The sequence below is a fragment of the Hypanus sabinus genome, chromosome 3, assembly GCF_030144855.1.
Source record: "Hypanus sabinus isolate sHypSab1 chromosome 3, sHypSab1.hap1, whole genome shotgun sequence".
Lineage (NCBI taxonomy): Eukaryota > Metazoa > Chordata > Chondrichthyes > Myliobatiformes > Dasyatidae > Hypanus > Hypanus sabinus.
Genome location: NC_082708.1, coordinates 165,567,743 through 165,711,921, shown reverse-complemented (window position 1 = coordinate 165,711,921; position 144,179 = coordinate 165,567,743).

Genomic DNA, 144,179 nt, shown 5'->3' with positions numbered 1-144,179 from the left:
GCAGGATCTCTCTCCCGTTCCATCGAGGAAATATGCCAGAAGTGGTGCATTCGCAGAGTCCTCTGCATTGTCAAGGACCCCTGCTATCTGTCCCATAATCTCTTTGACATCCTAACATCAGGCAGAAGGTCCCACAGTTTAAGAACAAGGACTGTTAATCTGGATAACAACTTTATCCTCCAGGCTGTGGGACTACTGAACATACAGTATACATTATTTATGACAGTGGCAGTAACTGTTTTCTTTTGTATATTTAACTAAATGTCATTTATACACTTTATGTCATCTTGTACAGCTACAGAATGTTTTATTATGGGTTAATATGTTTGCTAATATTATTTTATGTGCTATATGGGATATACGTAAAGTGTTTTGCATCTTGGTCCCAGAGGAGTGTTGTTTTGTTTAGCTATATAAATATTGTATGAACAGTTGAATGACAATAAACTTGAACTTGAACTTTATGTACCTCCTGCCAGTGTTGGGTATACCAGCTGTAACTAGGGTAGGATCTTGGCCCTTGAACATCACATTAACCACAAACTCAGAAACAGCCTCCGCTGATGTAATGCGACCATTCTCATTTCTCATTTAAAAACCGAATAACCGTGTGTGCTGTAAACTAATGTCCTCTGTGCTGTTGTTGAGACACCTCTCAATGCTCATTGTTACTGTCAGGAAGGAGGTACAGAAGCCTGAAGACACACACTCAGCGATTTAAGAACAGCTTCTACCCCTCTACCATCCGATTCCTAAATGGTCATTGTTACTGTCAGGAAGGAAGTACAGAAGCCTGAAGACACACACTCAACCATTCAAGAACAGCTTCTTCCCCTCTACCATCCGATTCCTAAATGGACATTGAATCCTTGAGCACCACCTCATTTTCATTATTTCTGTTTTTGCACTATTTTTAATCTTACTATTTACATATATATACTTACTGTAATTGATGTACTTTTTTTCTATATTATCACGTATTGCATTGTACTACTGCTGCTAAGTTAACAAGTTTCACAACATACAGTGGTGATTCTGATTCTGAGAAAAGTCAGGAGGGTTTCTTTATTTCTTCTCTTGTGCACATTTGATTTCTTTTACGAGAATTATCCATCTGCATCGGCTTGAAAATCCTGCTCCCCACTTTAATTGGAGGATAACTGTGATCTATAGATTCAAGAACAGTTCCTGCTGATTGGAGGGTGGCTAATGTTGTCCCACTTTTCAAGAAAGGAGGGAGAGAGAAAACAGGGAATTATAGACCAGTTAGCCTGATGTCAGTAGTAGGAAAGATGCTGGAGTCAATTATAAAAGAGGAAATTACGACACATTTGGATAGCAGTAGAAGGATCAGTCCGAGTCAGCATGGATTTATGAAGGGAAAATCATGCTTGACTAATCTTCAGGAGTTTTTTGAGGATGTAACAATGAAAATGGACAAGGGAGAGCCAGTGAATGTAGTGTACCAGGACTCCCAGAAAGCTTTTGATAAAGTCCCACATAGGAGATTAGTGGGCAAAATTAGGGCACATGGTATTGGGGGTAGAGTACTGACATGGATTGAAAATTGGCTGGCTGACAGGAAACAAAGAGTAGTGATTAACGGGTCCCTTTTGGAATGGCAGGCTGTGACCAGTGGGGTACCACAAGGTTTGGTGCTTGGACCGCAGCTGTTTACAATATACATTAATGATTTAGATGAAGGGATTAAAAGTAACATTAGCAAATTTTCTGATGACACAAAGCTGGGTGGCAGTGTAAAATGTCAGGAGGATGTTATGAGAATGCAGGGTGACTTGGAGAGGTTGGGTGAGTGGGCAAATGTATGGCAGATGCAGTTTAATGTGGATAAATGTGAGGTTATCCACTTTGGTGGCAAGAACAGGAAGGCAGATTACTATCTAAATGGAGTCAAGTTAGGAAAAGGGGAAGTACAATGAAATCTAGGTGTTCTTGTACATCAGTCAATGAAAGCAAGCATGCAGGTACAGCAGGCAGTGAAGAAAGCTAATGGCATGCTGGCCTTTATAACAAGAGGAATTGAGTATAGGAGTAAAGAGGTCCTTCTGCTGCTGTACAGGGCCCTGGTGAGACCCCACCTGGAGTATTGTGTGCAGTTTTGGTCTCCAAGTTTGAGGAAGGACATTCTTGTTATTGAGGGAGTGCAGCGTAGGTTCACAAGGTTAATTCCTGGAATGGCAGGACTGTCATATGTTGAAAGATTGGAGCGACTGGGCTTGTATACACTGGAACTTAGAAGGATGAGAGGGGATCTGATTGAAACATATAAGATTATTAAGGGATTGGACACGCTGGAGGCAGGAAGCATGTTCCTGCTGATGGGGGAGTCCAGAACTAGAGGCCACAGTTTAAGGGGTAGGCCATTTAGAACAGAGATGCAGAAAAACTTTTTCACCCAGAGAGTGGTGGATATGTGGAATGCTCTGCCCCAGAAGGCAGTGGAGGCCAAGTCTCTGGATGCATTCAAGAGAGAGTTAGATAGAGCTCATAGATAGCGGGGTCAAGGGATATGGGGAGAGGGCAGGAACGGGGTACTGATTGTGCATGATCAGCCATGATCACAGTGAATGGCGGTGCTGGCAAGAAGGGCCGAATGACCTACTCCTGCACCTACTGTCTATTGTCTATTATCTCAGCTGCCTGTTGCCATCCTTGAAGTATCTGACACCTGTCTCCAATCTGTACAATTAATCTTGCTGCAGCAGAGTCTGTCAGAGGTGTCCATGAATGGTGGGCGGGGTGGGGGGGGTATGCAGATCCTGAAAGCAGACCATTAGAAGAGAAGGTGTTGGAGTAGGTGGAATGGAATTCTATTTCAGCAGGACAGCATGGTAAGACAAAGGCATGGCATAGGCTGCATTTGGGTCATTCTTGCCCTCTGTAATGATCATGATACTAGCAGCCCAGTAGAAGCCCCCTTCACCTGAACTTTGGATTGGGTGAGCGACGACATAGGTGGTCATGGATCACGGCCCCCATCACCCAGGACATGCCTTTTTCTCATTGTTACCATCAGGAAGGAGGTACAGAAGTCTGAAGGAACACACCCACTGATTCAGAAACAGCTTCTTCTCCTCTGCTATCTGATTTATAAATGGACATTAAACCCATGAACACTAGCTCACTTTTTTAAAATCTATATTATTTCTGTTCTTGCACTATTTTAATCTATTCATTATACATATATATTCTTACTGCAATTGATTTACTTAATGGGGAAAACACTTGATGGGGAGAACAGTAAATATTCGGGAGTTCTGTTCTGTATAACTAGTTGATGAAGGTGGAGAAAACTGCGGGTTTAAGGGTATCAGACCAGATCTGATAGAAGGGTTGGGTGGGATTGGTGGGGATGAGGGGTGTAATGGATTCAGACTTTGAAGGTTGGTACATGTGTTGGGGGGGAAGATACAGTGAAAAGCTTGTACAGATCAAATTACTGCACAGTGCAATGAGGCAGTATGAGTAAAACAATAGTACCACAAGATAGATGTAAGAGGTACAGAGCAGTTGCCACAGCCCACTTGAGTTACGTAAACAAGGCTGCAAGTCCGTTTCCTGACTGCTCTCAAAATTCTCTGTTGGTTGATGGGCAAACTTCTTTGTTACATGATGTAGGTGCAGAGTTAAGCCAGAGCCATAGTGGGTGAGGTCCCTATGCACTGTGGTGCTGGGCCCAAGTGCTGATCTATCGTTAATACCACACTGGTGGCTAGCTTTCACCAATGCTCCAGTAGTGGGTGAAGTTATCCAGAGGGGCATTACTGTAGGGTAGCATTTAGTACAACACTTTTACAGCACCAGCAATCCAGGTTCAATTTTCACCGTTATCTGTCAGGAGCTCTTACATTCTCTCTTTAACCATGTGCATTTCCTTCAGTGCTCTGGTTTCCTCCCACATTCCAATGATGTAGAGATTAGTGGGTTAATTAGTCACATGAGTGTAAGTAGATGGCACGGGTTTGTTGGGCCAGAAGGACCTGTTACCGTGCTGTATCTCTAACCAAAAGAAATAAAAGTAAAAACTCAAAACCAGCAGAGTGAGGGAGCCCCGAGCAAGAAGTGAGCTGCTGAAGAAACAGGCAGCACCTGTGGGTGGAAATGCACTGTCAACATTTCATCTGGATTGGAAGAGTAGATGGGCAGGTTGTTTAAAGAGGTGAAGGATAGGAGTGGGACAAGAACTGGCATTTGAGAAGTGTATCCGAGAGAGGAGGGATTGATTTGCAGGTGAAGTTCGGTGGGGGAGAGAAGGGAGGGTATAGTGAAACAGTCTGGGAGGTGATAGGTGGAGGCAACAAAGGCTGCAGATAATGGAACCTGCTTAGATAGGAAAGTGAAGGGAGAAGCCAAATAAGGAAGTTATGATGGCAGATGGGAAGAATGGGAGAAGAAATAAGGAACCAGTGGGCAATGGGCAGAAGGAACAGAGGAGGGTACGGGGTGAGGACACTAGAAGATAGAACAGTGAGGGAGGGGTTGAAAAGAAGGGTGTGTGTAAGAAGATCTACACAGCTCAGAGGGAGAAAATAACAGAGGGGAATGGGTTACTGGAGAATTCAGTGAGTGCCGACAGTTTGATTTATTCAGGTTAGATCCACCAACTAATCCTAATCATTGTTAGCTTTACTTCCCTTGTTGTCTATTATGTCTGATTGTTTGTGAATATGACACACTGGCAATGATTATAGAGTCAACTGAGAGGCAGCATGTAGTTGATGAGCATTTGACCATCTGTTTGGGAAATACTCTTTCGGAAGGTTCACTAAATCCTTTAAGGAAGGATGCAGGGAAAGAGTATGGTCCCTGTGATGCAGATTATGAAAACAGTGACTTGTTCATGAAAAATATGGCTATTCCCCAAGCCTTCAAATACAGATATCGCTAATCCCCTCCTCTTTAGGGAAAATCCCTAATCCTAATAACCTTCACAACTCTCTCGTGCTCGTAGTGGTACTTCCTGTTTCCAGGACCTGACCAGCAAAATCAGAATCAGGTTTAGTATCACTGGCATATGCTATGAAATTTGTTATCTTAGCAGCAGCAATACATGATAGTATAGAAAAAAATAAGGAAATCAATTACAGTAAATATATATTAAGTATATATGTATATTATATAGTGAAACTAAAAGTAGTGCAAAAACAGAAATAATAAAAGAAGTGAGGTTCAACGTCCACCCAGGAATCAGATGGCGGAGGGGAGGAAGTCTCGGATACCTGGAAGGCTGGTAGCCAAGAGCGAGCTGACTAATTTTACAACTTTTTGTAGCTTCTTTTGAACCTGTGCCCCCCACACTAGTCTGTCAGAATGCTCTCTACAGTACATACGTTGAAGTTTTTGAGTGTCTTAGATGAAAAACTAAATCTCTTTAAACTCCTAATGAAATATAACCACTGTCTTGCTTTCTTTACAGCTACATCAATATATCGGGACCAGGTTAGATCCTCAGAGCTCTTGACACCCAGGAACTAATGTCTGTCATTTTTTACCCTGGTGTCCACGGATCCCTCAGTTAATGGTAAGGGTCCATGGCATAAAAAAGGTTGGAAACCCCTGTTTTGACCCAGCTAAATGACACTCTTATCAGTTTGGTTATCTAAATGATGCTCTGCTTTTTATAAGATGTTAATCACATTAACCTCTGCAGCTATGTATTTGCAGGACTGAGATATGAGATAATACAGATATGCCCCCTGTGGATATAACTGAATAATATCAATTGAATGTTGGACTGATATTCTGGGGATCTATTAATTTATGAAACAAAAAAAATCACAGAGCATAAACCTCTTGCATTTTTCATTAGTGCTGACTCAATTGCTTGAGCTGAGAAGGTAGATTATAGATAAATATTTATAGGAATAATTTTGATGGGCTGAGAGCTTCCCAACGCTCTGCGTTCTTACTTTGTAGAACAATGTACAACAGGGCAATGTAGTTACCAATAAGTGAAGAATAACTTATCTGGCAACCTTTGCTGCCATCTAGTGTCTATCTTCTTTGTGACAGCAGAGACTGCATACGTGTGGGTCTGGAACAAAAACAAACTGCTTGAAGAACTCTGCAGATAAAGAGGTGTATGTGGATTCAAAGGGACAGCTAACGACTTGGGTCAAGACATTGTATCAGGACTTTACCATAGTGATGGTGTGCTGCACTTCTTAGGCTTTACATACTTCAACTCACTGCCAATAAAACATGCAGATATAATGCAATCATGTCAAGCTAGCTTTTTAATGAGCAACATGATACCTCTTTTTTTTAAATTTATTCATTCACGGGATGTGGCCGCCACCAGCTAAGTCAGCATTTAATACCCATCCCTAGTTGCCCTTGAGAAGGTGGTGATCAGCTGCTTTCTTGAATCACTGTAGTCCCTGGGGTGTAGGTACACCCACAGTGCTGTTAGGGAGGGAATTCCATGACCTTGACCCAGTGACAATGAAGGAATGGTGATATGTTTCCAAGTCAGGATGGTGAGTGACTTGGAAGGGGACTTTCAAGTGGTGTTGTTCCTAGGTATCTGCTGTTCTCATCTTTCTAGATGGTAGTGGTCATGGGTCTGGAAGATGCTGCCTTTGGTGTGTTGTTGCAGTGCACCTTGTAGATGTTACACACTGCTGTAACGGTTCATCGATGGTGGAGGGATTGGATGCTCGTGGAAGGGGTAACAATCAAGTGAGCTGCCTTGTACTGGATGGTGTCGAGCTTCTTGAGCATTGATGAGGCTGCACTCATCCGGGTGAGTGGTAAGTATTCTATTACACTCCCGACCTGAGTCTTGTAGATGGTGGACAGGCGTTGGGGAGTCAGGAGATGAGTTACACACAGCAGGATTCCTAACCTTTGACCTGCTCTAGTAGCCACGGTGTTTATATGGCTAGACCAGTTCAGTTTCCTGTCAACAGTAGCCCCCAGGATGTTGATAGTAGGGGATTCAGTGATGGTGATGTCACTGAATGTCAAGGTATGATGGTTAGAACTTCTCTTGCTGGAGATGTTCATTGGCTGGCAATTGCGTAGCTCAAATGTTACTCGCCATTTCATTAAATGGATAGGTCTATAAACTGTTAACTTGGCTTCTATTTTGAAACACTTACCTCAAATCCACTGCCCTCAAAAACCTGCCTCCATCCTAAAGTTATGGTGTCATTGTTGTGCTCCACCATTTTCAAGACCCCTTTGTACTCCAGATCCTCATAAATAACGGTGAAGGGCCGACTGCATTGAAGTGGCCATGTACAACTGTAGGAGTGTCCCTGGAGTCCAGGATCTCCCAGGCACGGATGCTCTGAATTGACATCTTCCAACCTGCCTTGCCACAACTTTGCCATATACTTCATGATGAGATGCAAGCCATTGACCTAAATAATGGGACTACAATGGAGGTACTCCTAGGTAAAGACTAAAGACCAAAGGTTTAGGTCAGAATGCAGGTAAATTGGATTTGTATAAATAAGTACAAAGGTAGGAATGGAGATAGAGGACTGAAGGGCCTATTTCTGTGCTTATGACACAATGACCCAAACAAGCTGAAACATTGCCCTGACACTTTTTCACTGCAATGTTGCACCTCAGCTCCAACAAGCTTCTTGTGGGAGAGGAGTTACTCATCAGAACTAATGAGAAAATCTTTAACCCATTGCAAACACACAACAGAACCAAGGTTAACCATACTCAGTAGATGAGTGATAGCATGCTGCTGATGCTTCCATTTTCTCATGCTCAGAGACCAAGTTTCATGCCATAGTCAGTTGGTTCATGAGTGTCTTAAGGTCTTAATATCTGTAAGGCAAAGGTCCTGTACCAATCTGCACCAACAGCATAGTTCTACCTTCTGATAGTAGAAGTCCAAGGGGAGAAAACTTGGACCATTGCTCATTTCTCGGAAGCAACCTCTAAAGGATGGAAGACAAAAACAATGAAATTCATCGCTACTTTCAATGTGCCAACACTATCTTTAGTTGACTGAGGAAAAGAGTGTTTCACAATGAAGAGTTCAGACCTGTCACAAAGCTCATGCTCTGTCAGGCAGTAGGCAACCACTGAGCTCCTGTGTGCTTCTGAGCAAAGGACCACCAATAACAGACACTTCAAGGCACTGGAAAAACACCATCTATATTATCTTTCCAAAGTCCTCTAAACTTGCAGGAAGAATAAAGTCAGTTAGAGATGAGTGTGTCCCCACAAAATCATTCAGAGGCTTCCCTAACCAGAAGCCCCGGATCCATAATCTGCTGAGAGGCAGGTCAGTGGTTTGCAGGTCTGAGTACAAAGTAAAATGCAAGAGGTCCAGGTTCTATCTCAGGAGAGTCTTCTCACATGCAAAGTGGCAATTCCAGAACAAACATGAATCACAGAAGAACGCTCGACAGTTGTGGTAGGGCTCGAAGGCTAGTAGCTCCTTTGAAGTAAAACGAAGCGACATATGTGATAACATAGTCTTTGCTCCTAGATGAGCACAATGCCTATTATAATCACTCTGATGACAAAACATGGAGGCACCCTCACTGGCACCTATGGCTCCTGAGGCCCCTGTAATTTCAGTCTCTGAGGCTGATATGAGAATATCCTTCAGGAGGGTGAATTCACAGAAAGCATCCGGCCAGTGTCACAGGCTGAGTACTGAAGACTTGTCTAATCAACACTCTGGAGTGTTCACTACTAATCTTTAATCTCTTGTTTTAGCAGTCTAAGGTACGAGGGGTGATTGATAAGTGTGTGGCCTAAGGTAGGAGATGAGTTATACAGCTCTCATTACATGCACGTGCAGTTCAACTCTGAGTGATTATGCAGAAGGTTTGAAGTTAATAACTCATCGGGGTGATTGATAAGTGTGTGCCCTAAGGTAGAAGGAGATGAGTTATTAACCAAACTTTCTGCATAATCACTCAAAGAGTTGAACTGCATGTGCATGTAACGAGAGCTGTATAATTCATCTCCTTCTACCTTAGGCCATGAACTTATCAATCACCCTGCTGTGGACACTTTCTGGAGGTCCAAGGTCCATATTCTCCACGACCGCTGGACTAGGTGTGTAAATGTAGGAGGGGACTATGTTGAAAAATAAATGTGCTAGATTTTCTAAAATTGACTCCCTCTACCTTAGGCCACGAACTTATCAATCACCCCTTGTACCTATCTGCTCCAAGCAGTCTTCAGTTACACCAGTGCCCAAAAAGAAAGTGATAACCTGCCCCACTGACTTTACTCCAGTAGCATTTGTATGTACAGTGATGCAGTGCTTTGAGAGGTTGTTGGTGAAACATATCGACTTCTGCCTAAGGAGCCACTTAGATCCATTGCAATTTGCCTACCATCACAACAGATCAACAGCACGAGCTATTTCATTGGCTCTTCACTCAACCCTAGAACATCTGGTCAATAAAGATCAGGATGCTCTTCATTGCCTACAGCTCTGCATTCAACTGTCATTCCCTCAAAACTAATGAACTTGTGCAAAGGGATCCTGATTTCCTCACTTGCAGGCCCCAGTCTGTTCAGATCAGCAACATCTCCTGCACAATCACCACCACCAACTATGCGCCATAGGCTGTGTGCTTTGCTGCTACTCTATTGACTATATTCTTATGACTGTGAGGCTAATACAACTCCAATGAGATATTTAGGTTTGCTTATGACACTGCTGTTGTTGACCAAATCAAAAGTGGTGACAAATCAGCATTGAAGAGATTGAAAATATGGCTGAGTGGTTTCACAACAACAATCTCTCACTCAATGTCAGCAAAACCAAGGAGCTGCTTATTTTCTATAAAGGTCCATGAGCCATTCCCCATTGGGATGTTCAGAAGTGGCAAGCATCAGCAACTTCAAATACCTTGGCATTATCATTTCAGCGAATCTATCCTGTGCCCACCAGGTAAGTGCCATTGCAAAGAAGGCACGGCAGTGCCTTGACTTTCTTAGAAGTCTGTGAAGATTCATCTCAACATCTAAAATCAAATCCAGTTCAAGTTTAATTATTTGGCCAAATTTTGGATTTGATGTGATAAGTCTTTGACAAACTTCTGGAGATGTGCAGTGGAGAGTATACTGACAGGTTGCATTACAACCTGGTATAGCCCTTGAATGAAAAAACCTACAAAAAGTAGTGGATACAGACCACCTCCATCACAGGTAAAGCCCTCCCCACCATCGAGCACATCCACAAGTAGCGCTGTTGCTGGAAAGCAGCATCCCTCATCAAGGACTCCCACCATCCAGGTCATGCTCTCTTCTCACTTCTCCCATCAGGAGCCTCAGGTCTCACACCACTAGGTTCAGGAACTGTTATTATCCTTCAACCATCAAGATCTTAAACCAGAGGGATTAACTTCACCCCAACACTGGACAGATTTCGCAGCTTGTGGACTCACTTTCAAGGATTCTACAACTCATGGTCTCAATTTATGTATGTATTTAATTATTGTATTTCCACCATTTGCTGTCTTTTGCATGTTGATTGTTCATCTGTCTTTGTTAGGTACAGTGATCCTTGATTCTATTGTGTTTCTTTGTATTTACTCTGAATGCCCACAAGAAAATATGGTGAACTCCGCCATGGATGTTCCCAAGCCTGGCTGTAAAAGGAGGAAGGTTGGGCATGGGGCTAGCAATCTCATCCCGTATAAACGGAGCTACAGAATCACAAACAGAAGCTCCAAAGACCTCATCCCTGGGAGATGAAGGATACATCAAGAAGATGTGGTACACCTGGGAGAACTTGAAAGACTGGCCCAAGACAGAGTACTCTGGTGAACTGCTGCCTACGACCTATGCCCCTGTAGGGATGATGGGCTTAAGAAGTAGAAATGTTATATGGTGACATACATATGTACTTTGATAATAAACTTACTTTTAACTTTGAATAAATAGCCCAGGATCAGTGTCCTCTCTCAGGCGAACATCTCCAGTGCCGAATCCCTCATTATTATTATTTAGTTCCGATAGACAGAGCACATTATTTGCATGCCTGATACCAGATCTCCAAAAGAGACACTCTATTCCGAGTTAGGTCACAAGAAGAGAGTTATCAGCTGGACAGGGAAAGAGTTCTGTGTAAATGACAGAAGTGTATCACAACATTGATTATTGACCCACCAATCCCATGCAGACATCAACTGCCCTAACTGTAGAAGTGTCTGAAGTTCCCATATTGCCTTTCATCAGTAACCTCACGACATACAAAACTGGAGTGGAAGCAAGCCCTTTTTAATCATGTGTTACAATGTGTGAAGGAAGTGAACCCAAGTGCAGGACATGGGCACGGAGATTTAGCTTGGATGCTTATACGGGCGTAAATGCCAAAACAGCAAACAGGAAGGTCCTTGACATGGAGCCTTGATACAGAGCCTTGTCTCAGAGAGATGGAGTCTCATAGGTAAATCTTGAAACTGGAGCTAAACTTAGAGCAAACGGTTCTAAGCGGTTGGGAAACATAGTTATCTCACAGGAAAAAGACCAATGATCTGGCAACTAATGGTTGTGACACCGGAGTTCTTATACTGCAGTTCTTGATGGAACCCAGGTGTGCTGTCATAAAAGTGAATTAGAAGCAATTGGAAAATTAACAGTTGGAACTGTGGCACGATCAATGGAAATTAGTGAATAAACGATCAGGACCATGACATCATGAGGGAATGTCAAAAACAGATCTTTAATTATTTTTGAACAATAGGCACAATCTAACAACCATTAAATTGAATTTACAATGAAGAAAACATTGGTCATTGTTCTTCAAACAGTTAGAGACAGGGGTTATGTTACAACTGAACAAGATGTTGGTTAGACCGCACTTGGAATATTATGTGCAGTTCCGTTTGGGAAATACTGAATGTCATTAAGCTGGAAAAGGTACAGAAAAGATTCATGAGGAAGTTACTGGGGCTGGAAGTCTTAAATTATAAGCAGAGACTGGATAGTCTGGCACCGTTTTCCTGGAGCATGAGAGGTGACCTAACTCAAATTTATGAGGCCATGAGGCGTGTGGATAAGGTGAATGGTCATGGTCTTTTTCCCAGGGTAAGGGAGTCTACACCAATAGAGTGTAGGTTTCAGGTGAGAGGGGAAAAATTTAAAGGGCATCTGAGGAGCAAGCTTTTCATTCTGAAAGGCACATGCTTAGGAAGGATTTCGAGGCATATGGGCCAAATGTAGGCAAATGGGACTAGCTCAGTTAGGCAACTTGGTCAGCGTTGGAGAACTGGACTGAAGGACAGTTCTGTTCTGTGTAACTCTATGAATATATGAGGTTATAATAATTGTTGACTAATTGATTGCTTACTTTAAGAAGTCCTGAAAAAATTGGGACGATGATTCAGTTATATTTGTAAAAGATTCTGGCTTATTTTTCTGGTCTTGTAGAAAGAGAGAATGTAAACTAGACTTGTTTCTCATAGCATTTGCTAATGAAATCAAATGCCAAAAATTATGTGTAAACAGAGGCAAACATTTGGGCAGCACAAGCATAATTAGTAGAACTGCTGCCTCAAAGTGTTAACATCTCAGGTTCAACCCTGACTATTGGTACTGCCTTTGTAGAGGTTGTATGTTCTCCCTGCAACCATGTGGGTTTCCTCCTACAAGGAATAGGGAAGACAAAGTAATATTTGTGTACGTTTAGCATAAGTAGCTGCTTGGTGGCTGGCATGGATTCATTAGGGCAAAATGACTGTTTCATGCTGTATATCTCAATGGCTCAGTAATGCTATGACTCAAAGGCACATGCATTGGTAACTTAATTGACCATTATAATTCTCTCCGAGTGTGTAGTTGCATGATACAAACTGTGGAGAGTTGATAGGAAGGTGAGGAGAAAGAAAGATTAACATTAATGGCAACGTGATGGTTAGCATGACTCATTGGGCTAAAGGTCCTCTTGCAGTGTTCTATGACTCTGCAACTGTAACTTTATTCTGCATTCTGTAATTGTTTCTTCTTGGACTGATGTGTTAACTGATGAGATAAACTGGATGCCATGCAAAGCAGGTTTTCACTGTATCTACATACATGTGACAATAATGAACCAATTTAGCAGTTTAACTCCATGACATCTGAACCAGGAAAAGTTCAGATGGAAAATGTTGGTGTGTGACCATTTTAAATGTTTCTGTAATTATGCTTTTCTCTCAGTGCTGATTTGCTCTGTGCTTTGAGGAACAGAAAGCTGCGCACACTTGAAGGTTAAATAGGTGCAATATATATTCAACACGCACATTGTTAGCTAAATATAGAAAAATAGTTGATTTTTTAAAACTCTGTGGTTCATTGTAAGGATATGGGCATTACCATTTGCCATGTGACAACATCCATCCTCAGTGTCAAGATCTCTGAGAGTCTAACCTGGTCCCAACATATCGATGTAGTCATAAAGAGGGCAAGACAGCAGCTATACTTCATTAGGAGTTTGAAGAGATTTGGCATGTCAACAAATACACTCAACAACTCCTATAGTTGTACTGTGGAGAACATTCTGACAGGCTGCATCACCGTCTAGTATGGAGGGGCTACTGCACAGGACCGAAAGAAGCTGCAGAGGGTTGTAAATCTAGTCAACTCCATCTTGGGCACTAGCTTACAAAGTACCCAGGACACCTTTAGGAAGCGGTGTCTCAGAAAGGCAGCGTCCATTATTAAGGACCTCCAGCACCCAGGGCATGCCCTTTTCTCACTGCTAGCATCAGGTAGGAGATACAGAAGCCTGAAGTCACACACTCAGCTTCTTCCCCTCTGTCAAGCGATTCCTAAATGGACATTGAACCCATGAACACTACCTCACTTTTTTTTAATATACAGTATTTCTGTTCTTTGCACATTTTTAAAAACCTATTCAATACACGTAATTGATTTGCTTGATAATTTATTATTAGGTTTTATTTGATTTATTATTATCATTTCTCTTTCTCTGCTAAATTATGGATTGCATTGAATTGCCCCTGCTAAGTTCACAAATTTCATGTCACGTGCTGGAGATAATAAACCAGATTCTGAGTCTGAGGGTCCCCACCATCCAGGCCATGCTCTCTTCTTGCTGTTTCCATCAGGAAGAAGGTACAGGAGCCTCAGGACTCACATCACTCATTCAGTCACAGTTATTACCCTTCAACCGTCAGGCTTTCGAACCAAAGGGGATAACTTCACTCAGCTTCATTTCTCCCATCGCTGAAATGTTCTCACAACCAATGGACTAATTTTCAAGGACTCTTCATCTCATGTCTGCAATATTCATTGCTTGCTTATTTATTTATTTTTTCTTTCTTTCTTTATTTTCGTATTTACACCATTTGTTGTCTTTTGCACACTGGTTGAACACGCAAGTTGTTGTCTTTCATTGATTCTATTATGGTTATTTTTCTATTATGAATTTATTGAGTATGCCCGCTAGAAAAAGAACTTCAGGGTTGTATATGTTGATATATATCTTTAATAATAAATTTACTTTGAGCATTGAACTATTGGGACTGTGGTGCCATCTCAATGGCTGTAAGTATATTGTAGAATTGGCCACAAGTTTCTCTCCGCATCTGGTAGAACTGGTTCTCACCTTCAATCAATTCTCATTAGGCTCCTCCCACTTTCTCCAAACTCAAGGTGTAGCCATGGGTGCCCAAATGGGCCTCTGTTATGCCTGCTTTTTTACTTGGCTACATAGAACAGTCCACATTCCAAGCCTTCCCTTGGCAATGCTCCCCAACTCTTCCTGTACTACGTTGATGACTGTATTGGTGCTGCTTCAATGGTGTCCTCCTTCTCCAAAGAACAGGGTTTCTTTTCCTCCACAATTGATGCTGTCATCACCCACATCTCCTTCAGTTCCCTGACATCCACGTTCATTCCATCTTCCTGACACCTTGGCATCACCGACCAACCCGTGAACCTTTGCATCCAACACAACATTCTTCACAATAGGATCTATTTGCATATTTACCTCCATCTCACTTTTCACTTACCAGGGATCCCTCCCTCCATGATTCCTTGTCCAGTTGTCCATCCGCACTAATCTCCCTCCTGGCATATATCTCTTCAAGCAACAGAAATGCTACACCTGCCCAATCACCTCTGCCCTCACCTCGATTCAGGTCTCCAAACAGTCCTTTCAGGTGAGGCAATACTTCACCTGTAAAGCTCTTGGGTTGACTATAGTATCTGGTGCTCCCATTGTGGCCTCCTCTACATTGGTCAGACTTGATGGAAGTTGGGGGACCGCTTTATCGAGCACCTCCAGTCCATCCACCAAAAACAGGATTTCCTGGTAGCCAACATTTTAATTGCTGTTCCCATTCCCGCTCCAACATGTTTGTCCATGGTCTCCTCTTTTGCCATGATGAGGCCATTCTCAGGGTGGAAAAGCAACATTTCATATTAGTTAGCCTCCAACCTGATGGCATAAATATTGATTCTCCTCCCTCTTCCCTCTTCTTCTTTTCCCCAATCTGGCTCCTTACCTCTTCTCCTCACCTACCCTTGTGCTCCTCCTTCTTGCCTTTCTCCCATGGTCACTCTCCTCTCCTATAAGATTCCTTCTTCTCCAGCCCTTTGTCTTTCCCACTCATCAGGCTTCACCATCCACTCCTCCACCTTTTTATTTGGATTCTCTTTCCTTCTCAGTCCTGAAGAAGGGTCTCAGCCCAAAACATCAACTGTTCATTAATTTTCATAGATACTGCCTGACCTGCTGAGCTCCTGCAACATTTTGTGTGTGTTGCTTTCCATTTCCAACCTCTGTGTAATCTCTTGTGTTCACAAATGTCTTTCCTATGCATTGTTTTGTTATTTTAAACATATGGGAGAAAAGGAATTATTATTTTTGGACCAATTTGGGAGTTTATTCAAACACTAAAGAGGACTAACAGAAAAGAATTGTCAGAAAATAGCACAATTTCTTTTAATATACTTCCACTCTGCTGCAGCCATTTTGAGAGAGGCTGCTATCTAGTTTGTGCTGGTGGTTGGTAAGATTTTGCAGTTCCAGCAGACAAAGCAAGAATAACCTAGCATCTTTAGTTTAAAAAGTTGTTACTTTTACAAGCAATTTTTGAAAGTTGTTTTTGATTGGTTCAGGGTGTGGTAACTCAGTCAATAAAATGAAACCATTTTGAGAGATGCTGTTTTTTATCTCATTGCGGGCATTGGTGAGCAGTGCCAGAAAAGCTTTCAGATATGGCAGGTGAGTTTGGACCTATGGCGTGCTCCTGTGCAATAGGGGAACTCAAGGAGGTTGCTAGAGTCCTCATTGACTAAGTGCACAGGAAGAGCCTACCTGTGGTTCCTGTGAGACTGCACAACTGTACTGGAGCTGTGCACGGATCCAACGCAGCCGTATTGCTGAGAATATTGTGGGTAACATGTTGGTTACAATCCATTTTAGGAGCTCAAGAAAAGCTAGTTGAATGGGTGACCAACAGGTAGAGCAGTCGCAGGGGAGGTGGTGCAGGAATCCCCCATGGTCATCTCCATCCACAACAGTTATACTGCTTTGGATGGGTTTGGGGAGATGGCGTATCAGGAGAAGGCAGCAGTAACCAAGATTATGGTGTCAAGAGTAAGTCTAATAGAGAAGGATAGGCAGTAAGGTGGAGAGGTAGGGTTGTTCTTTTAATTAAGAATATGATCTGGGTGATAGTAAGAGGCCAGTAAGATAGTAAGAACTGAGAGCAGAATGTTGAATCCATCTGGGTTGAGATTAGGAAGAGTAAAGGTTTGGAAGATCACTAATGTGAGTTGTCTATAGGCTACCGATTAATTACATTATTCTGGCACAGGCAGTAAACAAAGAAAAATGGCAGACATATCAGGTGTTGCACTTTGGGTTGACAAACCACGATAGGACTTACATGGTGAGTGGTAGGGCACTGATGAATACAATAGAACAGAGGGATCCCGGAGTACAAATCCATAATTCCTTGAAGGAGGCATCACAGGTAGATAGGATCATTCCATCATGGTTGATTTATTGTCCTCTCAACCCTGTGCTCCTGTCTTCTCCCTGTAACCTTTGACAGTCTTACTAATCAAGAACCTATCACCCACAACTTTAACTATATCCAATGGGTTGGCCTCCACAACTGTCTGTGGCAATGAAACAATCAAAGTTTCATGTTTAGTTGCCTGCCACGGACACTAATGTGGTGATGAAGTAAATAAGTGGTGTACTCAGTAACTGGGATCGGTCATAACCAATGAAATTTGATCACATAGAATGGTCATTGAGCATAGCCTGATCATAAGCTTTGTTCTATCTTATACATTCCTGCGTTTTCTGGTTTTATTTCAAATGTTCAGTATCTGCAGCATTTTGATCTTATTCCCACAAATACAATATTGCAACTTTATTATATTGCAACTTTATGTAGTAAAACATTAAAAGTCTACTGATGCACAGTGGTAGTGCAGCTGTTACATAGTGCCGCTATTACAGCTTGGGGTGTTCTGGAGCTTGGAGTTCAATAATGACACCGCCTCTAAGAAATTTGTATGTTCTCCTTGTGAACCGCATGAGTTTCCTCTGGCTGTGCCAGTTTCCTCCCACAGTCCAGAGACGGTTAGTAGAATAATTGCTCATTGTATATTGTGCTTTGTGATGCACCATCAATAACTCACTCTGAGACGTGAAGGCGAGATATTGGCTTTTATTGACTGGAAGAAGGAACAAGCAGTGAGTGACCACCATACTACATCCTGGAGACTGAGAGGCTGGGCTCAGGCCTTGATCGCTTTATACCGGGGTCTGTGGGAGGAGCCACAGGAGCAGTCTGCAGGGGGCGTGTCCAGACAGGTATATGTAGTTCACCACGCTATGATTAGGCTAGTGTTAAATAGATGGGTTGTTGGGCGGTGTGGCTCATTGGGCCAAAAGGGCCCGTTCTGCTCTGCAGTTCTAAATAAAAATAAAAGCTTGTCAACAAGTAGGCCTTAAAGGGGGAAAGAGACAGACGTTCTAATTTAGCTTCAATTTGTAGCTGGCACTGTTGCATATAAACAGTAACATGAACATGAATCACAGGCAGTCTCTTATCTATAAATATAATTATCATTGTTATTTCAAATCTGCACACTTTGTACTATGCACGTAGTTTTGGAGGGATCAGTTTCATCTTACCAAAATGTAAATTTAAAAGCAATAAACTGCAAACATTCAATGCCACCCACAATATGGATGTTGCACAATTTGCTCTCAGTATTATTTTGTATTTCTATTCTAGTGACCTTTAATTGGCCTCACAAATAGACTTTCTGCCTGTCCATGACAGAACTCCATACTCTGTCACTGGTTACAGCTGGTTTTTAGTGTATTTAATAGTCACTATAGATTGCTATGGCCAGTTTGACGGTAACTTTACTTGTATATGTGTTTTTAAAATTCTTGCCTATATTGGCACTTACTGAGGTTGGAGAAAGGTACATAAAGAGGAAAGTGATGTGCAATTATGTAGAGAGTCATAGATCACTGCAGCACAGAAGCAGATCCCTTGTCCCATCTAGTCCATGCCAAACTGCCTAGTCCCATTGACCTACACCTGGACCACAGTTCTCCATATCCCTCCCATCCATGTACTTATTCCAAATTCCTCTTAAATCTTGAACTCAAAACCACACCCATCATTTTCACTGGCAACTCATTCCCTCATTCCACACACTGTCTTGCTATATACCTGCTTCTATCCCACAACTAACTGTTGTGCTCATTGTTTTCTGGGGTCTTTTTACATTCAGGCGCTACTCTCGACCAGTTCCCATTGACAGATTTACCAGCATCCTGTGATAGTATGACGCAGTACTGAGCTCTGCCATCAAGTAGAATAAATAGGCAGAACAGTGGCCATGTTTATATATATTCCTGTGCCTTTTAATACAAATATATAAATCACAAGCATACACTCATCTATATGCATGAACTTTCAAGTTGTCATTTATGACCAAAAATTTGCCACACCAGACTTCCCCTGGGGGGGTAAAAGTTACTTTATTTTACTTAGAAATGCAGCACAAAACATCCCCTTCTAGCTCAGCGAGCCATGCTGCCCAGCAATCCACCTGTTTAACCATAGCCTAATCACAGGCCTAACAATCAATTAACCTATTAACCAGTATTTCTTTGCACTGTGGGAGAAATCTGGAGCACCCGGAGGAAGCTCACGCAGTCCCAGGGAGAACTCCTCACGGACGGCACCAGAACTGAACTCCAAACTCCAATGCCCGCAGCTGTAATAGCATTGCGCTAACCACTACGCTACCGTGTTGGGCCGTAAGGCTTTGGTCTGTCAGGCCAAACCTATTAGACTCAGTTCTCATCAAGAACTTCTTAGACATTAGTGGTTTAATTGAAAAGTTATGGATGTATCTTTAATTAAATGTGGACGTAGAGGAGACTGCACTCCTACTGCAGCTTCTACACATTGGTGAAAACAGACTTAGACTGGGGGACCACTTTGTCGAGCTCAGAAAACAATATCTCCAGATGGCTAGCTATTTCAATTTGACTTCCCATATGTCTGTCCATGGCCTCCTCTACTGCCATGATCAGCCCGAATTCATGTTGAAGGAGCCACACTTCATATTCTGACCCGTGTGAAATCCAGAACCAATTAGACCCTTCAGCAATGGAATCAGAAGTGCTTTTGTTGACAATTGCCAGTGAGAATTTTGCATCTAGTCCATCAAAAAACAGTAAATAGACAACTATAATATATCCTCAGTAGTGATATTGATAAGTTTTTGAGGTAACGATGTCATGAGACGTAGCAAAGGCAACTGAGTGAATTGTACATACAGATCATCAAGATCTCTTGAACTGATAAAAGTCTGACTGAATCCTACTTTAATTCTATTTATATATATAAAATCCTTTTTTGGAAAAAAACCTTCTGGGTTTGAACTGAGCATTGGACTTGATGGAAGTATAACAGCTATACCATAGGGCATACATTCGCAGCATATGCACTTTAAGCAACACAGATGCAGGGAGCTCTATCCATCGAATTTATACCAGTTCCCCGTGAAACTGTGACATGAGTCCTATTTTTCCTCTTTTTACTTCCTTGTCTTCTTGCAATGTATTTTCTCTCTCACATGCTCATCAACACCCCTACACTTACAAGTAATCTGCTGTGGCAAAATGAATTTACCAATCCATACGTACATCTTGGAATGTAGCAGTAAAGCAGTGCATCTGGAGGAAACACACATGGTCACTGGGAGACAATATTAACTCCTGATGGGCAGCAGCAAAGCCAGGTCCTTGAAGCTGCGATACAGCATGACTAACTCCTGTTGATTTACTGTCACTGACCTCATCACAATATGTTTCTCTACAAGCCCTGTCATATTTAAAAGCATAATTTATTCCCCAAAAGCTCTCAAGCCTGTGATCCAATACCAATACTTGTCCAATATTTTTCAGCTTGAATCTTATTTACATAGTCTTCACACATTATCTACTTTGAAATGTCTTCTTACATGAAAAGTGCTGTATAAATTGCTCACATACACAGAGCTTCTCTCTGGGACAAAGGGCGACATAGGTTGTTGTGAGGGATGTCCTGGTATATTTTGAAGAGGAACTCTCTCTGTGTTCTGATGCAGGGTTTCGACCCAAACATTGACAATTCCTGTGTTTTTAGGAAAGTGTGTCTGGGTTAGTGTGAGTGGAAGATTAGAGCCTTGCTCTTCTCAAAAATGTGGGAGAATTTTCAGAAAGCCTAAACAATGGCTGCACCTCTGACTGAAGGGAATGAAATTCTACTAACCGGCCACTGAAGGGCAATATTGGATATAAAAAGTGAATTAATTGAAATGAGCGGTTTCCCAAAGATATCGTGCTGCCCAGATTAATTTCCACTCCCAGTTAATGCTCACATCTTCTCAATATCCATTCAGCAACCTGATCCTTACTTTTCAGGCTGCATTTCCACAGTGCTAACCTTATTTTCCCTCATCTTCTGACGGTATTTAATAAGGGTCACGCACACAAAATGCTGGAGGAACACAACAGGGCAGGCAGCATCTAAGGAGAGGAATTAATGCTCGACATTTCAGACCAAGACCCTTCATCAGGAGCTGGACTCCTGATAAAGAATCATTGGATCTTGTTTATGTCCTTCCAATGAGCAGATTCTTTGTCCCTAAACAATATTTGTGGTGTTATTCCTGTTTTAAGGATAAGAAGTCGTGAAGTCAAAGTCCCTCTGGTCTCCTGCTTTCTGGGACCCAAGTACTTGGCTACTCTCTGCACTTTTTTGACAGTGTGCTTTGTGTTTGAAGCAAAATGGGCCGAATGGCCTAATTCTGCTACTTTGTCTTATAGGAGGATAATAAATCAGCCATGGTGAAATGGCAGAGCAGACTCGAAGGCTTAACTCTGCTTCTATGTCTTATGGACTTATGGTCAAATAAGACGTTAATGGGAAGCTTATTGTGAGGGATGTCCTGGCATATTTTGAAGAGGAACTCTCTCTGTGCTCTGATGCAGGGTTTCGACCCAAACATTGACAATTCCTTTCTCATCACAGATGGGTTTTTGACCTGCAATATTCCTCCAGCAGATTGTTGTTTGCTCTAAATTCCAACACCTGCAGTCTCTTATGTCTCCCTATGTCACAGAGAGAAGCTCTGTGTATGTGAGCAATTTATACAGCACTTTTCATGTAAGAAGACATTTCAAAGTAGATAATCTAACATCACTGTGATTTTGGCACTGGAATAGTCAACTTTTTAGCTGTTAGGACAGTATTGCTATTACAATCCCAGCCAACTTTTATTTATCCTTTTTCCCATATTATACAGCTGTAGAATGAATTTTCCATGAACCAGGTGAACTTAAAGGAAATGGGAATGATAGCATTTGAAGGCAGCAAGGGAAGTGGTGCCTCCATGTGTTTAGAATGAGCATGGGAAATAGGACCCCATTGCGGTTAAAGAAAACACATGAAAGCAGGGAACCTGTGTGGTTAAAGGGAACATGGGGAAGTAGGCCCTAGTGTGGTTAAAGGGAACATGGGGAAACAGGGAATCTGTGTCGCTAAAGGATCGTGAAGAAACCAGGCCCCAGTGTGTGTTAAAGGGAACGTGGGGAAACAGGGAATCTGTGTCGCTAAAGGATCGTGAAGAAACCAGGCCCCAGTGTGTGTTAAAGGGAACGTGGGGAAACAGGGAATCTGTGTCGCTAAAGGATCGTGAAGAAACCAGGCCCTAGTGTGGTTAAAGGGAACATGGGGAAACAGGGAATCTGTGTCGCTAAAGGATCGTGAAGAAACCAGGCCCCAGTGTGTGTTAAAGGGAACGTGGGGAAACAGGGAATCTGTGTCGCTAAAGGATCGTGAAGAAACCAGGCCCCAGTGTGTGTTAAAGGGAACGTGGGTGTGGTGAACTATGTGCCTGTCGGGACACGCCCCTGCTGACTGCTCCTGTGGCTCCTCCCACAGGCCCCTGTATAAAGGAGATCTGCGGCCTGACGCTCGGCCTCAGTCTCCAAGACATTGTATTGATAGACACTCACTCCTGGTTCCTTCTTCCTGTCAATAAAAGCCGATATCTCGCCTTACGTCTCAGTGTGAGTTATTGATGGTGCATCAGTGGGGAAACAGGGAATCTGTGTCGCTAAAGGATCGTGAAGAAACCAGGCCCTAGTGTGGTTAAAGGGAACATGGGGAAACAGGGAATCTGTGTCGCTAAAGGATCGTGAAGAAACCAGGCCCCAGTGTGTGTTAAAGGGAACGTGGGGAAACAGGGAATCTGTGTCACTAAAGGATCGTGAAGAAACCAGGCCCCAGTGTGTGTTAAAGGGAATGTGGGGAAACAGGGAATCTGTGTCACTAAAGGATCGTGAAGAAACCAGGCCCCAGTGTGTGTTAAAGGGAACGTGGGGAAACAGGGAATCTGTGTCACTAAAGGATCGTGAAGAAATCAGGCCCCAGTGTGTGTTAAAGGGAACGTGGGGAAACAGGGAATCTGTGTCACTAAAGGATCGTGAAGAAACCAGGCCCCAGTGTGTGTTAAAGGGAACGTGGGGAAACAGGGAATCTGTGTCGCTAAAGGATCGTGAAGAAACCAGGCCCCAGTGTGTGTTAAAGGGAACGTGGGGAAACAGGGAATCTGTGTCGCTAAAGGATCGTGAAGAAACCAGGCCCCAGTGTGTGTTAAAGGGAACGTGGGGAAACAGGGAATCTGTGTCACTAAAGGATCGTGAAGAAACCAGGCCCCAGTGTGTGTTAAAGGGAACGTGGGGAAACAGGGAATCTGTGTCGCTAAAGGATCGTGAAGAAACCAGGCCCCAGTGTGTGTTAACGGGAACGTGGGGAACAGGGAATCTGTGTCGCTAAAGGATCGTGAAGAAACCAGGCCCCAGTGTGTGTTAAAGGGAACGTGGGGAACAGGCCCCAGTATGTGTGTTATTTTGTAACTTCAAAACATTAAAGTAATTAAAGGGAAATAAAGAGAGCTGACAGATAGGAGTCTTAGTTGGTTTCTACTTTTAAGTGAGGTATGCATGTGTCACATGGTAGCAATTCACTTATATATATACATATTCTAGTATATAACAATCTGACACATACAAACAAGCTGGATGAACTCAGCAGGTCGGGCAGCATCCATTGAAACAAGCAGTCAACATTTTGTGCCAAGACCCTTCGTCAGGACTGAAGAAGGAGGGGGCAGGGGCCCCATAAAGAAGGTGGGGGGAGGGTGGAAAACCAATCAGAGGAAAGATCAAGGGGTGGGGGAGGGGAAGCAGGGAGGGGATAGGCAGGAGAGGTGAAGAAGGAATCTAAGGGGAAAGCACTATGGGTAGTAGTAGAAGGCAGAATCATGAACGAGGTGATAGGCAGCTGGAAGAGGAGACAGAGTGAAAGTGGGATGGGGGAAGGGAGAGGGAGGGAAATACCGGAAGTTGGAGAATTCGATATTCATGCCAAGAGGCTGGAGGCTACCCAGACAGTATATGAGGTGTTGCTCCTCCAACCTGAGTTTGGCCTCATCATGGCAGTAGAGGAGGCCATGTATGGACATATCTGAGGTTCTGGGTCCTCCTCCATGGGGATTGTAGGAGTTGACTCTGAGACTGTAGGAAGTGGCTCTGACAGCTCTGGACACCTTTCTCCTCCTTTTCTTGGCTTTTCAGTCTGGATGTATTTCCATTCTTGCTTCTCACCTGGTCCTGGCTTCTTTCTTTCTCTTTGTCTCTTCTCTCCTTTTCAACTTGTTGTCTTTCTTTTTCTTCTAATTTCTTGTATCTCAAAAATTTCTAATTTTTTGAGAAATTAGCTCTCATTTATCCTCTTCCATTTCCATAGCACTTATGTTGCCCTCCTCTTCCTTTCCCTTCTTTTCTAGGATGTGCATCTTGATCTTGGGAAGGTGCACCTAGTTCACTGGAGTACCCTCCCATTAATCCTCCTATTGCTCCCTTTACGATCTGATCGCTCCTCCAGGTTTCCTCATCCACAACATCATCCAGTGAATTCTCTGCTTTCATATCTCCATTGACTCCTTTCTTTTTTGCCTTCCTTTCATGCAGCTGGACTGTGGTCAATACATCTACTTTTAGGAGCAGCTTTTCTTGCCTCACACTCGAAGTTCATGTAATAACATAAATGCAGAATAGATTCTGGTTCTTTATACTCACAAAAGTCGAATGCTTGCAACTTTTTTGAAGCCTTGAGCTCCCTTCCAAGCCACATTTCACAAGTAACTGCCTGATTAACATAGCAGAAGCTTTCTTAGATATGCTGCCTACAGAAGCTGTTGTAGTCAATCCTGTGCTTTCGTCACATTCACGTTTCTTCTGAGCTGCATGGTTCTTCCTTGATCCAGTATGCTTTCCACTGGAGGCACAGAGATTGTCACCTATTTGCCCTCATTGAGCAACAGTCCATGGAGACAGTTGTGGCATCATCCAGTACCTTTCTTAATTCACTTTCAGTTGGCTTTACTGCAAGGATGTGACCCTCAAATGATGGATGGATCTCCAATCAAGTTGTAGTTGTCTCAGCCAATCACAGCCCCTCAATTCTGGTCCTCCTGTTTTTACCATATACAAGCCCAATGTAGCTTGTTGGTTGTACTGTTATGAATGTCATTACCACAGGAGTTATCTGTTCTCCAGTGTAAGTTCTTAGTTGGATATTTGCTGGCTTCAGTTTAGAATCTTTGAAATGCCATTCAAACTCATTTTGTGGAATGATTGAAGCAGCTAAGCCAATGTCCAATTCCATTTTAATTAATTTGCCGTTCACTACTGGTGTAAGTGATATCGCTTGTCTATTGTTAGTTTTCACATTATAAATCTCAAGGGTGCTCAGTCCTGAGTCACTCTCATCATTATCAGAGTTTTCATCAACAGCTTGCAGATTAATACACCTTATGAAACTGCAGCTTGAATTTTTATCTTTTCTCTTTCCTGTGCAGTTCATTTATTTTTGTCTGCCTGGCATGCTATTTGCATGTGTCCTACTTTGTAGCATTTTCTGCAAGTTTTGCCTTTAAATCTGCATTGGTCTGGAGTATGTGAGCCCCTGACACAACAGTAACACAATTTGTTCAGCCAGGCAGGTTTGTCTTTAGACATCGCAGAACAGAATACTGTTCACACTCACTGTCAGTGCACACTGCAACACAATTATGCCTTTGATTGCACTTTCCATTGATCCAGTTATTTCAACTGCTCTTTTAAATGTAAATTGTGCTTCAATTAGGAGCTGTTTTTGAATGCTTTCTCGTAAGATTCCACAGATTAAACAATCTCTCAGTGCCCATTATGGAACCGACAATCTCTTCAATTCAGCCACGTATGCTGAAATGGACTCTCCTTCTTTTTGATTCCACTTATGAAACCTGAAGCATTCTGCAATCAACAATGGTTTCAGTTCTAAATATTCTTGCATTATATTATCTTGCAATATCAGCAAAGCTCACTTCGGCTGGTTTGGTCAGGAAGGTTAAACTACGAAGTAAACCCTATGCTTATAAATCCAATGTACTCAGCAAGATTGGCACTCACTTCTCATCGGCTTTTCCATTTGCTTTAAAGTTTTGCTCAATCCGTTCAGTATACAATACCTAGTTATCTTCTGAGCAATCAATCTTTCCAATGTAACCAGCCATTTCTGCTCTTTTTATGTTTATTATCACCCAGTACTCACTGTTTATGAACCCATAGATTCTTCCATTTTCTGTCTTTTTTACAACTCGATCATGTCTTCCCTTCCAAAGAAACCAGATGTTGTGCTGCTTTTATTTTAACTTGACCATCTCGCTGTGCTTCACCAGTCATCATGGGTTTGTTTCAAAAATACCTTGTTGCTGCTGTTCTGTTCTGCAACTTCAGAACATTAAGCTAGTTATAAGGGAAAACATGAGAGCTGAGAGATGTGTGTCTTAGTGAGTTTTTCCTTTTAAGCGAAGTGCACACATATCACATGGTAGCATCATGATGTATGAAATTTGCTTATTTTTACAAATAGTCCATAATGAATTATTTAAGTGGACAAGCATGTTTAATCAAGCAATAGATTTACAATATTAATCAAATACTACTGAAATATTAAATTTACAGCAGTGTGGTTAAGGGGAAGATGGGAAACAGGGTCCCAGTGTGGTTAAAGGGACCTGGGGAAATTTGCCTTCCATTGGGTCCCACTGTGGTTAAGAGGACCATGGAAATCGAGGCCCGTGTATTTTTAAAGGGAGCCTGTAAGGCCAAGCCTTGTGAGCCAGAAAACCATCATGATTTCTGACCATTTTACACTGGATTATCAGAGCTTTAAGATATCGTTGCCTGTTGGCCAAAATGGGTAGATTTTACTGTCTGCCTCAAAGATTGAAAGTGTTTCTGGAAAACAAATTTGAAGCATTGGCAACTTTAACTGGCATTGGCAATGCAACTTTTGAGGAAGCAATTTAACATCCAGAATGGCCATAAGACTTGTTACTAGAAGAAGAGAGAAATCTCAGAAATTTCCAGGACTAGAGATGATTACCAAGGTAAGATGAGCTAGACAATGGTGGGATCTGAAAAGTAGGGCAAATATTTTTCAATTGAGGCATTCTACATTTAAATCAGCAAACATGGGCAGCTGAAGTAAATGGATCATTAAGTCCGTATCGGTGTATAACACTTGGGAGGAATGTCTGAAGTGGAGAGTAGGTAAAGGGGGCTTGAAAGCACAATGAAATATGATGTGCAGAAGCAAAAGGATTTTAGAGAGTGAGATTCTAATTTTTATTTTGTATAATTCAAAGCAGGTTTATTAAGCTTGCTTTTCAAAAACTAGGTCTTTGTTCAGTGCTTCTAATGCTGAGTAGTTTTTTAGGAAAATAACAGAATATATTAGCTTGGCTTGTCTAGTCACACTTTTGGCCCCAGCCAGGAGGTTGTAAGGTCAAGGCCTCTTTAGAACCCAAGCACTCAGAGTTCACTGGAGTCCTGAGGGAGGACTCTATGTCATTTGGACAGAGTTTCCATCTGCTTTTCAGGTAAATTTTAACAGCTCTAAGGGGAAAGGTTAAGTTGTGGAACGATGAGATCAAATTGGCTCAAAAATATATATCAGAAACCATCTGCTAATATTTATCCCCTCAGAAGCTCGTGTACTTAATGGTACCAATGTGGCAATGCTGGATGCACAATAATATTGATAAGATGGTTAAATGTGATAATCATAGGTATCATTTCAATAAATAGCTTTAAAATGCAAACAAACTGACCATCCATCTCATTTCTTTGTAGGACCTTGCTGCAGTTAAACTGGAAGGTATGACAAGAGCAACTTTCCTTAAAGTTACAAGCAGGAGGATTCTTGTCTCTTGCCATATGACTGCTTATTTGAATAATACTTTATATATCAAGCACCTGAGACTCATTATTGTTTGTAAATTCTTTCGTATTTTCAAATGTACAGTATTTCCAATGCCTCCTTATAAAAGGGATGTGGAAAAATGAAATAAACAGACTCATATGCCTATCTTTGAAAGTTTGGGTAAAATAAACGATCCTTGTTTCTTTTCAAAGTTTGATATGTAACATACAGCAAAACAGATAAAGTAGGGCTAAAATGATTGAAAGCTGGTGGTGTAAAGGATGGAAAAACAAAACTACATCAGATCCTGAGCATCATAAGTTGTAAGAGGATGTATAGCCAGAGGAATCTTGGGAACAAGTGCTGAAGGGTTGAAGAATGTCGGAAAGTGATATTCATCTTTAAAATGGGTTCAGAGTTAGTACAGTTAAGTTTAGGCAAATTTGAGTAGTGGGGATGAGCCATTCCCAGGTAACAGTTAGGTTCTGTTTTTATAGATATGCAAAATCGATTTTGTCTTTCAATCAGAAAATGCTCAAAAATCACTCTGTGATGAACATGACTCTTACCTCACTACTCTAATGAGACTGCATGGTCACTGGGAGAACCTTACAGGCAGTGGCAGGAATTGAACCTCCTATCCATGGCACTGTAAGGTGTGATTCTAGCAGGTATGCTACTGTGCCATGCTGATTGTTGTAAAAGCAGTTGACCATCTCTCACAATTCTTATTACAACTATAAATTCATTTTTATAAGCCTAGCAAATGCTTATTTGCCTAGTAATTGCACTGTCCCTGAAAGTAATGGAGTTATGAAATAAATAAGAGCTATTACACATGTACAAAATGCATTTGATATCCCACATGATCTTCAATAAACTCTCCACAGTGCAAATTATTTCCATTTTCAGTAAAACCTGTACAACTGTTTAAAGACTGCCAAGTATTATCTTATTGACTTTGTTTCTACAAGTTGAATCTATTTCTAGTTTTGTTTGGAAAGCATCTAAACATAGTAATAAATGATGTTCAGTAACATCTGTCATGTTGTGGAGGAATAAATATAGATTTCCGGATGGATGGTGAGGAATGGATAATGACACTATGGTTTACTCCTGGGACTAAAAAGATATCAGCATCTCAAATGAATTCCAAAAAATAAAATATAACCTCATTGCCCTCTCCTTACCATTTGTAACCTTAGAGTGCATTAGTCAATCTCCCTTGTAGTTGCCACAGAGACTGGGATCATTGTAGGAATTCAATCTCCATTTTATATACTATTCATATTTTAATGCAGACTTTGAATTCATAGTATTCTTATAGTTAAATATCAAGGGAATGATATTGGCCTGATTGTTAAACAGAATATCTGTGCAATCTAGATTGAGGAATTGGGAATGCATTCTACTAAGACACCACAAGCAGGAGTCTTTAATCACAGCAATGGTGATGCTACATAGGGAATTAATTTATAATGGCAAAGTTGACACAATCATGTCACAACGTTGGATGACTTAGGGAGACATTGGACCAATTAAATCTATGCTTATATGCTTTATATCCACGCTAATTAGCATGGACACAGAACAGATCTAGGCATCCATTAGTGTATCAGCAGCATCAGAAATTTGCATTATGTTTGTCTGTAATCTCACAGCCCAGCATAAGTCCCTCATTCTACTGTTACTATTGAGCCCAGGGATCAACCTCAGAACAATAAACAGTGCAGAAGACCGTTCTGGGAGTACCACTGGGCTACTTAAAAATAAGATGCCAGCCTGGTGAACTGCAACACAAGAGATACACACATACAGCATAGTTTTAAAAAAAGCCTGATAAAAGACAGAGTTAAGTAATTCTACAACCAGCAGCACTGATCAGATGGACGTTATGCAGTTACACAATACCTACTCATGGAAGGTTGGCAGCAATTAAACAGCTAAGAAGAGCAGACCTTTCAAACAACATCTCCATCCTCAGTGATGGTGAGTGCTAAGCTGAAACACCATTCATGGCTTATCAATTTCAGCCTTCCTCCTGTGATTCTCTTTGTCACAGAAGCCAGACTTCATTCCATTCTGAATTACTTCCCATGATATCCAGAAACAGCTGAGGGCACTGGATACAGTGAAGGTTGTGGGACCAGGCAATATCACACCTGCAGTGTTAAGGGCTACCTGAGCTCCAGAATGAGCTGTGGCTCCTGCCAAGCTGCTCTACTACAGTTGCATCATTTGAACCTAAAGTATATGGGGGCTGATCAGTTCTTTGAGCTGAATTCCAGAGGTGAGGTGATAGTAACTGCCCTTGACAGCAAGGTTGCATTTGACTAAGTGTGGTATCATGGTACCCTGGTAACAACAAAGTCAATGGGCAGCAAAGGAGAAACACTTCAATGCCTCAAGCCTCACTTAAGGAAAAATAGTTGACCTTGCTAGGATCTGGAGCAACACACAAAATGCTGGAGGAATTCAGCAGATCATGCAGTACCAGTAGAAGGAAATGGACTCATTTGCCTCGATAGGTGCTGCTTGGCCTACTAAGTTCCTCCAGCATTTTGTTTATCAGTGCAAGGTATCTTCCTTTGTTTCAATGGAAAGGGATTGAAATGTCACCACCCACACTGACAGTCTCCAATGCTCCTGAACCCACAGTCACCATTGCAGATGTAAGATTATTCTTCCAGAGAGCAGTTGGTCCAGATGGTGTCCCTCAATGATTCCAGGAGATCAGCAGTATCTAAGATACTTAAACCACCTTGTCTAGCACCAATGTTCATTCCAAGGTCAAAATGACTTCAATCATGTTTTTCTCCAGTTTGATGTTTGGTCAGTTGAACAACAACTGAACTTCTTGACCATGTCTGCATGCTTTTCTGCATTGAGTTGTTGCCATATGATTGTCTGATTAGATATTTGCATTAATGAGCAGGTGTACAGGTGTATTTAATAAAATGGCTACTGATTGTATGTGCAGAATTCATATTTGAACGGCAGCTGTTGTATAGCTCATCCCTCTTAATTTCTTTTGTCATAGTTTTTGAATTACTCTTTGGAGTTTCTTTTCTTAGGAAGAGATAGTTTCAGGAATGTACTATGTTCGATTTATCAAGCATCCTCACCATAATTTCAAACGCAATAAGGGTACTAATGCACTAAAAATAAGTGTTCCCTTATTTGGTGGATGTTTCTGTGAATGTAATCTTTTTCAGTTTTTGTGACCAGTTTGTCAGATTAGAACTGCAATCGTATATCCTCTGGGTATTTTTCCCCATCTGTTCTCTAACCCCTTTACTAATTTCTTTTAATCCATATCTTTGAACGACACATTTAAAGAGGTATGTACTTCCTCTTTACATTGTTCTGCCAATTGTACACGCCTACTCAGCCTCCTCTCTTCCAAAGAAAAACAATCCTACAACTACATTTTCCTAGTTCCTTGTAAATATTCTGTGCACCTTTCCTAGTAATGTAATGATCAGGTCTCTCTGTGGATACCCAGCCGGAGTACAAATGCTCTTGGTCATTAGTTGGATTTTGGCAATAGTCTTCAAATTTACCATGCCCGTATAATGATAATAAAGCAAAAAGCACTGGAAACACTCTGTGGAGCAAGCAGTATCTGTAGATGAATTTACAGTTAAGGCTTAAGGGCAAAGACCTTTCATTTGAACTAAATATTAGAACATAAGGTAGTTGCAGTTCAGTGAACGAGAGATGGTTAGAACAAAGGGTGAGACCAGGGTTGCCTGAGTTGTGCAAACTGTCCGAGATGTTCCTTTGGTCCTATCTGTCCCTTCCTCCATCACCATCTCTACAACCTAAAACTAACTTCTTTCCTCACTTTCCAAGAGTCTTCACACCTTAATATTAATTCTGTTTCTCTCACCAGTGGCGTTATGTGATGGTTTTCAGCGTTTATTGTTTTCTTTTCAGATTTCAAGCATCTGTAGTTTTTGATATTTGATTACTGTCTTGGGTGCAAAGATCAAAGATTTATCCTTTTGGAACATTATGAATGGTTGGGAAGGATTATTTTATTCCCAGGGAAGGCACCCTTGACCAGTGGGCTATTTTATCTTCTAGAATGAAATGATCGCATTTCTATTCTTGGACATTTAGATTAGAATGGACTCATGATTACATTTCAGAAGCACATTGACTGGCTTTATTTCAGCATTTTCTGCAGCTGTTTCTAGAAGGTCACTATCTACTAGTTGTAATGTGAATTCTGCCTTTTTGCTGCCAAATTGAGCCTGGAGAAAGCATCTGTATTTACCTCTCACTCTGAAGACCTCTCATTGGGGCAACGGAAACACCCAACACAGCATTTCAGAGGCTGCCCAGGTTTGAATCTCTGAATGGTCCATGACAGTTTATGATGTGTAACTAAAGCTAAAATCTTTCTAATAGAAATCGATGAAATTTCTTTCCTCCTAAAATGATTGTTGTTGCTCCGTTCTCCATTCACTCATAGCTTTAAAAGTGTGAGATGCAAATACCTTCTTGCTTCTTTGAGATATTATCCAAGATGTTAAATTAGTCAGCTCCAACTTGGGTATTTAGCCTCAGAAGTATCCAAGACACCTTCAAGGAGCTGAGTCTCAGAAAGGCGGCGTTCATTATTAAGGAGCCTCATCACCCAGGACATGCCCTCTTCTCATTGTTACTGTCAGGAAGAAGGTACAGAAGCCTGAAGGCACACACTCCATGATCCAGCAGCTGCTTCTTCCTCTCTGCCATTGGATTCCTAAGTGGACATTGAACCCTTGAACACTACCTCACTTTTTTAAATACTATTTATGCTTTTGCACTATTTTTAATGTCATTATTTAATATACATATGTATCCTTAATGTAATTTACTTATTTTTTTCTGTATTATCATGTATTTTATTGCACTGCAGCCACTAAGTTAACAAATTTTGTGATATATGCCTGTGATATTCAATCTGATTCTGTACAAAGTCAATGGCTGCTTCTTAGTTTGACACATTAGGTATGAGTTTTATTGTACTTGTACCATTAAAGCCTCACCGCTTATGCTCTATTTGCATTGAGAATTTGTGATATCTTCAACAGGAAATTCTAGAAGATGAAAACATTGGATCTGTACTCACTGTTGATCCTGATTCAACCTTTACTTTTCATTCTCTCAAAGCAGCTGGTGTGATAGATTGCCCTTATCCAGCTAAAATCTAGAGTTATATTGAACTAGTTATTTAGTTACACATTGAATAGCGTCAGATAGTATGGTAACAGGACCCTTGGTCCAGTTCATCCACGCCAGCTGTGTTGCCCAGTGAGCTGGTTCCACCTGGCCGTGTTTGGCCCATATCTTTCTAAGCCTTTCCTATCTATGTTCTTATCTAGATGGATTTGAAATGTTGCTAATGTGCCATCTCAACCACTATTTCTGGCATCTTATTCATATACACACCACCCTTTGCATGAGGAAACTGCCCCTGATGTCCTTTTAAAATTTTTGCTTGATCTTATATCTATGTCCTCTTGCTTTTAGAACAGCCTCAGAGGAAAACTATGTGCTTTCACCCTGCCTTTGCTTCCTATGATCTTATATATACCTAGTTTCCTGAAACTCTGTCATTTTCCTTGATTTTGTCTCTGATTAATGGTAAGCCTCTGGAATCCACATCTAACAAACAACATCTGGTTAGACAATACATAATTAAATTTTTAAATTCTGCTGATGTAAGCAGTTGAGAAACTCTTCTGAGATGTTTAGAAGTTAGTGACAACAGGATCTTATCAATTGCTGAATGGAAATTGGCATGGTTCCTCTGAATGTAGAATTCTCTTTCTCGAAGTGGAATCTACAGCCAATTTTTCACATTTGCAGGAGAAAAATTCTAGTAATTCTCTAGTAAAAATTATGGATGTCAGATTGATTAAATATACACAGTAGCATAGTGGCTGGCATAATGCTTTACAGTTCCAGTGACCCGGGTTCAATTCCTGCAGCTGAATACGAGGAGTTTCTATGTTCTGCCCAGGACTGCGTGCCTTTACTTCGGGTGCTCTGGATTCCCCCAACGGTCCAAAAATGTGCCAGTTGTAGCCATTGTCCTGTGATTAGGTTTGGATTAAATCGGAGGATTGCTAGGCACCATGGCTCGAAGGGCCAGAAGAATCTATACCGCCTGTACCTCAATAAAAAAATTGAGATTGATGGACAATTGAATAAATATCTCAGTGCATATGAGTTTTGGGATATCAGTCAGTCAGATAGGAAGGGATACAGTAGGTGGTCCAAGTAAATATCTCTTAGTAAAACTTCACAATGATTTATTAAAAGTAGCTATGATTTTTAGCTGTTATTTCATTGCTCTTATTTCATATAAATAAACAAGGGATAAATTTATATAAATACTCAAAATGAATATTTAGCAGCAATGATGTTTGAATGTTGATGAAAACAGTTTTCATACTATTCAGCATTCTTGCACAGTTTTGCACATTGCAAACCAGTAAGTTATTGTAACTGTACTGCCATTCCATGGGGTCATCAAGCACAATTTAATCATTTTCACCATGTTATAAAAAAAGGAACAAATAAATTAAGAATTTAGTTTACATCCTATGATGCATCTGATAGATGTTGTGGAAGTCACAGCTGTGTCTTGTATGGGAAAGATAAATAAGGACAAGATATTCTGATCATTCAGTAAAATAGCTTGTGGGGAAGTTGGCAGTATGCAATCAGTGGTCTGTTTTATAAAGTTATAAGAAACTAATTTGTCATACTGGACAATGCAGTTTAACAAGAGCCAAACAATTTACCTTTGATTGTTATACAAACATGAACATGGTGTTTTTCCAAGACCTATTTTCTGGTCATGGAATAGCAACAGAAGGATTGTAACACTGCAAAAAAATGTAAGGTCACCATTTTAGCCCCACCTTATTCATTTGCAGTCATCCAGTAAGCAGGGATGAGGATATCCCAGTGAAATTGCTCCTGGGACTGGCATAGATAACTATCTGTGGGTTCTGGAAGGGGTAGTGGAGGGGTGCCGGGGGGTTCTGCCTGGCAATGTTCTGGAGATAAGTTCATGCCTGGATAACCTTAGAGAGGGAATACACAGTGTCCATGGGTATTATGGAGGAATTCTGAGACTGTTGAACACATAACGGGATAAATACCATCCCTGACAGAGATGGGAACATTTTAATTTAATGTGTTCATATTAGTAATTGTGTTAGTCACTATCATTGTCTATGGGATTGCTGTAATACTTTGTAGCATTGTACAAAGTAATTTGTAATAAGTACATGACATATGCACTTCTAATTTTACAATGTATATTCAGGAGAAATAAAATAACAAAGGTGACCTGGAACCATTTAACTCTTTACATATAATTTCTAGGCACTGAGGAAGGATAGAAAGAAAATGTGATCATATTCCCTTGGCTGGTATTGTGTTTGTTCTTTTTCCAATAGCATTTTCATTGTCACATAGGCTAAAAGAAAACATATTAAATATTCAAGAAGAATCATAATACTCTAGACCACTTCAGCATGATCCCAGGGTACGACCAAAACTACTAGCAGGGCTGAACCACCAGAATTGAGGTATACAGTGAGTTATTGGAGGGAAGCAATAATCCTTAAAATCTACAACATTGGTTCCATATTACAAGAAATCTCAAGGCTTTAGGACAAACTGTTACAGGGACGTGGCGGTGGAACGAACCCAAGTGCTGAACACGGGCATGGAGGCCAAGTCAGGAGGCGTTATAGTCGTAGCAAGTGTGAAATGGGTGCCAAGGGTCTTTGCCTGGAGTCTTGGTTTTAGTAGAGAATTCAGGAACGATGCTAGACTTAGGACTGATAGTCCTAAGAACCATGGAACAAGGGTACTCATACACAAGTTGACCAATGAACTAGCACCTCCTTGTTGCAATCACAGGAGTTTTATACTGCATTTGCTGATGGAAATCAGGTGTTTGTAGTTAGTGGAACCCAGGGATGATTGGGAACTAAACGAGGTGATTGAGGCCCAATTCCTGCTGAAGATAGCCAGGTTCCAGAAGGAACCATGACACAAACATGGTCAACCAGTGCCTCTTCCCCAGAGCACCACTGCCCAGTACAAGAGGACATGGCTTTAAGGTAAGGGGAGGGAATTTCAAGGGGGATATTAGAGGAAGGTTTTTCACTCAGAGAGTGGTTGGTGTGTGGAATGCACTACCTGAGTCAGTGGTGGAGGCAGATACACTAGTGAAGTTTAAGAGACTACTAGACAGGTATATGGAGGAATTTAAGGTGGGGGGTTGTATGGGAGGCAGGGTTTGAGGATTGACACAACATTGTGGGCAGAAGGGCCTGTAATGTGCTGTACTGTTCTATGAGTATGGAAACTACTCTGCACTGATTCCTCAAACTGTTGACTCGCTTTCAAGGATAATACAACTTGTATTATCAGTATTATTTGCTTATTTGCACAAATTGCTTTATTTTGTATATTGGTTGTTTGTCAGTCTTTGTATATAGCATTACATGAATGACATAGTATTTCTTCATTTTCATGTAAATGCCTGCAAAAAAAAAGAATCTGAAGGTAGGACAGTGGACTCTGGTTAATTAGGACACATCATGACTAGTACATTTTTGCCCAATTAAGCAACTGCCCCAATTAGCTGAAGTTTCATGGTAATAGTTCAAAAGGTATAAAAACACCTCTTAACTGAGTAACAAATTATGTATTTAAATGAAATATAGGACAAATTATAACACTTAATATTACTACAGTATTATAAAACTGTATAATTTTCTAATAGTTATCAATGGAGAAATGTAATATATGCTGCTGTGTTCTTTGATTAGTTGTAAATGAACAAACTCAACACAGACAACTAGTGCAGAAAATAGACTGCCTTCATACAATGCTATCGATGACTACATCCTCCAAATTTTCGTTTTCATTGTAATGTTCAAGATGATTGTTGATATCTTCAAATTCTTTGTAATGTCTAACTTGTTGAAGTAGTTAAGTCATTTGATTTTCATTCCCTGCCATTTCTGGCATCTCCTAGCCTAATTGCTTGAAACCTCAGTAAGCAAAACAGTTCTAAATTGTCTTAGGGCTTATTTCTCACCATCTGTCAGTGACAAAGATCACTGCTTTTAGAACACAAACACATGCTATTTAAAAACTGTTTGCTCTAAGCACAGTATAGTGTCTTAATGGCCATACAATTGCACAATTCTGACACTAGATAAAAACTGTTCAGCTAAAGTTTCCTGCCCCAATTAAGTGGCATAGTCTCCCAAATAAATGAAGTTGTAAATGTAGTTGTGAATATTTTTTTGATAACTATGGCTTGGAGATATTATAATTATTGTCACCTGCTGCTTCCAAAAATAAGCAGAGTGTCGTTTCTGTCTACATAATGGAATCAAGGCATGAGCTATACAAAGTGTATGTTTCTCACACTCTGTTCTCCATTGAGATATGTTATGTATTGAAAAACAGGCTCTGCCCATCACTTCTGGCTGGTAAACATTTCACTCTGGTCATGGGACGTTATCGTCAGTGATCATTTTAGGCCAAAGTAGATGTTTGTATGACTAGTATTGTGATTGTGGGAATGTCCTCTTCTCTTCCATTGTTGTAATAGAATCCCAGGAACAATTGGAAGCATGCAAATCAATGATATGGGAATGAATGGTGTATTAAACGAAAAGGAGTCTTTCCAGATTTTAATCTGGACATTAGCTGTCCCAATATTTCCCATGGAATAGACGTTGGTTAGGGTCTCTTTTCCCCTGGTCTTAATTTCTCTGCTTGCTTTCCAAAGAAATTGTTTCATTCTTCTGAATAAGGGCCATGTTCCTGTAGCATATTTATATAGTAGCTAAAAAAGTGGTGAGGACTACTCTTTGAAATTGACTGAATTGTAGCTGTCATTAAAAGCTCTCTAAAGAGAAGCTAAAATTCAAAGTACAAAAAAAATTGAGGAACTTTGATTATGTATCAAATGGGAAGTGGATACTGTTTTCCAAACTTGGACTTTCTGAATTTGATACTTGTAATGGAAAAATTCAGTTAAGGAAATTACTTGAAATTTGAATTGCAGAATTTATATGTAAATAATGCAAACTACAAGGACCCATGACGTTGGTTGACAAAGGTAGATGGGAAAGAGATGACAGAAGCGAGGAAACATCCAAACTCTGCAGGAAATGGAAACCAGCTATACTACCGATTGAAATTAAAGATAATATTAGATCAAAAGAATAGCGTCATGCTATCAAGAGAAAGGTAGGGGGCCTTGAGAACAGACAAACTGCAGAATTCATCAGAGGATAACCTAGGCAATGTTGAGGAAAGGAGAAAGAGAATAGAAGAGATACACAGTGAGAAACATAAAAAAAGGTGGTAGGCACCTTTACCCCTTCTTTCATGTCCTTAAAAAAAGAGATAAAGTTAAGGTGGGCCCCTTGCAAGGAGAAGAAATTATGTTGGTAAATGGGAAAATGAAAGGGAAATTAAACAAATATTTGTGTCTGTCTTAATAGAAGTACACACAAAAATTCTCACAGAAACAGCTGATGTGTATTGATAATGGTTTATCAATATAAACCATTACCATCTGAGGAAGACCATCAGAGCCTGACCATCTGAGGAAGGGAATTTATTTTTAATGAAGAAGTAAAAGGGCAGCTCTTAGAAGCCCTTTGACATAAGAAGTGGCGTCAAGCAAGGCTGGGTTCTCGCGGATTGCTGTTCAGGATTTTCTTGTTACATGTACCAAGATATTGTGAAAAACTTGTCATATGTGCATTTCATATGGATTAAGTCATTACACAGTCTATTGAGGGAGAACAAGGCAAAACTATCATAATGCAGAATAATGTATAACAACTCAAAGGAAAAGTGCAGGTAAACAATGAAGTGCAACATCATAATGATATAGATTGTGAGGTTAAAAGTCCATTTTATCATCCCAGGGAACCATTGCATAATCTTATTACAATGGGGTAGAAGCTATTCTCGAGTACACACCTAAAGTGGATAAAGAGCTGACAGAAAAAATATTATATCAGAAATTTGGCTGAATGGCAATCTATCCCAAAAGACCTGCATCTCAGGAGGAGATGCAGTTGAGATAATGGTTGTAGTAGTGGTCACTTTCCAAAATTGCAATGACTTTAGAAGAGCTTGCGCACATTGAAAGGTACCAAATATAATCTCATGATGTAATGGAGAAAGGAGAGTAATAACAAGAAGCTATAGCCCAATTAGCCTGACCATCTGAGGAAGGGAATTTATTTTTAATGAAGAAATAAAAGGGCAGCTCTTAGAAGCCCTTTGACATAAGAAGTGGCGTCAAGCAAGGCTGGGTTCTCGCGGATTGCTGTTCAGGATTTTCTTTGCCCTTCTCCTGAGATGCACATTCGGCACTGCAGCATCTACCTCCACTTTAGAGCAGGTGGCAGGCTTTTTGACCTCTCTCACCTAAAAGCCTGAGAACCAAAACCAAAGTGGGCTTGGTCTGAGACATGTTTCTGCTGATGATGCAGCAGTCGCAACCCACACTCCGCAGCACCCCCAAAGCCTACAAAGAAATTGGAATGAGAAAAGACAAACATCTCGGGCCAAGACATAAAGGCACCACCAGTCATACGACCATTGTCTTCCATAAACTGGATGTTATCATCAGTGACAAGCTCTCCTTGGATGCAGAAATTGACAAGTGCTTCGGGAAGGCTACAAGTCTTACCTGCCTCACCATATGAGTCTGGGAAAACTCCAAACAGTCAGTCCAAACAAAGATGGTAGTGTACAAAGTTTGTCCCACCAGCACAATACTATATAGTATTGAGACCGGGACAACATATGCTAAGCAGGAGAGAAGGCTTCCATTTAAGGTGTCCTCATGCTGGGAGAGACAGAGTACCCAGTGTTGAGGTCCTCTCTCATGTTGGCCTCCCTTGTGTGTACACCTTGCTCAGGCTGTGCTGGCTGGGCCATGTCTGCTGCATGCAGGAAGGCCACATTCCAAAAGACATCCTCTACAGTGAGCTGGCTTCAGTCAAGAGAACCACTGGCTGCCTACAACTACGCCATAAGGATGTCTGCAAATGGGACTTGAAGGTGCTGGGCATCAACACTGAGTCCTGGGAGCAAATTGCAGCCAACTGCACTGGATGGAGAAACACCTTGAAACCACACCTTAACTCGGGTGAAGAGAAATTTGTGAAAACAGCAGAGGACAAACAGGCCCATAGAAAAGAACGCTGCAGCTCCAGCGAGAAGAGACCATTTACAGATGTGCCCTTTGCTACGCAGTAGTCTCGTCTGCCACAAATAACATAGCTAGGATGCAATATCCATGGTTGACTTCAGCCAATGGAGGGCTATGCAAAATAACTGGGCAATTAGAACATCCTAATAGGATCAGGTAAAGACAATATTATATTATGGACGGGGAATTAGGAGTGGTACATTTCAGACATACTGTAGAGATGAAGAAATTTCACTCCACCTAATTATAGTGAATCCTTACAATTCCATCACCCAATATAGCAATGGTGGTTCAACCACTCAGTATACTAATGATTGATAGATTTTTTTAAAAATTGAAGGAATTAGAGGACACATACTTAGAGTGTAAAGTGTTGTGGAATAAAAGAAATAATCATTATGTAATGACAGAGCAGGTACTGCTTACAAGGGAAGGTGACCCTGGAAGTGACCTTATCTGGACTAGTCGCCATCGTATTTCCATATGAGGTATCCTGATCACTATTCCACCCAAACAAATTGAGCCAGCATTGCTCTGAACTCTCCTCTCCTCTGCACAAACCTACCTGTTTAAAAAGATATTTTCAGTACAAAGTGACAATCTTTCATCATTATTGGTTCAATATTTTGGTACTCATGACATGAATAATATGGCAATTATTCATTGTGTTTATAACAAAATTGCTGTCAGTTCTCATTGTCTTTTCCCAACATGAGAACGGAGCGCGTGGCCTAAAGGTGGAGTGAGAACCTAGGATTGGCTCCAGTTCTTGCCGATCTTGCCAATGAAAGCATTGAGCAAGATTGAAATCAACGAGGGTGAGAGTGGAATCTCAATGCCATCTGCCTTCATTCTCCCTCTCCCTCTCTACTGCCAGAGGAAGGTGCAGGAGTCTCAGGTATTGGACAAGGTTTGACCAGTGTGGTTTGTGGATAGGACTTGTTTTTAGTGGACTCTGCAGTCATGTTATATGTGCTTCTGGTTTCTAGTTGCCCCTTTTTTAATTGCTATTTTGCGAGGTTTTGATTGGGGTGGACTGGCTCCGCAGCCTGAAGTCAATGAACATCACAGCGCTAAATTGAACTGAATTGAACTAAACTGAGCATTCCTAGACTGTTTCAAGCACCCTGTGGTTTGACGCTTAATATTCTGTGTGTGCTTGTTTTTCGACATTTGCGCGATTTGTTCATTTTTTTGCACGTTGGCTGTTTGCTGTTTTCTTTGTACGGGTTTCATGGTGTTTCTTCGGTTTGTGGCTGCCTGCAGGAAGACAAGTCTCAAGGTTGTATTCTGCGTTCATACTTTGATAATAAAGTTATTTTGAACTTTTAGAGGATTTAGGGATGGACAATCTGATGAAACCCACATCCCAACAATTTGACTTGGTATCTGAATAGCTCATTTTCACCACTGAGTTAGTGCTTTGGGAGTTTGGTCCCAATTCACACATTGTTATATCAAAAGCAATACACACAAAATGCAGGTAGAACGCAGCAGGCCAGGCAGCATCTAATGGCCTGCTGTGTTCCACCAGCATTTTGTGTGGCTTGAATTTCCAGCATCTGCAGATTTCCTCGTGTTTGCATTGTTATATGAAAAGTTAGGCGCTCTTTCCTGTCTAACACTAAAGGCGTGCAGCAGACAGGTGATTAAATAGCTCCCTTTTTGCTCTTTCAGATAGATAACTTGACAATATTTTAGAGAAATGCAGAAAATTTACCTTAGTGTCATGGCCAATATTTACCTCTTAGCAACATCATTAAAACTAAAACAACATCACTGATCATTATCACTTTATAGGTTGTAATTTGGTAAATTAGTTCACCATTGTCTCGCATATCAAATTACAGGGAGAAACATTGTTTGGTATACAGTTACTTCCTCACTTCAATGCATTGAGGTATTATAAGAGGGAAGTTTACTGTATGCAGATTGAATATTGCACTTGATATTCACAGTGAACTAATTTAAAGATTACATAACAGGCTGTAAAATGCTTCAGCATATCCTGGAGATATAACTGTGTTGAAGTTAATGTAACTCACACTTTCTTTCAGAAGCAGAGGCATTAAGACTGAGAGAAGGCTGAACAATCTATTCTCTAATGTGGCTTGGACAGTATCGTATCAAGCCTTAGTTATTAGACCAAAGAGAGAAAGATGGAGTGAGATTGTTTTGAACAAACCTTGATAGAGTGCAGTTTGCAACAACTGCATTCAAGACTCTTCAAATTGAATTCAATAGCCTCCCCAGCAAATGAGTTACTAAAATTGTTCTTCACTTTCCACCTCTGAAGTGGGCTGCATTATGCGGACTGAGATAAATCCTTCACAGCCACTTCACCGGCCCTTTACTTGAATGAATATGCAATTTTGCATAATAAGACTGCTTCAGTGATCCCAATTGTACAGCACAAGGAACTGATGCATAATTTACCTGTGGGCTGCAAAAAAACATGGTATTTTTGAAGTGGCCGTAGAACAATTTAAAATTTTGGGGAAGTCACCGTGCCTGCTGCAGCAATATTATTTTATTTTTGTGCAGAGATCAAAGTTTTTATGATTTCCTAACCTGACCAAAGCTTTCAGAGTGACCTCAGAACCTGACGAAGATGTCTGCCCTTTGACAAGAGCGATGTTTAGACTTGCCTTCAGGCTGAGTGCATGACAACTGACTGAGTTCTGCATCAAAGCTACTACAAGATAAAGAATGAGACACTGACTTTGCAGGCAATGGGATTGCTAATTATCCTGACCTCAAAACTCTTGAAATTCTTCCTGCTTGGCTGGAATTAAACTGGTTGATGTGAGTAATTTTGAAATGGGCAACATGATGCATCAGGATGAGACAAACCTTAACCCTTTGGAAGACTGGCTAGCTTTTCCTTCTACACTCTCTATATAGTTTGTTCTGAATGTCAAAACGCAATCTGATTTCATGCTTTTTTATTAGCTCTGTGAATGGATTAGAGAACGAAAGAGCGAAAAAAAAAACTCGGCATGCTTTCCAAAATATTTGCTTTCCTCCATTTTTTAAATGCCTGAGAAAAATGAAAATACACTCATTGTGCCACTTTATTAGGTACTCTGTACATGTGCTTGTTAATGCAAGTATCTGTTCAGCCAATCATGTGCCAGCAACTCAATGCATAAAAGCATGCAGACATGGAGATTCAGTTGTTGATCAAACCTAATGTCAGAATGGGGAAGAAATGTGACCTAAGTGACTTTCGCCATGGAATGATTGCCGGTGCCAGACAGGGTGGTTTGAGTATCTCAGAAACTGCTGATCTCCTGGGATTTTCACATACAATAGTCTCTAAAATTGACAGAGAATGGTGTGAAAAACAAAAAAATAACACCCACTGAACAGCATTTCATTGGATGAAAATACCTCATTAATGAAAAAGGTCAGAGAAGAATGGCTAGACTGATTCAAACTGACAGGAAGATGACAGTGACTCAAATAAACATGTTTTACAATAATGGTGTGCAGAAGAGCATATCTGAATGCACAACACATTGACCCTTGATGTGGATCAGCCACAGCAGCAGAAGACCATTAACAGACAGTATATTCGGAGGACACTTTATTAGGTATAGGAGATTCCTAATAAAGTCACCACTGAGTGTGTTTGCCCACTCTTAGTGGCTCATTTCTTAATGCTGAATTTAGATTTTTTTCTAATTTAGTAATGATGGCTTCATATTTATCTCCCATACTTTTGAAATTTCCCAGAGTAATAATATTTACTAAGCCTACCCTATCTAAATTTTTCATAATTTTAAAGAATTCCATTTTCAACCTTTTCTACCAAACTCCAACCTACTCATTCTTACACAATAATTTATTCTAGCCTAAGTTTTCTCCTTGTAAATCTTTTTGCACTCTTTCAGATTAATGTGCTTTTTTTTCCCCATCATGTGGAGATCAGGAGTGGACACAGTAGTTGAAGGGGATCTAATTAAGGTAATTATATTTAATAATGTAGCCCATATTACACAAGGAGGGCACTTGGTCCATCTGCTCTGTGCTGATGTTTATGCTTCACACAAGTGCCCACACAAAGTTTCAAAGTTCAAATTTATTATCAAAGTACATACATGTCACCATATACAAACTTGAGGTTTGTTTTCATTCTGTCACTGGCATACTCAGTAAATGCAAGAAGCACAATAGAATCAATGAAAAGTCACCACCCAACAGAATGGAAAAACAACTGTGCAAAAGACAACAAAATGTACAAATACAAAGAAAAATAAGAATTAATAATAACAATAAATAAATCAGCAATAACTATCGAGAACATGAGACCTTGAAAATGGGTCCTTAATGTATGGGAACAGTTCAGTGATGGGTTGAGTGACGTTTTCCCAACTGACTCAAGAGCCTAATGATTGAGGGGGATTAACTGTTCCTGGTCTTGATGGCGTGGGTTCTAAGGCTCCTGTGCCTTCTTCCAAATGGCAGCAGCAAGAGAGCGTAGCCTGGGTGCTGGGGGTCCTTGATGATGGATGTTGCTTTCCTGTGACAGTGCTCCATGGTGGGGAGAGCTTTACCCATGGTGGACTGGTCTGTTGTATCCACTACTTTTGCAGGCTCATCTGTTCAAGGTCTTTGGTGTTTCCATACCAGGCTATGCTGCAACCATACTCTCCACCACTCATCTATAGAAGTTTGTGAAAGTTTTAGGTGTCATACCAAATATACGCAGACTCCTAAGGAAGTAGAGATGCTGCAGTGCATTCTTTGTAATTGCACTTACATACTGGGCCCAGGAAAGGTCTTCTGAAATGGTAACATCACAGAATTTAAAGTTGCTGACCCCCTCCACTTCAGATCCCCCAATGAGCACTGGTTCATGGACCTCTGGTTTCCTCCTCCTGGTCTATAATCAGTTTGTTGGTCTTGCAAACATTGAGTGAGATATTGTTGTGGTAGCAACTCTCAGCCAGATTTTCAATCTCCCTCCTGACCTTGTGTCAACCAAGTCCCTTGGGTCAACTGGAGTATCTTTTAGAATAAATGGCTTCTGATCCCCTTTGATGTTATTTCCTTGAACTTCAACCAGCATTAGGTCTTACCAAGGCTACAGGTCTACACGAAGATTGTCCCAGGCTGTGTCAATGGATGTGGGGCACAACTGAGAGCATCCTGACTGGCTGTATCACTGCCTGGTATGGGAACTGTATCTCCCTTAATTGCAGGACTCTGCAGAGAGTGGTGTGGACAGCCCAGTGCATCTGTAGTTGTGAAATTCCCATGATTCAAGACACTTACAAGGACAGGTGTGAAAAAAGGGCCCGTAGGATCATTGGGGACCCAAGCCATCCCAACCACGATCTATTCCAGCTGCTACCATCTGGGAAGCAGTACCACAGCATAAAAGCCAGGACCAATAGGCTCTGGGACAGCTTCTTCCACCAGGCCATCAGACTGATGAACTCACACTGATTTGTGTGTACTCTATATTACATTGACTGTTCTACTTATTATAAATTACTATGATCGCGCATGGTACATTTAGATGGAGATGTAACATAAAGCTTTTCATTCCTCATGTTTGTGAAGGATGTATGAAATAAAGTCAATTTAATTCAATTCAAATCTGGTGCTCTGGGGATGGGCTCCATTGGTACAGACTTCCTATCAGACATGGGTCAAGAGAAGGGAGAAGAAAGTCAATGATATTTTGATTTATATCAGGGCAACCAATCATGTCTTTCTTGTGTGTTTGCTCCCACTGACAGCCACCAACATCCAGCTTTCCACTAGAAGAGAAAAGGAATGATGTGAGAATGAGACAGGGACCAACCAAGATTCAGATTGTATTTAGCTAGACAATGTAGGTAAATGGTCAATAATATAGTGCTTGGAATCTTTCTTTCTTTCTTTTTCAATCTTTTTATTGAATTTCATATATATATATATATAAAAAAAACATAACATAATAATGAATAGGTTATAAATACAATAGACTTGATATTGCATTAATAATAGGATAATAATCTATTAAACATCAACAAAAAAGGTACATTAATCAATCAAGTCTATATAATTATATATGAAAAAAAACAAAAATAATCGTCAAAAGAATGTGCTTAGAATCCATTACGGTGGACGACCCTCACTGCAAACAAGACTTGCCCACTGTGTGTTTTTGAGATTTGGATATTTGTGGAGAACACACAGGTGACAATTATGGGTACCATTATGTGGAAGACTTGCAAAAGCCTCACACACAAGCTGTTGCTGACTAGAGGATATGAAGAGATTGGAACTCGTGGACAATCTGATGACATTTTCAGCCAAATTTCAATGGATAGGCATTCTTGTGGCTTCTGAATCAACGTCTTCCATTGGTTATAGGCCCTCAGTTACTAATATCAGGTACGAATGGCCAGTGGAATTAGCCTGAAATGGAAAATTCCCAGAGAATGGCTGGGTAGATATTTTCCCAGTTTACAGTGGCTTCCAGAGCAAGGGCACCTTGAATGGCTTCCCTGTCCTATTCCAACTCTCCAGAAGAATTTCCAGCCAGATGCTGGACAACTACTACCCTGTTACACAATACTACACTTGACCACTCACAGACCTGAGCAACTCGACACAAAGCCAACAAATTAGCCAGCACCTCTTGGACAGTAAACAGAAAATAGAAAGGCTGATTTCTTTTAAATGGAGGGAAATTGAAAGTGAAAACAGTTACATTCTTCAATCCCCCTATGTCTCAAATTTCTTTTTCAAGGTAGCTGGGGTTCTGTCGAAGTCTATAATGTACAGTGGCACTCAAACTACGGTTCAGCACAGCAGTGATTTCCCGTTCTTGGAGCTCACTGATCAGCCGCGTTTTCGATATCTCTAGAGCAGCCTGAAGTTGGGCGCCTTTGAGGTGCAGCCTTGTGTGACCCTGTGGTCACAAATTTATGTCAGTGATGTTCACTGAAGTGTTGTGGGAAGCCAGAGCAGCTGTGGGAGCCCTCTGTACTCAAGTGATTGCTTTCCCTCAATGATGAGTCAAAGCTTGCTGCAGATTCTCAAGTTGGAAAACTGGAAATAAAAAGCAATGCTGCAGATTGTGACCATAATATCAAAACAGTGACTGTCTGTCTCCCCTCTCGCTGTGGAAGGTTGGATATCTGTCTTTCATTTGTTAGTGAGAGAGGGGACCTGACGAATGGTGAACTGTTGGAATGTACAGCTAGTTTTTGATGTACTGTAGACCATGGTCTCTCTTTGAGAGATTTGCTGTTGCTCGTTTGGTGGGAGGTGGGAATGATGATGTCTTTCTGCTACAATACGTGGGAGGAGGTATTGATGCTGCTTGCTACTGCTGGTATATGGATGGGGGCAGGGGACTTTGATGTTCTTACATATTTTCTGTCCTTCATCCTTAGGTTTTTTTTTCTGTTTCAAGGATATCTGGAGAGTAAGAATTTTGGGTTGAATTTTGTATACATTCTCTGATATTAAAGGGAATCACTGATTGAACCATTGGGATTTAGGTGTTTTTTTATTACACATTGCTGCAAGATAAAATACAGATGTGACTGGCAGTTTGAGAAGCATAGAATATTTTATAATTCTTAGTAATCAAAATACCAGACGCATGAAATACATTATGGCAGGAGAATTTTGACTGTGGAGATGAATTACTACAATTATATAGAATCCTGAAGAGACCACGTCTGGAATGTTATGTACTGGTCCAGTTTCCCTAATGAATAAGGAATGTATTTATGACTGAGGGAGTGCATTGAGGTTCACCAGATTGATCTGTTGAATGGCAGGTTTGTTGTTTAAAAAGGGATCAAGCTTGGCCTGTGCTCTCTGAAAGCTGATGTTACAGAAGTATACATAATTCTTATAGACTTTAATAAGATAGATGCTGAATTTATTTCCTCTGACTGGAGTGTGAAGACTTGGAGGTCATGGTCTCAAAGTAAAAGGTTGTCTATTCAGGACGGAGATGAAAAGTAATTTCTTCAATTGGATGGGAGTGAACTTTTGCAATTCACAACCTTGAAAGCCCCAGAAGCTCAGACAGCAGGTATATTCAGGAAAGAGATTGACAAATTTTTAGATTGTAAAAAGAACAAGTAAAATGGACAACAGAATATTGCCCAGAATATTATTAATGAATGGTGCAGTAGGCATGAGGGGATGAGTGGCCTTTTTCTACTTATCTATTTATGTTAATGAAATGACTCAGCTCTAGTAGAACAGCAACAGTATCAATCACATAAGCAGTATCAGGTCTACCAAGATGAGAAAAGGTGAATAAAATGACACATTTCACTTTATGTTTGGATGTACATGTGACAAAAAGCTAATCTAACAATGGATAGAACAATGTTCAAGTTAACATGAAGGAGAGGGAAAAAGTATGATAGTCCCAAAGAAAAGGAGTTCAATAAAAGAATAGAATGGTTTGAATCCAATGGTGGAGATAATCAAAGTACAGTTATTATCGAAGTATAATATGTATATATCAGCATATACTGCCCAGAGATTCATTTTCTTGCAGGTATTTACAGTGGAACAAAGAAATAGAATAGAATTAGTAAATAAACTACACACAAAGATTGACAAACAAGCAATGTGATAAATAGGACAAGCTGCAATATATAAAGAAAAATGAATAAATAATACTGAGAGCATGAGCTGCAGAGTACTTGAAAATGAATCTATAGGTTCAAGTTTGTCATCTGACTGTACATATATACAACCCAATGAAAAATGTTCCTCTGGATTAAGTTGCACCACAAAACATATCACACACATAATAAATGAATCAGTTCAGAGTTGAGGTGAGTTAGTTTGTCCACGTTGGTTCAGGAGCCTGATGACTGAAGAGTAATAATTGTTCCTGAATCTGTAGACGTGAGACCCAAGGCTCCAGTGACTCCTACCCGATGGCAACAGTGAGCATCATACCAGCAAAGTTGTCCCATAGTGGGATCCCCATGCTGAGCTTCAAACCATCCATGACCTTGTATTCATGGAAAGACCAGCACTTTCATCCCAAATTGTCTGCAGTTGCTGCTTAAGTGAGTTGAGATATTATAATCTGCTTTAACTATCTGCACAATAGATATCTCAATATATATTTTACTTCTGTTATTAATCTCTCATTTAATGAATTGTTCCCTGGTTTTCTCTCCTTTTTACGGTTGCACCTTATTCCCTGAATATAATTGTCAATAAATGAACTTATTGCATTCTGCCTGAATTGTGATTGTATTACAAAAAGCAAATCATTAAGGTTTTCTTGACAACACCCTCTAAACCATGACCTTTACCATCTAGAGGAGGAAGATCAATAGGTGTATACCATTACCAAGTATTGCAGGTATTTCTCTTAATCATGCCATATACTGGATTTGGAAAAGGATGTAATTTCTTTCATTGCCTCTAGACACCAATTGTGTACCCAATTTTTTTTCTAGAAGGTTTCAATTCAGAAGTTTAAGTAGGCTGCTCACCATCAACTTTTCAAAGGCAATTAGGAATGAACTATAAATGCTGACCCTGACTCCAATCCTCTGGTACAATGAATTCATTTATTAAAGTTGTCCATTGCATTAAAAGTTGCTCAGCATGCATAGAACAGCTTCTAAAAAGAATAAAATATGTCAACTAAAGACAGAAGTCTCCAGCTATTAAACACATCCATTAGGATGTGAATAGGCAGCGTACAAACTGCCACATGTTCATTGCTCCTTGTTGTTTTTCAAAGTTTAAAATTCAAAGTAAATTTATTATCAATGTACTTATGTATGTATATATCATCATTTTCTTGCAGGCATACTCAGTAAATCCAAGAACCATAATAAAATCAATAAAAGGCCACACCAATAAAAATCAATAAAAGGTTGTGGAATCAGTTCAGTGATGGGGCAAGTGAAGTTGAATGGCATTATCTCCACTGGTTCAACAGCCTGGAGGTTGAAGGGTAATAACCATTCAGGAACCTGGTAGTGTGAGCCCTGAGGCTCCTGTACCACCTTCCTGATGGCAACAGCAAGAAGAGAGCATGACTTGGGTGGTGGAGTTCTCTGACGATGGATGCTGCTTTCTTGTGACAGCGATGTCTATAGATATGCTCAATAGAGGGGAGGACTATCCCTATGACGAACTAGGCTATATCCACAGGTTTTTATAGGGTTTTCCATTCAAGGGCTTCCTCTCCAGGCTGTGATGACATAAATATATCATTGTGGGTCTCAGTGAGAATTCAACGATGAGACAGAAAAGTATTTGGATCTCAGAAACAGAGTTGTACAGGCTCTTGGGTCTGCCACTACCATGATACCCTCATGCCAATCTGTAATCCCACTTGCCCGCATTAATACCATATATGGTATCTCAAGACCTTACTCATTTAAGTATCTGTCCAGATGCCTCTTAAATGTTATTGTTACTGTTCCTGCCTCCATCACCACCAATGGCATCTCAGTCCACGTACCAACCAGTTTTATGTGAAAAATTAACCCCTCATTTCTCCTCTAAACTTCCTCACTCCCAGCTTAAACCTTGGTACTCTAGTGCTTGTTTTTCGGAATCAGAATCGGGTTTAATCTCACTGACGTAAGTCATGAAATCTGTTGTTTTGAGGCAGCAGTACAGTGCAGCCATAACAAGTTACTTGAAGTTACAACAATTTGAAATAAATAAGTCATGTAGAAGAGGAATAATAAGGAACAGTGTCCGTGACTTCATGGACTAGTTCAGAAATCTAATTGCAGAGGGGAAGAAACTGTTTGTGTGTGGCTCTTCATGTTGACACACTTACCATGGAAAATACATTCTGTTTGTCTACCCTATCTATGTCCCCAATACATTTTTTAAATATACCTTTATTACATCACCTTTCAGCCTACTTTGCTTCTGTGAAAATAGATAAAGCCTATATGACCCCCCATTATAACTCAGACCCTCCAGTTCAAGAAACATTCTAGTGAGTATTTTCTGCGCCTTCTCCAGTTCAGTCACATCTCTCTGTGGCAAGCAAAGCTGCTCGTTTCTCAGATGCTGCCTAACCAATGTTTAGTACAATTGTAATTTATTTTACAGCTCTTGTAACATAGGTAAGCATGACATGTACTTTCTTCACCATCCTGTATATCTGTGTCACTTCCAGGGAACAAAGTACTTATACGCTAAGGTCTCTCTGTTCAATAGCATTCCCCAGGGTCTGCTATTCATGGTGTAAGTCGGGCACTAGTCTGACTTCCCAAAATGTATCACTTCACAGCTTGTCTAAATTCTATCTGCCGTTCCTTTGCTCACTCTCCCAGTTGATCATGTTTAGATACTCTGATGGAGATCCATTCACTTTCTTATACCAAGATGTATTTGCATTGTTGTCCTTTTAATTCAGGATCCCAACCTGGTGTTCATGGGCCCCTTGCTTAAAGATATTAGTCCATAAACAAGATTGGGAACTCCTGTTTTAGTTGCATCTTGATGCTGTGCATTGTTAAATTCCAAACTCCTTTTGAAGAACTCCATTTGGGAAATACACCTTAACACTCTCATGCATCTCATTTATTCTTTAAAAGGTATTTACAGTTTCATTTATAGAATACAATTATAAATTTAATAGAAATTCATTTTCTTAAAAATCGAGGAATGTATTCTTATCTATATCATTCTTCCTTTGGTATTGCAAAATGCAAAACAAAATTCTTTTATTAGCTCAATGATCAATCAGGATGCAATGGGTGTATGTGAGAAGACAATATGGACTCTTAGTGTCACACACTCTCTGAACCTGATGCTTTATTAGTTGCAACTTTTTCTGTTCCTTAACTCAGATTCACTTTCATTTTTTAGCAATAACAATAATGCACCAAGAAACCACATCACTAGGTACATCTGTGCCTCTGCTTGTTAATGCTAATTCCTACCTTGGTGCCTCACCGTGGCGTAGAAGTGACACTGGCCGAACACCAGTGAAGTACGGCAGAGATTCGTTCTCTGGCAGGTCTAACCTAGCCGTGAAGGTGATGTTCCATCGGTATACTACTAGACTAGATCTGGTAGTAGGATCGTGGCTAGCTAAGTCAAGGAGGTAAGGCTGCCTTGGTTACTTTGTAGGTTATGCCTCTTCAGGCAAAGGCTGCACCCAATGAGGATGCCGGCAGCAGGACGTCTGATGGTGTCTGTGGCAGATGAATCCGAAAGGTCAATGGTACAGCCACCTTGGTGGCATGCGGAGGAGCCAGAGTGCTGGTCAACGGATGGCATCACTAGACTAGTTAGTTGTCACTGCGGGGCAGCTTCCTTATCTGCTAAGTCTATTACACTCCTGTGTACCACTTAGCATCAGACTTGGAAGCCCAGAGAGACTGTATGGTGGGGGCACGACACCGTCTGCCTTATTACTATGCAAGGCGTGTTGGAATAGAGTTTCTGGATGGTGTGTAAACGTGCCTGCAGAGACTAAACTCTCAGCACAGTCAACATCGAAATCGATGGACAGCCGAAGAAGCAGAATGCAAAAATCTAATCAGCAATCATGCGACAGCAACTGGATGCATAAAAACAAGCAGCTACGGTCAAGGATTGTTCAGACCAAATATCAGAATGGACAAGAAATGTGATCTGTATGACTTTGACCATGGAATGACTGATGGTGACAGATTGGGTGGTTTGAGTATCTTAGAAACTGCTGATCTACTGGAATTTTTCATGCACAAAAGTTTTCAGAGTTTATTGAGAATGGTGTGACAAACAAAAAAAAGCATCCAGTGTAGCAGTTCTGTGGGCGAGAATGTCTTGTTAATAAGAGGTCAAAGGAGAATGGCTAGTGTGGTTCAAGCTGACAGGGAAGTGACAGTAACACAAGTAACCATTCAGTGGTGTGCAGAAGATCATCCTTGAATGCACAGCATGTCAAATCCTAAAGTGGATGTGCTACAGCAGCAGAACATACACACAGTGACCACTTTATTAAGTACAGGAGGTACATAACAAAATGGCCACTGAAATGTATTTATTCTCCTTCTGACCTCCTTATATTAAATACAATTAATATAAATAAATAGAAATTAAATACAATTCCACTAAAGCTAAATTCAGATAAGGAGGTCAATGTTACAACGTAACAGAGAATAAATTTTTGCCCAATGTTATATGCCTGTGATGTTGTTGTAAGTTTTTCATTGCACTTGTATAATAAAATTATCTTTGACATTTATGGTGGAAGAGTTGAGTATTGTTCCTTGGTCGCTGGCCATTTGTTATATACGAGCCTGGAGGGGGATGTTGGTAGAATGGTATTAAGCCATTGTTAGGTGGGGTTTAAAGAAAGGATATGGAGGAGGGTCACCCATCCTTTATGGCTGATCTGTCATGTTGTTTGAAAAATATGAGTGTGGCCCCCATTCACCCAAACTTCCATCATCCCATAAGCCATCAATCTCACTGTGAATTTTTCACTTGACTCAGCAACCAAAGATCATTGGGAAGATAAGTTCTGTATTTTATATTGCACTTTGTGTAAACGCTCCTGGGTTCAGTGTTAAATTGCTTTGCTGTCATTTTAAAATTAACCCCCTTATAAGTTGAAATAATTTATTTTGGTTATTTTAAACTAAGTGAAAACATTAAAGCATGAACTAGTTGAGCTAGTTCATCACTGTCTGGTATGGGTGGGGTGGGTGGGGCTACTGCACAGGACCGAAAGAAGCTGCAGAGAGTTGCAAGTTTAATCGGCTCCATCTTGGGTACTAGCCTACAAAGTACCCAGGACATCTTTAGGGAGTGGTGTTTCAGAAAGACAATATCCATTATTAAGACCTCCAGCACCCAGGGCATGACCTTTTCTCACTGTTAACATCAGGTCGGAGGTACAGAAGCCTGAAGGCCCACACTCAGTGATTCAGGAACAGCTTCTTTCCCTCTGCCATCTGATTCCTAAATGGACATAGAACCCTTGGACACTACCGCACTTTTTAAATATATATTCTGTTCTTTGCATGGTTTTTAATCTATTTAATATACGTATACTGTTATTTATTTATTAATATTTTATTCTTTTTTTCTTCTTCAGTACTCTGCATTGAACTGCTACTGCAAAATTAACACATTTCATGCCACATGCCGGTGATAATAACCCTGATTCTGAGCATTTAAAGGAGGAAGAAAGAAAAATGTGGCTTGTGAAGACCATATTTGCTGGCATTGATGAAACAGGCTGAAAGGAAACTTATGTGCAGTAAGTGAAATGTATTTAGTAAGCAAGAGCAGGGTACAATGACTGGTACTGCATGCTGTCTAGCTAGGTGACCCACTACTTCAAAACACCAGAAACCCAAGTGCAGTCCTAACCTGAAATTGCAGATTTCCTCATGTTTTCTCCCTGTAATATAGTGAGTTTCATCCAGGTATTCCGGTTTTCTTCCGCATTAAGAGGGGGATAGATGGGTAAATGCAAGCAGGCCTTTTCCACTGAGGTTGGGTGGGACTACATCCAGAGGTCATGGGTTAAGGGTGAAAGGTGGAATGTTTAAGGGGAACATGAGGGGAAATGCCTTCACTCAGAGTGGTGAGGTTGTGGGATGAGCTGCAAGTGTAAGTGGTAGATGTGATTCCAATGTCAATGTTTGGATAGGCACATGGACAGAAGGGGTATGGCGGGCTAGGATCTGTGTCCAGGCCGATGGGACCAGGCAGTCTAAATGGTTCGGCATTGACTGGATGAGCCAAGGGGCCTGCTTCTGTGCTGTAGTTTCCTATGACTCTATGTAAATTGCCCCGAGTGTGCTGATGAGTGGTACGATATGTAGGGAATGTGGGGAGAATTTTTTAAAAATGGGATCTGGCCTCATAGAATACGTTCCCACAACTGACGTCAGACTCTTCTGCCTATAATTTCCTGGTTTCTGTTTACACTTTTTCTTAAACAGCAGAACAACTTTGGCTATCCTCTAATCCTCTGGTACCTCTTCTGTCGCTAAGGAGAATTTAAATATCTCTGATAGGGTTCCAGCATTTGCCTTCTGTAGGGTCCAAGGGAACACTTTGTCAGGCCCTGGGGATTTATTCACCATGATTTGCCTCAGGATAGCAAACATCTCTCCTCCTCTGTAATCTGTACAGGGTCCATAAAGTTGATGCCACTTTGCCTCACTCCTATAGAGTCTGTCCATCTCCCGAGTAAATACAGATGCAAAAATATTATTTAAGATCTTGTTCTATCTGTTTTGGCTCCACATGTGGATTACCATTCTGATTTCCCAGGGGACCAATTTTGTCCCTTGCAATCCTTTTGCTCTTAACGTACCTGTAGAATTGCTTAGGGTTCTCCCTCACCCTGTCTGCTAGAGCAACTTCATGCCTTCTTTTAGCCCTCCTGATTTCTTTCTTAAGTGTTCTCTTGCATTTCTTGCACTCCGTCAGCACCTCATTTGTTCCTACCTGCCTATACCTGCGCCTCCTTCTCTTCTCTTAACCAGGGCTTCAATATCTCTTGAAAACTGAAGTTCCCTACATTTATCTTTACTTTTTATTCTGACAGACACGTACAAGCTTTGTACTCTCAAAACTTTCACTTACCGAGTAAACCTTTGCCAGAAAGTAGCCTTCCCTACTCAACACATGCCAGATCATTTATGCTACCATCAAAACTGGCTTTTCTCCAATTTAGAATCTCAACCCATGGAGCAGACCTATCTTTTTCGTATGTTCTTTGAACTAATGGCATTGTGCCACTAGATGCAAAGTATTTCCCTGCACAAACTTTTGTGACCTACCTTGTCTCATTCCCTAATAGCAGATCCAGTAACACACTCCCTCTCATTGGGACTTCTGCACATGATGAAGGAAACTTTCCTGAACATATCTGACAAACTTTATCCCATCTAGCAACACACACAAAATGCTGGAGGAGCTCAACAGGCTAGGCAACATCTATGGAAAAGAGTACATTCGACATCTTGGGCTGAGACCCATCATCAGGACTGGAGAAAAAAAGCTGTGGAGTAGATTTAAAAGGTGGGGGGAGGGGAGAAGAGAGAGAAACACAAAGTGGTAGGCGAAACCTGAAGGGGGAGTAGTGAAGTGAAGAGCTGTTGATTGGTGATTGGTTGGTTGGAAGTTGATTGGTGAAAGAGATACAGGGCTGGAGAAGGGGGAGTCTGATAGAAGAGGACAGAAGGCCATGGAAGAAAGAAGAGGGGGAAGGAGCACCATAGCGAGGCGATGGATGGGCAAGGAGATAAGATGAGGGACAGAAAAGGTGATAGGAAATGGTGAAGGACTTGGGGGGGGGGGGTGTTAGGGGGACATTACCGGAAGTTTGAGAAATCAATGTTCATACCATCGGGTTGAAGGGCACCCTGACGGAATATACAGTGTTGTTCCTCCAACCTGAGTGCGGCCTCATCACGACAGTGGAGGAGGCCATGGATAGACGTATCAGACTGGGAATGGGAAGTGGAATTAAAATGGGTGGTCACTGGGAGATTTTGCTTTTTCTGGCGGGGATAGACTGTAGGGGCTTGGCAAAATGGTCTCCCAATCCACTTTGGGTCTCACTGATATACAAGGGGACATCCAGGAGCACTGGACACAGTAATAATCCCAACAGACTCACAGCTGAAGTGTTGCTTCACCTGGAAGGACCATTTGAGACCCTGAATGGTGGTGAGGGAGGAGGTGTAGGGGCAGGTGTAGCATATGTTCTGCCTGCAAGGGTAAGTGCCAAGAGGGAGATCAGTGGGGGGGAATAAATGGACAAATGAGTTACATGGGAAATGATCCCTGTTTGAAAGCAGAAATTGGTGGGGAGGGAAAGATATGCTTGGTGGTAAGATCCATCCCATCTAGTCCTTTTACAATATGAGAGTCCCAGTCAAGATGTGGAAAGCTAAGGTCACTTACTATAAAAACCTTAAGTGTCTTGCAATAGTCTACAATCTCTCTACAAATTTATTGCTCTAAATTCCTCAGACTATTGGGTGGTCAGTAATATAGCCCTATTAACGTAGTCGTATCTTTCTAATTTCTCTATTCCATCCATAACGCCTCACTAGATGAGGTCTCCAGTCTTCCCTGACAGAGCAATGCCATGACATTTTCCCTGACCAGTAATGTCACCCCTCCTCCTTTAATCCTTCCTGCTTTGTCACGTCTAAAACAACGGAACCCCAGATCTATGGAAATAAATAAACAGTCATCGTTTTGGGCCAAAGCCTTTCTTCACGACGAGCAGTAAGTGGGAAGTCGCCAGAATAAAAAGGTTGGGGAGAGGGAGAAGATGATAGGAGAAGCATCAACTGGCTCAATTCCAGTAAGGCAGGGAGGAGCAATAACATTCCTCTCTGTTTTAAGTAAGCTTTAACAATACTTCTACAAGGAATTCCCTAGCTACACTGATCACATCCACTACAAATAATCTCCCGTTTAAATTATGAGTGCCATCTCCAGGCGTTTAAGAGGCCCTTTGATAGGCACATGAGTATGCAGAGAATGAAGGGACGTGGACTTCGTGTAGGCAGCAGGGATTAGTTTAATTAATTGTTTAATTAATATTTCAATTACTTTAGCAAAGACCCATGAGCCGAAGAGCCTGTTCCTGTGCTGCACACTTTCTTTGTTCTATGTTCCTTTGAGGTTTGCATGCATGTATGAAATCACGTAAAATGTTTTGAAAATTTTTTTTTGCCAAGATTAGGAAAGTTCATTCCTACTTCCGTTCTGGCCCAAACCTTAAGTTAACCCATCTTTCTCTACCTCTTCCTTTGACAGTCTGCAGGGTAGGCAATTGCCCTCTTATCTCCTGTACAATTAACTTCTTCTCCTTGATGTCTTTTATTTCTGCCAATTAACCCTGACATGGACCAGTCTGGGATGTGCCAAAAATTTAAAGCTGCTTACTAATTACAAGCTGGTGACCATAGCTAGGATGTTATCCTGGAGTTCATGGTGCAGGGAGAGGAGAAAACAAATCTAGCTTCGCCATCTAGGCCATCAGTCTTAGTATGACTATTTCAGAAAGTTGATTGTATTATTTTTCCATAGGTGCTGCCCAGCCTGCTGAATTCCTCCAACATTTTGTGTGTGTTGTTTAGATTTCCAGCATCTGCAAATTTTCTCTTGTCATTAAGATGGAACCAGGGTCAACAGGAAGTAAGAGACACCAAACACATGACAGCCTTTTAAACACTGTCCAGCTTCTCAAAAAAGACGAACAAACTATTGATTTTATAAAAATACTATATTTTCAATATTTTCTATTTTAATGCAGAATATATAGGTTGAGCACCCCTTATCCAAAATGCTTGGGTCCGGAAGTGTTTTGGATTTTGGAATATTCGCATCTATGCATGAAATACCTTGGGGCTGAGACCCAAGTCTAAAGATGAAATCCATTTCAATACATATCCAGCTTATGTACAGCTGGTGTGAAGCTCACAGCATGGACAGTCTGCGGTTGGACTACAGACTGACGTGATGGAGCTGTGCCCTCCACAGACTATCGGAGGTGAATGACCGCTCCCATCCGTGTCTATTATCGGGGGTTCCAGCGCTGCGATTTGCTTCATATCGGCCATCAATTTCAAACAGCCATTGTACAGTAATTGCAATGGGAGAGGGTAGTTTTATATAATATTTTAAATAATTTTGTGCATGAAACAATAACATCTATTATTGTACCATCAGTAAGGTAAGCAATCACTACCTCAGTCAGCCAGGAGGACAGTCACTGGCTGATTGGGATCACCATCATTCCCAATTCTGAATTTATACGCTACCAATAAGCAATCTTTGTCTTTGGCTTCTTCATCCCACATATGTACTGATGCAGCTGTTCTGTATATCATACTTTCATCAGTGATTATCTTGTCAAACTCATCAATGAATTACTTTGCTGCTTCATGATCTTTATGCTTTATCACCACATCTTTAAAAATTTAATGCTGTCTTTTCTTAAATTTCTGCAACCAGTCTGCTGAATATTTGCAATTACCTTCAATTTTCAGTTTGTCATGACAGATCTTTGCTTATTGCTTATTTCATTATCAGCATACTGTTAGGCGGCATATGTTTTGGGCTTGTACACGCTGGAATTGAGGAGATTGAGAGGGGATCTGATTGAAACGTTTAAGATAATTAAAGGATTTGATAGGATTGAGGCAGGAAATATGTTCCAGATGTTGGGAGAGTCCAGTACCAGAGGGCATGGATTGAGAATAAGAGGTCAGTTATTTAAAACAGAGTTGAGGAAGAGCTTCTTCTCCCAGAGAGTTGTGGAGGTGTGGGATGCACTACCTCGGAAGACGGTGGAGGCCAATTCTCTGGATGCTTTTAAGAAGGAGCTGGATAGATATCTGATGGATAGGGGAATCAAGGGATATGGGGACAAGGCAGGGACTGGGTATTGATAGTGAATGATCAGCCATGATCTCAGAATGGCGGTGCAGACTTGAGGGGCCGAATGGTCTACTTCTGCACCTATTGTCTATTGTCTATATGTTCACACCAATGCTAATGAATCTACCCTTTCAGTACAAGTTCAAGATCTTCATTTTTCACTTTATGCAGAGGTTTTCTGTTTCTCATTAACTTCTGTTCATTACATATGTGAAGTCACTTCTCAGAATTGTCTGTGGTGCACAGAGACCTGTGCATCGCCTGGGAACGTTCCCAGCCCCTTGTGGAATTTTCCATTTGTGACATCATGTCAGCGCTCAAAATAAAAATTCTGATTTTGGAAGATTTCTGACTTTAGAAATTTGAATAAGTGGTGTTCAACTTTTTCTATTCTTTTTAACTTCAAACCTTTGATTTTACTTTTGAACTCCAGAAGTTTTGTTTTAGATGTTTCTTTTTATTCTGATTTGTCAACCTCCTTTCCTCAAGTGCTGGTCTCCCACTTTGTTCCCCAAGTGTTCACAAAGGCCTTTCAGTCACTCAGTACAGCTTCTGAACTCTTCAAAAACTGCCCAAAATCATTAATGCAGAGGGAATGAGTGTTCTGCAACCCTTTAGAAAGTCTATAGATCTGCTTTGTTTCCACACAGCTGATATTCAATAGATTCCAAGTAAGTTTACAACACCAAGAAACAGAAAAATATTATGAGGGTTTATTGAGTATGCCTGTAACAAAATGAATCTCAGGGTTGTTTATGGTGACATATGTACTTTGATAAGATTTACTTTGAACTTTGAACTAATTGCTAGTGGGAAAGATAAATTGGAATGAAAAAAGAACTTCTAATATTTGTTTCTGGCATTTATCCTGGCAATTTATTTTGGAATTGTTGATGAATACATTATCTTTATGTATTAATTATATTATTCAAATTGGTACAAGCATGCCTTGTCTAAGCTGACATAAAATATGGTTCAGGTACCTGCATGGCTCAGCTTTATAGCTTCAGCAATCATCTGCAAGCAGTTAATTCAAGTCTTGTTCCACTGCATCAGGCCAATTCAGAGTAAATCCAGGAGATCACTGCCTATTAGGGGAGAATCATCAATTTAATGTTCTTGAAAGCTCATAACTATTACTTTCCATTCAGATTCCTCTTTCCAGCACTTTGCACAGTTCAAGACATTGTGTGGTTTCCAAATGGTGAATTTGATATTTAACTAATGCACATTGACAACTTTGCCTTGTATTCCAGGGGCCTCAGGACAATCTGATAACTGCACAGGGCTGCATTGTTTAGCTTCACAAGGACTCAGAGAAATTTTCTACACAGAAAATGAACACTTGGCCCTTCAAATACATGCCAACCATCTAAGAGCTATTCAGCTTAACCCCACTCTCAGGATACACTGATTTTAAGAGTACTTTCCACTCACTGACCTTTCGGTCCGATCCCCACCCCTCCACGTTTAATCACTGATTATTCTTCCCTTCCTCAGACACAGCTTCACCAATGATTTACTCTGCCAAAATGGCTTCATGGAGATATCCCTATCTATATATCTGGCTTTGGATCAGTTCTGCATAGTAGTGTAGTCCCACATCACGTCACCTTTCTTGGTAAGGCCTTGCTCCTAGATCCAATATGTAAACCCAAGTACTGTGGCACGCCTGAGAAATCTGCAGGAGGCACATTATTGCTTGTAGGTTTAGAATATGTCTGGCTACTAAATACAATCTTCCTATTGGCATGTAATTTAGACCATAAGACATACGAGCAGAATTAGGCCAGTTAGCCCATTGAGTCTGATCTGCCATTCCATATTGGCTGATCCCAGATCTCACTCAACCACATACACCTGCCTTCTTACCATATCCTTCAATGCCCTGACCTATCAGGAAACTAACAACTTCTGCCTTCAATAAACACATGAACTTGGCCTCCACCACAGTCTGTTGCAGAACATTCCACAGATTCATGACTCTCTGGCTAAAAAAATTTCTCCTTACCTCTGTTCTAAAGGGCTGCCCTCAGTTTTGAGGCTGTGCTCTCTAGTTCTGGGTACCCCCACCACAGGAAACGTTATCTCCACCTCCACCCTATCTAGTCTTTTCAACATTCGGGAAGTTACAATGAGATTTGCTTCAGACCTCAATTTTGCTGCCAAAGAAACTGTTCTCGACCTCTCCAAATCAGCTCCGCACGTAGAGCGATCCACCCTCGCACCAGGGTTAGCTGGACAGGCACAGAACTTCTCCATCCTGTCTTCTCCCTTCTGAATCGACCACTCCAGCCAGCATGGCTTCAACTCCAAGTCTGTCGAGTTTGCAGCATACCGGCAGGGCACATCTCTCGAATTTGCTTTGCCCTCACCCACCTCTACATTGATTGTAGTGATAGTTTACCAAAATCTACTTCGAAGAAAGCATTAGTAATAATGTCCTTAATCAAATTCCTTTGCTTTCAAAGCACACCTTCGGTAGCACCATCTTAAACTGAAACATGTTTTGGGTCTAACCTTTCATCTAGAATAGAAAGAAAGAGCAGAGATAGCCCGTATTAAAAATGTGGAGGAAGTGGGTGGACCAAGAGCAGGCAGGTGATAATTGGATCCAGGTGAAGGGTATAATAGGTAGATGAGGGTAGAGTGTGAAGGAGGTCAGAAGCTAGAAAGTGATAGGTGGAAATGACAAAAGAGCTGAAGATGATGGAATATGATAGGGGAGAAAAGTGGACCATGGAACAAAGGGAGGAAGGTGAGGAGGGAAATGTAGTTTCCTGTACAGGGGGAGTCTAGAGCCAGAGGGTAGAGCCTCAGAATACAAAGATGTCCCTTTAGAACAGAGATGATGAGGAACTTCTTTAGCCAGAGGGTGGTGAGCCTGTGTTATCCATTGCCACAGACAGCTTCAGAGGCTAACCTTTCGGGTATATTTAAAGCAGAGGTCGATAGGTTCTTGACTGATAAGGGCACCAAAGATTATGGGGAGAAGGCAGGAGAATGGGAGTGAAAGGGACAATATATCACCCTCGATGGAATGGTGGAGCAGACTTGAAGGGCCAAATGGCCAAATTCAACACCTACTGCACGTTGTATAGTCTTATGGAAACTGGTGAGCGGAGTGTGTGGGTGATAGGCAGATGAAGAGGGTGGGGGAGGGAAAAGATGAGGGTGACTAGTGTCCAGATAAATCAGTAAGAGAAGAAAAGGGGAAAGCTACCAAGGGGAACCATTACTGGAAGTTTCAGAATTTGATGCCCTTGCTATCAGGTTGGAGAATGTCCTGGTGGATTATGAAGTGTGGTTCCTCTGATGTGCATTTAGCCTTGACCTGGCAGTGAGGGAGGCCATGGATGGACATGTCAGTGTGGGAATGGAAAGTGGAATTAAAACGGTTGGCCATCAGATAATCCTGGCTGACACACCAGCTGGAGCAAAGGCCACGACGGCAGCAGTACGTGCAATAAATAACATCTTCTAAATACCGTATCCTTCTAGGCATTTTCTATCCATATACAGTTCCAACCGTCTTTTAAAAGTTGTAATTGTACCTGTCTCAGCCAGTCCCTTTGGCAGTTCATACCACATACTGTACATACCATTCTTTGTGCAAGAACATTGTCCCTCAAGTTCCCCTCTCACCTTAAACTTCTGCCCTCTTGTTCTTCATTTCCCATTTCAGGGAACCAGATGGTGTGTATTTGCCTAATGCATGTAATTCATGGTGTTTTACACCTCTGTAAAATCACCCGTCCGTCTCTTATGCTCCAGTGAAAGAAGCCAAACACTGTCCACCTCTCCCTATAATTCAACCGCTTGAATCATGCCAACATCCTCCTAAATCTTTTGAATCAATTTCCTTCTCCGTATATCCAGTCAAGAATCTATCAACCTCTGTCTTAATATACAGAAAGACTTGGCCTCTACAGCTGTCTGTGGCAAAGAATTCAGCATTCACCACTCTCTGGCTAAAGAAATTCCTCCTCATCTCCATTCTAAAAGGATGACCCTCCATTCTGAGGCTGTGTCCTCTGGTCTTAGATACATTCCCTCCACATCCACTCTATTGAGACCTGTTACCATTCGATAGGTTTCAATGAGGTCACCCCTCATTCTTCTGAATTCTAGTGAATACAGACCCAGAGCCATCAAACACTTCTTGTGACAAGCCGTTCAGTCCCGGAATCATTTTTGTGAATCTCCTTTGAACCTTCTCCCATTTCAGCACATCTGTTCTGAGATAAAAGGCCTAAAACTGCTTACAATACTCTAAGTGAGGCCTCGCCAGTGCTTTATAACATTGCATCCTTGCTTTTATATTCTAGTCCTCCTGAAATGAACACTAGGATCACATTTGCCTTCCTCACCACAGACTCAACCTGTAAATTAACCTTTAGGGAACCCTGCATAAGGACTTCCAAGTCCCTTTTGCACCTCAGTTTTGTGTATTTTTTCTCCATTTAGGAAATAGTTAACCCTTTCATTTCTTCTACTAAAGTGCATAACCATAGTTTTTCTGACACTATATTCCATCTTGTTTCTGTGCTGTAATATTCTATGGTTCTATCTGCCATTTCTTTGTCCATTCTCCTAATCTGTCTAAGTCCTTCCATTTTCACTTTACTACCTCAAAACTAGAATCAGTCCCAAAACAGACCCCCGTGGAACACCACTTGTTAATGTCAGCCAACCAGAAAAGGCTCCCTTTATTCCCACTCTTTGCCTCCTGTCAATCAGCCACTGCTTTATCCATGCTAGAATCTTTCCCGTAATACCACGGACAAGTAGTTTGTTAACCAGCCTCATGTGTGGCATCTTGTCAAAGGTTTTCTGAAAATCAAGGCACACAACATCAACTGATTCTCCTTTGTTTATCCTGCTTGTTATTTCTTCAAAGAATTCCAATAGATTTGTGAGGCAAGATCTTCCCTTGAGGAAACTGTGCTGACTATAGCATATCTTATCATTTGCCTCCGAGTACCCTGAGACCTCATCCTTGATAACCAACTAACATCTTCCCAACCGCTGAGGTCAGACCAACTGGCCTGTAGTATCCTTTCCTCTGCCTCTCTCCCTCGAAGAGAGGAGTGGCATTTGCAATTTTTCAGTCTTCCAGAACTGTTCTACAATCTAGTGATTCTTGAAAGATCATTACCAATGTCTTCTGCCACCACTTTCAGAACCCTGGGATGTACAGCATCTGGACCGGGTGACATCTTGTCCACTCCAGTCCACAGTGAAGACAGATGTAAAATACTTATTCAGTTCATCTGCCTTTTCCTTGCCTCCCATTACTACCTCTCCAGCATTGTTTCCCAGCAGCCCGATATCCACATGCCTCTCTTTTACATTTTATGTATCTGAAGAAACTTTTGGTATCCTCTTTAATATTATTGGCTAGCTTACTTTCATATTTCATCTTTACCTCCATAATGACTTTTTAGTTGCCTTCTGTTGGTTTTTAAAAGCTTCCCAATCCTTTAACGTGCAACTAATTTTTGATTGATTTTATGTCCTCTCTTTGGCTTTTACATTGGCTTTAATTTGATAGCCATGGCTGTATCATCTTGCCTTTGGGGTGTATATATCCTGTGCTTTCTGAATTGCTTCCAGAAATTTCAGCCATTACTGCTCTGCCATCATCCCTGCCAGTGTTCTTTGCAAATCAATGCTGGTCAATCTTCTCCCATGCCTCTGTAATTTTCTTTACTCCACTTTAATACTAATACATTTGACTTTAGCTTCTCCTTCTCAAATTTCAGGATGAATTTGATTATATTATGATCACTTGTCCCTAAGGGTTCTTTTACCTTCAGCTCTCTAATCAATTCTGGTTCATTGCACATCACCCTGTCCAGAATAGCTGTTCCCCTAGTGGACTCAACCACGAGCTGTTCTAAAGATCCATCTAGTAGGTACTCTAGAAATCCCCCCTCCTGGAATCCAATACTAACCTGATATTCCCAATCTATTTGCAAATTGAAATCACTCCTGACTGTTGTAATATGCCCTTTTTGCATGCATTTTCTATATCCCTTTGTAATTTGTAGACCACATCCTTGCTATTGTTTTGGGGTCTGTATACAACTCCTATCAGCACCTTTTTACCCTTGCTGTTTGTTATTTTTATCCACAATGATTCAACATCTTCTGACCCTATGTCACCTCTTTCTAATGATTTGATTTCATTTTTTACCATTAGAGCAATACCGTCCCCTCTGCCTTCCTGTCTGTCCTTTTGATACATTGTGTATCCTTGGACATTAAGCGACCAGTTATCATTTTCTTTTAGCCATGATTCAGTGATGTCTACAACATCATACCTGCCAATCTGCAACTGTGTTGTAACTTCATCAACCTTATTCTGTACACTGTGTGCATTCAAATATAACTTCTTCAGTCCTGTATTTACCCTTTTCAATTTTGTGCACCTTTAATGTTGCATCTCATCCTGTTGACTGCCTTTTACCCTGTCAACAACCTCTCCATACTACACATTGTTTCTGTTTGTAAACCAGCAACCTCATCTTCAGCAATATTATCCACCTTTCCTACAATACTTGTTGCACTGAAATATACACACCTCATGACGCTAGTTGCACCACACTCAAGCTTGTGATCTCCAACTTTATCGGAGGTCTTACCAACATCTGTCTCCACAACCTCTCCACTAACTGTTCTGGTACTCTGGTTTCCATCCCCCTCTTCTCTAGTTTAAACCACACCATGCAGCATGGATATTAGTCCCTCTCCAGTTCAGGTACAACCATCCCATCTGTACAGGTCCCACCTTCCCTGAAAGAGAGCCCAATGATCTAAAAATCTTATGCCTTCCCTCCTACACTGACTCCCTATCCACATTTTAAACTGTATAATCTTCCTAGTTCTGACCTCACTAGCATCTGGCATGGGTAGCAATCCTGAGATCATAACTCTGGAGGCCCTGCCCTTTACCTGAGCACCTAACTCCCTGAATTCCCTATGCAGAATCTCATCACTCATCCCACCCAAGTCATTGGTATCTACATGGGCCACAAATTCTGGCTGTTCACACTCCCACCTTAGAATGCTAAGCACTCGATGCAACATATCCCATATGCTGGTATTCCGGAGGCAACATACTATCTGGTAATTTCACTCTTGCCCACAGAACCTCCTGTATGTTCCCCTACCTTATCACTGCAGTGTGCCTCTTCCTCCCCCCCCCCCCTTCCCTTCTGAGTCACGGAGGCAGACTCAGAGCCAGGGACCCACCTACTGTGACCTTACTCTGTTAGGTCAATCCCCTCCAACAATATCCAAATGATATACCTATTGCATGTTGGTGCATGGCCAAGTGGTTAAGGCGTTGGTCTGGTGATCTGAAGGCTGCTAGTTCGAGCCTCAGCTCAGTTAGCCTCAGTGTTGTGTCCTTGAGCAAGGCACTTAACCACACATTGCTCTGCAATGACACCGGTGCCAAGCTGTATCGGCCCTTGCCCTTCCCTTGAACAACATCGGTGGCGTGGAGAGGGGAGACTTGCAGCTTGGGCAACTGCCGGTCTCCTTGGAAACTTTCCAAAGCACAAATCCAAGGTCTCTTGAGACTAACGGATGCCTATTATGATGCCTACAGGGGCACTCAGCAATGGTTCCATAACCTCTTTCCCCTTCTTGACTGCCTCCCAACTTCCTGTGTCCTGTCCCTTGGGTGTAACCACCTCTCTATCACCTCCTCAGCCTTCTGAATGATCAGGAGTTCATCCCATTCCAGCTCCAACTCTTTGACATGGTTTGTCAGAAGCTACAGCTGGATGCGCTTCTCACAGTTGTAGTCGTCAGGGACACTGGAGGTCTCCCTGTCCTCCCACATCCCGCAAGAGGAGCACTGCACTATTCTGTCAGGCATCTCTAAAAGGACAGCTTTTTGATAACGGAAGATCTGACTAGTGAGTTATACAGGGAAATGTCCCTGTGGAATGCTGACCTTCCCCCTTCCTTTCCAGTCCAGATGAAGGGTCTTTGTCTGAAACATTGACCTTTTATTCCTCCTCATAGATGCTGCCTGACCTGAGTTCCTCCAGCATTTTGTGTGTATTAAAGGGGGGAGAAGTGTATCTGGTCACGGAATCACATTGGAAATGCTGCAGACAGATAGACTCAATTATTGACTGATACTTTAAACAAAATTTTTCACAACCTCAGAGGATTCCGAAGTGCTCTTTGGTCAATAACATGCATTTACAGTACAGCCATTGATGCAATGTAGTGTAATGATGATCTCATAATCTGCTCTAGTGATGTTGTGATATAAGTGTTTAGCACTGTTTTGGATAAGGGATCTTTTACTTCCACATCTGAGCAGATGGTGCCTAGATTTAATATGCATAGAGTGCTGCAACCTTTGAGCACTACGCTGGAGTGCCAGGTGAGATTTTGTGCTCAATTTAATAAATTGGGCCACTTCCAAGAAAGCAGACCACGTTCCCACCCACAGAACAGAATATCGTCAAAGAATCCAGAACCTTTGCTAGAGAATAGACAGAGAAACCAGGTGGAGAAATCATTATAGAAAACAGTGGGTGTTGCCTGATGTAAACCACTGAAGATTACATTGCAAAGTAAAACATATGTATAGTACTACTTGCCACCACACACATAGCAGAGCAGTAAACAGTAGGAAAAGTCATACTGGCCTCTGGCATCAGGGCGTCCCTTAAACATCAGATTTTTTAAAAAAATGCACAAGACAATGTGACTGAAAGGTACATTCCAGGGTGTTTATCACCCATCAAGAAAAAGGCTTACATTTTGTTGGCAGTACATGTAAGAGCCAATGAATAGCCCTTTTGATAAGAATGTTTTTACGTCTGAGAGGATGAGGTATTTGCAAATTAGTTGTAAATGCTGATTTCTATCCAGCACACCGTGCAACTTGTAGAGATATTTTCACTTCTACATTTATATGATATAATATTTCTTCCCCCCTCATCTTCACAACCCCAGTCGACAGTCCACACTGAGGAAATTCTGCTGGCAAATGGCTGCTCATCTCACAATGTGTGAAGTGAGATAATGACAGCTAACCCAAAATGTTGGAGGAATTCAGCAGGTCAGGCAGCATCTATGGAGGGAAATAAACCTATTGATCAGGCCAAGATCCTTCAGCAGGAGTCAGGGAAATAAATGGTCAATGTTTTGGGCTGAGACCCCTTAGGGCATTAAACCTGCTCTGGACCTGATGAGTTCCTCCAGGATTTTGTGTGTGTTGCTTAAGATTTACAGCATCTGCAGTCCATAAGATCATAAGGTCATAGGGTATTGGAGTAGAATTAGGCCATGCAGCCTATCGAGTCTGCTCCAGCATTCCTTCATGGTGGATTTATTATTCCTCTCAACCTCTTTGTGTCTGGTGATTATTGATAGGAGTGTTACAGAGATGTAGTGCTGAAGAAATCAAAATTGCTGTCCCTTTCCATGTCAGGGAATAACTGGAGCCTTCAAGTAGTAACTGTGGCCCCCCCTTCCCTCCCCACTCCTGCAGCTGAAGCCAATGCCAATACAATACAATCTATTAAATCAGCTCAGACTCAGGACTCTCTGCACTGTTTGGATAAACAAACAAAGCAGTAATTTAAAACAAAGCATGCTGGTCAGTGTACCAGTGCCAAGTACCACTACCTCCCAATAGTTAAGCAACATCATCCTTTTCTTTTATCAAGCCCCTGCAGAGCCTTGAGCCACCACATAACACCACCACAGAAATCCATTGCTTCTGAGTCCGTCATGGGACCCCTTCATTTTCGCTTTAGTTCCTCAACAGCTCTTCCTTACTAAAACTCTCTACTACCTCATTCTTCTCTTTGGCTCCTATCCAGTTCTATTTCTATAAGACCATAAGAAATGGGAACAGAATTAGGCCATTTAGCCCATCATGTCTTTTCCACTATTTGATCATGGCTGAGTTATTTTTCATCACAAATCCAGTCTCTTACCTTCTCCCCATAACCTTAATGCACTATTAATCAACCTTTGCTTTAAATGGCCTGCTGTGTTCCACCACCATTTTGTGTGTGTTGTTTGCTTTAAATATACCCAATAACTTTTCCTGTGCAACTTTCTGTGGCAATGAGTTCCACAGAATCACTACCCTCTGACTAAAGAAGTTACTCTGTTCTAAAGGGACATCCTTCTATTCTGAGTCCGAGCTCCTAGTTCTAGATTCTCCCACTATTGGAAACATCCTCTCCATGTTCACTTCAAAACTAGTCTGACTAATGCCTTATAAAATTTTGGCTTGACACCCTTGCTTGTATATTTCAGTACTCTTGATATGAATGCTGACATTGCAGTTGCCTTATTACCGACTCAACCTGTAACCTAACCTTTAGGAAACCTGCACTCAGATTCCCAAGTCTCTTTGCACCTCTGATTTCTAAATTTGCCCCCTATTTAGAAAAGGGTATACACCTTTATTATTTCTGTCAAGGTGCATGATCATACACTTCCCTACACTATATTCCATCTCCCACTTCTTGGCATTTTCTCCTAATCTGTCTAGGTCCGTCCTCAGTTTCCGTGCTTCCTCAATGCTACCTGTCTCTCCACCTGTCTCCATATCATCCACAAACTTGGCCATAAGGACATACATTCCATCATCCAGATCATTAACGTATAATGTGAAAAGCAGTAGACCAACACCTACCCCTGCAGAACACCACTCATCACTGTCAGCCAACCAGAAAAGGTCCCCTTTATTCCCACTCTTTGCCTACTGTTAGTCAGCCGATCTTCTGTCCGTGCTAGTATCTTTTCTGTAATATCATGAGCTCTTATCTTATTCAGCAGCCTCATGTGTTGCGCCATACTGAAGATCTTCTGAAAATCCAAATGAACAACTTTCACTGGCTCTCCTTGATCTATCCTGCCTGTTATTCCAACAGATAAGTCAGGCAACATTTCCCCTTAAGGAAATCATGCTGACCTCAACCTACTTCTAAGTACAGTACACGAAAACCTCATCCTTAATAATCTCATGCCGTATAACCATTTCATAACCAGTTTCCCCATCCTAAGAAAAAAAAATGTGTTCTAAAGAGCCTTTCATGACCCCATGATATCCCAAAATGCTTTACAACAAATTACATAATATTGAAACACAGCCTCTGTTGTTATGGCTTTGCTACAGGTGGTAATTTGCATTCATGAACCCTCACTGGTTCACTGCAATCAATCCAGTCAGCCTTAGTCCCCTGATAGTCTTGAAATTTTCATCCTGTTCTCTATTAAAAGCTACAATTAAATCTGTCTCCACCGCTCTTTCAGGCAGTGAATTCTATCACAATTTCTTGCTCTGGAAAAAAAATGTTTTATTTGTTTAAATAGCAAAGCATGGATAAATGAAACGATAATAGAGTCTAACATTAATTATTGGAATCCATTCCCTGGGACGGTGTAGACTTTCATTGAAGGAAGCAATGGTTTAGTTAGCATGGATTTGTTGAGGAAAGTTGTTTCTAACCACATTCCCACACCAACCTGTCAGTCCTTGGCTTTATCCACTGCCAAACTCAAACTAGAAGAACATTACTCCATACTGAGCCGTCTACAACCTAATGGCATCAACAGTGAATTATCCATCTGAAGGTAACCCACACTACCTGTGCTTCTTTCTCTCTGCTTCCAGTTCAGCTGCATGCCATCACATCACCCAGTCTCATTATCCTCCCTCACCTGGTTCTATCTGCCGATCACCAATTAACTCCATGTTCTGGTTCGCCTACCCGCTTCTCAACTTTTTTCATCTGCCCATCATCCCTCCTTTATCCCTCCCATACTACTCGGATTCCATCTTCTGCAGCCTCTTGTTTCTAATCATTACCATCCAACCTCTGTCACCTACCTCCACCCTACCCTCCCCTCGCCTGATTCCAAATGCCTCCTATTTCTCCCACTCTGTCTCTATCAGACAGACATATTATTGATCCCAAGGGAAATTGGGTTTTGTTACAGCCGCACCAACCAAGAATAGTGTAGAAATATAGAAATATAAAACAATAAATAATTAAATAATAAGTAAATTATGCCAAGTGGAAATAAGTCCAGGACCAGCCTATTGGCTCAGGGTGTCTGACACTCCGAGGGAGGAGTTGTAAAGTTTGATGGCCACCGGCAGGAATGACTTCCTATGACACTCAGTGTTGCATCTCGGTGGAATGAGTCTCTGGCTGAATGTACTCCTGTGCCTAACTAGTACATTATGATGTGGATGGGAGACATTGTCCAAGATGGCATGCAACTTGGACAGCATCCTCTTTTCAGACACCACCGTCAGAGAGTCCAGTTCCACCCCCACAACATCACTGGCCTTACGAATGAGTTTGTTGATTCTGTTGGTGTCTGCTACCCTCAGCCTGCTGCCCCAGCACACAACAGCAAACATGATAGCACTGGCCACCACAGACTCATAGAACATCCTCAGCATCATCCAGCAGATGCTCAGTCTCCTCAGGAAGTAGAGACGGCTCTGACCCTTCTTGTAGACAGCCTCAGTGTTCTTTGACCAGTCCAGTTTATTGTCAATTCGTATCCCCAGGTATCACTGGGCACTCTCTCCCCTCTCTTCACCCCTCCTCCTCCTCCTCCTCCTGGGTGCAGCTGCCCGACATCTCCCTCATCAACACACACAAGCTACTGGAGGAACTCAGCCCATCAGGCAGTACACATGGAAGCGAATGAACAGTTGAAGTTTCAGGCTGAGTCCTTTCTTGAGGGCTGGAAAAGAAGGTGGAATAAGCCAAAATGAAAAGGTGGGGGGAGAGAAGGAGAACCAGCTAGATAGATGATAGGTGAAGCCAAATGGTAGGTAAGACAAAAAGCTGGAGAGGAAGGAATCTGATTGGAGAGGAGAGTGAACTAAGTGGGAAAGGAAAGGAGGAGAGGACCTGAGGGAGGTGAAAGGCAGGTGAGAAGTAAGAGACTAGAGTGGAGAATAGAGGAAAAGGGGAGAAGGAAGGAAATGTTTTTTTTACCAGAAGGAAATATCAATACTCATGCCAAGTTAGAGGCTACCTATACAGAATATAAGGTGTTGCTCCTCCACCATGAGGATGCCCTCATCGTGGCACATGAGGAGACCATGAATCCACACATCAGAATAGAAAAGGGAATCGCAATTAAAGTGTTTAGCCATAGGAAAGTTCCTCTTCTGGCAGATGGAACGGCAGTACTTGACAAAGTAGCCCCCCCCCCCCCCCCCCACAAATTCCCTGGTTCCATCGATCGGCAGCTAGTCTCTACCTCACTCCATCCTCTCACTTCCTTATACTGTCTACCCCTCCTCTAGACTCCCAGCAGGGTCTCATCAGCACTGTTTATTCCCTTGCCTCCACAGATGTTGCTTGACCCACTGAATTCCTCCAGCTATTTGCTTTTAGGATCCAGATCCCAGCATCTGCAGTCTCTCATGTATAGCTGAATTCTTTGAGGCTGGTAAACGTGCTGTCATCTACATGAACTTTGGCAATACTTACAAAGCCCTCACATGGCAGTCTGATCAAAAACGGAAGCATCCATTGAATCCTAGATGCTATAGCAAATTGGATCCAAAACCGTCCTCGTGACAGGAAGCAGAAAACTCTTGTCAAGAGAGTTCCAAAGGATTGCAGACTCATTCCCTTGCATTCTGTAGTGATATGTAATAGAACTTTGTTTCCAGAAGTAGTGGACATGATGAAGCTTTCAGATGATACCAAAGCTCAATTGACAGTGACAAAGAAAGCTTTAGGCTGCCTGTAGATTTAAGTGGTGCAGTCAGTTGGGCAGAAAAATGGCAAATGGAATTTAGTCCACAGAGGTTTGCGGTAGAGCATGTGGAAAGCTGAAACAAAGAAAGTACAATTAAAAGGAAGTTAATAGGTGTTGTGGAAGGACAAATTAATCATGGGGTGTATGCCTAAAGATCCTTAAAGGCAAAAGGATGGTCAAAGAAGTGTTTAAGGTGACATACAAGGTGCTATCTCTTAGACAAAGTATAGAACATACCAGCTAGAATGGTGTAAACCACTATTCAGGCCTCTGCTTGAGTACTGCATATGGTTCTGGTAATCACATTACTGGAGGGACGTCATAGCACTGGAGAAGGTGAAGAGATAGATGGACATATTGTGGGTACTGGAAAATTGTAACTGTAAGGAAAGATTCAGATGGAAGAGGTGGCAAGAGCTATTTCCTTTGGGGCAGAGGAAGCTGAGGGGGATCTTGTTCGAGTTGTTGTGAAAGGTATGTATGATTCGACCAAAGAGAAAGGTCAAAGAGATAAAATAATTTATGAAAAGATTGGGGGGAGGGGGGGTTCAGAGAGGAGGGGTGTTAAGTAAATTTCCTTCAGCCAGAGTGTGCAGGGCTCTGGAATTATTTTATTAAAAGGGTCATAATGGCAGAAGCCTTCCTCGCACATAAACAGTACTTGAGGAATCATGACATATAAAGCTATGGATTTAATGCTGGAAGGTGGAATTACAACGGAGAGCTCCTTCTGCACTGGCGCATGTACAATGGACTGCATGGGCAGCTTCCATGAGGTAAAATTTCCCTAATTCTCAAATTCTCGTGTTATACTGGCCCTTTTCATGCAGGTGTTTTGTGATATTGTCCACTGACTAATGAGAGGTAGAGATGGGTTTGGGGGGGTGGGCAAACTCTGCTCGCAGGAACTGCAGTCACTGGCACTTCATTTCATTTCTGCCTTTTCATCATAGTTGTCGGAAGAAGCACAGCTTAGAGTGCGCACTCTTCTCAATAAGCGAGAATCGTGACGAATCTCCCTGTTGAACATTAATCTCAAAAGGTGGCGAGGTTTACGTCCTCGAAGATAATGCTAAAAAAAAAATAGCTGGGAGAATGTTTCAAAGAATAAAAGGTGAGTTAAAGATTAGAGAACGTGGCACAGAAACTGTACTGTGGCAGACGGGAAGACACTATAACGAGCAGCTAAAACTACCCAATGCATCACAGGCTCCAGCCTATCCTCTATCAAGGGCACACAGTATATGCCAGAGAAAAACCGGCAAAATCGTGAAGGATCCCACCCACCCTTCTTATAGACTGTATGTCCCAGTCCCACCAGGGAAGAGACCACCCAGAATCTACACCTGGACCTCCAGGCTCAAAAACAGTTACTTCCCGCAAGCCATCAAGCTGATTAACACCTTCATCCATTAATCCCCATCCCTACCACATATACACCACCACACTTCACTTTATAAACATACAGTCCGTCTATGTATATAACATTGTGCTTTATAGGACTGTTTTATATTTATTATGTAGTTTGTATTCTGTTCCTTATTTATTGTGATTTTTATGTTGCAAGGTAACATTTCCATTCTCCTTTGCACTCGTGTACAGAAAATGACAATAGATCATCTTGAATCTTGATGTACTTGTTCATAATCCCTTTCATACTTAATGGCTTCAAGTGTGGAATGTTTTCCAACTTGATTATCTATTCATGAATAAGAGGTTAATTTAAATTATTCAAACACACACACACACACACACGCGCGTGCGCGCGCAAAGTATGCTCCTAGGGCATGGCATGTGTGCTCCGAACATTCTTTCAATCAAAGTTAACTATTTCTTGATCAGCAGCACGTAATTAAGTGCTTAAAGCAATCCAGTGGAATTACTGCTTGCTACCTAAATCTCCAACTTAAAGACACCTGATATTCTGTCTGCTGGTGCCAGTCTTGGCCTGTGCTAAATGAGCAGCTTTCATGGCTCTCCTGCTTTTTTTAAACAGCATCAATAAATTTTTGAATTGTGCCTATCCATCATAACGTTGATCAATGCAGGCCCACTTAAAACAGATGACTAGACAGCTGTGCATGACTGAATAATTGATGATGATCCTGGGGAGCTCAAAAATACCTCATGTAATTAATCACTGGGACAAGGAGCCCCATTTTAGCACCACGTGGCCCACTCACACTTGTGCAAGGAAAGTTCTGCTGAGTTCCTGAATTCTTCATTGAAAGTGTACGGCTTTAACACCGGGGGAGACAAGTTCTCCCGCATGCTGTTTGGAAGTGATTATAGATCTGTGAATTTTAAAAAAACACTTCGTATCAGCAATGGATCTCTAGTGATTTTACAGCCTAGTTGCAGGCAGCAAAGTAAACACGCCAGTCTAGTTCTGATGAAGGCTCCCATTCGAAAGATTAATCTACCTTTCGGGAAGCAAATAGAAATCTGATCTGCGTCGTCAAAGAGGTGGATTAAAACATGGGGGAGAATCACGATAGAATCACACAGTGCTCCAGTCAGACTGCATCTCGGTACAGCTTTCAATTATAGCCATTGAAACACACGGGAGACATTCATGTTCCAGAGGCATTGCCAATCACCAGTGCCCAAGCTAGAAGGAAGATTTGAGGAAGATGGACCATTTAGGTTACCAGGGACTCAGAGGTGTAGAAGGTAGTCATTGGTACTGAAACGTAATTCCATTATTTCAGGTTAAAACCACACCAGCCACCTTATATTACCTTGTTATTGCTTGGTATTTAAGCTGCACAGGAACTAACTTCCCCATGTAGTTTATACTTTGCAGGTAAGCCCGGCAACCTTTTCTCATCTTGTACCTTTCCCACCCATCAGTCTCCTGATAAATGCAGCAGTTCTGTGAGTTCCTACCATTCCACGTGTCAATGATTTCCACATCGTCATTTCTTGTCTTGCTCCCATCCGCACTGCCCCACCCCCACCAGCCAATTCCCCAACCTCTGATGTCTATTCTGAACCGTGGTTTCTTCCTTCATCCCCCTTCTCCATTCTATGGTTATGACCTGCTGCTGGCCTGGAAAGGGAATAAAAATCAGCAGTCAGCAAGTTAGGCTGCAGCTTTATAAAACACTGGTTAGGCAGCATCTGGAGCAATGCATTAAGTTCCAGTCGCCCAGTTACAGGGAGGGTGTGCAGGTTTTAGGAAATGGTGCAGAAGTGGTTTGGGTGCCACACTAGCACAGCGGTTTGCATGACTCTACTATAGTTTGGGGCGTCAGAGTTAGGGCTTCAATTCTGTCGTCATCCGTGAGGAGTTTGTACATTCTCCCTGTGACCACGTGGGTTTCCTCTGGGTGCTCCGGTTTCCTCTCACACTCCAAGGATGTACCAGTTAATCGCTTAATAGGTAGTTAGTTGTCCTGTGATTAGGCAGGGGCTGGATAGGAGGATTGCTGAGCAGTGTGGCTTGTTGGGCTGGAAGAGTCGGTTCATGCTGTATCACTAAATAACTAAATATATTTTTTTAAAAGTTTTACGAGGATGCTGCCCAGATTACAGGGCATCTGAGATCAGGAGAGCTTGGACAATTTCAGACTGTTTTCTTCTAGGGTGGCAAAGTCTGTGGGGAGCCCTGAAAGAAGCTTGTTAGATCATGAGGGGCATCACTAGAGTGGACTGCTGGTATCTCTTTCCCCAAAGTCAAAAACGGCAAACACAACAGGGCATGTGTTTAAGGTGAGAGGGGGCAAATTCAAAGGGGAAGTACTTTACACAAAGTGGTGGGTGCCTGGGTGCCAGGGGTGGTAATGGAGACAAATATGACAGAGGGTGTTTAAGAGGATCTTAGGTGGTCAGATGGATATGCAGAGAACAGAGGAATATTGACTGTGTATAGGCAAAAAAAAGACTAGTTATTGACTGTTGAGGCACAACACCCATTCAGTATCGTCCATATTTGCTTGACTCTTGCTATCTAATTGCTATCTAAGTTCTCAAGGTATCGAAGTGGAAGCCCAAGGGTTCCGTGCTGGGTTCCCATCATTGTAAAATATAATTGATAATTGATTAGGAGTTCAAGGACTGATATCAGCAGTGAAAGCTATACTTTTAAAGATGTAAAGCTGTTCTTCCAGTCAAGATAGCGCTGAGCAGCAGTCTTAATCAAGGTCACGGCTCAGAGTTAGTTGTTTATAAGGTTTTTATAAGTTGGTAGGGATGGAGAGGGGAGTCAGGGGTGAGGTTAGGCTATAGGGTCATGGATGTGGGTGAATTACAGGACAGACTGGAGTCTAAGCCTCTGCTCAGAGTTCAAAGGTTAGTGACATGGATGTGGTCTGATGTCAGGCCAACAGACCAGTGGGGTTGAGGGCTGGTGTCCCCCACCCCGACATCAGTGAGTGCTATTCAGGATTGAAAATCGGCACAAGGATCGGTGAATCCATGAGTCTGCTGGATGCTGGAGACCATGAATATCGATTTCTTCTCTGGTAATTTCCCCTTTCTTCTGTTCCCCGCTCTGGTCTCTTGCATCTCCTCACCTGGGTCGCTCCCCCCCCTTCCCAGTCTCCTATAGTATACTCTCCTCTCTTATCATATTCCTTGATCACCAGACCTTTACCTTTCCCACACACCTGGCTTCACCTATCGCCTTCCAGCTAGCCCCCTTCCCCTCCCCCCGCCTCTTTTCTTCCAGCATCCTCCACCTTCCTTTCCAGTCCTGAGGAGGAGGCTCAGCCAGAAACGACTGTTCATTCATTTCCATATGTGCTGCCTGACCCGTGGAGCTCGTCCAGCATTTTGTGTGTGTTGCTCTGGGTTTAGAGGGCGGGAGGGAGGAACGGGGCGTATTTTGCTGCTGTTGTTTTGTCACTTGTTGTATTCTGTGTTGTTCTGCCAAGCATTGTGGGCAAGTTATGCTGGCGCCAGAGTTTGTAATGACACTGGTGAGCTGTCCCAAGCACACCGTTGGTGTGTGGCTATTAACAGAAACTGATGCATTTCACTGTATGTTGAGTGTACGTGTGACATAAATCTGAAAACATGCAGACCTCAACATCAGTGGCCAATAATGACGCAGTAACCACAATGCTTGGTTGACTCTTCATACCAGCATTTATAAATGAATACAATATTAAAAAGAGCGTAAGGGTTACCTCAATGTTTCTATGTTAAAACAGAGAAATTACCTTAAATAGGCTTTAGAGAATTCTCAACACAAGGAAGTCTGCAGATGCTGGAAATCCAAAAGAACACAGACAAAATGCTGGAGGAACTCAGCAGGTCACGCAGCATCTATGGAAATGAATAAACTGTTGAGGTTTCGGGCTAAGACCCTTCTTCAGGGACAGAAAAGGAAGGGGGAAGACACTGGAATAAAAAGGTGAGGGGTGAATTCTCCACTTTCTTGCGGGAACTCAGAAAAATCTTTTGCAGTATCTACTATCTTGGCTCCCCATACATTTTTACATAAGAGGAAAAGTTTACAAAGATGCAGTGATTGAAATTCCTTTCAATTCTTCTGGTTTCAGATGGTGCTATTGAATGAGAGCAGCAGCTCACTGGTAGCCCAAAAGGGCAAGAAATTTGACCCAAAGCATTACTAGTGACACCTCTTCGGAAGTAAATTGTGGTAAATTACCACCACAAACAATGAAGAGGCGAGCGGAGGCGAAGCGAATTAGAGGGATTAACGGTGCTGGTACCTTGCAGAATCAGTGCAGATGGAGTGAGCCATCTGGAGAGGAGAAATCAAGGCCGACGGGTCCCAATGGCCATACAACTGGCCCAGGTGCTAGGTTTGATCGCTTTGGGTGCCAAGCCAGTGTGGAGAAGTTGAGAGCGGCTTCAGGCTGGGTGGGAAATCTGGGCCCAGATCCGGTGAGTCGCTGGGTGGCGTGTTCTAGGCCTTTTGTTGCAGCAGTGACCAGGTCCTAGTGCAAAGTACAATATGTCATTTGGACAATTTAAACGATACACTGGAAAGTGCATTAGGATTGGAGGCGAGAAACAACTTTGCTCGCTCTTCCGTGGCATTCACTCCTCTCTCCCTGGTGCTGAGGCTGTGAAGACTGCCCCGGCTGTCATGTTCCATACCCACTAAAATGATGAATTGATACCGAAGACTGGGCCTACTCCGGGCCCTTCCGGGGTTCAGATCCAAGGACGCATTGTGGTTCGGAATGTCATTGCTCACTTCCATTGTCTGCATGATTTTTATCCTACCCTTTCTCTATCGTTTTGTTTATTTAAATTGGGTTCTTTTGGGTTTCTAGCTTCGTGGCAAACAAATCTCAAGGTTGTGTAATTTATACATTCTGTGATAATACGAGGGTGATTGATAAGTTCGAGGCCCAAGGTAGAAGGAGTCAATTTTAGAAAAACCTAGCACATTTATTTTTCAACATAGTCCCTTCCTACATTTACACACTTAGTCCAGTGGTTGTGGAGCATACGGACCTTGGACCTCCAGGAAGTGTCCACAGCAGGGCTGATTGATAAGTTCGTGGCCTAAGGTAGAAGGAGATGAGTTAGTAACTTCAAACTTTCTGCATAATCACTCAAAGAGTTGACCTGCATGTGCTGTAAAGACAGCCATATAACTCATCTCCTTCTACCTTAGGCCACAAACTTATAAATCACCCATCTGTGGAAACTTTCTGGAGGTCCAAGACCGCTGGACTAAGTGTGTAAATGTAGGAGTGGACAATGTTTAAAAATAAGTGTGCTAGGTTTTCTAAAATTGACTCCTTCTACCTTAGGTCACAAACTTATCAATCACCCCTCGTAAATGTACTTTGAACTTCACTATCACTCTGCTCTGCCCTTGTTGGGGTTTGATATGCCAGTTTTTAAAACTCTAAAATACAGAGAGCTTCCTAGTTGGTAAAATGACTGGTGCCTGTCTGCAATTTGACACACACTGGGTCACCATTGGAATATCCAAGCATTCAGCAATACTAATTTAGTTTCCACTTTCAAAAGATAATAACTATGTTCAAGCTTCCAAGATTTCAAAATTGCATGCTACGCATTTTGATATGAGTGCTATTGACAGGGGTGAGGTAAGAAATGCTTGCATTCACAAAGCTGCAGGACATCCAAAGTGATTTTCAATTACTCTAACAGTGTCACAATTCAGGAAAGATGACAAGCAATATGTATACAGCATATGTATACACTCAACTATGTGATTAGTACATAGAACAGAAAAATACTCTACATCTTAAGATCATTATAGCATATTTGGACCTGCTTTGGATCTTTTATGAATATGAAAGAGGGAAGGCAGAACTTTGGCTTGATGCCTCTGATGTCACTAACAGTGCAGCATTCATTCAATAAATTGCTAGCGTAGTGATCTTGGGTTCTGTGTTCCATCTCTGGACTGTGACTTCAACTCATAAACGGCAGAGCACAGAGGCAAGTGCAAGTTACAGTAAACAGCTAAATTCTCCATTGATTTTCAATACTGGTGACCATTGTTTTTGGTGTGGAAGGAAGAATCAGAATGAGTTGTTTTTTTTCCCCAAAGAGTCAAGATGTGCCTGTGTAGCAGAGATGCTTTCAAAGTTCAGAGTAAATACATTACCAAATTATTGTAGGTATATGCCACCAGATTAATTTTCCTGCAGGCATTCACAGAGATTTACGAAAGAATCAATGAAAAAACAATACAAAAAGACTGACAAACAACCAATGTACAAAATAAGACAAACAGCAAATGCAATAAGACCTATTAATAATAATAAACACGTAAATAAATAAAACTGAGACCATGAGTTGTCGACTCCTTAAAAGTGAATCCATAGGTTGTGGAATCAGTTCTGTGTCAAGGTGAATGAAGTTATCCACACTGGTTCAGGAGCCTGATAATTGAAGGATGTTCATGAACCTGGTGGCATAGGACCTAACCCTGTTGTACATCCTTTCTGATGACACAGTGAGAAGAGAGCATGACCTGGATAGTGGGGGTCCCCGATGATGGACGCTTCTTTCTTGTGGCTGGTTCAGATCAGGGTTCATGTCTCCTGGAGTAAGGCAATTACCTCCTTACAACATGGAGTGAGGCCATTTCAGCCACTAAGTCTGTGCTGGCTCACCAAGCAAACTGTTCTTCACTAATTTTCCCTGCAACCTACCCTGCTCATGCTCCATCATCAACTCTCCCCAGATTCTACCATTCAGCAGCACGCATGCTGTAGTTTTAGTTGACTAATTACCCAAAGAACCTCTGTGTCTTTGGGCTGTTGCAGGAAACTATAGTATCCAGGGGATCAGGGAGAACATGCAAACTCTTTCTTTCTTTTCTTTCTAAATCTTTTTATTAATATTAATAATATGGACAGAATACAGATGATATATTGATAAAGAAATTACCAACATACACATTCCATTACATATGAAAAAAAATATACATAATAGTTACAATATAAATGAGTTTACCAAGACATAAGCCATAAGATATATGTATGGACATAGTAAATCTAAATATTTCATAATGTATAATATAAAAAAAACAGAAAAAAGAAAGAAAAAAAAACAAAAAAAAATTTATATAATGCAAAACTAACTAATCTAATCTAATAACTATAGCTAATAAGTAATATAAAAGAAAAAAAAACAAACAAAAGAGAAGGAAAAAAAAAAGTGGGCTGTTTATAATATCTCACAAAAATAAGTATTCATCAATGCCGTCACTTCCGGTCCTCTCAAAATACATAAGCTAAAAGCTGGGAAATCAAATGTACTTGGCACAGGGTCATATTACATCATATGAAAATGTTGAATAAATGGTCTCCATAACTTTTCAAATTTAATAGAAGTCTCAAAAGTACCACTTCTAATTTTTTCTAAATTTAAACATAACATAGTTTGAGAGAACCAATTAAATACAGTGGGAGGATCAATTTCTTTCCAATTCAACAATATAGATCTTCTAGCCATCAAAGTTAGAAATGCAATCATTCGACGGGCTGAAAACATGCAAACTCCACACGAGCAGCAGCCAAGGTCAGTTTTGAATCCGACTCGCTGGATCTGTGGTCAGAAGTGGTTCTGCTAGCTGTGTCCCTGTTCCCTGGCTGATGCAACACAGCTAAACAGCCTGCCATTTTGTACCAACCCAATTTGCACCAAGCATTCACTCACTGATGCACTGTCAATAACTGACTCTGAGACGTGAAGGCGAGATATCGGCTTTTATTGACTAGAAGAAGGAACAAACAGTGGTTGACCACCATACTACATCCTGGAGACTGAAAGGCCGGGCTCAGGCCTCAATCGCCTTTATACTGGGGTCTGTGGGAGGAGCCACAGGAGCAGTCAGCAGGGGGGCGTGTCCAGACAGGTATATGTAGTTCACCACACTCACACTTCCTGTTTATTCCTTACAATCGTTCAGATGCTCATTAATATCTCTTGCTTAGTCTCTCTGAGAGAGTGGGAACCTGGGTCAAGGGGTGTTTTACAAAGGAGCATTCAAATATTGAACCAACAAACAAACAGCTGGCACTAGTGTTTATTTTTCTTATAAGGCAGGCTGCATTACAGATGCCACTGTGGTTAGTTGACTGACCTTCACCCGTGTCCGGGCTCATTTCAAGCACAAACCTACTGGGAGTCAAACTTCATCTGCCTCTCTTCAAGAGAGATCGAACAAGCTGTAAAAGAAGGTTCTGTTTTCGTTTTCCATCAGTCCTCTGGTAAAGATAAGGCACTCCGAAAACCTTCCTGCAGGACCTGTTGTTCCAGTCCCAAAAAACTGAGGAATTTGACATGAACGAGAGAAAACCTTGAACATGAAATGTTTTGCGGGCAGTTGCCTGACAGAAAGAAAGGCACAATATTCCTGATGAGGGAGAAGCCACCAACCAACCAACAGCTGGCATTTGATTTGTGGCTTCATGGCGAGCTCTAGCCTCCCCACCCCCACCCCAGCATCGACATCCAAAAGGCAATGTCTCAAAAAGGCAGCGTTTATCATTAAAGACCCCCATCAGCAAGAACATACTCTCATACAGAGAGGAGTTACAGGAGCCTGTAGACACGCTCTTAATTCACAGGAAGCTACATACATAACTTTGTAGTCAGATTTCTGAATAGACAATGGAACAACCCATGAACATTACCTCACTATTTTTCCTCTCTTTTTGCACTACTTATTTAATTATATATACTCCTTACTGTAATTTATAGTATTTTTATGCACGACTGTACTGCAGCCACAAGAGAATAAATTTCATGACATATATCGGTGATATTAACCCTGTTTGTGATTCTGTGTCAGTGCAGAAAGACCATTTAAATATGGTTTGCCTCCTGGTGTGTGCTGAGGATTCAGACTGGGGAACCCTTCACTTTCTCCATGTGTTGGCTGTGCACAGCAAGACTGTAAGTGGCTTCAGGATTCAAGATTCAAGTTTACTTTTGCTAATGTACCCTGAAGCATACAGAGAAATGAGTCCTTTGTCTTAACCACCAACACACCTGAGGGTGTACTGGGGTTAGCCCATGAGTGTTGCCACACATGCCAGTGCCAACATAGCAAGCCCACAATGCTCAGTAGAACAACACAGAATGCAGCATGCAACAAACAACAAAAGCAAAAACAAGCCCTGTTCTTCCCTCCCATCCAGTCCTTTAACCCCAGGACAGGCCTCCATCTCCAGCCTCCAGAGGTTATGGCCCCAGGTCGGCAGACACTGGGTTTGACCTCCCCGATGGACCTGCAGAGATTCACAGACTTGGCTCCAGACTATGGGCCTCGACTTGCGGACTTCCAATTTGTCCTTGGGCCTTAATCCTCAGCGTCGATCCCAGGACAGGCTGATCAGTGAAATCTGCACTCACTTTGAAGACAACTGAACCCTTTAGGTAGAACGCAAAGAGATAAAAGATCATGAATGCCAGAAATCTGAAATGTACAAGTGTCTGAAATAACAGTGGGTTCAAAGTTCAAAGTAAATTTATTATCAAAGTGCATATATAATCACCATATACAATCCTGAGATTAGTCGTCTTGCATTTACACTCAATAGATCCAATAACCGTAATAGAGTCAGCGAAAGCCAGCACCCATCTGGGAAGCATCTGAGGGGTGACAAGCTAATTTGTTTCTGGTGGATGGCCTCTCATCAGGACCTTGAGGAAGGAACAGCAACCAAGAGTCTGCACTCAGGAGATTTCATTGCAGCCTTTTGCTGCCTCCACCTGGCCTGTCACTTTCTCCACCCTGCCTCCCCCACCTGATGACATCTGCCAATCAACCCCTCTTCAACTGGAGCTACCTGTCACTTTCCAGTCACCTCTCTTTGCAGGCCATCTCCCCTTTACTCTTTCAGTCCACTAAGGGACTTGACCCAAAATGTCAACTGTCCATTTCCCTTTGCAGATACTGCCTGACCTGCTGAATTCCTCCAGCGACTTGTTTCCTGGTACAGACATTTTCCTTTTAGCTTATTTTTTCATTTGCAGGTGAGCATTTATAACCGATCTCATTCATCAACTAACATACCACAAAGCACTGGAGGAACTCAGCGGGCTAGGCAGCATCTATAGAAAAGAGTAAACAGTCGACATTTCAGACTGAGACCCTTCATCATGCCCGAAACCTCGACGGTTCACTCTCTTCCATAGAAGCTGAGTTCCTCCAGCATTTCGTGCATGTGTTGCTTTGAATTTCCAGCATCAGCAGATTTTTTCATGTTTGCATCTCTCATTAATCAGTCCACTATGACCATCCCTAACCAATTTCAACCTTTTCAAGTGACTCTGTCTCTCTGAATTTAACATCTGCTGTCCTCCTTGAAAAAATATACCACATTTGCTCTTTGCTAGCACAAAAGGGGCTGAAAGAATTCATCAGATCAGACAGCACCTATGAAGGGACATGGATGGTCAATGTTTTGGGTTGAGACCGCTCACCTATACCATTTACCTCCAGTGCCTTATGCTTGGCTCCTGGTTAAAGCACCTGCCATATTTGATGTCTTCTTTTTGTGGTTTGCCAATTATCCGACATTTCACCTGCGGCCAGTGAATCTTTAAAAATCTGTTGGAAACCCATCCATCTCCTCTCTGGCCTTCCATAATAGGCTGGTGTACATCTCAAAAGACCTGTGATTCATCTACCCTTATACCTGCAGACACATTCAATATGTCCTCCTTATAAAACAATTGTACAGCTACAGCAGGAATGCTGGTCTCCACACAACAGGAAGAGCATTATAGATTATAGAATGAGTGGATAGCAAGAGATGTTTTATTCCCTGGGGAAAATGGCTAATATAAGGGGGCATAATTTTAAAGTGATTAAAGTGATGGGGGAGATATCAGAAGTACTTTGAAACTTCTCTCGCAGGCAAAAGCTTCTAAGAGCAGATGACAACTATTTATTTGTTTGTCTGTTCATTTGTTTATTTATTTATTATTTATTTAGTGACACACCATGCAGTAGACTTGTCTGGTTCTTCATGTCACACAATTCCAGCAACCCCACAACCCTGATTACGGGACAATTTACAGAGACTAATTCCCCAGCCTGGTGCCTTTTTAGACTGTGGGAAGAAACTGCAGCATTTGGGGAAAACCATGCCTTCCACGGGGAGGACATACAGAGACCCCTCACAGAAGAGTGATGGAATTGGACTTGGAACTCTGGAACACCCCAAGCTTTAATAGCATTTCATAAACTGCTCTGCTTCTGTGGCATCCATAGCGTGGCATAGGCTTCAGGTGAAGAATAATGTATTTAGAGGAGGTATGAGGAAAATATTTTTCCCAAGGAACTCAAGAACACAAGAAAATAGAAGCAGGACAGGGTCGCCAGCTCTCTCAAGCCTGCCCTGCCATTCAGTGGGATCATTGATGATATGTAATGGCCTTAACTTCTATGCCAGTTCCCTGTAAAATTTATATATCAATCTCCACCTTAAATAACTTGGCCTTCACCACCCTCAGAGCAAGAGAACTCCAGAGATTTAGAGGGCGATTAACATCTGTGACATGTTGCTGGAGAAAATGCTGATGGCAGTTGTTCCCATAAAATTTATGAAGTAGCTGGACAGCATTTGAACTGTCAAGCCACAATATGTTTGGTCCATACCAAATGCTTAATGGTCAGCACAGATACAATGGGCTAAAAGGCCTATTCTTCAGCTGTATGGCTCCATAATTCTGTAGCTCAACATTGATTTCACCCCCAAAATATTGGGTGCAGTAACATTCAAAAGGCTCTTCATAATGAATCACAATGAAAGAGTGAGCTTCTGGTTGTCAATATCTCTAAGGATCTATCTTCAACCCAGCATATCGACGCTGCTACAAAGAAGGCACAATAGTGGCTAGATTTCATTAGGAGTTTGAGGAAGACACTCACAAATTTCTACAGATGTACCGTTGAGAGCATTCTAACTGGCTGCATAACCGTCTGGTATGGGGGGGTGGGGGGGGGTTGGTATTGGGCTGCTGCACATGATTGAAAGAAGCTGCAGAGAGTTGTAAACTTAGTCAGCTCCATCACGGGCTCTAGTCTCCATAGCATCCAGGACATCTTCAAAGAGCGGTGCCTCAAAAGGCAGCATCCATCATAGCGGACTCACATCACCCTAGGCATGCCTTGTTCTCAATGCTGCCCTCAGGGAAGAGGTACAGAAGCCTGAACACACACACTAAACAACTCAGGAACAGCTTCTTCCCTTCTGCCATCCAATTTCTGAGTGGACATTGAACCGATAAACACTACCTCACTACTTTTTTTATTTTTGCACTACTTAATTTAACTAATATATATATGTATATGTATACACACACATACAGTTTTTCCCTATTTTTATGCATTGCATTGTACTGCTTCTGCAAAGACAACAAATTTCCTAAAAGGTGATGTTAAATCTGATTCTAATTCTATCTAAGCATGATAGGTCATAAGGAGGTTTACAGGAAGATTCATAATACAATAAAATGATATGCTAAATGCAGAAAGTACAGAGGATACTGGAAAAAAGGAATAGAGATCAAGGACAGGGTAAGGGGATAAATTAGGTAATAACATAAGAGGAAGTCAAGTCATTTATAAATAGACAAGTAGGGAAGTGAGAGGAAATGCTGAGCTGAATTAAGACCTAAAAGAGCTCTTGAACTGGCAGAAGCCTTGGACAGGATACTAAGTAAGTCCTTTGCAACTATTTTCAGAGAGTCATAGAGCCATAGGGCTAATGCAGCACAGAAACAGATGTATTGTTTTATGGAAATAAAAGCCTTTGGGCAAACTTGTCCATGCCAACCAAAATGCCTAACTATGTTAACTGTCATTGGAGACTATAAGAATACGGATACAATTATGCAGAGAGGAGATGCAGCATCCAAGATTAGATTCAGATGAAATACTTCACCATTCAGCTCCTGAATGAAGTGGCAAAACCCTAATCACTGCAGTTTAGCAACACCATGACCACTTTGAACAGTTTGAAGTAAAATGGGCTCTGTATTTGTGTTTTCTTCTTTAAAAATGTGTATAACTTATGGTTATTTCTTTTTGCAAATGCTGCTTCTAAGATACTACGTGCCTGTAATACTGCTGCAAGTAAGTTTTTCATGGCACCTGTGCCAACGTGTACTTATGCCTATGACAACAGGTTCATCTTTGATTTTTGACATTGACTTTGAAGACAGAAAGCTCTGACTGCAGTATTCCAATACATCCTAGATTTAGAGGTGCTGCCAAGAAAGAGAGTTGGAAATAATGTTCAAAACAAGGGAGACAGTTGAACTTGATAATTACAGGGCAGCCAGATGGGGAGAACTTCTAAAGCAAATATGGGACCAAATTAGCAAGTACTTGGATAAGCATGAACTACTTAATGAAAATAAGCACGAACTTGTTAAAGAATCAGATATCCTGCTAATATAAGAATGTTTCAGCCACCAAGAAGAGTTCACTTTGTGTCATTCAATACTTTGTTCAACAGCAACACAAACAACTTGCCCATAGAGAGCGTCTTTAACATAATAAATGTTACTAAACAAAACTTGACACCGTGTTACAAAGGAGGGGTGTTAGATCTGAGGGCTTGGTTGAAGAGAGTAGATTCAAAGAGTCTTGAGAAAAAGAGGGACAAGACCAGGATAAAAGCCATGGTCACATGTGAAGAAGCAAAAGAGATCTGAATTGAAAGAATTGGTATCATGATACCATAGCGATTAGCCCAATGTAATTACAGCTTGCGGTGCCCCAGAGTTCTGAGTTCAATTCTGGCACCGTCCTGTAAGGTGTCTTCCCTATAAATTGCATGTGTTTGTTAGTCCTCTGGTTTTTTCCCCACAGTCCAAAGAGGTACCAAGTAGGATAATAGGTCATTGTAAATTATCCCATAATTAGGTTAAGATTAATCAGGTTTGTTGGGGGTTGCTGGGGTGGTGTGACTCAAAGGGCTGGAACGGCCTACATCATGCTGTATTGCTAAATAAACAGACAATAAACAAATAATCCAGCAATCTTAGAGGCTGCAGGGTATTGGTGCTGGTTTATTATTGCTTTTCACTGTAGCAAGTTACAATGAAAAATACCTGGAGTCTTCCATTCAGTTCTGGATACCCCATCATTTGAAAGATGTCAAGGCTTTGGAAAAGGGGTAGAAGATGCTTCCTAGGGTGCTGCATGGATTAGAGGGCATATGCTCAAATGAGAGATGGACAAACTTGGGTTATTTTCTCTGGTGGAGCAGAGGCTAAGGGGATACCTGATGGAAGCTATAAGATGATGAGAGGCAAGATAGAGAGTTGATATTTTCTTTTATTTAGAGATACAGTGCGATAACAGGCCCTTCCAGCCCAATGAGCCAGCACCATACAATTATGCCCAGGAGACCAATTAACCTACTAACCTGTAGGTCTTTGAAATGGTGGGAGGAAGGTGAAGCACATGGCAAAAACCTATGCAGCTACGGGGAGAGGATACAAACTCCTTGCAGAGAGCAGCAGAATTGAACCTGGTCACTGATGCTGTAATAGTGTTATTCTGACTGCTACACTACCGTACTGTCGTCCCTCTCTTTTTTTTTGTAAATAGTTTTGATGTGTGATGCTATTGGGTTTGCTGACCGTGAAGTTCTAAACTCATATGAAGACCTTAAGCCCTATTGGATATAAATAGCCACAAGTACTCTCACTAAGGGAGGTTATACTGTAACTGCTCTTGAAAGTCTTGTTCACTTCCCTGTTTATTCTCCACAGCCAGTTTAGCTGCCAATACCCACTATTTGAGCAGTGGGTCACCCCTCCCTACCAAGCAGAAAATACTTCCAGCTATCAACTAGTTTAAACACAATTCATTTATATTCATTGATGCACATTTAAATGCAAACAACATTCTTAAAAAAACATTTAAAACTCAAAGAGGATTTCAATCTTATAGAACATTTTCAAATTAGAAACCATTTCTAAAACACAAAGCATTTCGGTAGCACAAAGAATTTTCTAAGCACAGATAGAATTCCTCTAAACTAAAAAGACATACAACCACCCGTCGCAAAATTCCAAGCCAGAGGAATAGACTCTAGTTCACTCCATGTTTCTGTCATACTTCTTGATGTTTCTTCCCCATTGCTAATAAGCCCTGAAATGCCCTCTTCATTTATACCCTTTTTTCTGCCATTTGCATGACTTTACACATATATGATATTTCCTCAGATACCTTTTAGCACAAATGAACTAAAAGCTTTTTGGAAACGTAACTCCCAGCTACCTACCTTAATGCCATGAAGCTAAATTCCTTGAGTACATGAACCTTGCAACATTAATATATCAGTTATTGAAATGCTAAATGATTGTATCCATCTGGTCTGCAAGCTTCCTTAAACTAAGCAACTTAATCAGCCAAATTAAATAACTAGATATATTAAATAACCCATTGTCTTATACAGTACCTCTTGAGCAGTAAGACAGGTGCAGTGGGCTAGCAGCCTGTTCCATATACGGAGCCTGTTTGCAAAGCTGTGTTTTTAACTTCAAACTGATTACTGCTTCCAATTTACATTTTAAGAACTGAAGACTGGCTCCCATTTACAACCAGAAGCTAAACAACTGCTTGATATTTACAAGTAGCAGCTGCATTGTTTAGAAAGCTGAGATTGGAAAAACATTAGACCCCATGGCCCAGGAAGTGAATATCAATCACAGTTCCCTACCCCCACCTTTAAACAGAAAATAGTGGAGAAAACATAGTCAACGGGATTTGGACAAACACAGGAAAATCTCAGTAGATTTCTTAATCACTCATCTCTGACTACAGCGATACCTTTATCTCAGTGATAAAATGCTTCCCAGAATTAATGCTAGAGGGCATGCAATTAAGAAGAAAGAAGAAAAGTTCAAAGGAAATGTATGAAACAATTTTTTTTAATACAAACAGAGGTGAGTGCCTGAAGTGTACTGTCAGGGCTGCTAGAGGGGGCAAGTATGATAGAGACATTTTTAAAAGCTGTTTGATAGGCACATGAATGTGCAGAGAATTGAAGGATAATAGATATCATGAAGGCAGGAATGATTAGTTTAGTTAGGCATGTAATTACTAGCTTAATTATTTCAGTATAGCAGCATATGCTGAAGGACCTGTTCCTGTGCTGTACTGCTCAAAGTTCTATTTTCTGTTATCTGCTTAACCCCTGGCATGAAGTTTGAACCAACAATGTTGCAATTCAAATGTACCAGCAATAAATCACAGTGACTATGGACAGGTGGTAACTTCATGTAATTTTCCCTTCCTGCAGCTGCACTGCAGGCAGTCCAAAGGAGATTCTTCAGACTACTTGCTGGAATGGGAGGGTTGTTCTATCAACAGAGCCCAGAAAACTCTATAATCCCAGCAAGGAGGCTGAAAAAAAACCCAAGGAATTTAGGTTTGCGTTCCTTGAAGAATGAAAGTGATTTGATTCAAGATACTGAGATCCAAGATTCAAATTTATCTATCACGTGTACATTGAAACATACTGTGAAATGTGTCATTTGCATTAACAACCAGCACATTGTGCTGGGGGCACCAACATAGCATGCTCTCATTGCTCAGCAGAACAACAGAGAACACACCAAAACAAAACACAAGAAACTAAAGAACAACAGCTCCACCCCTCCATCCCTCCCACGCACATACACAGTCCTGCAACCACAGGGCAGGCTATCTTCAGTCTCCAGCTTCCAGCTGACTCAGACACGGACTTGCAAGCATTAGGCCTTCATTTTCCCAAGCAGACTTGCAGAGACTCACATTCTTGGGCTCCAGCCAACAGGCCTCGACTTCTGGACTTCAGTTCGACACTCTTCCTCAGGGATCCTCCGGTCTCCGAACACTAGGCCTTGAACTCTGATCTCACCGATTCACGAACCCAGGAGGTCATTGAGAGCTTGACAGGGTAGATGTTAAGATGTGTCCACTTAGAGGAAAAAGCACAAACAAGAAGACATAGCTACAAAATAAGGGGCTTGTCATTTAAAACTGAGGTGCTTAGAAATTTCCTCTCTCAGAGGATTGTGAATCTCTGGAATTTTGTACCCCAGGTCATTAGACATACTTTCAGTAGATATCAATAGATATTTGCAAGGTTGAGGTATTGAGGGTTATGGGGATCTGGCATGGAAGAGGAATTAAGGCCAACATATTCATAATGTTGAGCAGGCTTGAGGGGCCTTGCGGCCTACTCCTTCTCCTACTTTCTTGTGTTCCTGTGTTTCTCAATCGAGTGAATTGTGCTTCTTTGCATGAGTTAAGACCAATGATCACATTGCCATTCCAGGTCCCTACATTAGAATACTGTTTGCTGTTGTCAGTGGTCCTGATAGTCAAGGATGATAACTTCCATCAATCAGGCTGAATGAGAGCGTGTTTGCGGTTGAGAAATTTGCTTCTTAGCAACATATTCTCTGACAGACAGCACAGATGGTGGTCTATAAAGGGTCAATATGCAAATGTCAAAATCCCGTTTCCTTTCCTTTCCTTTCCAGTCCTTTTCTTCCTTTGAAGAGAGGAACTTGACTTCAAAATGGGTTCCACTATTGGTGATAAGGTGATAGAAAGGTTGTCCGCTGCTAATAGCTCCTACTTTATTAATATTTACTTTGCAAATTTGCTGAGACTACCTCAAATCCTTATTGTCCGGCTAAACTGGGAATAGAGCAGCTGTTTTGGTATATATACATTGGGCTTGCACATAAGCTCATCTCCACCATGGTCAGTGGTGGAAGATCATTACTTGGCATTGACATTCATGTGGTGAATTTCCCTCTTTAAATCAAAATATTTTAATGCTTTCTACTCACAATCAGTTTCAGTAACTTCTCCATTTCTGCTGGAAAACTTTCTATGTGCTGTAGATGGCACCATTGCCAATGGTATTGCTGGTTGAGAAAGTAAAACCTTCCACAGTCTTGGACGAATTCTGGACGCTGGGTGTGATTGTAGTTGTGATCACAATGGTCAGCACAGTGCTATTGATTTGACTGCACAAGTAAGCCCCGGTAAAAGCTAGACTGAACTTCTTGCTCACTCATTCAAAGAGAATGGGTTGAGAGTGCATCTTAAAGACACTGAAATTTCCCTTTGACAGTGACAAAAGAATTGCAATTTTCACAAATAATCAGGAGCAGTTATGGTGAAAAAAATACATAACTCAAAATAAGGCAAGGTCTGCTTTTTTAATTTATCAACACCTCAGTGACTGTCCAAAACACTACACAGCAAAATAGATTAATAGACAGTATTAACATTTTATGTCAGTTGTTATTCTGAACTTCTATTAAACTGAGGCCACATTGATCCTCTCAAGTAGTTCAAATAAACCTTAAGTTAAATCACTAATAAATCACTAGTTACAAGAACAAGAAAATAAAACTTCTAACTTTCCCATCCCTTTCAGGATACCCACAACTCTTGACACAAAAAAAAATTTTTGAAATCTGGCCAGTGTTATAGTGTCGGAAACACAACAATCATTTTAAACTCAGGTCCAAGAAAAGCAATATTACAATGAACAAATAACCAGATGGGTGAAGGACACTGGAGACAACTGTCTGATGATTATAACTGGGGGTTGATTGATACAATCCTTTAAGTTAGGGATGCACACCATGTTAAGGACTAGGGCACAAAGGCTAAGCTGAATTGATAATTGGTTTATTATCGCCACGTAAAGGCACTTGAGAAGTTTTTTCCCTACTGCGGTCACTTTGCTGAACAGTTAACTGCTGGTTAACTGTCAGTTAACTATTACTTGGATTGCACTACTTGTATGTATAATCTATATTTTCATTTATATTTATCATTATTATTGTTATGAGCAGAGAGACAACATCTGCCGGAAGTAAATTCCTTGTATGTGCACGGGTACTTGGCGATTAAAGTCTGATTCTGATTCTGATTCTGATACAATGAAAAGATTGTTTTGCATACTGTCCATACGGATCATTTTGAAACGCAAGTACATTGAGGTCATACAAAGTTAAGAGGTATAACATAGTGCAGAATATAGTACTGTGTTACAGTTACAGAAAAAGTGCAGTGCAGGTGGATAAAAATATGTAAGATCAGGGCGAGGTAAGGTCTAGCATTCATATTTATTGTCCAAGAAGTTTGTTCAAAAAATTCATAACAGTGGGATAGAAGCTACGGTGCAGATTTTCAAATTTTTGTTATCTTCTGCCCAAGGGAAGGACGGAGAAAAGAGAACGCCTAGGTGAGAGGGGTCTTTGATTATGTTACCTGCTTTCTTAAGGCAGTGGAAGTGTTGACGGAGTCTATGGAAGGGGAGGCTAGTTTTCATGACGGACTGGGCTATTTCGCTAGCGATACTGCCCTTCTTACGACAGGTGTCACTGTCTGCTCTATCTGGGCACAAACAATTCCACGATACAACTTTGAAGGAGAACAGGGCATTATCAATAATATCTTGATTACTTCTGAATCCTTTAGTAAATATAACAAAAAAATTGCCTTTGATAGGATTTGTAGCTTGCTATATACAAATCAGCTGCTGTGCTTCATAGAGTTTTGGGATACCTTAAGTTTTACACAAAAGGCCAAGTACTTTCTTTGCTTTGCTGTTTAGTGTACCATTCAAAAGATAGTGTTAAAGAAACTGGGAAGATATTCATTTTTCAACCACTCTACAAGGGGTTGGACTCACCAATCTCTCACTAAACCATTTCACATTTACTCCTATCTAAACGTCAACAACCAGTATGGAAACAGCTTGATTTTAAAATTATTGCCTCACTTTTCAGGACCTGCCAGGATCTCCCCCCTTTCTAGCTCTGTATTGCCTAACAATCTTTCCAAATCACTGTCTTCCTCCAGTTCTGCACATTCCTAATTGTAATTCCCTTCTTCAACATGTTTACCTTTTTCCCTTCCTTTTGGCCTATCTTTAAAACTTTCCTCTTTACTTCACTCTCAAAGCATCTATGGTGACCAACAATTAAATGATACTTGAAATCGTTCCTCTGAGGTGCCTTTGGGCATTTTACCATGTGCAAATAGTTATCTGACTGAATTTACCATTGATACAATTAGATTTTCATTTATTCCTCTTAAATGTAATTTAATTTTGAACCTATTGTATTTGTGTTTTATTCATATAGAGTTGCACCATTGGAGAGAGTGAGAACCCTACAGAATAGACTTTGCAAAACTGTCCATTTGATCCAAGTGTATTCACAGAATTCTTCATACCTTTTTTTCATTTAATCTTCTCAACATAGTGTTCTATTCCTTCCTCCCTTCAAAGTTTATCCCTCTTTCCTCAACATGCATTCCTCAACCATTTGTTTTGGTCATCATCATCGTTATGTGCTGTGTCATATGACATAGTCAATCATAGTCTTCACTCTATCCATGACCATGATGGTTCTTGGCATATTTTTCTACACAAGTGGTCTGCCATTGCCTTCTGGGCAGTGTCTTTACAAGATGGGTGACCCAGCCATGATCAACACTCTTTATGGATTGTCCACCTGTTGTCAGTGGTCGCATAACCAGGACTGGTAATATGCACCAGCAGGTCATACAACCTGCCCCCATGGCTTCATGTGATCCTGATCAAGGAGCTAAACTGGTGCTGCACCTTGTTGAAGGGTAACCCGCAGGCTAGTGGAGGGAAGATCTTACACTTCGTTTGGTATCTCCACCCAGCTAACCATATTTATTTTTGTAGTATCAAAAAAAACCTGATGAGAACTTCAGTTTATCAAACAGATCCCAGGGGTTTTATAGCCAGTCACAACTCTTCTGGTTTAAGTCACCATCTGTTCTAATTAAGTTGTTCTAATTCTAATGATCTTGGTTTACTTCTTATGCGTTGTAAGAAAAAAAGACTTAGGAGCAGAATCAGGCCATTCACCCTATAGGGGTCAGGAAGTCCCAAACCCAGAACTTCCTCTGGCAAGGAACAGAAACCTGTGGGCCAACTCCTTGCGCTTTGACCGTTACACCAAGCTTATGTTCGCCAGGGAACAGATTGACCCCCTCACCTGCCTGCCCTTATGAAGGAGGATGAGCATTCTGTTTTAGCCCTTTCTGCCTGTCAAGCAACAATGAGGTAAAACACTTCCTGAAGACTCTTCAGAATAATAAAAGCAAGAAGTTTTAATAGCCACAAATGGAATTCTGTCCATTTGTAACAGACCAAACCTTTGTGATGAAGATTTGAAAGTCATCAAAGGAATATCTTCTGCTCTGGTGATGGCAGCAGTTGGCCCTAGATCATTTATGCATGTTGAGTCAATTAAAGAAAAAGCCTTTGTAGATTAGAGAATGGGGAGGTGGAGTCTAATGCATTTGAGGTGAACCTCAGTGGAGGAAAGCTCAAGTTCATGTCTGGAATATTTTTAGTCTAAGTGAGAAATGGCCTTTTTGTATTGATCAATGGTTCAGAGCAAGTTAATCTACATTGATTAGGGATCGTCCATCTCAACCTTAGTTCAGTACATTGTGGGCTCCATTAAGATGAAAGCCTACAATTTATTTGATTTATATTCATGTAAACAATGTCCATAGGGGCATCACAGATGTCGGGAAGGGAGAGGAATTGGCGTTGAAGCAGGATTCCAATAAAGAACAAGAATCACAAAATGATAAAAAGTAAAGCCCTAAATGGCTGAAAATTCTTTTATTAAGGAGCAGAGAAATGCAGAAAAGCCTAAGTCATTAATGGAACCTCTGTCAAGGTGCCAGATTGACCACAGTAGGTGATGACAATGCGGTGGAAAAATCTTAGTGTTAGCGTGACTCTATTACACCTCGGGGTGTTGGAGTTTGAAGTTGAATTCTGGCACACGTGACCTCATGAGTTTCCTCCGCATGCAGCGTTTCCTCCCACAATCCAAAGTCAAACTGGTCTGGAGTTTAATTGGTCATTGTATAATGTCCCGTGATTAGGCTCGTGTTACATAGGCAGGTCGCTGGGTGGCACTGCTCGTTAGGCTGGAAGAGGTTGTTCCACGCTGTATTTCTAAAAAAAATAAATAGTACTTTGTGGCTAAATTGTTAACTTTATGTCACAGTCCATTAAATATCAAAATGAAACAAAACCATTGCCTCATAATAAGTACCTGAAAAATAAATAAATTCCAAAATGTTCTGTGTGAGGCAAGTTCCATGACAGCCTGGTCACAGCTAGGTTAATGCTATTAGGCATCTTACAGAACTGCATGTTCGAGTATCTTGGGGCCTGGATGATGTAATTTAGCTAGGAAAAGAAACTGATGCAATGCATAATTCCAGGGAGAATCACAAGCCTTGATTCTGCTGCACCAGAATGTTTTTCAAAGTAGATGTCACTTAAATCTAGGGACTTGTAGTTAATCGTTCATGACTTTGTTGACCATAAAAGCAGCGACGATTAAAATAATCATTAGAAATTAGAATAATTTAGAAATTCAAAGAAAGATCTACAATTCCATGAACCAAAAAAGAAAACCTTCAATAGCTGGTTTGTTTTCACCTGTAACTGAAATACACAGGTTGCTATTCTGAATTAATAACAAAATTCTGAGTTCAATATTTGGGCCTTTGGCTAGTAGAGTATGATGACTGATTGCCATAGCAACAATGCAGCTGCCATTTTGAGGTAGTAACTTCCTGTCGGTGATTCATAAATTAGAACAGTACATAAGTACAAATTGTTGTTAGTAAGGGTGAATTGCTTGAGCCATAGCAATATGTCCCTTTCCAGAGTTAATAGTAAGGCTACTGACTCCTCCTTACTGTTCTCACCAGTCTCCAGCCCTGCCATATTTGACAATTCTTCAGACTTGACCTGGCAACATATGTAAATAGATGGGGTTCTCTGGAGTTTAGAGCAAACTCTGAGTCACTGCGGACAAAATGTCCACTATGCCCAAAGTGCCAGCTGACGTGGGCATTCTACAGTGCCCTGCAAATGAGTGAAGTACAGGGGGAATACAGGTGGTCTTGTGCATGAATCACCAAAATAAGCAGCAGATGCAGTGGTGGTTAAGAATGCAAATGACATGTTGTCCTTTATTGCAAAGAAGTTGCAGCTTAGAAATACGGAAGTATTGTTAAAGCGTGTTGGTGAAGCCAATCATGAAGTAGAGCATATTGTTTTGCTTTCCTTCACTAAGAAAGGATACAGTAGCATCAGCGGCAATCTAAGCCAAATTCATTGGGCTTGTTCCTGGGCTGAGAAGGTAAATAAATTGAGTTATTATTCTTTGGGCTTTAGAAACATGATTCCAAAGGATCATGAAAGGGTGAGTGCCAAGATTTGAACAACTGAGCTCCAAGAATCTGTGAGTCCACTGGGGAAGTCAAAGCCCCAATGTCTGTGAATCCACAAGTTGCATTGGAGGCTGGAGAACAAAGACGACTCGTCCGGGGGTTAAAGTACTGTGTGTGCGCATGGGTGGGTGGGAGGAAGAAATGGGGATTGTTTTGAAATTGCTGCTTTGTTGCTTGGCATGTTGTGTTGTGCAGTGTTTTCGGGGTTGTTCTGCTGAGCAAGGTGGGCATGTTATGTTGGTACCAGAATGTGTGCCGATGCTCATAGGCTTCCCCTGACACATCCTTAGGTTGTGTTGGTCGTTAACGCAAATGACAAATTTCACTGTGTGTTTCAATGCAAATAAATCTGAATGATCAACATAAAAAGCCAGTCATTTAAAACAAAAGTACATAGATTCACAGTTGTGTGCACATGCACAGACACACACGCACACACGCAGAATTATTTCCCTGCTGTCATTCAACCATCAATAAATCAACTCAAAATTCACCTATCCCTACTTCAAGCTATACGCCAACCAGCCCAGTTTTCAATTCTTCAGCTATCTTGTGTTAAGTTCACCAGCACCCCCTTTTTTCAAAACTACGAGAAGTTTATTCACTCAAAAGTACATAAGATAATCAGGGCTTCAGAAAAATATTAATTATGTCAAATTAAAATACAAATACTATTATCTACAAAACACTTAATTCTCTGGGGGCCCACCATTCTTGAAATCCACCACTGTGCCCAAAGAGACCACATGCTCCTTCCCCAAGGACACCCAGCATGGACATAACCCTGGAAGAGGAAGCTAACCAATTAATCAACTAATCAATGCTCAGGCAGAGCCCTCGACTGCCCAGTGCCTGGACGGATGAGTGACCAGCTTGGCCAGACTCAGGAGCAAACCCACTAGTGGTTACCACTGTGGGGTAAGTCAGGCTGTTGCCCTGTGGGGGGGATCTGTCTTGTTTTGTCTTTGCCTCTGTTGAGTAGATCAGGCTGTTCCGCTGTTATCTGACGGATGGTCCTGCCCCACCCTGGTGTGGAGTTATAGATGAGTCCCGGCTTGTCAGAGGATAAGTCCTGGCTCTATTGTCTGTGTACTGTCCAGTCTCATGTCTGTGTCCTGCAGTTGGGTCCTGATTCAACACCCGACTTATGACAGATGTCCCACCCAAGAGAGATATGTTTGGATAGTGGAAGATTCAGGGACCTCCCATGCCTGAGATTTCAGAGTTGCAGTGTGGAACTTCCTGTAGCCAGGTCTTACACTGCCCTGTGATGGCATGACTAAGTCTGGAAATTTCTCATCTGACTGCAGTGGGGATTCTGGGGATTTCTGAGAGTTTTTAACACTCTCCAGAGACACAGGGAGTTCTAGACTCATGTTAAGAGTGTAACCAATAACATTATAATTGAAATTGTCACAAGAAGGTTCTGGGAATCTAGTGCAAGCATAATAATCATGCTTTCCTTCATTCTGGAAGACATTCATGCTTTAGAAGCTCTTCCTGGCACTTGGACCCTGTAGACATCTCACAGGCTGATACCATCTCCAAGTTGAACAAATGAGTCATCAGTCAATTCTAGAGTCTGTGTTTTAATTTGTAATAACAGATATAAATTTAGGTTAACTAGGTACTATATATTTTTACTGCTATGCATTCCAGCTATTTGAATTATCTCTGTTATCATTCATTCTGAAAAACATATTAATTTGCTTGCAAGTGCAATGAAACTTGTTACCTGCACATTCATCCCATGTAAATACCAGCATAATTAACTGAGCAGACATGCAGTATATTTGTTTTGCTCTTTTCTTAAGCTTCAATTTTAGAAATTCAGGATATTTCAAAACAGGAACTGTACTTCAGGAAGATCACAACCTTCTTAAGAAAAAAAACGTAATTTACAAGCAAAGGATATGCTCTGTCTGTGTAGTCAGAGGGTGGAAATGAGGCAATGCAATCCATGTACTTGAAAGCAACATTCAAAAGGCTATTTTTAGGTGAAGGAACAATTGAAAGCTTCCATCAATTAGAGAGTTTAGAACATCTTTTAGAGAATGACCTGCTGATAACAATTGCATTTGTCAGGGCTTGGAAACAAACATGAAAGCTAAGATTTGCAGCAGAACATTCACCCTCTATGATATTTTATTGTTTTTTAAAGCATGGTTTCACTGCTCCCATTATGACTCCTCTGTTTCATAGATCTGCCAAAACTTTCAGCACTAAGTGGAATATAGGCAGTGAAGTAAGCTATGCATCTTCTTGAATATGATCCTTAAAACCCTCTGCTTCCTACATTCTTTGTTCAGTTTATTTAAAAAGCTATCAACTCCATTTAAAATCAATGGAAGACCAAACACAAATTGCATAAAGAATTAAAGATTGGTGTTATTTGTCTCTTGTATATACAGTGAAAAGAGTCGTTTGTGCCAGTGACCAACACAGTTTGATTACATGCTGGGTTCAGCCTGCAATGTCACAACACCTTATGCGTAGTGTAGCATAGCCACAACTTACTGACTCTTATTAACCTGTACGTGTTTGGAACATGGGAGAAAACCGGAGCACACCTGGAAATGGAGAGGACATACAAACTCCTTACAGACAGCAGCAGGAATTGAACCCCTATCGCTGACACTGTAAAGTGTTACGTTAATCATCATGTCATGGTGCCACACCTTGCTGCTGTATGAGGAAGAGAGAGCCAAATTGCTATAGGAATTATTTCTAATTTTATTCTAAGGTCTGGTTCTAGGTTTTAAATAATCTGTCAGCCAAGGGAAATATTCCCTCTCTCTGCCCTGTCTGCTACTGTTAATAAACTATGAACTTCTATCAAATCACCTTCCAATTTCAAAGGATGCAGCCCTAGTTTCCCTAATCTCCCTTCGTAATTTAGTTTTTGAATGCTAGTTCATTGTATTGCCTCCACATCACATATTAGCGTGAAAGGGAAGCAGGGGTACCGAAGGAGGGTCAGGAGGACATACATAGGTAAAATTAGCAATTACATTGCAACTTTCTCAGGATGTTGCAAACTGCTTCACAGCGAGTGCAGGGCTTGTAGAGCAATGGAAAGAACTGTGGCAGCCAATATGGGCACAACAGGGTACCACAAACAACAGATGATTCACCAGCTTGTCATTTTTTTTAGCAGTAACAAGACACATGTGAACTTCCCTATCGCTTCCATCTTTATCCTCATCAGTGAACGATCAGAATCTGGTATGCCCGGCTGAAAGGAACAATGGAGCAGATCCAACTGTAGAGTCCAAAATGAATAGATGCACTCATTGGCCACTTTATTAAGTACAGGAGTGGAACTTGGTGTTGCCTTCCATTGCTGTAGCCAGGTTTGACACGTTGTGCGTTCAGAGATGCTCTTCTGCGCACCACTGTTTTACCGTATGCTCATTTGAGTTACTGTCACCTTGAAACAGTCTGACCTTTATTCTCTGTCTTCACTTATTAACAAGGCATTTTTGACGACAGAATTACCATTCACCAGATTTTTTTTGTTTTTCACACCTTTGAAAGTTGTGTGTAAAAGTCCCAAGAGATCAGCAGTTTTAGAGGTACTGAAACCACCCTGGCTGGCACCAAAGGTCAAAGTCACTTATATCACATTTCTTTCCCCATTCTGATGTTTGGTCTGAACAACTGAACCTCTTGACTATGTATGCATGCTTTTATGCACTGAACTCTGTCACATTATAGGCTAATTAGATATTTGCATTAACAAGCAGGTGTACAGTGTCTAATGAAGTGGCCCCTCTGTGTAAGTTCTCAAATTGTAAAGAACCCGCAGATCTGTGGGGAGAGAGCAGGGAAGTGAGATTTGTTAGATTACTTTTGCATTAATCTAGTATGGCTGATGGGCTGAATGGTCTATTTCTCAGCTGACTCCTTTCTGTGATTCTATGAATGCTGCCATGGGATCTTTTGCACTCAGCTGAACAGAACGATTCTCCGTAACATTTCATCTAAAAGATAATGCGATGGAAATTCAGTCTTCATCAATAATGCTAAGCACGCATATATGGTAACAGCTAATCATTGTACCCTGGTTCTGAAGAATTTTAAGTGGGTCTAAGAGGGTCAAAGCCCTTTTGATCTATTGACCCACAGAATTGATGTCTGTTAGCAATAGACAGGGGAAGAGAAAGTTCCCACTGCTGGTGAAGAACTCTTCTCCTCACAGTGCCAAGCAATGTTTCTTTACTAAAAATACACAAAATGCTGGAGGAACTCATCAAGTCAAGCAGTATCTATGGAAGGGAATAAACAGTTGGCAGTTTGCTCTGAGACCCTTCTTCAACATCTTTGTGCGTTGCTCAAGATTTCCAGCATCTGCAGGATTTCTGGTATTAATGATATGCTGCTCCCGAACGAGTTGGGCCTTTGTCCGTGTGCTGCACAAGATTTCCAGCATCTGCAGAACCTCTTGCGCTATTGTTTATTTATTTATTTATTGAGATACAGCACAGGATAGTCCCTCAAGCCAAGCCACCCAGCCAGCCCCGGTTTAAACCTAGCCTAATCATTGGATAATCCAAAATGATCAATTAACATACTAACCGTTACATCTTTGATGTATGGGAGGAAACCAGAGCACCAGGACGAAACCCATGCAGTCACAGGGTGAACAAACTCCTTGCACATAGCAATGGGAATTGAACCCAGGTCGCTAGTACCATAAAGCTTTGTGCTACTGTGGTTTTCTACTGATGTCTGCAAATATTAGGCCAGTTCTTCTGATAGAACGATGATTTATGCAACAAAAAGACAATTTACTGCAAATGGAGGTAACAAAACTTTTTAACAAACTTGGAGAGAGTTGCACTGGCACAGCTGGTAGCTTTGGCAGCCTCCCAGTTCCAGCTCCCCATGGTCAATCCTAACGTTCGGTATTGTCAGAGTGGAGTTTTCACATTGGCCTTGTTTCTGCATTGGTTTCTCCTTAGTGGTCCAATTTGTACTCACCTCTCAATGATGTAAGCTTTGGCCACTGTGAATTGTTGCTCTCACGTCGGTGAGTGGGAGCTGGATGTACTGAAGGGAGAATAAATGTTGCAGCTTTATAGGACACTGGTCAGACCCCTCTTGAAGTACTGTGCTCGGTTTTGGTCGCCTCACTACAGGAAGGATGTGGAAGCTATAGAAAGGGTGCACTGGAGATTTATAAGGATGTTGCCTGGATTGGGGAGCATGCCTTATGAGAATAGGTTGAGTGAACTCAGCCTTTTCTCCTCGAAGCGACAGAGGATGAGAGGTGACCTGATAGAGGTGTATCAGATGATGAGAGGCATTGATCATGTGGATAGTCAGAGGCTTTTTCCCAGGGCTGAAATGGTTGCCACAAGAGGACACAGGTTTAAGGTGCTGGGGAGTAGGTACAGAGGAGATGTTAGGGGTAAGTTTTTTACTCAGAGAGTGGTGACTGCAAGAAATGGGCTGCCGGAAATGGTGGTGGAGGCGGATATGATAGGCTCTTTTAAGAGACTTTTAGACAGGTATGTGGAGCTTATTAAAATAGAGGGCTATGGGTAAGCCTAATAATTTCTAAGGTAGGGACATGTCTGGCACAACTTTGAGGGCCGAAGGGCCTGTATTGTGTTGTAGGTTTTCTATGCTTCTAAATGGATGCTTAAGGACTAGCAAGGATTTTGGACAGAAGGATTGGTTTCTGTGCTGTGTTCTCAAAGACTTTCAGGAGAATAAATACTTTGAATTGCATGCAGAATGTTATCAGTACAAACCTTTCACCCTCATCAAACCTGTTTTTGTTCCATGGTAATATCCTGTTTTTCTCTACAAAGGATGTTTAAAATGTGAACTTAGAACTGTTGTTAATCCATATCAGCTTCATTTATAAATACAGAGGCAGATATTTGCATGACATGAATCAAATCTTTCATTCCAGGCTAATGAAGAAAACAATGTTTCTGCAGTATTTGTCTATCACTTCATGAAGCCTCCATCACCCAGTTTAATTCAAAATAACAGGGTTATGACCGGATTTGCAAATAATGTCATAGAGTCAGTAAGAACTACAGCATGGAACAAGCCCTTCAGCACAACTGGTTCATGTTGGCGACAGCATCCTCCCTGCTCACACCAGTTGCCTGCATTCAGCTCATACCCTTCCCATCCAAATTCCTCTGGCAGCTCACTCCAGGAACTCACTACTCTCTGTGTCAATAAGTTACCCGTTTTTAATCGCTTCTATTTCACCTTGTATCTGTGCCCTCTAGTTTTGGACTCCCCAACCTGGGGAAAAGACTGCGATCATCTACCTTGTGATTTCATACACTTTTTTCGTGCGGTGACACATGTAGGCTGAGTGGTGTCAATGGCATGAATGTGCTTGCCTTCATTGGTTACAAAAGTTAGAACATTGTGTGACAACTGTGCAAGACGTTGGAGAGACCACACCAACTGCAACGCTGTGTGCAGTTTGGGTTGCAAGTCATTAAGCTGGGAAAAGTGCTGAGAAGATACACAAGGATGTTCAAAGTTCAAAGGAAAGGCGGGTGTTCCCTCGACTTCCTCTTCTTGAAGTCCTAGATCAAACTGACACTGAGTGCAAGGTTGTTGTTGTAATATGGGTCAACCAGCCATCTATATCACTCTTGTACAACTCCTTGTCACCATCTGAGCTTCTGCCAACAACAACATTCAAAGTAACTTTATTATCAAAGTACATATATGTCACCATATACAATCCTGAGATTCATTTTCTTGTGGGAACACTCGATAAATCCATAATAAAATGATAACCTCAATAGAATCAATGTAAGACCTCACCAACTGGGCATTCAACCAGTGTGCAAAAGACAACAAACTGTATAAATACAAGAAAAATAAAAATATTTTAAAAATAAAAAGAAAAAAAAATAAAAATTTTAAGTCCTGAGGAAGGGTCCAGTCCCAAGACGTCGACTATCTATTCATTTTCGTAGATGCTCCCTGATTGGCTGAGTTCCTCCAGCAGACTGCGTGTGCTGATTTGGATTTCCAGCAGCCGCAGACTTTCTCGTGTTAATAATAATAAATAAATAAGCAACAAATATTGAGATCATGAGGTGAAGAGTCCTTGAAAGTGAGACTATAGGTTGTGGGAATATTTCAGTGACAGAGCAAGTAAATTTGAGTGAAGTTATCCCCTTTGGTTCAAGAGCCTGATAGTTGGGTAGTGCCTAGTGGTGTGAGTCCTGAGGCTCACACATCTCCTTTGTGAAGGCAGCAAAAAGAGAGCATGTGGTGGGGGTCCCTGGTGACAGATGCTGCTTTCCTGCGACAAAGCTCCGTACAGATGAGATCAATGATGGGGAGATCTCTACCCTTTATGAACTGGGGCATACAACTACTCTTCGTCAGATTTTCCACTCAAGGGCATTGATGTTTCCATTCTAAGCTGTGACGCAGCCAGTCAATAAACTCTCTACCACACATCTATAGAAGTTTTTCAGTTTTGGATGCCGTGCAGAATCTTTGCAAACTCCTAAGGAAGTAAAAGCACTGCCTTGCTTTCTTTGTAATTGTACATACGCGCTGGGCACATGACAGATCAAATGATAACACTGGGGAATTTAAAGTTGCTGACCCTCTCCACCTTTGATCCCCTGATGAGGACTGGCTCATGGACCTCTGGTTTCCTCCTCCTGAAGTCAATAATCAGCTCTTTGGTCTTGCTGACATTGAGTAAGAGGTTGTTGTTGTGGGACCACTCAGCCAGATTTTCCGTATCCCTGTGATGTGCTGATTCATCAACACCTGCAATTCAGCCTGACAATGGTGCTATCAACAAACTTAAATATGGCATCGGAGTTGTGCTTTAGCGGCACAGTCATAAGTGTAAAATGAGTAGAGCCGGGGGCGAAGCACACAGCCTTGTGGTGCACCTGTGCTCATGGAGATTGTGGAGGGGATGTTAACAGAGCTGAAGGACTTGATTTATAAGATTGGATAGCATGGGGCTTTTGCCTTAAGCACTGGAGGCTATGAGGTACAGTAACATTATGGAGGTATGCAAATTCATGAGGGATGCAGATAAAGTGAAATAGTCACTGTCTTTTACTGTCGAGGGAAAATTTTTAAGCAAGACCTGAGGGGCACACGGAGGGAATGGATACATTGAGCAAGATGCCAGAGGAAGACATAGGGCTGCGTTCAATAACAGCATTTTTAAAAATTTAGACAGTCAAATGGATAGGGAAGATATTGGCCAAATGCAATCAAATAAGGAATAGTTCAGGTAAGCAACTTAGTTGTCATCAACAGGGTGGGCTGAAGTGCCTGTGCTGTATGTCTCTCCCACTCCGTGACATTTAACGTGAGACTACAGATTCTGGGATATGGAGCAACAAGGAATCGGCTGTAGGAAATCAGCAGGTCAAACAGCATCTGACAGGAGAAAGGACTTGTCAATGTTTCAGTTCGAAAACCTGCATCAGCACTGAGTGTGGGGAGGGTAGATAGCCGGCATAAAGGGGTGAGGCAGAGTGGTGGTGTGAGGGACACCTGGTGATCGATGGATCAAGGATGAGTGAGACTTGATGGGCAAATGGATCCTGATAAAGGAGGATAAGGGAGGAGACAGAGGCAGGTGGATGATAGGTGGAGGCAGGAAAAATAAGTGAGTGTAAGGGAGGGAAGGATGAAGGTGGAGAACGGGAACATAAGGGCTACCAGCTTTATACTCTGATAAGTAAGGGTGAAATTCGGAACCATTAAGTAAAAGATAGGCAGATGAAACCAGATAGGAGAAGGAGAAGCAAGTGGAAATACGTGTGGATAACGGGTGAATGAAGCCAAATGGGAGGGGGATGAAAATGGATGATAGAATTGTGGAGATGGAGCTTGACAGAGGGTATTAAAATGAGAGGGCTGGAGGTGGATCATTAGAAGAGAAAGAGAGGGAGAGGGGATCACAGGAGGAAAGGGTTAAAGTATTTTTTGTCGATCAACAGCCACATAAATTCAGTAGTTACAAGAACAGCTCAGAGTCTGACATTCTTTGGCAAGTGACCCACCTCCTGACACCCCAAAGCCTTTCCATTATCGACAAGACACACGTCAAGGGCATGACTGGATACTTCCAGCTTGCTAAAATAAGAGCAGCCCCCACCATCCAGAGTAAGATAGCCCTCCTGGCTGCTATCCATCCATTAGCTTGATGCTTTTCCTCTACCTGATGCACCATGGTTGCACTGTGCGCTATTTACAAAATTCATAGAAACATTAAAAAATGGAAAGAGGAGTAAACCATTCAGCCCTTCAAGCCTGTTCTACTATTCAAATCCTTCAGATACCTTTTGTGTTAAAGAATTCCACAGTCTCACCACTATCTTTGTTTCGGACCTAAATGGATTGTCCTTCAAGTTTTGACACTGACTCTCTTGTCCTGCACACTCTAGCTGTTCTGAGCATCCTTCCTTCCATACAGTCCCATTAGAATATTATAGGTTTCTATAAGATCCCTTCTTATTCTTATAAATTTAAGAGTGTATAACTTAATTAATCAAATCTCTCTGATACATCTATTCTGACATCCCATGAATCATCCATCTTTTGCTGAGCTTCCTCCATTGCAAGACCATTTTTCTTTGGATATATGCGCGAAAGCTGGGAACATGTGCAGAGAGACAGGGGTGTAAAATGAGGGTAGAAGCAAAAAGTAGTTAGGTGAAAAGTAAAAGTGGCAGGCAGGCAAATCCAGGGCAAAAAGCAAAAAGAGCCACTTTTCAACATAATTGTATAAGGGCTAAGAGTGGTGTAAATACAAGCCTGAAGGCTTTGTGTGTCAATGCGAGGAGCATTCATAACAAGGTGAATGTATTGAATGTGCAGATAGTTATTAATGAATACGATATAGTTGGGATCACAGAGACATGGCTCCAGGGTGACCAAGGATGGGAGCTCAATATCCAGGGATATTCAATTTTCAGGAGGGATAGACAGGAAAGAAAAGGAGGTGGGGTAGCATTGCTGGTTAGAGAGGAGATTAACGTAGTAGAAAGGAAGGACATTAGCCTGGAGGATGTGGAATCGATATGGGTAGAGCTGTATAACACTAAGGGGCAGAAAACGCTGGTGGGAGTTGTGTACAGGCCACCTAACAGTAGTAGTGAGGTTGGGGATGGCACTAAACAGGAAATTAGAAATGCGTGCAATAAAGGAACAATAATTATAATGGGTGACTTCAATCTACAAATAGATTGAGTGAACCAAATTGGTAAGGGTGCTGAGGAAGAGGATTTCTTGGAATGTATGTGGGACGGTTTTCTGGACCAACATGTCGAGGAACCAACTAGAGAGCAGGCCATTCTAGATTGGGTATTGAGCAATGAGGAAGGGTTAGTTAGCAATCTTGTCATGCGAGGCCCCTTGGGTAAGAGTGACCATAATATGATGGAATTCTTCATTAAGATGGAGAGTGACATAGTTAATTCAGAAACAAAGGTTCTGAACTTAAAGAAGGGTAACTTTGAAGGTATGAGATGTGAATTAGCTAAGATAGACTGGCAAATGATACTTAAAGGGTTGATGGTGGATATGCAATGGCAAGCATTTAAAGATCGCATGGTTGAACTACAACAATTGTTCATCCCAGTTTGGCAAAAGAATAAACCAGGGAAGGTAGTGCACCCGTGGCTGACAAGGGAAATTAGGGATACTATCAAGTCCAAAGAAGAAACATATACATTAGCAAAAAAAGCAGCACACCTGAGGACTGGGAGAAATTCGGAGACCAGCAGAGGAGGACAAAGGGCTTAATTAGGAAAGGGAAAAAAGATTATGAGAGAAAGCTGGCAGGGAACATAAAAACTGACTGTAAAAGCTTTTATAGATACGTGTAAAGAAAAAGATTGGTCAAGACAAATGTACGTCCTTTACAGTCAGAAACAGGTGAATTGATCATAGGGAACAAAGACATGGCAGACCAATTGAATAAGTACTTTGGTTCTGTCTTCACTAAGGAGGACATAACTAATCTTCCGGAAATAGTAAGGGACCAAAGGTCTAGTGAGATGGAGGAACTGAGAGAAATACAAGTTAGTAGGGAAGTGGTGTTAGGTAAATTGAAGGGATTAAAGGCAGATAAATCCCCAGGGCCAGATGGTCTGCATCCCAGAGTGCTTAAAGAAGTAGCCCAGGAAATAGTGGATGCATTAGTGATAATTTTTCAAAACTCCTTAGAATCTGGATTAGTTCCTGAGGATTGGAGGGTGGCAAATGTAACCCCACTTTTTAAAAAAGGAGGGAGAGAGAAACCGAGGAATTATAGCCCGGTTAGTCTGACGTTGGTTGTCGGGAAAATGCTAGAGTCGGTTATCAAAGATGTGATAACAGCACATTTGGAAAGAGGTGAAATCATTGGACAAAGTCAGCATGGATTTGTGAAAGGAAAATCATGTCCGACGAATCTTATAGAATTTTTCGAAGATGTAACTAGTAGAGTGGATAGGGGAGAGCCAGTGGATGTGGTATATTTAGATTTTCAAAAGGCTTTTGACAAGGTCCCACACAGGAGATTAGTGTGCAAACTTAAAGCACACAGTATTGAGGGTATGGTATTGATGCGGATAGAGAATTGGTTGGCAGACAGGAAGCAAAGAGTGGGAGTAAATGGGACCTTTTTAGAATGGCAGACAGTGACTAGTGGGGTATCGCAAGGCTCAGTGCTGGAACCCCAATTGTTTACAATTATATATTAATGACTTAGATGAGGGAATTAAATGCAGTATCTCCAAGTTTGCGGATGACACGAAGCTGGACAGCGGTGTTAGCTGTGAGGAGGATGCTAAGAGGATGCAGGGTGACTTGGATAGGTTAGGTGAGTGGGCAAATTCATGGCAGATGCAATTTAATGTGGATAAATGTGAGGTTATCCACTTTGGTTGCAAGAACAGGAAAACAGATTATTATCTGAACAGTGGCCGATTAGGAAAAGGGGAGATGCAACGAGACCTGGGTGTCATTGTACACCAGTCATTGAAGGTGGGCATGCAGGTACAGCAGGCGGTGAAAAAGGCAAATGATATGTTGGCATTCATAGCAAAAGGATTTGAGTACTGGAGCAGGGAGGTTCTACTGCAGTTGTACAAGGCCTTGGTCAGACCGCATCTCAAATATTGTGTGCAATTTTGGTCCCCTAATCTGAGGAAAGACATTCTTGCCATAGAGGGAGTACAGAGAAGGTTCACCAGATTGATTCCTGGGATGGCAGGACTTTCATATGAAGAAAGACTGGATTGACTAGGCTTATACTCACTGGAATTTAGAAGACTGAGGGGGAATCTTATTGAAACGTATAAAATTCTGAAGGGATTCGACAGGCTATATGCAGGAAGATTGTTTCCGATGTCGGGGAAGTCCAGAACGAGGGGTCACAGTTTAAGGATAAAGGGGAAGCCTTTTAGGAAGAGATGAGGAAAAACCTCTTCACACAGAGAGTGGTGAATCTGTGGAATTCTCTGCCACAGTAAACAGTTGAGGCCGGTTCATTGGCTATATTTAAGAGGAAGTTAGATATGGCCCTTGTGGCTAAAGGCATCAGGGGAATGGAGAGAAAGCAGGTACAGGGTTCTGAGTTGGATGGTCAGCCATGATCATACTGAATGGTGGTGCAGGCTCGAAGGGCCGAATAGCCTACTCCTGCACCTATCTTCTATGTTACTATAATATTCCAGGTGCAGTTTCATCAAGGCCCTGTCTAATCACAATGAGACATCCCTTCTCTGCATATCAGACACTTTCACCTTAAGGTCTAAATACCATTTGCTTTCTTACTTTCTCACTGCTCTTTTATGCTTCACTTCAGAGATGGTGCACAGGGACACCCAGGTCTTATTCTTGTCTGTTTTTCTAAATCTATTGACATTTAGATAATAACCTGCCTTCCTGTTATAGCCATCAAAACGAATACCACCTCATTCATCTAAATTGTATTCCAGAAGACTGGAAAATTGCGAGTTACTCCACGCTTCAAGAAGGGAGAGAGGCAGCAAAGAGATAATAATAGCCCAATTAGTCTGGCCTCAGTGGCTGGGAAGATGGAGTCGATTGTTGAGGATGTCGTTTTGGGGTACTTGGAGGCACATGATAAGACAGGCCATAGTCGGCATGGTTTCCTCAAGGGAAAATCTTGCCGACAAATCTGTTGGAATTCTTTGAAGAAATAACAAGCAGGATAAACAAAGGAGAATTGGTTGATGTTGTGTACTTGCGTTTTCAGAAGGCCTTTGAGAAGGTGCCACACATGAGACTGCTTAACAAGCTACGAGCCCATGGTATCACAGAAAAGATTCTAGCATGGATAAAGCACTGGCTGATTGGAAGGAGGCAAAGTGTTAGAATAAAGGGAGCCTTTTTTGGATGGCTGCTGGTGACTAGTGGTGTTCCACAGGGGTTTGTGTTGGGCCCAATCCTTTTTATGTTATATGTCATTGATTTTGATGATGGAATTGATGGCTTTGTTGCAAAGTTTGCAGACAATATAGAAAGTAAGTGGAGGGGCAGGTAGTTTTAAGGAAGCAGAGACTACAGAAGGACTTAGACAGACTAAGAGAATAGGCAAAGAAGTGGCAGATGGAATATAGTTTTGGGAAGTATATGGTCGTACAATTTGGTAGAAGCAATGAAAGGGTTGACTATTTTCTAAATAGAGAATCAATATGAAAATCTGAAGTGCAAAGGGAATTGAGAATCCTTGTGTAGGATTCCCTAAAGGTTAGTTTGCAGGCTGAGTCTATGGAGAGGCATGCAAATGTGATGTTAACATTCATTTCAAGAGGACCAAAATATAAAAGCAGGGATGTAATGCTGAGATTTTTAAAAGCACTGGTGAGGCCTCACTTGGAGTATTGTGAGCAGTTTTGAGCCCCTTATCTTAGAAAGGATGTGTTGAAACTGGAGAGGGTTCAAAGGAGGTTCACAAAAATGATTCCAGGATTGAATGTCTTGCAATGTGAAGAATGATTGATGGCTGTGGGCCTGTATTCACTGGAATTCAAAAGAATGAGGGTTGACATCATTGAAACCTATTGAAAGGTGAAAGGCCTTGATAGAGTGGATGTGGAGAGGATGTTTCCTATGGTGAGAGAGTTTAGGATGAGAGGACACAGCCTCAGAATAGAGGCATGTCCTTTTAGAACAGAGATGAGGAGAAATTTCTTCAGTTAAAGAATGGTGAATCTCTGGTACTCGTTGCCATATGCAGCTGTGAAGATCAAGCCTTTATGTATACTTAAGGCAGAGATTGATAGATTCTTAACTGGTCAGGGCATTAAGGGTTACGTGGAGAAGGCAGCAGTTTGGGACTGAGAGGAGAAATGGATCAGCCATGATGAAATGGTGGAGAGGACTCAATGGGCCAAATGACCTAATTCTGCTCCTATAGCTTATGGTCTTATGGTATTGTGGCTTCCAAAAATTATTTGCCTAGATTATCACAACAGCACGTGTCTTGTACCCCAAGAAGGACAACAGCCTTGGACTCATGGAAGTACCACCACCTGCAGGTACCCCTATAGTAACACGACATCATGACTTGCAAATATATTGTTCATCCTTTGTTTAAATCCTAAATCACTCTTTGTAATGATGGTGTGATTGTACCTTCATGTAGCATCCTAATGAGGTATATTAACCGAAATGGGGGGAAAAGTCAAAGATGAGTTGGTGGGTATGTGACAGAAAATAAACTGCAAGATTTTAAGTAATGTGGAATGGGATTTGTTAGTAACGCTCTGCTGGGAGCCACCGTAGATCCGATCGGTCAAATGATCTCTTTTCTATGTAACAGTAAATACAAATGCATGTGAAACCCTTCTCTCAATTATGAAAGGGAAATAAATTCTGGCCTTACCAGCAATGACCAGATCCTTGACACTAAATACAATTTTAAATGTATTGTTGTCAAAGCACCGTTTCTCACATGTGGACAAAGTGCATTTTATAAAATGATAGTTGGAATGTTTCACAAAATAGGTTATCCTAAAATAGAAGATTCCAGCCAGTAAAGTTACTTGTAGGATTATATGGTACATTCCCTAATACACAAGAAATATACACATATTTACACACATGCACACTGCTCTCTATTATCCATACATACAGCTAGAGTGCCACAGGCTCATACACATGCACAATTACAATTATATATAATGTTTGTTGAGCCACACACTGTTGACATACTGTATGTTTTACAAGCACACAAACACACACACATACATATACACTGAAGTTCTGTTTTGTACATGGATATATATTCCTGGCACTCCTGGCTATACTATACTATACACATACCATCAAATAGATTTTTTACAATCAAATAAATTTGTGTACAATCAAATATTTAGAAATAAAAACAAAATTGAAGATAATAAAGCAACATTGTCGAAATATCAACTTTACATATACTTTTCACTTAATATTTTGTTTGGTGGTGACTTTCATGACTTGCTTTGAAAATTGGATTTTTTGATGGTGCAACCCTTTTTCTTTCAGCCTTGCTGCTATTCTGGTGTGAATGGAAGCCTTGTCTCTGACTGGCTGCTTGAACAAAATCAGTGCATTCATGCTGTCATGATCACACAGGATTGAAATAACATTTCACTTATTCTTTTACAGTAGTTCTTTATCACTCCTTCCTCTCTTTATTTGTTCTGTGCCCTTTTCTGTATTCATATCTAAACTGCTGATTTAATTGAAAGCTCTGTCTAAAGTTTGCCAGTTCCTCATGCTTAAATGTAGACAATTTGTGGTTAAAGGATTTTTTCCCCATTGATATACCACACAGACTATTTGAACTGAATAGAACATCAAAGAATTTCCACCCACTCAACTAGATCTACTTTTAATACCTTTACATACTCCTGAAGGTGTTTTAATCTGTTAGCTGGCAGACACTATCAGAAAATTGATAAGAAACTTTCTGTAAAAGGTTCAACAACAAAAAAATAGATGTTTTAGTTCCACTAAGCTGTGAGTTCTAAATTCACCAGTGCTATGATATTGCTACCAATGTCTTATACCAATTATGTGTCATTAATATTTAAGACTGAAATATGAACAAGACTTTAAAGAGTGAATGCAGGAATGATGTTTCCCCTGGTGAGATTGACAGTACCGGAAGACAGTGCCACAAAATAAAGGGCTGTCCCTTTTTAACAGAGACTAATAGAAAATCCTTCATCCAAAGGGTAGTGAACCTTGTGATTTCTCTAATCAAAAGGCCAGTGGAGGCTGGCTTACTTGGTATATTCAAGGCAGATGTCAAAAGACTTTTGGATGTTGTCAAGGAATATGGGGTTAGCACAGGAAAGCTGAGCTGGGGTATAACTATCAGTCATAAATATTCCAATGGTAGAGCAGGTGTGTGGGCTTAAATTCAGAAATAATCAGCGAGCATGTGACTACAGATGCTGTATATCTGAAATGGAAACACAAAGCACTGGACGTACTCAATAGGTTGGACAGCACCTGTGGAGAATAAAACTGTTTCCAGCTGGCAGGAAAGACAAGTAGCCTCCTCTGGTTATTTTGTAATTTTGTGTGACATGCTCATACACTGAGCGCACAATAACGTACTACATAAGGTCTCTGCCTCCTAGGCTCAAGAGAGACACCGTGTTCTCTGAGTCATGCACTTTGTGTTCATGTAATTGAGTCATGTACTTCTGAGAGAGCATCTAAACTGCCTCTTCAATGCAATGTTAAGGGAGTACTGTACTTTCAGGGATACTGCCTTTTGTGTAAAATGTTACACTTCATCCCCTTAAATGAATTTTGTAAAGGACCGCATAAAACTTGTGCACATACAAACAGCAGAATTATCTCTTCAGAGTTGAGCGCAATATTTATCTTTCAGCCAACGTTTCTTGTATATTTAATTGCTGAAAATCACATTATTATTTCTTGGACTTGACTGTGGTCAGTAGTTATTTTGGCTTTTCTATATTATGAAAATGACTACCATTCAGAAAATTATATAATGTGCTCGCTGTAGTTATTAGAATGAAAGATTTACCTAGAGGGCAAATCAACTGTTGTCCAGTTAGTTCCACCTGCCTTTTTCTTCCCCATAGATCTGAATGTTATTCAGCCAAGTACTGTACACTCGATGGCCATTTTATTAGGTACAACTTTACGCCTGCTCATTAATGCAAATAACTAATCAGCCAATCATGTGGCAGCAACATAAAAGCATACAGACATGGTCAAGAGGTTCAGTTGTTCAGAACAAACATCAGAATGGGGAAGAAATGTGATCTAAGTGACTTTGACCGTGGAATAATTGTTGGAGCCAGATTTTCATGCACAGCATTTTCTAAAGTTTACAGAGAATGGTGCAATTAACAAAAATAAAACCAGTGAGTGGCAGTTCTGTGGCAAAACGCCACAGGATAGAGGAGCCCAGACTGGTTTAAGGTGACAGGAAGGTTACAGTAGCTCAAATAACCACGCATTACAACAGTTGAATGCAGAAGAGCATCTCTGAATGCACAACATAGCAAACATTGAAGTGAACATGAGGAAATCTGCAAATGCTGGAAATTCAAGCAATACACACAAAATGCTGGTGGAACACAGCAGGGCAGGCAGGATCTATGAGGAATCTCTTCCTATCTTTCCTTTCAGTTAGTCCAGACGAAGGGGCTCGGCTCGAAACGTCAACAGTGCTTCTCCTTATAGATGCTGCCTGGCCTGCTGTGTTCCACCAGCATTTTGTGTGTGAACGAAGTGGATGGGTTACAGCAGCACTTTATTAGGTACAGAAGGTGGCCAGTGTGTATATTGTTAGTCAGAGTGTATATTACAATATACAAGTATATTGTAAGTACAATGCATTTCTGATCAGGGTCACATGGACCATGTGAAAACATATGTCACTTTCCAGAGAGCTCAGGTCTGCAATGCCACATAACAATACTTCTCCAATGGAAACGATTTCTCATTTTCACCGTCAAGTCCCTTCATGGTTTGAAACATTTCTATTAAATCTCTCCTTTATGACTAATATGGGGGGCATAGTTTTAAGTTGTTGGGAGCAAAGTATATGGGGAATAGGTTCTTTACAGAGGATGCGGTGTTGGGGCAATGGTAGAGACAGGTACATTAGAGACATTTAAGAGACTCTTTGAAACATGAATGAAAGAAAAATGAAACTATGTGTAAGGGAAGGTTTAGATTGATCTTGGTGTGTTAAAGGGTCAGCTCAGCATTGTGGAATGAAGGACTTGTACTAGGCTGGACTGTTTATAAGTTCTATGTTAATGTTCTGTGCTTTGAAGCTGAGTTCAGCCTCAGAGCTCAACTTTGGTTCAACTTTGGTTCTAACCTCTAGTCCTACCCTGCCTGGACCATAGGCGCTTACTCTGGTTCTTTCACATCCCAGAGACATGCTTTTTGGTGGGTTAACTCCGTGTGCAGGTATGGAACTGTGATGAAATTGTTAGGCACATGAGAGAGAAATAGGAAATAAAATGAGAGCTGACATAGACCGGATTGACTAAATGACCACCCTTTATGTTATAATTAAATATGAGGAAGTTACGAGAATAACTTTGGCCACCCAATTTGCTTCACATAATTGTTTTGAGTCCCTAATACTAACCTAGTATTTAAATCTTGCTGCAGCTTTCATAGACATAAAGTACTTCAGCATTTAATATACAGATTTGTCTTTAAGAAAAGAGTTAATGTGGCACAGAAGATTTTGATCAGAGAGCAAAAAGCAATGCAAACTCTGGAGATCAGAATTAGAAATATTTGAAATATTCAGCATGTCAGATCACATTTTGCACAGGGAAATAGAGTCAATGTTTCTGGCTGATTATTTTTGAACTAGATTTATGCTTTTCTATAGTCTAGGTATTAACAAAGAGTTGAACAAAGAGTATGCTGATTGTTATCCTTTCCTTTTACAGCTAAATTTTAGGAAAAATATTTTGTATATGGATTAAATGTTTATAAGCTATAGAATATATAAATATGTCTCAATATATCTAAAGAATATATACATTCATAAAATGAATGTAAGATAATTATGCTCAAACCTTGGTTATATTATCTATTTATTCCGGCATTCTTGAATTGAAAATAATACCCCTTCCTGTAAAACCTATTTTCCAACTTGATTTTTAACAAGCCCAGCATGAAAGGCTAACTTTGAAGAAATTCAGATGGGGACACAGACGCTTCTGTATTTGTGATTCTGCTTTATTATCTGGCATTAAGTTATTGAGTAAAATTTGAAGCCTCCACCTAAATGGTTAACAAAAACTAACTATGGTTAATAAAAACTCAATACTTCATTAGGCGTATAAAGAGTTTCAATTACTGTTGGCAGCAATGGTGGTTGAAAGGTTAATATCCTTTCACAGATGCTCCTTTAATTTAAAATAATCATTCACCCATTTATTCCAGGATAGTTAATGCCTCCTAAGATAGGCAAGAACAGGAACATTTTCTAAATGCTCCACTATTACCAGAGTTAGTTATTACATCAATGACCTACCATTCATAAAACTGGTGATGCTCATCAGTGCTAACGCAATGTTCAATTACATTTGTAAATCCACAGAAAATGGAGAATTCTACACTCAGTGGCCACTTTATTAGATACACCTGTACATCAGCTTATTATCTAAATATCTAATCAGCCTATCATGTTGTAGCCACTCAATGCATAAAAGCATGCAGGCATATTTCAGAGGTTGAGTTGTTGTTCAGACCAAACATCAGAATGTGATCTAAGTGATGTTGACTGTGGGATGATTGTTGGTGCCAGACAGAGTAGCTTAAGCATCTTGGAAACTGCTGATCTCCTGGGATTTTCACACACTACAGTTTCTAGAGTTTACTAAGAATGGTGTGGAAAACAAAAAAAAAATCAAAACTTCCAGTGAATGGCAGTTCACTGGGCAAAAATGCCTTGTTAATGAAAGGGATCAGAGGAGAATGGTTAGACTCGTCCAAGCTGACAGGAAGGTGATAAGTACTGAATAAAGTGGCTACTGAGTATATAGTATGTACAGCATAATCTAAACTCAGAGACTGGCTGATAAGCAGCAAAAGATTTCAGTACAATAGTGCTAAGTGATGATCGTCTCCAAGAGAAAATGTAATTCAGAGACCTGACCATCAATGAGACCCTCACCATTAGCATCCCAGGGATAATAATTAATTAGAAATGCAAATGATTGCCAGCTATGAAAATACTGGGCATACTCGAGCATATGAGAGTAGGATATCCTTTAGTTAGTGACTCACCTCTTTTTATCTGGGTCTTTCCACCATATACAAGGCACAAATCAGGAGCCATTAATCTTTAACTCTGCTCTTGCCTGGATGAGAACTCAACAAGCTTGATACCAGGATAGAGCAACCTGTTTGCCTGGCACCTCAATCACACAATAAATTATTTTTTCTTCACCTCCATCCACATTGCTGCAAACTGTACTTGATTAGATTGCTCAGATACATTTCCCAAATCCACGGATTCTATCGCCTAAAGGACAAGGGAAGCAGCTGAATGGGCCACCCTCCCAAGTCACATAAAATCCTTTGCATTTGGAGATATATCACCATTCCCTCTTCATCACCCCATGGACCAAGATCGTTGGAGTATTCTGGATTGGAGTCCAGAGAAACTGCAAGAGTTTAAGAAAGCAATTCTATTATTAGTTTTTCATGTGCAATTTTGATTTGGCAATACCAAAATCTACATTCCAAAAAAAAATGAAGCATTTCTTTTCCAGTTTCAACATCAGAATTTAATGGCATACCATTACCTCAGAATTACTTCATGGTTTATCTTATCATACTATTATTTAATCCAAACACTGATGTGTTCTCCCTAAAGCACAATATTTCACTGTTATTAGAGTTAAAAGGCCACATGCACATTGCCAGTTGTTGATCATTGAAACCTAAAAAGGCAACCATTCTTCATCCTTAAACTCAACTTTTTCAAATTGACAGCAGATTCATAGCAATATTGAAAAATAATGTAAATTTTCTAATGGATCAAACATGCTTCAAAAAAATGATTGCATCTACTTTGTCTTTGCCTTCTCTCAATGTCGAGAATAACTTGCTTCTTTTCTTTGCTCTGGGTTCTGCACTCACCAGTCAGTCCAATATGGAAACCATAGTTTCCACATTCCTGCTGCTGTCTGTAAGAAGTTTGTACGTTCTCCCTGTAACTATGTGGGTTTCCTCCCACAGTTCAAACACATACAGGTTGGGAGGTTAATTGTTCATTGTAAATTGTCCCATGATTAGGCTAGTCATAGGCTACTGGGCAGCATGGCTCAAAGTTCTAGAAGGGTCTAAATAAACTATATAAACAAACAAACTGGGAAGGACGTAGCAGACCAAACAGGCCAGTGGCATGTTCTGAGGTGGTGTGCTCTTACTATAGATTATGCGGGACTATGTATGGTCCCAGGTCAGGGACTTGAGCTTTTCTCTGCTATCCCCCGAATACCCTTTTATTTATAGACCAAGGATTCCTAGGGCTTAGTGAGATTTTTTTCAAGAGGCATATCATACAGAATTCTCTTCAGTCCATGTCATACTTTTTTTTTCCAGTGACAGAATTTGGAATAGAGAACCTGTTTCAGGAATTTGGCATTGGATGTACAAATGAGGTGTCCTGCCCCATCTGGCTGAAATGAGCTTCAATGTTCTCTTCTAGACCCAGATTCCTCAATACAGGGGATGCTTGACTCTAACAATGTCTTGCTTATCATCCAGCAGTAGAAAAATTACACGATATGTTTACAGTGTAAGTATTTAACAAGCTTTTATTGAAAAGAAAAGCGTTCACTGTAACTTGGTCCATGTGACAATAATAACCAATCCCAGTTCAAAACTGCAGTTCATACAATCATGAGTTTGATTATCACCACTCAATTTGAAATTGCCTGAATCATACTCATGACTGAGTTAGTTAGTATCAGCGATACTAAGCCAAGTGCTTCTTAGTTTGTAACTAATTTTGCAACCAGTTATAGCAGTAAACAAGAGATAGAGTTTTCCTTAAGTTTTCCCCAAAAGGCTACCTCAGCCTTCGCTAGAGAACTGCCACCATATGACAACCCGATTTCCTGAATGATTTATCACCAACCGTCCCCGAAAGATTCAATCCAGATGATACCATATTAATTGTAGCCTCATCCTGTTGATCACTGTCAGTGGATTGAGATTTAGAGAGATTACATAAACATATTTCACTTCAGGCTTCACTTAACAACCAACAGACAGGATATATCGCCATACCATCTGTTGGTGGTGAATCAAAGACCTGCACCCAGACATAAAACCACAAGTATTTGTTATTATCTGTGCCATCATTTTCTTGTTGCTTATGAATTTTAGCTCTCAGTACGAAAATTGCTGGGTTGAATTTAAACAGATAATGACTGATTGCCAATTTGTACCCAGCCCATTCAAGACTAGCTATCAACCTCCATTATCCGTCACCGAAACATGAACGAAAACTGAAAAGTTTATTTCTCCAGTGGGATGTTTAATGAAGAGAAAATTGTTTTTGTCCTAAAGATCAATATTCTGAATTAATTAGCAAACAAAGCACCAAATTACTTCTCCCAGCAGTACTGAAAGTCGCTGATAATCATGTCAAGCTGAAGACTCATTAAAGGCACAAAAGATAAGGCATATTAAGGAATTAACTTGGTTGGGTAACACCAAACATAACATGCTGGTAGTGCTGAATACGCAAAGAATTAGCACGCTCTAACCCTGCATTTCTCCTTAAGTTGATTGCCACAAGGTACTTCTATATCTTCCATTGTTTTAATTCATCAAAAGCACAGAAGGCACAGGTTCCATGATTCCGAAACAGCTTCTTCCCCCCGGCATTCAATTTCTGAATGGACAGTGAACCTATGAACACTACCTCACTACTTCTTTGTTTCCTTTTTTTTTAACTGCTTATTTAATTTAACTAATATATATATATTAATATATCTACTAATATTAATATTAATAAATCTACTGCAAGAAATTCTGAATGAGAAACTTGCTGGAAACCCTCTGCAAGTTAACTGTATCTATAGAATGAGGAAGTATTAACACTTCACATATGGGACTCTATCAGACTGAAAATCATGAAAGCGAAGAACTGCTAAACTAGGCCCAAGACTTATACAAGAAAGTAACAGGCCATTTGGACCAACTTATTGAAGCTAATTAGTGCATACCTTACTATATTAATCCCATCATCCAGTATTGGCTCATTACCCTCTGTACCTAAGCCTCTGAGGGTTCATCTACATATTGCTTAAATGCTGTCCGTGACCCAGCTTCAATTACTCTCTCAGACAGAGCATTCTAGCTAATCGTCAGAGTGAAAAAAATCCCCTTCACATCCCCTATAATTCCCTTACCCCATACACTAAACCATTGTTTACTAATTTCATCTACCACTGATATGGGGAAATAATTCCTGCAGGCTTCCTGTCTATATCCCTGTGGTGAACTACATATACCTGTCTGGACACGCCCCCCCCCCCCCCCCCCGCTGACTGCTCCTGTGGCTCCTCCCACAGACCCCGGTATAAAGGCGATTGAGGCCTGAGCCCTGCCTCTCAGTCTCCAGGATGTAGCTGCTTGTTCTTTCTTCCAGTCAATAAAAGCCAATATCTTACCTCACGTCTCAGAGAGTTATTGATGGTGCATCAATCCCTCATTATTTTATATAGATTAGATTCATCTATTTCTCACATGTACAGCAAAGCATACAGTCAGATGTATTATTTGCCTTAACAACCAGTACAACCGAAGGGTGTGCTGGAGACAGTACTTATGTGTCACCACACATTCTAGTGCCTACTTGGCATGTCCACAATGTTCAGCAGAACAACACAAGCAACAACAGCAGCAAAACAAGCACCATTCCCTCCATAACAACACCCACACATACTCATAGTATTCTACCCCAGTACAGGTTGCCTCTCTGACCTCCAGTCTTTGACCCCAGACTTTCAGACTCACAGACATCTCGTCCCTGTCCTGGTCTCACAGACCTGGGGTCTCTGACCTCCAGAGACGCCAGCTCAGGGGCTTCAACCTTTGGGTTTCAACTTTCAAATTCACTTACTTTGGCCTTTGACCTTCATGTTTTGGCCTCCAGACTCTCTAATCCTTGGGCATCACCCTCCAGACTTTGCCATCTTCTGGGTAATGACGCCAGAATATACCTCAATCATGTACCCTCTTAACCTTCCTCACAGCCAGGCGAGCAGACTTACAGTAGATTCCTCAGCCTTTCCTCATAACTGTATCGTTCCATCCCAGTGAATCTCATTTGTATCCTTTCTAGAATTATCACAACCTTCCTACACCTTGTTGACCAGACCTACTCCAGCTTAGAACCAACCATGCTTTTATAAAGTTGAAACAAAACCTTGCTACTTCTGTAGTTAATGCCTTCCTAATCAACTTCTCTACCTGTGTTGCATACAGCAATTCCTGTATGCAACTCTGGACTTGTACTCCAAGGTTCCTCTGTTCTTCACTACTCCCTAAGACCCTACCACGTCCTAGTACTCACAAAATGCATCACCTCACATTTGTCTGGATTAAACTACATCTGCCATATTTTCAGTGTATTTCATTTTCATATTGATATCCTGCAGCCTAAGATTACTTTGGACAGAATCAACAACAGCAGCAAACTTTGTGTCTTCTGAGAACCTACTGATCTTGCCTTTGATCGTGGCGTAGCTGATAGAGTCACTGCACTGCAGCTGCAGAAACTCAGGTTCAGTCCTAACCTGGGGTGCTGTTGGCATGGAGTTTGCAAGCCCCCTGAGTGCGCAGGTTTCCTAATCCATCCTGTAGACAAGCTGCTTCATTGGTTAATTGGCCTCTGCAACTGCGTACGTGATTGACGGAATCTGAAGGTTATTGACAAGAATGTAGGGGGAGTAAGAAAAGCCGGTTTAATGTAGAAATAGTGTAAAAGTAGTGGCTGACGCAGGTTTGATGGATCGAAGGACTTAGTTCTGTGTTGTTTCTCATTGTGACATTATCCAATCCAAACAACTCTTCTGGGAATGCACCTAATTACAGTCAATCTGCTCTGGCTTAATTCACTACTCTCATTGAACTCATTGATTTGGTGACAGTGTGGATCTGGCGTTCATCGAAGTGACATGGTCAGATTGAAACAAACCTGCTGCTAATAGACTTCGTTACGTTTTCCAGTAGAATCCTTTTTCTTAAAAACCGTATCACACAGGGAGCTAACTGATGTAAGAGTGGGCATCTCGCCCACCTGCTGCTGCTTCACATCCAGCTCATCCACTTTAAGTTGATAGAAGAGATGCAGGCATCTGGAGCAGCGCATGAAGAACTGGAGGAACTGAGCAGATCAGGCGGCATCTCTGGTGGGAAGTTGACAGATGACACTTCAGGTACTTCAATTGGACTGGATTTATTTATTGAGATACAACTTCCAGCCCTTCAAGCCTCACCGCCCAGCATTCCCCAATTTAATCCTAGCCTAATCACAGCACATCTTTAGACTGTGGAGAAAACTGGAGCACCTGAAGGAAACACATGTAGTCATGGGGAGGACGTACAAGCTCCTTACAGGCAGCGTAGGAATTGAAACCTGGGTCGCTGGTACTGTAAAGCATTGTGTTAACCACTATGCTACTGTGCCACACCATGGTCTTAACCCAAAATGCTGAATGTCCATTTCCCTCCAGATATGCTGGCTAACCTGTTGGGTTCCTCCTGTGCTTTATGCGTTGCTTAATTTGATACATGTTGGGTTGCTTGTAAGTTTCAGGATTTCGATGGTGGTGGGAGAGTAGTGGAGCAACAATACAGGAGCCCAGATCTGAGTGCTACGCTGTTGGCTGGGGAACTCGGGGGGGGGGGGGGAGCGGGGGAGGGAAAAGTAAACCGAGTGCTTAGGCTTCATTTTATCCCTGAAGAACTCTAAAGGCACAGGAGAAAGAATTAGTAAGTCCAGTAGACAAAACAGTTGGATAAATGCCCATGAATCTTAATGTGAGGAGAAGAACGAGTGAGAAGATTGATGCAAAGCTTCAATTAGCATATGGGACAGTAATACTGTTGCCATCACAAAGGCATGATTGAAAGGTGGGCAGCAACATGGCATCACAGGGTACAGAATTTTCTGGTGAGACAGGGTGAGGTGAGGGCAGTCAAAGAGGAGATGCCATTGCCCTGCTAGTCAAGCAATGCAATATTCAGTATGGAGGGAGGATATCTTTGAATGAAGTCCTATGTGTAGAGACTAAAAACAAAAACATTGTTGCTGGGTGTGTATTACAGAACACTCGTCAGTAAGCTGCAGATAGAGGAACAAATATGCAGGCAAATAACAGAGGTGTGAAAAAAGATTATACAAGACAATAATTTTTTTTGAAAGTGTTGCTTTCTCAGAAATTTCTTTTGCTTATGTTAGACTGTTTGAAGCTGAAGTCAAATATAATTTCAGACTACTTGTATCATGTAGGAATATGCAGAACCAAGAAATTCACTTTCATTGAATATAACACATTTAATTGCATAACAGTGCTAAGACTTTGCAATAATTCAATGAAGCTAAGAATGTTTTGTTGATGATTTTCATTTACACTCAGTTTCTGAAGCTTCTTGCTTAAGAGTCCAACAATAATCAACCAGCATTGATGGATTCCCATTCCCTGCTACTGTTTCTCCATGACCACAATGTCCTGGTGAAACTTTTCACCACACTCATCACTGACAGTACCAGGATTTGCAGGGAAGAACTCTAAATGGGAATGCAGAAAATGAATCTGTAGTGACATGTTGCACTTCATGGTTTTGTATGCTTGAAGCAAATGATCAATCAGCTGCACGTAGTTTGGTGCTCTGTAGTTGGGAGGAAAATTCTCAACATCCTTGAATGTTTTCCATGCGATTCTCCCCAGTCTCAGCAGAAGTTCTTCAAAACGCCTGTCGTTGACAACCTATTTGATTTGTGGACCAACAAAAATCTTGGCATCAGTTGTTCTGACTTGAATTATGAATTGACATAACAAATATAGGAGTGATAGGAAAATTTCATGGTAATTTTCATGATCAGTAGTCCAAAATCCATAAGGTATACCCAGAAGTATTCAGAAAGCAAAATCTTTGTAGTCCTGGGTTATCGTATTGCCATGCACAGAAAAGGGAGGCACAGGTACAATGAAAAAAGCTCACTTGCCAACAGTGTTGCAGGCACATAGGTTCAGACAAAGCACAGAGCATACATTATGAATAAATTATGCATAAATTATACCTGACAATGAAGAATAAAATGACTATGCAAAACAAGACATAAATGCAAAAAAGAAACGGTCAGAAACAAGTTCATGGTACGTCTAAAAGCAGTGTTGAGGCAAGAATAAGGTTGTGCAGAACAGTTCATGAACCTGATGACTGATGGAAGGCAGCTGTTCCTGAACCTGGTATTCTGGGACTTCAGGCTTCTGTACCTCCTGCCTGGTGGTAGCAACAAGAAGAGGTCCTGACATGGATGGTGGAGATCCTTGATAATGCTTGCTTGATAAAGGACCTTCTTTAGGTGCTATGATAGTGTGGAGGACTGTGTCAATGCTGTACTGGGCTACGTTCACTACTCTCTGCAGACTCTGGCACTCCTGTGCATTGGAATGCATCCATAAATACAAGGGATTCTGAAGATGCTGGAAATCCTGAGCAACACACATATGTTTTGTTAAACTCAGAGTGGTAAATGCCTGCAGAGGGAAAGTGATGGAAGCAGATATGATAAGAACAGATATGAAACACATAAATAGAAGCACAGAAAGGCAAGAAATTGAGGGACAGAGACTGTGTGCAGGCAGATGAGCAGTTTAAATTAATATCATGTTCAACTGAAGAGCCTGGTCCTTTTCTGTACAGTTCTATGACATGGTCATATCTCTAGCCAAGTAGTAACGACATTGACATCTATCTAGCAATGTGGAAAATTGTCCAGGTATGTCCGTTTGCATAAAAGGAGGACAAAATACTCAAGATGCTGGAGGAAGTCAAGCAAGTCAGTCAACATCTATGGAGGGAATAAACAGTTAATATTTTGGGCTGAGATCCTGCCGTGAGATGTTGGCTGTTTATCCCCCTCCATTGATGCCTGAATTGATTAGTTTCTCCATGATGCAACCAGCTGGGTTTCCAAATATTAAATGGGATTGCCATAGCGTAAAGGACTCAGAGGGGGCAACGTTTCTGAGGTACAGTCTGTCCTGGAGAGCAGTTTGTTGTAGTTTGCAAATCAACCAATGAGAGAAGGAGCATTAATGTTCCATCTCTTGGGAAATGTAATCATTCAAAGGCACAGTTGGGAAGCATTTTGGAGGTAGTAAAAATAACCTCATATATTTCAAACTGATTATAATAAAAAAAAAGATTAGACTAGACCAGGAAAATAGGTTGGAGAAGGCCAAATTCATTAAAATAAGACAGGAGCACGTGAGCATCTGCTTGCAGGCAAGTCTTTATCAGCACAGTGGGAAGCATAGAAAGGTGAAAAAGTTCAGAACTAACATGTTCCTGTAAGGTTGAAAGCCAAGGGTGACAAGAACAGTGAGCCCTCTGCCATCAAGGAAATTGATGTTGGATAAAGAGTAAAAAGGAAGCATGTAGTAGGTGTAGAATTGGGGTTTTGGTATTGGCTTATTATTGTCATGTGTACCAATCTGTAGTGAAAAGCTTGCCTTGCATGTTGTTCATACTCTCCCAAGGGAGGCCTGTCTGGAGTACTAAGGATGTAAGGAATTGCTTAAAGAGGAAAGTAGTAAGACTAAGAGGGTCACAAAGAAACACCGGGAATCATCTTAGACAGAATTAAGGTAAATTTCAAAATGTTCCATTAATATATTAAGGACAAAATAATAACCAGCGTAAGAGTAAGGCTTATGAGCGATAAAAGGGCAATTGGTTCATGGAGCCAGATGATATACTGTATGTTAGGTCTTAAATGAATACTTCTGATTGCTATTCTCAAAGGAAATAAAGTTTGTGGTAGGAGACCTTAGCATAGAGCCGATCACCACCTTTGCCCAACTAGTCTATGCTGACCATTAGAATTCTTATCTAAGCAAGACCTCTTTTCCCACTGTAGCCTTTTGGTTGGGAATTCAAGGATTCAGTTAAAAGGGGAGGAGATGAGTCCCAAGTTCATAGGTTTGCTTGGAAATAGGATACTGAAGGAAGAGCTGTGGTCAATAAATAGCAGCTTGATATATGTATCCTTGTTACCCAGATGCTCCAGAACTGAGTGTAGGGCTGGTGAGATGGTGTCCTCCATGACCCTGTTTCAATGCTAAGTGAATTGCAGTAGATTGAGGTTGCCTCGGAGGCTAGAGTGACATGTCATGACCAGCCGTGCAAAGCACTTCATGTGGTTGCCTTATAAAGAAGGGCAGACAGGAAAAACCTGGCAATTATAGATCTGTGAGCCTAACACCAGCAGTAAGAAGTATTACTGGCAAAACTTTTGAGGGGAGGAATGAATGACCACCTGAAATGGCTAGGACTAATCAGAGTTAGCCAGTGTGGTTTTGTCCAGGACAGATCCTAATTGACCAATCTGACTGTATTTCACGAAAAGGTAACGATGTGTATTTATGAGGATAGTGTTGTAGATGTGTATTCCCTGGACTACAATAAGGCCTTCTACAGGGTCCCACATGGGAGACTGGTCTAACAGGAGGGCCCATAGGGTCCAGAGTAAGTTGGATCCAAAATTGGCTTGACAGTAGGAGATGGGGGTGGTGGTAGGGTGGTGGTTTGTTTGTGTGATTGGATACCTGTGACTAGTAGTGTCCCACAGGAATCAATGCCAGGATCCTTGCTCTTTGCAAAATACATGAATAATTCAGTTGTAAATGAATGTGAAAATTTATTGATCTTGTCTCCTACAATCACATCCAAATCATTCAAGTTCACAGATGACAAAGATTGGTGGAATTGTTGACAGTGCGGAGAGTATTTTTGGATGACGGAGAGGTGTTGATGTAATTGGCTGAGAAATAGCAAATGGAATTTAATCCTAATAATTAATATGTGCTGCACTTTGGGAATACTAACAAGGTCCTATGAACAGTGAGGATGTAATGAGTAGTGAGGAACTGGGAAACATTTATATGCAAGTCCAAAGATCAATCAAGGTGGTAGTGCAGTAGATGGCATGATTAAGAAAGTATATAGGATACTTGCCTTCATTTGTTGGGGCACTGAATACAGGAGAATGGAGTTTATGCTCCAAAATAAAACACTGGAGACCTCAGCTAGAGTACTATTTGAATTTTTGATCACCACACTGCAGAAAAGGTGTGATAGCACCAGGGAAGGTGTAGGAAATGTTCAGTAGGATGTCTATGAAGGTTTTCAGATACCAGGTCATTGTGTATCAAGCAGTTGAAAATCAAGGCAACTGGAATTGCTCTGTTGTCTGGAAGACCTTTCACCACTCATTCATGAGGCTTCTTCAATTCTGATCAATGGCAGGTAGTTTTCTGGTTTATAAACTCTGTGACTTGTTTAAAGGTACTGTGTAGCAATCACATGAGGGTCGTTAAGACTCAGAGAGGTAATGAGAGGGTCAATAGTCCTATTTTTGCATGAATGGAGGTATGAACTGTTGTGGAGATGCCAGGGTGGAGATGTTGGGACTGCATTGTAAGTAGCTGATAGGTGGTGCTGTACCCCACCCCCTCTGTTCGGGGATGGGTTTTCCATTTTGACAAAGGTGTCTTCTTTAACCTTTCTTTCAAACCACTTGCCCTCCCTGTCCAAAATGTACACCCAAACATAAACAGAGCAATACTGTATATGCTATTCAATGCTATGAGAACTGTACAGATCTGTATATTGGTGAGGCAAAACAACCACTGACAAACAGAGGGCCCAACATAGGAGGGCTAGGACCTCAGGTCAACAGTTGACTGTATATCTACACCTAATGGACTCTAGGGACACTCCTTTGATGATAACAATGTGCACAATTCACATCTCCATTCATGCAAATATAAGACAAATGACCCTCTCATTACCTCTAAGACTCTTAATGACCCTCATGTGATTGCTATACCTTTAAACAACTCGAGTTTATAAGCCAGGAAACGACCCACTGTGGAACAGAACAGAAGAAGCCTCTTGAGTGGTGAAATTTCAGCAGGATGTTACCTGGGATAGCTCATTCTATTTACGGGAAGGGTGGATCTGTTTCCCATGATTGGAGTATGTAAGATGTATGTATTCAGGCATAAATAGGGTAGCTTGCAGGAAACTACTCCCCATTGGTAAAATTAAATAACACAGATTTAGTAATCTGTAAGAGATTACTAAGAGAGTAATAGATTTGAAGAGGTTCTAAGGGGAACATTTTTACCTAGAGAACGGAGAGTAGCTGGAATATATTTCCTGACAGAGTGTTGGAAACAGAATTGCTGACAGTATTTAAGAAATATCTAGGCAATCATCTGGGCATGGAAGGCAATAGACCATGTGTTGGAAGATGGGATTAACACAGATGCAGCCCACTGGTTAGTGTGGACATGGTGGGCTGAAGGGCCTATTTAAGTGCTGCATGATTCTCTCGCTCTCTATGATGGCTGCTCTGGCAAATGTTTTTTCTAAAGGGTCTAAAACAAGCAAGAGACTCTCAATTAAAACTATAAGGGATCTAACACCCAACATCTGTTTGAAGCAGCTGGATATACCTAAAATATAACCCAGGCCAGTGTTAGACATCCTTGGGTGACTGATGGCTGATTTCTGAAATTTCTATTGGTAAGCGCACAAGATGCATGTGATTGGATGGGGATTGTATCCTCTGACATCTTGCTATTGGATTATTATTGTCATATGGGCCAAGATATAGTGAAGAGGAGTGCAGTAGGGATTTGAGATTCCATAGTTAGAAGAGCAGATACCAGATTCTCTGGACATTAAAAAGACAGCTGGAGGATATTTTGTTTCCCAGGTACCAGGACCAGGAATGTCTTGGATTGGGTCGACAGCATCCTAAAGGAGGTGTGTGAGCTGTCAGAAGTTGTGGTACATGTTGATACCAATGACACAGGCGGGAAAAGGGAAGAGGTCCTGAAGAGCAAATATAAGGAGATAGGTAGAAAGAGGAAAAGCAGGATTTCAGGGTAGTAATCTCTGGACTGCCACATTTGCTATGTGCCAGTGAGGGTAAGAATCAGATGATGTGGCAGATGAATGTGTGGCTGAGAACTTTGTACAGGGGACAGGGTTTCAGATTTCTGGACCATTGGGATCTCTTCTGGGAAAGATTTGACCTGTACAAAAAAGATGGGTTACATCTGAACCTAAGGGGGATCAATATCCTTGTGGGCTGGTTTACCAGAGCTGTTGGGGAGGGCTTAAAATAATTTGGCAGGGGGTGGGAATCAGAGTGATAGGGCTGTGGATGGAGCAGTGGTAGTGGGACTGTGAGGAAGAACAGGCAGATGATAGGGCAAAATTGCAGTCAGTGGAATGAGTTGGAGCAACATGGGGGCAAAGTCGAAAAGCGTGATGAATACAGGACTGAAAGTGTAAAGGGGCTCTTTGCTGTTTGGCTGCCAGTGATTAGTGGTTTTCCACAAGGGTTGGTGTTGTGATCCTTTCTTTTTAAGTGGTATGTCAACGATTTGGATGACAGAATAGATGAATTTGTGGTCAAGTTTGTGGACAATCTGAAAATAAGTGGAGGGGCAGGTAGTATTGAGGAAGCAAGGTGTCTGTAGAAGGACTTAAGCAGATTGAGAAAAGAAGTGGTAGATGGAATATAGTGCAGGGAAGTGTATAGTGATGCATTTTTTGTAGGAGGAACTAAGGTGTAGACATTTTTCTAACTGAGGAGAAAATTTTAAAATCAGATGTGCAAGGAGACTCGGGAGTCCTTGCGCAGGATTCCCTAAAGTTAAATATTCAGGTTGAGTTGGTTGTAAGGAAGACAATTGCAATTCCAGCTTTCATTTTGAGAGGACTAGATTATAAGAGCAAGGATGTAAAGCTGAGGCTTTGGTTAAACCGTACTTGAAGTATTGTGAGCAGTTTTGGGCCCTATCTAAGAAAAGATTTGTTGCCATTGGAGAGGGTCCAGAGGAGGTTCACAAGAATTATTCCGGGAATGAAAAATGTTAATGTATGAATAGCTTTTGATGGTTCTGGGCCTGTACTCACTAGAGTTCAGAAGAATGGGGGTGGGGGGTTCATCTTACTGAAACACCAATACCTTTGTATAGAAAATCCTAATATAAGTAATGGGTACAGCCCAGTTCAAGAGTAAAGCCCTCCCAAGCATTAAGCACATCTACATGGATCGCTGTTGCAGGAAGTCATCCATCATCAAGGATCTCCACCACCCAGGCCATTCTCACTTCATCAGAAAATCAAATCAAATCAAATCAAGTTTAATTATCGTTCAAACCATACATGGATACACTCGAATGAGCCCACATTCCTCTGGACCAAGGTGTATAAACATACATTAAAAAAAAACACACGTCATTATGCAAGAAAACACATGTATAGTCCAAGTCCCTGATTGACATGCAAATTGATGGGTTAGCTCCTGTCATTACACTGATCAAACACTGGAGGGTAGCACTGATAGCGGAGGTCAGCTCCCAACGAGCACGGAGTCCGCGCCGCACCACCTCGAGCATCTTCTTACCTGAACTGCAGCAGCAGGCACCCCTGTGTCTTAAGGCTTAATCCTTGCTACAACCAAGGCCACGCTGCTGCCTTGTTGACATCTTACCAGAAGCAAGATAAGAAGGTACAAGAGCCTTAGTTCGCACATCACCAAGTTTAGGAATAGTTATAATCCCTTGACCATCAGGCATTTGAATTAGAGGGTATAACTTCACTGAACTTCTATTGCCCCATCACTAAAATCTGTTCCCACAACCTATGGACTCATTTTCTAGTACTCTTCATCTAATTTTCTCTACATTTAATGCTTATTTATTCATTTATTTGTTTGTTTGTTTGTTTATTTATATTTTTCTCCTTTTTTTATTTACTCAGTTTGTTGTCTTTTGCACATATGGTTGTTTGTCTGTCCTATTGGGTGCAGTCTTTTACTGATTCTATTGTGTTTCTTGGATTTACTGTGTATGCCCACAAGAAAATGAAGCGCAAGGTTGTACGTGGTGACATATATGTACTTCAAAAATATTGAAAGGCATCAATAGAGTGGATGCAGAGAAAAAGTTTCCTATCGTGGGAAAGTCTCGGACTACAAATGGCACAACCTCAGAATAGAGGGGTTTCCATTTAAAACATAGATGAGGAGGGATTTCTTTAGTAAGAGGGTAGCGAATCTATGAAATTCATTGCCATGGATGGCTGTGGAGGTGAAGTTATTTAGTATATTTAAAGTAGAAGTTGATAAGTTCTTGATTATTTTGGGCATCAGAAGTTATGGGAAGAAGGCAGGAAATGGGGCTGAGAGGGATAATAAATCAGCCATGATGGAATGATGGTACAGACTCAATGGGCAAATGCCCTTATAGTCAAGAGTCCATCTTGTTGTACAAGAGGTCAGTTCATGAGTCTGATACAGCCCGATAGAAACAGTGCTTGAGCCTGGTGGTATGTGCTTTCAGGCTTTTTGTACATTTTGCCTGATGGGAGAGGGGAGGAAAGAAAATGTCCAAGGCGTGACTGCTTTTTTGAGGCAGTGAGGGGTATAGACAGCATTCACAGAGGGGAGGCTTGTTTCTGCAATGTGCTCTGCTGTGTCCACACTTTGCAGTTTCTTGTGGTCACATGCCATTCAAGCCATTATCTATCCAGATAAAATGCTTTCTGTGGCATTAAAAATTAGAGTTGGCAGGCACATGCTAAATTTCTTTAGCCTCCCATAGAAGTAGAGTCATAGGTGAGATTTCTTGGTTGTGAATTCAACGTGGTTCGACCATGATGAGCCATTGGTGATGTTCACACCTAGGAACTCGAAGTACCCAATCTTCTCAACCTGAGCACCATTGATGTAGACAGGAGCATTTGCTCCACGTCTTTTCAGAAGTCAATGACTGGCTCTTTTGTCTTGTCATGACCTCATATCTGTTTCCTTTCTTTACTCCAACTCCTCTTATTTGATGTGCAGCCCACTGCAGTGGTATCACTTGCAAACTTGTTGATGGAGTTGGAGCAGAATCTAGCCCAACAGTCAGGAGTGTACAGGGAGTAAAGTAGGGGGTTGAGGTCACAATCTTCTGGAGCACCGGTGTTTAGAATAATCATGGTATAGGTGAAGCTGTGTATCCTTACTGGTTGCAGTCTATGGGACATGAGTCAAGGATCCAATTACAAGGGGAGACACTGACTACCAGGGTCCAGAAGTTAGGAATGCATTTGCTTGGAATAATAATATTGAAGGTGGTTCAGTAAGTATGTAACTGTGTTAATAATAGATAATGCAAGATTTATTTGTATGTGACAATAGTCCTGTTTCATAGAGAAATCAATATCCAAACACTTTGCATCAAATGTTTTAGGAACTAATATAGAAAACTGCCTTCACTTGAACTGCATGAAAAACAATTATAATTCCCAGAAGATTTTGCATGTCTGCAAAATTGTTGTTTACCTTATTGTACCTAAGGTGACACATATTCTACTTTGTAGGACAGTGGAAAGAATTGTAGGTGGATGTGTACAACAAGACCCATTCTTAGGTGTGTTAGGAATCTGCACGGCACAATGGGATAAGCTTTCTCATGAGCATTTCGTTGGAAAAGATTAATCTGCTGAATTTCCTGTCCCATACCTCCTGTATTACATTCCCGACCTCTGCCTCCTATCTGGGCATTATTTATGCTTCACAAATCCAGCTGTACAGGTGTCGTTGGCACGCTTGGCAGGTTAACTGCTTCAGTCATAAAGAGTAAAAGTGGGCAACTTAGTTGCAAATTTCGCTCAATGATAGGAAACAGATGGCATTGACTGATTGGTATTTTGATAATTGAAGATTAGTGTCAGTGAGATTCCACGGGTTTCACCACTGGGTCCCTTACCTTTTGGTGTTACTGTGGCGACCCATTTCCTGGCACATCCGAACCGACTCACAATTAGATAGCCTACGGGGGTTTGCGAGCACAGAGCTTTGGAGCCTCTGCGCCATGGGGGGCAGGTTGAGGGAGGCTTAAAAGTGAGGCTGAAGATTTCGAATAAAGTTTTTTACTTCGACTGCAATTACCGACTCCGTGTCGTAATTTTAGCGCTGCATGTAGCACACCGCTACAATTGATGACCCCAACAGTCCAAACGATTTTTGGACCAGAAATGACCGACACCACCTGTCCTACATCTCTGAATACACGATGGATGTACGGCACGTCTCGGGTAAGGACAATGTCGTGGCGGATGCGCTCTCTCGCCCTACCGTTCATGCCCTTTCCCAAGGGGTATACTTTGAGGCACTGGCAGAGGCGCAGCAGGCGGATGAGGAGATTCCGAGTTACAGAACCGCAGTCTCCAGTTTGCAGCTCCAGGACCTCCCCGTGGGCCTGGGTGAGAGGACCCTACTCTGTGACGTCGTCACCGGCCAGCCCCGTCCCGTCGTCCCGACAGCCTGGTGGCGCCGCGTTTTCGACTCCATTCATAACTTAGCGCATCCCTCCATCCGGACAACTGTCCGGATGGTTTCCAGCAGGTTCGTTTGGCACGGACTCCGCAAACAGGTCAGTGAATGGGCCAAAACGTGCATGCACTGCCAGACGGCCAAGGTGCAGCGGCACACCAAAGCCCCACTGCAGCAGTTCCATCCCGCCCACCGGCGTTTCGACCACATTCATGTGGATGTTGTGGGCCCCCTGCCAGTGTCGGGCGGAGCGCGGCACCTCCTGACTATTGTGGACCGGTTCACAAGATGGCCGGAGGCGGTCCCGCTCACCGACACCACCTCCGAATCTTGCGCCCGAGCCCTGATCGCCACCTGGATATCTCGCTTTGGTGTACCAGCCCACATTACCTCCGACAGAGGCACCCAGTTCACCTCCAGCCTGTGGTCAGCTATGGCCAACCTTTTGGGGACTCAGCTGCACCACACCACTGCCTACCACCAACAGTCGAACGGGCTAGTGGAGCGTTTCCACCGTCACCTGAAGTCGGCCCTCATGGCCTGCCTGCGAGGAGCCAACTGGGCGGACGAGCTTCCATGGGTTCTACTCGGCATCCGCACAGCGCCCAAAGACGACCTGCACGCCTCGTCGGCCGAGTTGGTATACGGCGCGCCCCTGGTCGTCCCCGGGGAGTTCCTACCAGCCCCAAGGGGGCAAGAGGAAGATCCCGCAGCAGTCCTGGGCAAACTATGCGAGAAGCTCGGTAACCTGGCCCCCATACCCATTTCACAGCACGGGCGGCACCCGACCTGCGTACCCAAAGACCTATAGAAATGTAAGTTTGTGTTTGTACGAAGGGGCGGGCATCGGCCACCGCTGCAGCGGCCATACGAGGGGCCGTTTATGGTGCTCCGGAACAACGGGTCCACGTTCTTCCTGGACGTTGGGGGGAAAGAGGAGGTTTTCACGGTGGACCGCCTCAAACCGGCCCATGTGGACCTGGCGCAACCGGCCGAGTTTCCAGCACCTCGGCGCAGAGGCTGACCTCCCAAGCAGGTTCTGGCCCAGACTGTGGACATTGGGGGGTGTATCGCTGGTTCTGGGGGAGGGGGGGGGTTATGTGGCGACCCATTTCCTGGCACATCCGAACCGACTCACAATTAGATAGCCTACGGGGGTTTGCGAACACAGAGCTTTGGAGCCTCTGCGCCATGGGGGGCAGGTTGAGGGAGGCTTAAAAGTGAGGCTGAAGATTTCGAATAAAGTTTTTTCCTTTGACTGCAGTTACCGACTCAGTGTTGTAATTTTAGCGCTGCTTGTAGCACACCGCTACATTACCACTGAAGGTTTAGACTTTAGTGTGGGAGCAAGCTAAAGATGTTTTGTGGATTATTCAAGAATTTGTCTCATAGTTAATGCTTAGGAGGAAAACTTTCAACTTTGGGAAGAGAAGTATCAGAGATAAAACTTAACCTTGTGAATTATTGCACTTGGAAAGATGCTACAATGTAAGGAAATATACAACAAATAGGGGGATCTTGAGAAGCATGGTTGGAGAGCAATGTTGGACGGTACATCCACAAGATCATCCTCAAAGGGAGCAGAGAATGCAGGTAAGATAATTTTTAAACATATATGGGATACTTAGGTCCCCTCTAAAGCTCTTACACATGTCACAACCACAGACTCTCCTGTGGGGCCCACATGTCCTTGTAGGCATGCTACTGAATGGAGTCAGCAATTGTACTTGTGAGTATACATTTTCAAGCAATTAATGTTTAATTGCAGTGGTATTTAGTTCTCTTCCTCTCATTCTAGTCTTGTGGAATCTTGACCAAATACACAGCAACAAAAATGTTCCCTGCTTACCTTTGCCCTTGTTCCGGGAAAGAAGACTACATTTGGAATGGCGCTGTAAAGAGCAGTATTTAGTTAGAATTAGGTTACTGCTTCTGAACCATAGCATTGGCATTAGCACTCAGTTTGAGAGTTTTAGTTAATAGCCCTATTGGGCTGCTATTTATTGTTTTTCCTTTAAGTCTGCATAGTTCTTATTAAAGTCAGAGACACTTCAGTGTCTCTCTCTCCCTGCACTTGGGCCATCATCACACCTCCTTGTCAGGAAGACTCAACCACAAAAATAGATTCAGTGGAAAGAGAACAGCTGACCATAGTCCTGACATTCATTGGTCAGGAAGTAGAGAAGTTACAGTCAATGGAGGCTGCATTGGCAGAGGTGACTTATGCAATGCGACAGCTACTCACAGAATGACAAGCCTGGCCCAAGCTGAAATTCATGAATGAAAACCAAAAATCAGTAGAGATTAGGTTAGCAGAAGTGCCTCACATAGTGAGACAATTGCTTTCAGAGTGGCAAGCACAGTCCAAGCAGGAAGAATGGGATCTTGAATAGATCTTTAAAGATCTTGAATTGCCCTTGCAATGTTTAGTTCAGCAGCTCACCGGACAGCCAGAGTCAGGTGGCAGTAATTCCAGCTCTCAGGACCACAGTTTAGCAGCTGACTACTGATAGCTAGAATCAGATGGCAGCCATTACTGCTCCTGCTGCCACAATTCAGCAGCCTTCAGCCAGGTCGTCATTCTCAATAACTCCCACACACTCCTCTGGAACAATCTCATCACCCTCTGCCACTAATGCCCCGGCTCCCTTGATTGGACCAGAACCAAATATTCCTCCTCTGGTAACCCCAACAGCTGCAGGAATTTTATTACCCAGTGTGAGCTGACTTTCCAAGCCTAGAGCGGTCAGTTCAGCAATGATGTTGGAAGCCAGGAACTTTGGGATGTCAAGGAAGCCCTATAAATATGGTGACACTGGTTGAAGGGGATAGAGCGTCCTTTTCTGGAATGGACCGACTGCAAGAACCTCTTCAGCATTCGGGATGCCAAGAGGGTCAACTCCCGTCAAGCCCGATTAGTTCTTTTCATCACCTGATTTAATTTCACCCTCATCAAGAATACGAAGCCTGAAGTTCTCTCCCAGTAGTTTGATGTCTCTGAGATCAGCACCAATCCTTTCTTGTTCTTGAATTGCTGCTCCAGTGATTTGGGGAATAAAGGCAGAAGTGAGGACTGCCCAACTGTCAGATCCAGGCCTAGGTGAGGGACCTTCCAATGGAATGTTTCCCTGCCACTGTGCACCCCAGTGTGTTGGAGTGGAGTCACACTTCCTGTTAAGCTGGGAATCTTGGGAATTCAATGGATCCTGGAGTTCATAAGGAGATGATTTTGGTGCCCTTATGTCCCAGCATGTCCATGACTTCATCCCTGTCTGTCCCACTTGTGTCCAGGACCAGACATCACGTCAGTGCCCTGCTGATCTGCTCTGTCCCCTACCTGTGCATCACTGCCCCGGCCCCAACTCTCGGTGGATTTCATCATCGGTCTGCCCTCATTCTGGTGGGCAGACAACCATTCTGGTGGTTATAGACCGGTTCTCCAAGGCTGCCCACTCCATTGCTTTCCCCAAGTTCCCATTGACTCATGAGATTGCCACCCTCACAAATCAGCACATACTCAGGCCACATAGCTTCCCTCAGAGCATACTGTCTGATGGAAGACCACAGTTCACATTTCATTTTTGAAAGGCTTTTGGTCTCCTTTGGGAGATACAGCCAGCTCCTCCTCATGTTTCCACCCCCTGTCTAAGACAGTGAATCAGGAGCTAGAGACAACCCCGTGCTGCCTTGTCTCTTCCAACCCTTGACCTGGAACTCCCAACTGGCTTGGGCAGAGATTGCCCACAGCAATCTCCGGTCATCCTGCACTGGCATATGTGCCTTTGAAGGCCAGAATGAACTCCAGCCACACTTCCCTGACCAAGACATTGACGTGGAACTTCCTGCTGTTGAACAGTTGATCCAATGCTACAAGCACACATGGAGATGGGCCAGGGTTTCTCCGCTGTGCACTCAGAAACAATAGGCCCAGCAGGCTGATTGGCTCACCCAACAGGTGTGGTCGCTCAAACCAGGGGAGAAAGTCTGGCTGGTGTCTAAAGATCATCCTTTGCAAGTTGAGAGTTGCATTTTGACTCTACACTACGTGGGACCATTCATAACAGAGAAGGCTATCAAAGTACAAAATAGATTGTGCCTACCATTATTGCTGAAGGTTCACCCAGAGTTCCATGTTCTCTAGCTCAAGCCAATGACTTCCTTTGCCCCTGTTGCTCCAGTCACCAATCTCTATCCTCCTCCTCCCCGCTTGGTGGATGGATACCTGATCTGTTCTGTGCGGCACCTCCTGGCATCTCACTTAGTATGGGGCAGGGTCCACTATCTCGTGGATTGGGAGGGGTATGGCCCTGAGGAATCTTCATGGGTTCCGGACATGAACAAGTCTCTTCCAGGGGGCACAAGTCTCTGGCACCTTGGGAGCTGTGCCTAGGGAAGGGACTCCTATCACAACCATAGACCCTGTGATAGAGTCTGAGCTGCCCTCATAGGCATGCTGCTGAAAAGATTTAGCAATCCTGTTCCAGCCAACTAGTGTTTCATTGTGGTGGTATTTAACTCTCTTTCCTCATTCTAGTCTTATTGAGTCTTGACCAAAAGCACAATAATGTCAAAGCTCCCTGCTTATCTTTGTCTTTGTCCAAGGAAAGAAGACTACCCTTTAGATTGACACTGTAAAGGAGTGGTATTTATTTAGTGTTAAGTAACTGCTTCTGAGTCGCAGTGTTGGTGTTAGCTTTCAGTTTCACCACACATATATCGGGATTAAAATCCATCTGCTATTGCTTGTCCAACTTACCAGTTGATCAATATTGTTCTACAGTTTAAGACTACCTTCTTCACTCCCAATAACACCATGTTGTACACGTCCCACTTCCATTTAGTTTCCAATGGCAACTTTGATCTTCTGGTTATAATCATCCAGCTCCTACTATGCTTTATCATATGCAGTCCAAATGAAGTGTAGCACAAGATCAAGGAACACCATATTGCATCCGTTATAGCTGAAGATGAATTCAGCGTTTCCAAGTGATCAGCCATTTCAGTCTAGTATTTCATTATTCAGTTTTTAGGGGGTTTTTTTCTCCCTCTTCTCTGGGAATTTCAGTTGCATGCATCGTCTCCCATTTACGCTTCCCCTCTGACATATGTTTTGTTATTCACTAGCCTTGAAGAGAGTTCCATCACCTTCTGCTGATCTCTGCACTAATTCATATCTTCTCCTGGGTTCTCTTTGCTGGTCCACTGTTTCTACAACTTAAAAATTATTTTCATCCTAATGTATCCCTTCTCTGAGGTGTTGTAGACCTGAAACATTAACTCAGTTTCTCTCTCCACAGATGCTGCTTTGTCCCATGAGCACTTTCAGCTTTCATTTCAGATTTCCACATCTGCAGTCCACGTGTTATATAGAACATCATAGAGATTTACAGCACATTACTGGCCTTTCAGCCCTCAATGTTGTGCCGACCATGTGGAGACTCTAGAGACTTCCTAGAATTTCCCTGGTGCATAGCCCTCTATTTTTCTAAGCTCCACGTACCTATCTAAGAGGCTCTTAAAAGACCCTTTTACCACCACCACCGGCACTGCATTCCACGCACCCACCACTCTCTATCGGAAAAACTTAATCCCGACATCACCTTGGAACCTATTTCCAAGCACCTTAAAACTATGCCCCCTCGTGTTAGCCATTTCAGCCCTGGGAAAAAGCCTCTGACTATCCACACAATCAATGCTTCTCATCATCTTATACACCTTTATCAGGTCACCTCTCATCCTCCATCGCCCCAAGGAGGAAAGGCTAAGTTCACTCAACCTATTCTTACAAGGTATGCCCTCCAATCCAGGCAACTTCCTTATAAATCTCCTCTGCGCTTTCTCTATAGAATTGCTAAGAAGATAAAAGAATCCATAAGGAAAAGAGCAAACATGAGGAAATCTGCAGATGCTGGAAATTCAAACAACAACACACACAAAATGCTGGTGGAACACAGCAGGCCAGGCAGCATCTATAAGGAGAAGCACTGTTGACGTTTCGGGCTGAGACCCTTCGTCAGGATCTTTCCATAAGGAAAAGGTAGACTTTATATTCTCATTGCTTATTAACTTTTAGGGATTCAACACAAAGCCATCAAATTTTTAAATACTATCAGATTAAGGAAAATAGATGAATCTAAGGAGAGAACATTTCAAAACAATGTGGAACAATCACAGACACTCAGCATGGTACCGCCAAAAAGGAAAAACAAGGCAGTGTAAGAAAATCTGGCATGTCTCTTTTGATTCTTACCAACTTTAATAGATGCACCATAGAAGGCATCCTATCTAGATTCATTACAGACTGGAATGAAAAATGAGCTGCTCAAGACCACAACAAACAGCTCACAGAAGCCAGTACCCCGTCCATGGCCTCTACACTTCTCACTGCCTTCGAAAAGCAATCAACATCATTAAAGACCTTTTTCATCCCTCTGATTCCTTCTTCTCTCACCGTCTATTTGGCAGAAGATACAAAAGCATGTAGCAACAGGCTCAAAGACAGATTCTATCCCACTGTTATAAATTACAGAATAGACCTTTTGTGTGATAAAATGGACTCAATCCATCTTGTCATGGTTCTGCACTTTATTGTTTACCTGCAATGCACTTACGTTGTAACTCCAACGTAGTATTCTGCATTCTGATATTGCTTTTCCCTTGTGCGTGTGACAATAATAAACCAATTGCCAAGAAGATAGAAGAATCCAGAAGGAAAAGGTTGACTTTGATAACTGATGCTGAACAGGAGGAAAGTTATTGTTCACTAAGTAGTGTTCACTTTGATGAGTATTAAAGTCAGTGAATCTGAATGGGTAGCGTGGTACTGTGGCAAAGCACAGCGCTTTACAATACGGGTGACTCGAGTTCAATTCCTATCGCTACCTGTAAGGAGTTTGTACCTTCTCCCTGTGACCGCATGGGTTCCCTCCAGTTGCCCAGCCTCCTCCCACAGTCCAAAGACATACTGGTTGGTAGGTTAATTGGTCATTGTAATTTGCCCCATTACTAAGTTGACATTAAATTGGGAGGTTGTTGGATGGCGTGGCTCAAAGTGCCAGAAGGTCCTATTCTGTGCTGAATCTCAATAAACAAATACTGTAAATACAGTAAGCATCTGATATTCAACCGCAAAGGTTTTGAACGACCTCTCACCATCCCTGCACCACCCTGCCTCCAAATAATTGTGTTGTTTCAGTATTGTGGAGAAGCAATAAAGGAAGTTGGCGGAAGTTTGAACATACTGAATAAAAGGGAAGAGGACAAATTGAACAAACTAAACTTTAAATGGGATTTTATTTATATATTCTCAGGAAATGGCTTGCAAGGCACAGGTATTTATTGTGTATCCCTACCTGCCTGCGAGCTTAGCGACTCGGCTGGCCATTTCAGAAGGTAATTAAGAGTTAAACATATTGATGGAAGCAGAGTCAGTCATGGGCCAGCTTTCCTTCCCTGAAGGTTATTAGTGAACCAGATGGCTTTTTACAACAATCTGGTATTTGCATGGTTACTATTACTGATACAATCTTTTTGTTAGAGAAAAAAACACCAGATTTCTTTAATTTAAATTCCCCAGCTGTCCTGTTGGGATTTGAACTCATGTCCTTGGATCAATGGTCTAGGTTGTTAGATGCTCATCCAGCAACTTAACCACTATGTGACCAGACTCCTTGTCCCTTTAATTACTCCATTTGATGACAAAAATACAGTAAATAAACTATCTACTGCTTTGAAGTAAGTTCATTAAGAAATAAAATTGATAAGACACAAGATTAAAACAGAGTTTATATCTATATAGTTCCTTCATCCAAATAGATTATATCTCCGCTTCTCTGGAACTATTACACTTTGTATTGCATTCTGTTATTGTTTTATCTTGTACTACATCAGTCTTTTCCAAGGATCATAGTGGAGAGGCTTGTGGGCTCCTGAGATCCTGAGAGTGACGCCATCCAGAGCTTAGCCATCTGGTGCTTATCCCCTGATAGGGTCACCCAGGGCAGTACGGTCAAGTGGGAGGCTCCTGACAAAGAGCAAACCACCATTCAAGACTTCAGCGGTGGAGTTGACAGAAGGTGATGGCACATCACAATGGCAGTGAAGAAGTCTGCAGCAGCGCAGGATCCCCAGTCACCTCGCAGTCCATGCCACTGGACACTGACACCGATCTGTCAAGGACCACGTGGTGGCTGCTCATGCGTCAGCCAGCCCACGTTAAACGAAGTCACACACAGGCATTCTTCGTGAAGGGAATGCAGCCTAACATCACGGACAATACGTGGAACCTAGCTCCGCCTCTATAGCCACGTGAAGACCCACCAATAGACAACCCCCAAAGGGAGCATCAGACTGGACTCAAGTGATCACACTACTACTTTCTCAGTGTACTGTGTAATGATTTGATCTGTATGAACGGTATGCAAGACTGATTTTTCATTGCACCTTGATACATGTGACAATAGTACACCAATTCCAATTCTAGCTCCAGTTCAGACTCTCAATTGTGTAACACTTTTCTAACTTGAGTATTGAAATAGTTAATGGATTTGGCCCCAAATGTGTCGGTCTGACGCAAATAAGAGTAGGTTCCATTATGGGTTCGCTCGCAGAACAATTGTCACTGAACGAGTAAGGCTAGGTCTGTGATTGGTGCTTCATACTCCACAATTTAAACTCCCATTACTTTAGCTGGAGAAAATAAGTTATAGAACATTTTTTTAAAAAAGGTTATTTATCTGTAACAGCACTGAATAATCTACTAGCTGGTTATTTAAAAATCCAATTGATAATCAGTGTCAGAACAATCCTACAATCCTATGATTGTGTATGGATAAGAAGGCCCACAAAGATATAAGTGAAATGCAGGGAAATGGGGCCGGGTCAAATACACACCTTGGTTGGTGTCGACGATTTGAGCCAAAGAGCCTGTTTCTATTCAGTACAACTCCATGAATCTATGACTCCAAACACAGCATTGTGACTGGTTTTTACCTGCTTTTGAAACTGGCCCAGACAGATATACAGTTCCATTCAATTAAGTGTACTACCCCTTTGATGAATGATTAATAACAAAAAACAGAGCTGTTTGGATGAAGAAATGCTTCTTGATATTGCTCCTGAATGGGCATGCTAGATTTAAGGTTGACAACCATTTGTTTTGGACTTTTGAGTAGAGGAAGTAGCGTCTATTCATACACAATCCAATAATTGTATAATATGTCCATAAGCTGTGCTTAAATAGAAAGAATGTTCTCTATATCAACAAAAGGCAGGCTTTAGTGAGGTCATAAAATTTCACCACATGAAACCTTAGTCTTTCACGCACTGTAAAATTTGCCTTTAAGCAACTGACTAATTTTCCTGTAAGTTGCAAATGACCTCCATGGTATGTCTTTGGAGTATAATGAAACTAAAGAACAAATATAGCAGCTGTCTGCAGTGTTGTGTTCACACAGTTTAATGGAAAGCTTTACGTGAAAAATGAATGCCTTGGCTCCCTGT